Below are 144,179 nucleotides of genomic sequence, written 5' to 3' on the forward strand. Positions count from 1 at the left end.
TATACTCAGACTATCTCACCACAGAGTCAAGAACCCTCTGGTTCTGGGGAGGCACTCAGGATACTAGTTGGCTCATTGTTCCTCCAGGGCACACAGGACGGACTTTTTTTGTTTTTGTTTTTTTTGTTGTTGTTGTTTTTTAATTAGACTGGGAAGCTGCCAGCCAAAATAACTGCAGTGCTTGACCAAGAGCCAAGCCTAGGAGGCTAAAAAGACAGAAAGTTCAAAGATTGCCCTTGTTTTACACAAGATCATTTCTCTTCACCTCCAGAGAACATTTGGGTCCTATCCTGTCCAGGGATTTAGGCTGGCAGGCTTCTAAGATGTCAGTCTTTCCATACAGCCTTGGCTCTGCATCCCTGGGTTCTTCTCCCACCCCCATGGCAGAGGTGAATCCAGAATGATCTTTCAAGGACATTTAGGCAGGAGGAGAGAGGAGTAGGCAATGGCCACGGTCCATTCATCTCCTTTCCTTCTGAGTTCTCCACGTAACACCAGCAGACTGTTTCTCCCTCATCACTCACAAAGCAATTACCACGTGTGCTCTGGTGATCAGCAGGACATGGGAAGAGAGGGACATCTACCAGTGCAGCCTGGCTGGCATTCCCTGGCTGGTAGAGCACTGAGGACCCTTCTAAGTCCCCATTCCACACCCTTTCTCCTCTTGTGCCCCCAGTGGTCACCGCCCCCAGAAGCAGCAGTGACTTAGCGGTTCAAATGTCAAAGCAAAGAGGCAATTGTCTGGAACTGGGAGTGTGCGAGGGCCTTGGATGCTCAGACACTGAGAGCAGTGGGGAGTGTGCGGAACTTGGCCTGGGGAAACCCCTTGGGTGATGTGCAGGGGTCGAACCCAGGAGTCCAGCTTCTCACTGACCTCCCCACAACTGGGACACCGAAGGAGAAGGAGGCCCGAAGACAGAGATCTCTGCTTCAGGCTTGGGGATCCCCCAGCACAGTTTCAGGATGACTCTACTAAGAGACGCACCTGACCAGCTCTGGGCTAACAAGCCTCCTTGGCCTCCAAAAGCGTACAAGTTCTGCATTAGCCCAGGTTACTTGTCACCAAGAATTCTGAAGAAGTGGTGACTCTACAAGCAAAGCCAATAGCCACTGTGTTGTCCTGCTGAGATTCTCCTTTACACTTACAGAGGACAAGGAGCTTTTCCAGAAAAAAAAGAGGTCTTAACCACAAAAGGCTTCCCTCCCTTAGAACCAGGTGACACAATGACTGAATTGATTGAACAAGGTCCATCTGTGTATTCCCCCGGTGTTCTAATTATCTCCCATATTAACTCTATTCCTAACTTTTTGCTTTAAGGCATACTGATGAAAATCACCTTTTATTAAAATCACTGTTGGCTTCCGCTAGTTGTTAATCAGGGTAAGAAATAACTACTATAATAACTCCTAAAACTCAATGGTGTAATACTAAGGCAGGTGATTTCTTGAAAACATTAAGTCCAATTGAGTGCTTGGCAGCTGGGCTCAGATGGCTTCTGTCTAGTGGTTCCTGGCCTCTGGGTCCTCCACTGGGTCCTCTGGGTCCTCCACTGGGTCCTCTGCATCTGATTTCTGGAACAGAGGAACAGAGAGTGTGTGAACGGCCCTGCCAGAGGCTGGAGGGAAGTCAGGCACATCACAGCCACTCACATTCAGAATCAGCCCATGCCTCATCTTACTGCAAGGGGATAGAAGTAGTTTGCCACGTGCCAGGGAAGAAGAGGAGCCCATGGTCTTGGTGAGCACTAGCAGTCTTGGCAGCAGCCCACTCTCTGAGGGAAGCAGTGTGTGCAGGGATTAGGAGACAGGGGTCTAGAGGTTGGGCTGGAATCCTGGCCCTGCCACTTGCTGTCTGTGTGACCATCTTTGTAAACTGAGCCTGGTAGGGTTGTGACGAGGGCTAAACAGGATGAGTTGCGTAAGTACTGAACTTAGAACGGTGGCTGCACATAGCAAACACCTGAGAAATAGCAGCTGTTTGTCATGAATGTGAAGTGCTTAGACTGGGTCTGGCACCCAAGAGCCTCAGTTGCTATTGTCGTTACTCCTTTTCCTTATTTATGACTTTAACTGAAAATATTTTTTAATATTCAAGGTCCTCCATCTGCTTCTCCTTTTCTTTCCTGTTTTCTTCTTTGCTGCAAGTTTGTAAGTTGTTTCCATTCCTGATTTTTATTTCTCTCTCCCCCATCACGCAGCCTCTGGCTGTAAAAGTCTCCTTTATTCACGCCCCGCCCTGTGGCCGCCAGTTCCCTCTCCACTGTCAAGTACTCCTGAAAACTTCCTCTTAATGAAACCTTGTCTTCATTCAACATTTAAAAAATCTCTCTAAATTAAGTGGAGTGTTCCATTCTGATTTCCTATTTTTTCCCTTATATTGTATCAATTCTCACAGGAGATGAGACCCAGGAAAATGAAGGCTATTAGCAGCAGCAATCCCAGCAGTTGGAAGTCAGGCTGGCTGGAGTCTCTGGGATTCCGATGGGGCAAAGTCAGAAAATAGAACCTGAGATACTAACAGTTTTTGCAATTGTTTTCTGTGTTATAACGCAATCTGGAGAGCTTGATGAGAATAGGCATTTTGTTTTATTTATAACTTCAGCTCCCTCACCTGGAACAGTACACATAATAGGTGTTCACAACACTTTTGCTTAAAAAAAAAAGTCAATCTTTACTTACAGAAAGGAGAGTTAGCAGCAGAATGAGAACAAGAGAACGGATTTATCAAAGACTACTTAAATAGTTTCTTCTGATATTCTCCACCAGGACTTTTTGTGGTATTTTTAATTAAAGGATGAAAGTCATCATTAACAAGTATTTTTTCTTTTCATTAGAAAGGACATTAGCAATGTTAGAAGGGCTAGCATATTTTATAAAAATGTATGTCTTCCGAATCTAAATGGTCATTCTTCTTCACCACATTATTCATTTTTTTCTCTTAAAAAATTGTCAAGAAGACACATTCTCCAGATTCAATTTAACTGAAAAGCAATTACTCCTAGGTTCATGTTGGTTAAATGTTAAAGTAACAAAAAATCAGAGCTAAGCATTACATTCCATTAAATTAATTCCCATTTTAAAATAGTCTGTAAAGTTAACATTCAAATGTGGAAGATAAAACACACTTGAGAAGCCTCTTTGTGCTTCTGTCGTAAGAGCCAGCATTACACTGAAAACACAGTGAGAGAGTGATGAGCTTTACTTTAGGCTCCATGTCTTTGTACGCACACATATTTGGATCTATGCTGCAGGCAGCCAGTTCTCCATTACCCGGGAACTGCTTTGCAAGTTGTGTGGTCTTCCAGGCCTCTTTCCTTCCTTCTCCCCGGTCCAGAGTTCAGGAACACACCCGCAGAATGGGTGAGTGGTTAAGAAAAATGGGGACATAAACATCAATTTGTTTTGCTTCTTGTAAACAGTTGTGTTAAAAGGTTTGAGTGAAGGGAGAGAAAGTAATGGATGATCCACTAAAACACTGTGCCTTGGGGGTACCATAAACGCCTCTCTGCTTTCTGCTGGAGTAATTACCATAAAGGAAAAGTGCCGCATCCTGGTCCTCCTGCCCCTCCACCCTGTGAAACTCTAATCCACACTCCGGGTTGGGCTGAGAGTGGCCCTGACTAGATGTGGGGCTGGCTGGGGATAGGGGTGGCTTTCAGCGTCCCCCATCCTCTTCCCCACTTCCTGCAGTCTCACAAGTCGGCTCCCCTTTCCCAGGTAGACCTGCTGATGAAGAAACGAGGTCAAATCAATGTGAAGTATCGTTATGAGAAAGAAATAGTCAGTGATGCCAACACCAGGTTTCTTTTTTACCTAACCAGTAAGGTTAAGACCTTGTAAGAACCAGTCCAGATGTTTTGATACTCTGATCTGGTACCAACTACAAAAAGACTCTTTGGCTCTGAGCTTCAGGATCTTGAAGAAGTACATTGTTAACAGTTTGGATAATCATTTCTTTCTTTCTTTCTGTTTTTTTTTTTTTTTTTTTTTGAGACAGGGTCTCACTCTGTCACCCAGGATGGAATGCAGCAGCCTGATCATAGCTCACTGCAACCTTGAACTCTTGGGCTCAAGCCATCCTCCTGCCTCAGCCTCCCAAGTAGCTCAGACTACAGGCACATGCCACCATACCCAGCTAATTTTTTTTTTTTTTTTAAACTTTTTAGTAGAGACGAGGTCTCCCTATGTTGTCCAGGCTGGTCGCAAACTCCTGGCGTCAAGCAATTTTCCTGCCTCGGCCTCCCAAGGTGCTGGCATTGTAGGCCTGAGTCACTATGTTTGGCCTCATTTCAATTTTTATTCAAATCTGTTCATGTCCAGAGCTCTTTTTTGTTTGTTTGTTTAAGGCTCTGAAACTGTGACTCTGGACCTCTGTAACTTTGAGTGGAAGAATAAAACCAGGGAAGTAATTTTGAGACCTAATATTTAGTTTTATTAAAAGCTAATTTATTGGCTTCAAATCATAAAAAATAAAGAACCAAAACAGAGGACATATAGCTTAAGTAATGGCTTTTCTCTAATAAATTTATGAAAAGTCTTATCACTTAACATTATATAAATTCATTATATCTTTTCCACTCCATGTATTTTTTCCTACAGAACCTCCCACAGTGCAAGCAGTCACTAGATTTTTGTTGAAAGAAAAAAGGAATGCATAAATGTGTTACAATCACCTGTTGCTGGTCTAGAACAAGCTAAGCCAAGGCCAGAGAGTAGGTGCCAGAAAAGGACATCATTTCCAGATCTTGACATTAGGACTGAATCCCTACGAGGCCTTTATGCCTACCTGAGTGACATCTGAGTTATTGGGTCATGTGATTTAAACTAACCCTCCTCCTTACCAACAAATAGTGATTGGTTATGTAAATAGCCAAGTAATTCAGACCCCAGTCTATCCATTTCTGTACAAAAGAGCTGTACTTTGCCTGGCTGTAGAACACTTGTTTACCCCTAATTCTGGAAGAGCTGGCAAAGGGAAGGCACTGTCACATCCATTTCCTGCCTGACGTTGACTCCTTCCCAGAAGTTGGTGCTTATTTCTTAGCTACAAGGGGAGTTAAAGAGGGCACACATGTCTTTCCTGAGTGTTAACAGGGTGTGGGGGTGGTAAAAGATCAGACATGAAGCCACAGGCAGTGGCAGTGTAGGCACTGTCTACATTAAGACCAGGCTATGCACCTTGAACAGAAAAACTGATGAAACTGAGCTGTGAGCTGTGGGTAGGCTCACGAGGTAACGGGGGAAACGGTGATCATCCACGAATACTCATTAAGGTGCCACACGGCTCATGCTGAGCTCTGAGGGGAAATCCACTCTAGGTGCAGTGCTGAATCATGCATTCATATATTGTATGGGCCTTACTATCCCTTGTATAAAATTATATCCTGTGAAATATTACAATTTCATACAGTAAGGTCTAGGTATGTCATAACTGTCCTCAAGACAGGCATGAGTCCTGTTCTTCAACATCAGTGTTATCAAAGGAGTATCTTTAAATTATTTAAAGTGCTTTTAATGCTTAAAGATTACAAAAGATTTTTAGTGTTTGCCTATTTCCCTGGTGTAAATACTCCCATCATGGCCCATTTCAAGCAACCAATGGTTGAACAAGTTCACAAAATTCCTGAATACTGGATTTAACAATCGACCCTTGCAAGCTGGTCAGAGCTGACTTCAGAACACCCTGGTAGTAAACTGTATTCACTTTATAAGTCTTTATTAGAATAACACAAAGGGCTTTCTGGAAGTTTGAATCTTCATCCTGTGCTGACAGGCCGTGCAAAGGGCAGGTGGTTTTACGGAAACATCTCACTAAATTCCCTATGATGAAGATTTAATGGGTAACTCTCAGGGGCTAGAGATTCAAGGGAGGGGAGATTCCTATATCTTTTCAATTTATTTTATCTCTGTATTTGTGTTTTTTTCCCCTTCCAAATCACTTGGTCAGAGAACACTGGGATTGATCTTTCAGAGTGGGCTACTTGGATACATGAGAGCATTGCCTTGGTTTTTAGTTTTTCTTGAATTCAAAGGCTTGCTTGGCTTTATCATATTTACCTGAGAAAATTTCTCTAGTGGTGTCCCTCTGTCTATAAAACATGAAAACATGGTGCAGGGTGGCTTTACTCCTGCTTATTGCTGTTCTCTTACATACCTTCAGAAACTCTGCTCTTCTGGTCTAGCTTGGAAGTCTGAATAAGTGCTTTCAATAGAGTTAGTGTTTGTCTTGGTAGTATTGCATGTGAGCCCATTTTTAGGGTCTTGAGCTCCTTTTTTAACCTGATGGAGGAGCATAATGCTTGCAGCCCTGTATCTCACTGATATAGGCGGGATTCGATCAAATCTAACTCTTGAGCCCTGGTGAACTGAAGAAGTTGCAGTTGTACCTTCTGGAGATCTGTGAGCAATATACAAAGAGTTATGGGGGAAATGGAGCTTGTCCTTCTGTGGCTGAGGCCAGCCCTTGGCGTGCTCACTGTAGAAGACCATTCTCTGGGCTCTAAGATGTGGCTTTACTTCCTCATGACCTGTCTTTTTATTATCCATGTCTAAGTAGTAAGTGTAATTGGCTTCTCTTTTTGGAGTACTTTTATGTCACATGAATAGAAGTAATGGAGATAATTTCCTTCCTTCATTCTTTTATGTCACTCACTGTTATGTCTCCGGTGCAGGTTCATTTTCCATGCACTGGGTGTTGCTCATGGTCGTCTGCTTGTATCTGGGTACACGTCTTGGGTTCACTGCCCATGTGGGGCCAATTTCAGTCTCCTTCATCCTCCACCCGACCTGACCATCGTCGTACAGCTGGCCCCAGTCTCCAAAAACCTCAGCCTCTGATCTTTACCATCAGCCAGTTAGGTTCTACTTCAACCTCCTAAGGGAACTGGAATCTTTCCTTTGTTCTCATTTTCCCTACTTTGTAGGCAACTAGCAGTTGCAAGGTGATTTACCATTTACTATTATTAAAAGTTTTACTAGGGGTTTAATAATCAACGAGTTATTTCCTGTTTTTCATATATCGGTGTGAAAAATACCTTTGTCCCTCTAGTGACAGTTATGCTACTGTAACATGCTGACTGGAAACTCTTCAGCTTTTGATGAAATCTATTCACTGACTTCCCAGATTTGACCTCTGGGATGTTTTGGAACTCATTCAGCTGTCCCAAAACCAGGGTTAAACTAGAACAAAGGTCAGAATGGGAAGGTATTTGCTTTGAAAGACTATAGTTTTGATAGAAACATACAGTTTGTTGACAGTCTTTATCTACCAGTATTTACATTTCTATGTCAATATGATTCTGACAGAATTTCCTGATTTTAAAATATCATTTTTCCCCTGAAGACAATCAGAAGCTAATTACCACATGTGAGAGCTGTTATAATGTTCCTTTATTAACTTAGTTTTTAGCTTGGGTATTATATTTTATACTAAGGTCAAATATGTTCCTTCTTAGTTACTGCATTTAAACCCAGGGTGGATTCTAGAAGGTTGTTTTCAAAATATTACCTTTAAAATGCCAGGATGCACTTGTGTAGAGACATGCAGTGGTATATTTCAAAAAGTAGAGGCAAAAGTAACATTAATGGTTATGTTTGTATTTCTGGATGGCACTGCAGATGGTCCTTCACTTGACCAGTGAAACATTGGCCAAGGATGAAACTACCCTACATAAGCAACTTTCCCTGGTGGCAAAAGGACAGCTGCTCTAGTTACAGAGGTGGTAGTGAGTGGCATATTTCTTCATAGCTAAAAAAAAAAATCCTAAATCAAACTGGAGGGAAAGCCCAACATTAGAAGATTCTGTGTGGGTATGCATGTTTAAACAAGTGCAGGTGTTAGGAGATGGTGGCTTTTTCTATAGCTGTCCACTTTTGTTCTCAAATTGCTTTGACCTCTTAGTGATCTACTTACAGGAGGGGTGTACCAGTGTCCTTAAATAATCACTCAGGGCCTGAGCTTCGGTTAGTGTGGCAATCTTTTGGATAATTCATAAATATTCCAATCCTCCCCTTTCCAGAAACATGGAAGGATTACATTCCTCTACTTCCTTTGAAGTTAGGCATGTCCATGTGATTTAGCAAATGCAATGTGAGAGGACACGATAATACTCACCTCTCATTTCTTCTGCTTTTGTCACCAAGGAATGTACATCAGCCAACTCTGTCAGCTGGTGTGGGACACGGACTGTGAATAAGAAACAGACCGTGTTAGCCAGTGAGATTTTGGCTGTTTATTACTGAAGCGGAAGCTAGCCTATGCTGACTAATCTAGGCAGTGGGGGGCCAGGTATCTACTTGTGGATGGACATGGATTTAGAAGTAGCCTCTTGACACAACTGAACAGCTGCACAGTCTGATGCTTATAAAGAATGACTCTTCAAAGACAAAAATAGCCTGCAAACAAAACGAAACAAAGAAAACTCTTCAGAAGCTATGTTCTTAGAGCTCTTCTGTTTGTAATGGGATCTGCCCTCCTTTTAGCTACTGCCTACCTTGGCTTTCTCTTTTACCATTTCTGATTCAGACAATTATCATTGTTCATATGGGATTGTGGACTAGTGACCTATTTCACTATCACTTAGTAAATCTCCCTCCTTCCTTGCCAACTCCCTCTCCGCCTCTCTACTTCCTTTCCTTCCTTCCTTCAAAAAGATTGAGTGCCTACTTTGTACCTGGCACTGTACAAATTTCTAGAAGGACAGAGCCAAAGAATTGTGATTTGGCCCCAGAAGAGCTTCTGTCTGGTTAAGGGTAGAGTTTCACCTCTCTAAACAAATAATACTAATATAAAGTGGGAAATGTTATACAGGTACCTGAAATATTTACAAAATAATATGCAGGCTCAGAAAAAACATGGAGTGACCATCATCTTATGTGGCTAAGCCTTGAACTTTATACAGACCTCTAGCCAAAATCAATCCACACAACACACAAACATCTCAGTAAGGAGATCTGCAGTTAATAGTAGTCTTTAAAAACTTTGCTAAGTCTTAAGCATGGGAAGGTCTTGAGTAGACAGAGAAGATTATTTTGAAACAGAAAAAAGAATAAATATGTAGAGTATTTGAGGAATGTGTGAGAAATGCCTATTCAATTCTTTCAGGCCAGGATGTAGACCTTTCCAACTCACATGACCTTCTCACTGTTAGAACAATCAATAATCTCTGAGAACGACAGCAGGTGGAAATAATCAAATAACACAGGCGAGATAAACATGGTCAAGTGACTTGGGCTGTCGCCAGGAACTGACAATGTTGGAAAATGTTTTGCAGAGCATTGTACATTTAAAAGCCGTAAACTGTGACTGATTATAGGCATTATTACTTTAATGTTAATTAGGTTTCATTAGTCTAAGGTAGAATTACAATAAATGTGAAGAACATGCGTGGGAAGTGTGCTTTTTCTGTTTTTTATTCAGCAAAGCATACTTTTTTTTTTTTCAAAACATAAAATCACTCAGCAAAAAAACAACCAAACAACAACAAGAAGCAGCAAACACACCACAAAGCAAATCAAAAATAGCTGAGTTTCCCTGCTAACATATTTTGTCTTTTAATTTTGGCATGTAGAGGTCACAGAAAGTCACAGACTTACAATATATGCACAATCAAAGATTCTAAGGGCTTATTTAGGAAATTATCTTCACTTGAAATAAAGAATTTTGAGTTATAAAACTGAATGGCTTACAGAATGCAGCTTACTAAAGTCTTTGTTCTTACAAACTAGAGTCATCTCATCCTTTGAGAGTTGAAAATATATAGAATCTATATGTCTTGTGGTTAGCGGCCACAGTCAGTTTTCCCCATTGGCGGGACTGCCGGAGTGCTCGCTCTCGTCAGCTGGTGTGCTGTGTCCCCGCTGGCTTGGAATAGCAGGAAGCACTCTGTTTGTCCGCAGAGGTTCTCCAGAGAGAACTGGGGAGAAAAACAGAATGAGAGACTCTCAGGATTTGCTTCTCTCAGAGTCTTATAAGGAAGGTGGCAGGAGAGGTGTGTCATTTCTTTAGGGGCAGAGGCATTTCTAAGAAGCTTGTCCTGCTGAGAGCTGGACTGCACAGAGAAGACGTATCTGCCCAGGCTGGCCACAGGGAGGCTGGGATTTCAAACGTGCACTAGTACAAGGCTGTGCCATGTTTGGAGAAAACACGATGGGGCTGTGCGTGCCTGGAAGGGCTCTTCCTTGGGGTGGAGTCGCTGCCGATGTTCAGCAACTGCTCCCCAGGCTCTAAACGAGCCCAAGCCATTTGTGCTGTGCTTTTATGCAAACCTCAGAAGGTTCTCAGGTTTCTTTCAGAAAAGGCACTGTGTGCCCTTTCATTTCTTGTTCATAGAGCTAAGTTGATCAAAGATGTTTATCTTTCCTTCTCTCCTGAAACTTAATTGTGAAAGGCAAAGCTGCTGAGCTCTGCCAAAGAAAACCTCTCCTCCCTGGCTTCTCCAAGCCCCAGCAGGAGTCAAGACAGAGCGACTCTTTCCTTAACCAGATTTCTTTGTGGCTACAGTTTTGCTTAAAGACGGGTTCGGGCTTGAATTTCATCCAAGGACAGAACTGACGCCATACAGAGCTCTCACTTTACACAAATCAGTAAAGAGCAGAGGAACTGATCTGTCAAGGAAGAGGTCCTGGTTTCTGCTACTAAACTCTCTGTGTGACTGGCCATTTCCCTCTGTCTCTTAGTTTTCTTATCTGCAAAAAGACAGGGTTGTACTTGGCTCCCATGGTTCATTGTTTTTTATCAGAAGAGTTCTAGAACTCTTAGTTTGTCTCCTTCAAACCCTAGACCGGAGGAGAAGAGACATATTGGATACTTACTCTGTGCAAACAGTGTGCTAAGTGCTTTACATATGTTGTCTCATTTAATTCTCCCATCAGTCTTACCAGGCTGGACTACTGTTACAGACAGAGTGAGGAAACTGAAGTACAGAAAGGCTGAGAAAGTTGTCTAAAATAGTTAGGGCAGCTCTGAAATCACCTAACCTACCATTAGGATGTAGAGGGGCTCTGTGTGTGTGTGTGTGTGTATGTGTGTTACAAATGGTGTGGGGTGAAATAGGAAGAAAAAAAGGAAAGAAATTAGAATCCAGTAAACATTGCTCATTTCATGAGGCAGAAGACTCGGCGTCCTGTAGTTTTGCTTCTGGCTCTGCAATGGAAACAGTGATACAACCCACCTCAAAGGACTATGAGGGTATCCAAACTCAGCATCCCTGGGTGTGGGGCCCAAGAGTCTACTTTATCACAAGCACCCCAGGTGAGACTTAAGCACGCTTAAGTTTGAATATCACTGGCCCAGTGGAATATATTAGCATTGTGTATTAGGAGAGAATTTTTTTGTATAAAATATTTTAAAATAAATCACTAAGGCCGGGCTCAGTGACTCACACCTGTAATTCTAGCACTCTGGAAGGCCAAGGCAGGAGGGGTTGCTTGAGCTCAGGAGTTTGAGACCAGCCTGAGCAAGAGTAAGACCCTGTCGCTATGAAATATAGAAAAAATTAGCCAGGCGTCCTGGTGTGCGCCTATAGTCCCAGCTACTCTGGAGGCTGAGGCAGGAGGATGGCTTAAGCCCAGGAGTTTGAGGTTGCTGTTGAGCTAGGCTGACGCCACGGCACTCTAGCCCAGGCAACAGAGTGAGATTCTGTCTCAAAGAAAAAATAAAATAAAATAAATCAATAATGCTGTAAGTAATCCTGATGAACAGCATTTTCTTTTTGCTTAGGAATGCAGGGACTGTGAGTACAGAGACAATGCACATTTCTATCTGTCCAATGCAGTAAGGAAACCAATGTCAAGAGGCCAGTCTTAAGAATTTTTAAAGTACCTTCTTCTTAAGGACATTAAATAATACATAGCAAAATAAACTTGTTATTGTTTTTATAGTTCAAACACAAAAATTCTTGAAGGGGGTATTCTTTTTCTTTTTTAAAAAATAAGCATTACCAAGTTGGATGAAGCTTTAAAGATTGTCTCTATTTTCCTGTGATTTATAAGTTTTGGCACCTGATGTTCCCTTAGAAAATGAAAGTAACTGAAATAACATTTAGTTGTGTCTAGACATGTTAACACTTGCAAAGAAAGCTGAACAAGATTCATAATACTTACATTTTTGGTCTGGTAGGGGAGCTAGGTTGTTCCGAGTGAAAGGAATATCCCTGATTTTGGGTCTGTTTGGGGAGAGATGATGAAAATTTTGTCCTGGGGACAAACATATTTGCATCAATCATTTGCAGCTCAACCAAGTGCAGATTATAAAATGCAATAGGTAAGAGAGTCATAAGTTGTTAGAGATCACTAAATTTAAGATGGTAACAACAATGAAAACATGATGATAGCTACACTCTATTGCATTTCTATTAGATGCCAGTCACTGTTTAAATGAGAGGAAAAGGTACTAGAAATCATTTCTTGAATGAACTACTTTAAATAATAGTTTACAAACAAGCACTATTGGTTACTTACCCCATAAAAGTTAAAGTTGAAAAAAAATTAAAGCAGTATAGATACGGCATAGCTTATTGCATATTCATCAAATTGTTGATAAATGAGTGGGTGATAAGACATTCTTCTAGAGCAGTGTTTCTCAATCCTGGGTGCATGTAGGAATTATCTGAGGAGTTAGAAAGAAACACTGCTGCCTTGGCTACGCCCCAGATCAATTAAATCAGAATCTCTGGCAGTGGGGCAGATGTTTATCAGCGTCCAGGTGACTTCATATGTGTAGCCGGGATTGAGAATCCTTGACCTAGAAGACAAGCTGAGTGGAAGCACTTGGGAGATCTATTCTCTAACTTGGATGGTAAGCGTGGTGTGCTGGTGCTGCATGGGCCATGGGAACCGGCTCTTATGAGCTGATGGCTCCATTTTGAGGAATTTGTGAGCTGTTTGACATCACACTAGTGTTCTAAGATCAGCCATGGTGGGAGTATTTACACCACAGAAATCAGCAAGCCCTGATTTTTCTCCCCGAGACCCAGTGATTAAACACTCATCAACATACTACTGATTACAAAGATAGATGTTCCAGATATCTGAAAATAGTAGGGAATGCACCAAAGTTATTTAAGTCCATTTTAAAAGTTGACAGAATGGGTCAGGTGCAGTAGCTCACACCTGTAATCCTAGCACTTTGGTGAGGCCAAGGCAGGAGGCTCACTTGAGGCCTGGAGTTCAAGGCCAGCCTGGGCAACATAGTGAGACCCCACCTCTATTTTTTAAAAAATAAAAGTTGACAGAATGATGTAATGAACAAGAGCTTGGGCTCTGGGGTCAGACAGGATTAGGCTCAATTCCCTGCTTCCTACTTTTTAGCTGTATGCCTTTAGGTAAGTGACATAACCTCTCTACACCTTAATCTCCTCATATGTAAAATGGTGAAAATAATTGTATCTGTTTTTTCCAGTTGTCATGAAGAGTAAATCAGAGAACAAAGTAAAGCATTTTGCTTACAGGGTAATGCACTTGATAAACATTAGCCAAAAAGGATAATTTGATCTTTTGCCTAGCAATCTAGTAAGATGGAACCAGAATTGCTACAGGAATGCTCCTAGAGTTTATGAGTCTTCAGTTTGGGCAAAGTAGTCTTTAGCACGAGGGAAAAAAAAAAAAAAAAAAGAAAGAAAGAAAGAAAAAGAAAAGCTTTGGTCAAGATCTATTTTTCATCTGCTTAAGTGACTCTCACGGGGGATTGTCTGTGTAGGGGCAGCCACCTACGCAGTGTCAGTTGATGGAGATTGAGCAAAATCTCCAGTCTCCCTGGTGGATATTTTTCCATTATATTTTATTGCTTTGAACTTTGAAGGTAAAACAACTTCAGGAGCCATTATTTATAAAGAAAACATTTCTGGTTAGAATTACATTAAAACCCATATTAGCTCATACCTTCATTATCCATGAACATTTGAGCAGAAATTTGCAAAACCAAGAAATTGGATAATAGTAATTATAAATTAGGTTTATTGAGCACTTACTATTGGTAGGAACTGGACTAAATTCTGTAGGCATAATCTTATTTAACCCTGACCACCACCTTTTCTTATGAGATAGACTCTATGATCACTTCCATTTATAAACGAGGACCCTATGACTTGGAGGCGTTCTGAAAGTGTTCAAGGCCACATGCTGGGAAGTGAGAGAGCCTAGACTCCAACCCAGGTCCGTCCGACCCTATGACTTATACTAATCTGCCTCCTCCAAGCAATGTAGCTGGGATGGAAGATGTGGGCAGAGAAGGGCTGCAGCAGTGACTTGGGAGATGAAGGGGAGTTAAACTTTATTCCACGCTGGCATTTTGCTGTTTTCAGGGACAGGCTGGAGCCGTGCATAACCGAAAGCTGTCTTTGTGCTGCAGGCATCTCCAGGGAGTCCAGTTTATGGGGACAGGGTCAAGGGACACTGTCCTAGAATAAAAGGGCAGGAAAGGTTTTTACAGTTACATGAAGGAACCACAGGTGACTGCAGAATTAATAACAATAACAACAAATAATTTATTTTTTTAAATTTATTTTACCATCTATTGAGTACCCAATGTATTCTAGACTCTAGGGTACAAAGAGAAGAAGGCAAGGTGCTCGGGGGAGCTTATAATCTATGTGGGAGGACAGGCAGGCAGCCTTGTCATTCTGAAGCCCCATGAGTGTGCTGGAGTTTGTGCTAGAGTTTGTGAGGGCATTGCAGACAAAGGAAGGGTCAGGAGGTCGCGGTGTTCTTGGATCCCACAGACCTTGCTTGAATGTCGGCTCTGCCACCTCCTAGCTAGTTCTGTGGCCTTAGGCAGGAAAGAGAACCTCTTCATTTCTTCAACTATAACAGGAGGACAAAAAGCCCTCTCCTGCAATGTTGTGGAAAGCAAAGTGTGTAGGTAGGTCATTGTCTGCCCCAGAGGAGGTGGCTCAGCGAGGTAGAGCTATTCTTACTATGAGTAGTAAGAAAGAACACACCCCCTACAGGAATCAGGGTGACCTTAGCATCGAAGGTGAGTTTTAAGCTGGTTCTTAAAAAATTGTAGAAGTCTGTCCAGCATACAACGGAGAGAACCCAAAATAATAACAAGGACGAAGATGGCATACAGTGAAAAGGTGTGGGGTTATCAAGGAACTGAGAGATATTTAAGGAACTGCTGACGGGGTTGGGAGTGGGGGTGTGAGATGGGAGGTGCGGAAGCTGAGAACGGGAAGCTGAGGCCAGACCATGCCGTGAGGGCTTTGTTTGTCCAGTTTAGGACTTTGGCCTTTATCCTGGAAAGCTGCAAAGCCTCTGATGGGTCACGGGATCAGGGGGGTCACAGGATCAGGCCTACCCAGCCAGAAGGGTGCATTGTTGCTGGGATAGTCTAGAAAATTCTGGAGAAGAAAGTTCTCTCTTGAGGGAGAAAGGAAGTGAGCACTTTCTTACTTTTCTCGTGATGGCTTGTAAATAACCAGGCTAGTAGAAAACACCACAGAGCTTTCTGTTCCATTTTCTCTGAAAGCTGTTCTCAACAAATTAAGCTGATGTGCTTCACATTCCAACTCATTAGGATAAGTGCCTCATCCCCCATCTCTCTGCGTCTAGCCCACTGACAGGTCTCAATAAATGTTAAGCAATAATCATTACAGCTAAATGTTCAGGGTTGCTGATGTAAGCACAGGATAGTGGCTGCCCGGAATCCAAACAGAAGCACTGCTAGCCCATATTATTTCTACTGAACCCAAGGCAGGAAAGCCAAAAATCCAGAGATAAAACGGACTATCCCAGTTCAAGTCAGTGGTACAGTGATATGATTTACAGTATCTAATTGCTTTATCACATTAAGCTTTCACATAAAATACGGATGCTCAATGTAGGAAGCTGCTAAGTTTCAACCCCCCTAGACTAACTACTTAAACTCCGTAAGAAAGCCCTTTCAACTGTAGTGCACAAGCCTCGGTAGTTCTGTTTTTAAAAATTTATTATTATTTTTTTTTAAGAGCTGGGGTCTTGCTATGTTGCCTAGGCTGGACTCAAATTCCTCGGCTCAAGTGATCCACCTGCTTAGCTTCCAAAGTAGCTGGGATTACTGGCATGCCTCAGTGGTTCTAAACATAATCTATCAACTTGGGTTATAAAAATGTTCACAAAAATAAAATCCAGAAGGCAGAGAAAGCTCTTTGTACTGGGGAGGACAATTCCACTGTAGAGAATTGGTAGGCATACCAACAATCTGGACTTTAAGATTTAAACAGAGAAACACATTGCCAGGATGATACCTTCCTATTTAAATTTGTGTTCCAGTTCTGAATATATCACTGATCAGTACGACTCCGAGCAAATCATTTAGCTTTCCTAGGCCATGTGAATTATAACTGGAAAGGGCCCCATGAGACACAATGGTCGCAGCCCCTGTATCCAGAAGGTAAGGAAACTAGGCCATAAAGATGATGTTTCTTGCTTTGTCAATCAGGGTTCATCCAGGAAGACAGAGACCTTGCTAGATCTTTCAAACAGGGGGAATTTCATACAGAGCATTGGTTATACTGGTGCTAGGAAAGCTGAGAAGCCAAACAAAGGGCAGGTGAAGGGACAGTCCTGGGATTAGCCATGGCAGAAAGACACGGCCACCGCTAGGCTGGAGAGAGGATGGGGGAGATGGCGTTACCGAGGCCCAGAAGCCAGGGGAGCCCGCACCAGAGTGAGGGACTATGTGGAGGGACTGGGGGACATGGGACCCACTGGGGATCCCACAGGGAACAGGGCCCCTGCCGGCTACTGGTTTCCTACTGGGCTTCCCTCTTTCTCCGGCTCTTAACCTTCCCTCAGTGCCTCCTGTTAGTCGAACCACCTGGGAGCCAGCTGGCAAGGGAGCTAGGGCGTGGAGTTCCCCAGGGTAGAGTGGAGTGGGAGGGAGAAGACAAGCAATCGCCTGGCACACTGACTTAAACTGCATCATCTTTAAAACAAAGTTCATCTCTAGCTGGTCTCTAAGGTGTAGTGCTTAACATAGGGCTTGACAGTTAAAAAAAAAAAAAAAGTGGGTGTATACACATGTAGTATTACATGCAAGTCATTGTTCTAAGTACTTTGTACCCATCATCTCATTTAATCTTAACAGCTACCCACAATCCTATGAGTTAGGCATTTTCTCCCATTTTTCAAATGGGGAAATGAAGGCTCAGAGAATTTAAATAACAGCAAGGAAGTGTCAGAGCCAGAATTCGAACCCACGCAATATGGCTTTAGAATCACTCTTTTTTTTCTCTTTAAAAAAATTTTTATTTTAGTGCATACTTAGAATGGATATAGAATTGCTCTCTTAACCAGTGGAGTAAACTGCCTCTTGATAAATTTCTATCATAAGCACTCAAGAATCATTTAATGTATGATCAAATGACTAAGGTCCTTTCCATTTTAAAACTCTATGACCTTGTATCTAAACATGAGAAGAAAGTCAATTTAAAGTCAGTTGCAAGGCCGGGCGCGGTGGCTCACGCCTGTAATCCTAGCACTCTGGGAGGCTGAGGCGGGTGGATCGCTCAAGGTCAGGAGTTCGAGACCAGCCTGAGCGAGACCCCGTCTCTACTAAAAATAGAAAGACATTATATGGACAACTAAAAATCTATATAGAAAAAATTAGCCGGGCATAGTGGCGCATGCCTGTAGTCCCAGCTACTCGGGAGGCTGAGGCAGTAGGATCGCTTAAGCCGAGGAGTCTGAGGTTGCTGTGAGCTAAGCTGACGCCACGGCACTCACTCTAGCCTGGGCAACAAAGTGAGACTCTGTCTCAACAAAAAAAAAAAAAAAAGGTCAGTTGCACGATCATTTTAGCAAATCCATATTCCTTAAAGCTCATTTACAGGCTGAAAACTCTTGGGAGATTTGTCTTATCTGACTTATTTGCCTGGACTGGCTCCTAGTTATAATCAGCATTCAATAAATAAATAAATAAATAAATAAATAAATGCTTTGATACAGACACAGCTGATTTCTTAATATTCCCTTGGAGATTTCACTTCTCCTCTGCTATTCTGCTGCCCCAGGACTTTTCCAGTTACTTCATCAGGTACTGAGTGAATCCCCAAACATGTTTATTCAATTTCCTTTTATTTCAAATAATATAGAAATTTTTGGATGGCACCCATGGCAGAATCTACTAGTTCTCTATCTAATATCTACTCTCTCTTCTCCCTTAGAAACAGAAATCCAATTCTGGGGGGACATAAATATGCCCAGCTAAAAGATGACAATTCCCAGTCTCCCTTGTGGATAGGTGTGACCCTGTGACTAAAGATCTGGCCGGTGAGACGTAGGCAGAAGGGTGGGGCTTAAGGCAGATGACTTTTTAATAGGATTGGATTCAGCTGGGGATATCCATTTTTCCCTCCTCCTCACTTCCTTCTTCCTGCTCCATCAGCCACTGAAATGACCTGGAGGACAGAAGCCACGTGTTAGCCTGAGGCGCACACAGGTGGAAGGAGCCCATGTCTCTGGTGATCATGGAGCCAGCAAGTGTCTGGGAACTGCCTACTTCAGATGTCCTTCATATGAGAGCAATAAACTTCCATGTTGTTTAGGCCATTGTGACTTCCACATTCTTTTACAGGAAGCTGAACCCAATCCTAACCGATAGACCTTTGGAACAGAAAAAGAACTAGACTTTCAAATTTTCACAAGATTTTCAAAAGAGAAGGTCTTAGTTTGGCTAGGACAGGACTAACTCCAGAAAGCAGGATGGGTTGAGGCCCTGGAGGCCACTCCAGTGCCAAAAGGTAGCAGACCACCATGTTTCCTTCCTTATCCTTCTGCAGAGAAAATGCAGACATGACCCAGGCCTGCAGCCAAATGCCTCAGTGCTTTGTGGAGGAAGCAAAATCTTGAATGGAGTTTTTCTCAGACACCAGGACATAGTCTTAATGGGTTTATCCATATTTCTCCTGGGCCTACATATGTATAAATATGTCTGATGGAGCCACATTCTACCTCAAAGTCTTCAGGTGCACACACATATTGAGGGAAGAGAGCGTGTTTCTGGTGATTGTGGAGCCACCAAGTATTTGGGAACTGCCTACTTCATACGACTTCTTTAAATGGGAAGGAACTGTGCTCATTCTAAAAGAAATCTGGCCCCCCTCACCTTTTAAAAAGCACGTTGCCCTCTTGCTCTTTGTTTTTCTACTCTTGTAGAATGATGGGTTCAAGAAATGAGCCATTTTTTCTTTTAACCCTACTATAAGGAAAACAACTGAAACACTTGGATAGGAATGTCGGACACTCCGTGGAGAGATGCTGGAGAGGTGTGGACTGAACTGACCTGGGGACGGTGACGTCCAAGGGGACCGTGGGTACTCAGATCCAGCTAACTATTGCCATGTGGGAACACGGGTTCGGTGTTGCCAGATTTTTCAATTTCTCAAGAGAAGCTAGAATTTTACACTTTTATGCAACATGTCATAATTTTAAAATATTGACAATTAATTCACTTAAAAATAAACCAAGATACTGTGGTATTGAACAGATTTTAGAAGTTGTTTTGCAGCCTCTGCTCTAAAGCAATCCCAGCCTCTGGTCACCCAAATCACTTGTGGATTCTTTTTTTATTTATTTTTTTTTAGGCTAGTAAAGTGAATCAGTGGAAGTGGAGAAGGAACAAAAAAATCTGTGCTCTATTAGTTGTAAACACCACTGTACTCGGACGATCCCTGTGGATCATTTTTAAAAAATACAACTAACTTCTCTAGTATGATACACTTATTTATAAGTGTGGGAACTAGATGCATATACATTTATTTGTATGCATATGAAAATATAAATTCTTTAGTGTGAGACATTTATTGAAAAGGGGATATATATATTTCAGTATATATAGATATATATATGTATAAAATATATCTGGAAGGATAAACAAAAAATTAATGACATGGTAGCTTTGGACGAGGGGCACTCAATAGCAGCGGGAAGAGAAGGGAGGGAGAATTGCCATTTAACCTTTTGGTATGTGTTGAGATTTAAACCATAAATGTGAAAACATGTCACCTTTCTACATATACATATATGGCCATTTTCCCTCATCCCTCACCAAGATTTTGGCTCAGTAGATTTGGGATGGGAATAGAATGCCTTTAAAAACACATAATCAGTCTGGGTGCGGGGCCTCATGCCTATAACACTAGTGCTTTGGGAGGCTGAGGCAGGAGGATTCCTTGAGGTCAGGAGTTTGAGACCAGCCTGGGCAACTTAGTGAGACCCCGTCTTTACAAAAAAAAAAAAAAAAAAAAATTAGCCAGGCATGGTGGTACATGCCTGTAGTGCCAGCTACTCAGGAGGCTGAGGTGGGAGGATCGTTTGAGCCCAGGAGTTTGAGGTTGCAGTGAGCTATGCTGATGCCACCTCATTCCAGCCTTGGTGACAGAGCAAGACCCTGTCTCAAAAACAAAGACACAAACAAAAAACCCCTAAAAAACAAAAAAAAACCCCACACAATCACACAAACAAATTAAATCCTTGTAGGTGATTTTGCCACACACCCCTTGGTTAAGAATCCTTGCTAGTGGAAATGGCAATATTCCTGCTGCAACCTGGCAGACTCCACACATAGTTGCTGGGAAGAGGAGAAGGCACATACCTCTACTTGATGACTGCTCTCAGAGTGGAAAAGCAGAATGTCTTCACAGCCTAGAAATCTCAAATCAAGTGGCACTCCAGGGCTGGGCGCAGTGGCTCACGCCTGTAATTCTAGCACTCTGGGAGGCCAAGGTGGGCGGATCATTTGAGCTCAGGAGTTCGAGACCAGCCTGAGCAAGAGCGAGACACTGTCTCTACTAAAAATAGAAAGAAATTATATGGACAGCTAAAAATATATATAGAAAAAATTAGCCGGGCATGGTGGTGCATGCCTGCAGTCCCAGCTACACAGGAGGCTGAGGCAGGAGGTTCGCTTGAGCCCAGGAGTTTGAGGTTGCTGTGAGCTAGGCTGACGCCATTGCACTCTAGCCCGGGCAACAGAGCAAGACTCTGTCTCAAAAAAAAAAAAAAAAAAAAAAAGAATGTAAGCTCCATGGGGCACTGGTGATTTTTCTATTTTAGTCCCAGCTGCTAGGGAGGTTGCGGCAGAAGGATTGCTTGAGCCCAGGAGTTTGAGGTTGCTGTGAGCTAGGCTGATGCCACAGCACTCTAGCACAGGCAACAGAGTTGAGACTGTGTCTCAAAAAAAAGAAAAAAAAAAAAAAAAAGAAAAAGTGGCACTCCAGGAAGAAAAGGTGGCCTTAATCACACATTTTATTCTCACCCTGTTCTCTCGGCTGTCGTCACTGCAGTCTCTAGCCTACAGTTGTATGAGACATTTCCTGTACAGAGCCTGCCAGGAATGAAGAAGAAGAAATCAAGGACATTACCTGATGATGGATTATGGAGATGAGGAAGGTGTGGTGGCACCAAGACGTCCTGGTGACCAGGCCGGCCAGTGAGCAACCTGTCTAGCAGCTTATCAGAAGAAGACACAGTCCAAGATTTGTAGGAGAACACCTGATTAGGATCACTCCTCCAGGGGTTCTCTAGCAACATTTGGCAGCCAGTTCTGTTATTTAATAAATCCTGCTCACTTCGGCTTTTCTGAGATTGCTGTGTGGTATGGTGAGGACCAGAGCTCAGGCCGGTGTGGGAAGTGGCCCCGTGGGAGGCTGTCAGGAAATTATTGCCCAGGGTGATGGGTGGGAGACTCTGCGTTCTGATTGGTGGAAGCCCCTTACGGGCCAGAGGTTTCTTTTCTGGCAAGAGATATTTTGAATTCTCTGAGGTCCTCTTCTTAAATTCAACCATAGCCACCTGATCACCAGGTTGTTCTTGGCAGTTGGTACCCACGATGCTGTCAAAGGTGGTGATGATGTCATCAACTTCCGAGGTGTTGTCCTCCCTGTGTCGGTCCCAGCTGTGATCCTTCTGATGGGCTCCTTGCTCTTCTTTCTTGTTTTTGCAGAAGATTTGGTTGAGCACACTGAACCGTCCCTCCTTCTTCTGGGGTCTACTGTTCTGGGAGGGAAGGGGTCGAGCAGGCTGTGCTCTATGGGAACGTAAAAGAACAAGGGTGGTGTATGAGGATAGGAAGTGGAGACATCATTCACCAAAATACCGCCCCTCTGTTCTGTCTGCTTAATCATGTTGCCCAAGATCCTTCATAGACACCCCAAAGCCTGCTCCAGTCAAAGGTGATGTGCAAGAACTTACAACACCCTTCACGATCCCCTTCCCGAAGGGGTACCTTACCATTGTTAGCTGTTGCCCCGTGAGAACATTTCTTAGATTCTTCTTGCTCTCTCAGGGGCTATCCTTTCAAAATTTACACCTAGATCATCTGTTTTCACCAAGGAGTTAACTAAACTGAAAATAGCTTAAAGTGTTACTGTTCTCACTTCTCAAAGACGTCAATAGGAGTGCAAGCTTTAAATCAGAGATGAAGGCTGAGGCTTTGAGTTCAGGCTTCGACTAGCAGGAGGAGGATGGAGGATGCAGAGGTAGGGAGAGAGTGGTTTTAGGCTTTCTCTGAAAGAGATACTACGGAATCCGGACAGAGTGCTGACTCAGGAACCTTGACCATTTTATGCTGTTTGTGTGTTCTTTGTTTTTCTTTCAGTTTTTTTTTAAACTAAATTTCCTGTTGAAAATACTTTTTTTTTTTTTTTGATACAGAGTCTCATTCTGTTGCCCTGGGTAGAGTGCAGTGGCGTCATTATAGTTCATTGCAACCTCAAACTCCTGGGCTCAAGTGATCCTCCTGCCTCAGCCTCCCCTAGAGTGCTAGGATTTACAGGCGTAAGCCACCGGGCCTGGCCCTAAAAAATACTTTTTAGAAAAGTGTACTAAAGAAAAACAAGGAAATAAGCTTTAGTCTGGGCTCCCCCTGGAGAAGAGGGAGTATGCAAGCCAGAGCCAGGCGTGGCAGCAGGAAGGTGAGCAATGCCCGATGTGCAGGCAAATTCTAAGGAAAAAGGCCAGCAGTTGTCCAGCTGGCTCTATTTATGTCTCGGGAGCTTCCCCTAGGCACTATTCTGGTTTTGTACCTTGAAAAATTTTGTGTGATTCTCTTTTGAGGCCCCAGTTGACTTAATGCTTTCCCCAGTAGGAATTAATGATGAAACCTGACCCATGTGCATGCCCCTAAGAGTCGGATTGCAACGTTACTTTTCGGAGTGAGATACTGTAATCTGTAATGTGAAAAACATCACCGCTTATTTTGGATGCACATAATGAATGTTTTCTCTACAGGTCACACAGTATATAATTGAATCTTCATAATCTATGATGTATTTTTATCTTCATTTTTTCACCTTCAGTAGGTATTTTGAAATATTGAACACAGCTTGTGACTCTTAATACTACTAGAGAGAATGCCAGGGGATGTCTGACATTCTTTCAAGTTTCCCTGTACAGAATGTGTCCTGTGCCAACTAGTGCTGTCGCAGCATCTTCTACGATCCATCTCCTTCTCCTGTTAAAGGTTGTGCTTTAGGTCAGTGGGTCTCAAAGTGTGGTCCTCTAAACCCTGGGGGAGAGGTCCCCAGGACTCTTTCAGGGGTTTCATGAGGTTAAAACTACATTCACAGTAACACCAAAATGTGATTTGTCTTTTGCACTATGCTGCCTTTGCACTGATGGTGCAACAGAGATGGTGGGTAAAATTGTGGGTTTCTCAGTGCAAATCAGGACAACTCACAGTTGTCAATGTACTCACAGTAAAAGAAAAAAAAGTCATTTAACTTAATAATGTCCTTGTTTAGTCAGTAAAAGTTATTAATTTGATTAAATATTGACCCTTGTATATATATTTTTTGACAACATAAGAAGTATTCAAAGCAATTTTGTGTACTATATACTGAGGTACGGTGGCTGTCTTAAGGTAAAGCACTGGCGCAATTGTTTGAGTTGCCAGCTGAACTAGGCACTTTTTTTTCATGAAACACCACTTTTTTTTGTAGACACAGGTCTGGCTATGTTGTTCAGGTTGGTCTCACACTCCTGGCTTCAAGCAGTCCTCCTGCTTTGGCCTTCCAAACAGCTAGGATTATGGGCGTGAACCACCGCACCCGGCCATGGAAGACCATTTTTATTACTTACAGACAAACTATGGTTATGTGGTATTTGCAGAAATTTTCTCAAAAATAAAGTGAAATACATTGAAACAGAGAGTAGAACAGTGGTTAGCAGAAGTAAGCGTGAGGTGGGGAGAATGGGGAGATGTAGGTCAAAAGGTACAAAGTTGCAGTTACACAGGATGAGGAAGTCTAGGGAGCTAAAGCAGAACATGAGGACTATCGTTAATACTATTGTATTGTGTACTAGAAATTTGCTAAGAGAGATTTTAGGTGTTTGTAACACACACACAAAAAGGTAACTATGTGAAATGAGGGATATGTTAATTGGCTTGACTAGTAATCATTTCATTATGTATATTTATAACAAAACTCATATTGTATACCTTACATACATATATATACACACACACACAATAAAAAATATATATACATATATTTTTTGAGACAGAGTCTCACTCTGTTGCTCAGGCTAGAGTTCCATGGCATCAGCCTAGCTCACAGCAACCTCAAACTCCTGGACTCAAGCGATCCTTCTGCCTCAGCCTCCCGAGTAGCTGGGACTACAGGCATGCGCCACCATGCCTGGCTAATTTTTTCTGTATACATATTTAGTTGTCCATATAATTTATTCCTATTTTTAGTAGAGACGGGGGTCTCGCTCTTGCTCAGGCTGGAATAAAAATATATTAACAATGAACAAAGTGAATATTTCATTTCAAGGTAAACAACTAACAGTTATTGTTACCAATGACAAAAGTCTAGCTTTCAAGCAAAAATTAGAATTTTGGAAAACTTGTGTTCACACTGTGAACCTGACAGCATCCCAATACATAAAGGCTCTTCCAAGGAGATTGGTGGTGATATTAACAAATGTGACTTTTTGATATTGTATAATGAAATGTGTCATATGGAATATTTTTATAACTAAATGAATATTTTTGGAGTATTCCAAAATATTTTTCCAAATGACCAATGCAAAACATTATAAAATCATGGATGTGTACAAAACCCATTTAAAGTGAAAATATAATGATGGCTTCCAATGTGACAGAGTACAAAAAGTTCATTGATATGGTAACAGAGTCTACATTGCAACTAACCTTTAGGAAAATACTACTTGTCAAGTTTTGGTGTAGTATTAAAAAAGAAAATACTCATAATTATCTGAAAAGTTTATTGAAATACTCGTCCTTTTTCCAGCTGCATATCTACGTAACGCCAGATTGTCTTCGCGTACTTCAGTCAAAACATCATATTGTGACAGATTGAATGCAGGAGCAGATGTGGGAACCCAGCCATATTCTATTAAGCTTATATTAAAACATCAAAGAGATTTGCCAAAAATGCAAAACAATGCCGTTCTTCTCATTAAAATTTCTTTTGTTTTGGAAAATAGAAATATTAAATAAAACATTTTTATTTTTAATTTAAAAATATGGTATTTATGTTAATATGCAAATGTGAGTTAATTATAGTTTGAATGAATAACTAAATATTTTATTATTTTAAAGATATTTTATATATTTCATAAATATAGTTTATATTCTATTTTAATATTTCTAAGTTTTAGTTTCTAATGCCATAAATATTGAGAGGTCTAATGCACATAAACAAAAACTCTTGGGGGGTCCTCAATAATTTTTGAGAGTGTAAAAGGGTCCAGGGAACATGAAGTTTGAGAATTGCTAATTTAGGCAAAGGGAGGATTAAGGGGACATAGCATAAAAGGAAGAGGAAAGGGAGAAAAAGGAAAGAAGAGATTCAAGTTCAGTGAATATAAGGCTGATGGAATCACACTTACTACTATCGTTAGTTATATAATTATTTAAAATATACAATTAATATCTTTAATATTATTTAACATTAATGATATAATTATAGTAATATTAAGTTATTGCTGGTTTTGCACATCAGCAATTTAAAAAATTTCATTCAATTTTATAAATCTTTGAGAAGAAGGGAACGAAGAGTGCGTCTTGGTGTACTCACCTGCTCTCTTGGGAGAGGAGTTTGACACACGCCGTGTGGCCGCAATACAGGGCGTAGGCCAGTGGAGTGCTCTCATTGATGTCCCGCAGGTTGCTGTCCATGCCCAACTCCAGCAGTGACTGGACACATTCTTCCTTCCCTGCAGCTGCAGCCCAGTGCAGAGGGGTCCTGGAGGCCACATGGGAAAAGTACAAGTGTCTGAGCACATGGATGGTACAGGTTGCTCAGCCAGCAGCAGCTCCCGCTCTAAGTCGGGTGGAGTCGGGAAGGGCTTGTTGTTATTTACAGCATGGAAACAGTAGGTGTTATATGGGACTGAAAGGTGATGCTGTGTATGTGTGGGGCCTCTCCTCTAACTCTAAGTATACCCAGCCCTTTCTTGCTCTCTGACCTTTCTGAGAATTTCCTAGAAGAGGAAGTGCTGGGTCAAAGGGTAGGAAGAGTTTTAAGGCCTTTTTTTTTTTGAGACAGAGTCTTGCTCTGTTGCCCAGGGCTAGAGTGCCCTGGCGTCAGCCTAGCTTACAGCAACCTCAAACTCCTGGGCTTAAGCGATCCTCCCGCGTTGGCCTCCCAGAGTGCTAGGAGTTTTAAGGCTCTTTATGCAAAGTGCCAAACTGCTTTTCAGGAAGATTGACTCAATTTATCCGCCCACCAGCTGTGTCCCTGTTCCTTGCCTAATATTGGGTGTGATCACCATCCTTAAAAATCTTTGCCAATTGGGCAGGCAAATGATAATTCACTGTTGTTTTCTTTCGGATTTCTTTATTTAATAGTAAGGTTGAACTTTTGAAATATATGTTTATTTGTCATTTGAGGTTCTTCATTGAATGACTCAATGTCCTTTGTTCATTTTTCTATTAGAATGTTAGTGTTTTTCTTACTAATTTGTATGGGCTCTTTGTATATTAAAGATATTGATATTTAATAAGTTATATTTATGCAAACATTTTCTCAATTTCTTACTTTTAATTTTTTAGTCATTTTTCTAAAAAAATTTTTTAAGTCACATTTAATTACCTCTTCATTTTTCTTTCATAATGTTATTCTTAGAAAGTCCTTTTTTAGGCAAAAGGTAGATAATATTCCTCTTAAATTGTTAAAATTTAATTATTTTATTATTAAATAAGTAAAATTTATTAAATTATAAAACTGGCAGTCTCTTAAGAAAACTAAAGGAAAAGCTAGAGACTGGGAGAAAATATTTGCAAATCACATATCCAATGAAGGGCTTATAATTAGTATATAAAGTCTTTCAGAACTGAATAGCAAAATAAAACAATTTCAAAAATTAGCAAAATATCAGAATAGGCACTTCATAAAAGAAGATGTATAGATGGTTAATAAACACATGAAGAAGTGCTCGATAACTTTGTCATTAGGGAAATGTAAATTAAAACCACAATCAGACACTACTACACATCTATTAAAATGGCTAAAATAAGGGGTGGGGGAACCCCCAAAACACAACAAAGTTTGACAATGCCAGGAGCTGGTGAAGCTACGGAGCAACTGGAACTTTCACACATTCCTGATGGGAATGCAAAGTGGTAAAAGCCACTCTGGAAAACAGTTTGGCTGTTCCTTCTAAAGTTAAACATATACTTACCCTGTAACTCAGAATTCCCACTGCTAGATATTTAGCTGGGGAAATGAAACCTTATGTAACACAAATGCCTGTACACAAATGTTTACAGCAGCCTTATCATAATGGCCAAAGACTGGAAACAATGCAATGTCCTTCCATGGGTGAATGGAAAAACCAGCTGTGGTGCATCCACACAGGGGAACACTACTCAGTAATAAAAAGGAGCAGACTGTGGGTACACGCGGCAACAGAGACGAATCTCAAATGCATTCTGCTAAGTGCAATAAGTTGATCACAAAAGGTTACTACTGTGTATTTCCACTTCCATGACATTCTGGAAAAGGCAAAACTATAGGGACAGAGAACTAATGAGTCGTTCCCAGAGCTTAGAGCTGGGAGAGGGTGTGACTTCAGAAGGACAACATGAGTTGGTGCGGGGGTTGATGGAATTGTTCTAAATTCTGTTTGTGGTGGTTACATGAATCTCTGCATGTTAAAACTCAGAACTGTACACCAAAAAAGTAAATTTACTGAATGTAAATAAGAAGAAAACCCATATTTTCTTCTAGATTTATTTTGATTAAAAATAAAAAGTTGTGTGTGCATCTATATGTGTATTTTGGTACGTGCAGTGAGGTATGGAGACCTTCTGGCTATTTTTCTAATTACATAGCCAACTTTTCTCAACACCATTTATTCACGTGGTAGGATTATATTTTGAGATCCTGACCTATCTACATATTTTTCTACCCTTTCCTCTTTCCCCCGTTTAAGGAGATGGCTGACTTTGTGCTCAGGGGAGGGACATAGCAAAGTTGGTAAGAGAAATAATCAGTCTTTCTGCTTCCTAAAGCCAAGCCCAGGACTCCAGGACTGAGAGCAGATTTGAAGCAAAGGCAAAATATTTAACTGAACATATGAAGGGAGATGGCTTTCCTGATACTAGAAAGGGGGTCCTCCTCAGCTGTCAAGGCAGGTATGACAAGAGGATGGTAAGAACATAAAGAACCACTGGACTTAAGAGCAAACGGGGCCAGAAACTTGCTTCCTGGGCAGAGCTGCTAGGAGGGGAGGGTGGGGAATATCTGGGGTGTGTCTAGGCAATGGGACCACAGGCTGCCTAAGGCATAGCGTGGACATAGTTGGACATCATCTGACCTGAAGGGACTAGGACAGAAGACAAGGGGGCCATCCTCCACCTCTATTCCTACACATCTTGGCATTATTAACAATTCTAGAACTATGGCACAATAAGGGAAAGGGGCAGGTGCTGAAAAAGATGAGGTTAAGTTTCCCACTAATTTAGTGGGATAACTCAAAAATACAAATTAGGTTAAATTAGGGATAATAAAAATCATTATAATTTTTAAAATTCTGGGCTGTAAAATGACAATACTTGACATAGTAAATGTTCTATCCTTTCCACTTATGTAGACTCTAAGTTCCGTGTCAGAAGAGAATGAAAACCCTTCACTCACGGTGTTATTCTAACACCTTAGCACAGTGCCTAGCCCACATGGGGTGCAATAAGACAGTCGAATAAATGGATGCTTTTGTGATAGTACCTACACGGTGGCTCATACCTGTAATCCTAGCACTCTGGGAGGTCTAGGCATCAGGAGTTCGAGACCAGCATGAGCAAAAGCAAGACCCCATCTCTGCTAAAAATAGAAAAACTTAGCTGGGCATGGTGGCATGCGCCTGTAATCCCAGCTACTCGGGAGGCTGAGGCAGGAGAATCGCCTGAGCCCAGGAGTTTGAGGTTGCTGTGAGCTAGGCTGATGCCATGGCACTCTAGCCCAGGTGCCAGAGCAAGACTCTTAAAAAAAAAAAAAAGTCAACTTGCTGGGAGACAGAGTTGCATCTCTAAAGATTATATTTACTATAAAAAAAAGTTTCTTTCTTAAGTGTAGGTTTATGCTGCCTTGAGCCTGTGCATTATTATTTTTGGAAGCTGTGGACTTGTAATTGCTTAGGCAGTTGCCACCAGGAGATCAGAGGAGAGCTTGGAGGTGGCCCAAGGATGAAAAGCCCCAGCCATCGGGTCATCCTGGAAAATATTGTGAAAAGGGATTAGACACTTGGTTCTATACCTGGTTTTATGCAAGACTGAAAAAACCATATTGGATGATGTACTGATGTCACACTACCATGTTCTGATTTTTTTTCTGGGGGTTGGAGAGAGGCAGAGGGCAGGATGACATTCCTAAGAATGGGGTCTCCCATGAAGAGAACGGCCCTCCCTCCTGTCAGTCGCTCTGGAAAAGGGTCAGTCCTAGGGCAGGCAGGGAGGGCATGGATGACCTCTCCTCAGCCTTGTGTGGGGCCTGGGGCCTGGGCAGAAGGGCTCTCCTGAGAGAGCCAGGTGGTCCCTCGGGCATGGAGGCAGCCTGGGAGCTGGGCAGAGAAGGGCTCAGTTGGAGCTGTCTGTGAAGGGGGCTGGACCTGAGTATTCAGAGGGCATCCATGTTGTACACCGTGTGGCCCCACAGTCTCCAGGTGTAGATTGTGTCTTCTGTCAATTAAACATTTTCCTCCTCATGTCATGCTATAGGCAGCAATTTTATAACACACATTAGGGCTGTATATTTTTTCAACAGTGATCAATTACACTGAGTATTTGAATGTGGCAGATACGATTTGTTCTATTCTATGAGAGAGAAGTCTCCAGACAACATTTATTCTGAAATAAGACAAATCCCCAGCAGGTGATGCCCTCCCATTTAGAGAGTATATTGCCAATAAATTCAGCAGATGGAGGGCTGGACATTGATCTAGTCAGGTTTATCAACGTGCGGTGATTTACTTTGCAGCTTTGTGAAACACTCCTTTACAACAATTGCTAAGACTTACTGTTTTACTTCCTATGACTATCAGTGTGGAAGGGGTCCAGAAGTATAGGTGGAAGCTTAAATGTTTTGCTGAGAAATGAGAGGAGCACATGGATTACCTCTAACTATTATCCCCAGGGCCTTGGAGACCATCTACAGTACCCAATTTCATGTCATCTGTGCTACATGCTTAGTTACATACATCTATGCTTCTTATCTCTAAGCTTCAGGCTAGTCCTGCAAACACAGCAGACCCGTTTGGGCTATCACAGTCGGGTGCCGACAGGGCTCAGGATGCAGAAGGAATTCGGCAGAGACGAGTGGTGGGCTGATGCAGCGGTCTCTGGATGGCAGGAGATGATAGGACAAGGCTGCAGCACTGGCTGAGCTATCAATAGCCGAGAAATGATTTATGAGCCATGTAAACATTCCCCCGAGACTTCCCAGAAATGCATAGGGAGGAGAACTTCATAAAAGACCGTCCTCCCTGAAGATAAATGAGTTGCGTAAAGTGAATCATGACCTCACAGACTGATGAAATTTGGGACATTTAAGCTACATATGTGACTCGGGGTTATGTGTTCTGTGTCATTAATCATAGGTGAGTACCACAATGTTTAAAATATCGTAGATGTTTACCTTATTTTTCTTCCCTTCTCATAAAATATTTTCTCTAGGAAAATCTTTCAATAGTAAAAGGAAGGGAAGAAAAGGGAGGTCACAATTACTGTAAATGCTTACAGCACATAAACCTATGGAAATTTCAGAAAATTCAACTACTAACAGAAGCTTCTAGTGTCAACATGAAGGCACAGTTGCACATCCAACTGCAGAAAATATGAAGCAAAATGGGGGCCAGGATTTGGCCAGTTCACGAGACACTGGAGTTGAGCATGGGAGCAGCAACCGGACCCCCCTTGGGGTTTTACTTCCCTTTGAACTCTCATGGGACCCCATCTTTTGCTCTTTCTTTCCCTTCTTGGTTTGACTTTCTTCCTTGAGGCCTGGGAAACTGGATTTTCTTTGCTAAGTGTTCTATTTAAAGCTGGTCCTAGGAGTATTTTGTAGAAGGTGAATTTTCCTTCAGCTCTCATTTCTAAAATTTTTCTATTTATGAATCATTTATGAATCATTTTCCCTCCTGTAGATCAAGTTCTTCCACTTAAGTCCTGCTCAGGATCAACGCTTACTCTTTTAATATCTACTTTTGATGATTTATAATTTAATTTTAATTAAAGTCATCATGTTAACCACCTCCAACTTCTGAAACCTATGTAGAACCCCCAAGTTTTTTCCCTGTGTTAAAAGAATTTCAGGTATTAGGGAGTTTTCTTGGGGCATGTACAATCATGGTAAGTAGGTGGCTAATTTTGCATTTCGATACAAGAGGGTAAAAAATACAAACATACTGCGCAAGCCTTACACTCATTTTCAATAGTCTTGTTTGTTATATTTTCCTTACATTTCCATTGACTTAGGGCCTAACCAAAACAAAGTTTAGATAAGCAGGGCATTGCAGGTAAAAAGCTCTAAGTTTGGAAGGCAGGTGTACAAGTCTTCATTTAGTAGCAAATTACCTGTGAGATACGTCTTTTTACCTGTATTGGCCCAGTTTCCTTTTCCAGCCAATATATCTCCAATGATTTAAAAAAAAAACAAACAAAAAAACCTTATAAAGTCCCTATTACTTTTAAGAGCCCCAAAGTTCTCAATATACAGCCTCCATTATGCTCTTCTCTGGATAACAAGAACTTGTCAACTGTACGACAAAATCCAGGAATGAAGAAAAAAATAAAACCTACCTTTAAGAACAAAAAGGGCGTATAGCAGGAAGCTGAGATACAGAAAGCCTTCTGAGAACACCGAGAACGTTTAGCAAAAAGTGGAAAATCTGACACTACTGTACAGTCACAGTGTTCCTCTTCATAACAATGATTTTTCCTCCCCTCACTAAAATAGAGCAATTTTTATTGTCACAACCACATGTGTATTACTGGCAATAAGGATATAGTTGTGTTACTGGCAATAAGGATATAATTGTGTAGGATATCGCTTTAAACATCTTCTTTATTTTAAGATTAATAATCGGGGAAAATGACTGGCAGTTTCCAGCACTTTCCCAGCTGCCCTGGATACCTGTCATCCATGTCCAGAGCCTGTAGGTTACACTCGGGAACTCTTGCCAGTTCGTTAATAATGTCGCTGAAACCTGCTGCTGCTGCGATGTGCACACATGTCTTCCCACTCTCGTCGTCATAGTTGATTATGGACGGCCCCTGGTGATGGCTCAGAATGACGGAACACAGAATTCTATTTCCACTCTGGAAGGCAGAGGCAAAGAAAGCCCATTACGTACAATCCAGCACAATTCCCTGTCTGCGCATGTGAAGATAAAAAGGAAAAGTAAAAAACTGGAGGGAGGGGGCGGGGGGGGAGGGGAGAAGAGGAAAAAGCAAAGGAAAAGGAAAAAAAAGAAAAAGAAAATACATTCGATATAAACGCTCCAACAAATTTCCACTGGTCTCAAGACCCTGCACAGATTTTTGCCTCCTATAAGAGCTAAATTGTCTTCCACAATTAGTGAACTAAAGATGTATGGAAATTAAATACAGGTATAACTGAATGATATCAGAGCTAGCATGATGCATGGGCCACCTAGACAGTAACTTGCTCATTAGGTCTGTTCATTTTGTTTCCCCACTGTCACAGAGGTTGATCACTGAAAAACTGGCAGAGTTGATTTTAATGTTAAAGAAATAGCACTGACTGGTGGTACAATAATGCAGGAAAAAGCACATTCCTTTCTTCCACGGTATCTCTCTTGACACATCATGGCGATTTTTATTTGCTACTGAATGGCACACTGCCTTGCGCTAGGGAGTCTCACCACAAATGTGGATACTTGCAAGTGCTGCAGCCGGCCTTGCAACTCGGCACACACTTGACCCTGACCCTCCCAGAGTCTGTGCCTAAGGCCCCTGCCAGGGGCAGACGGTGACAGCAGCTGCTGCGTGGGGCCAAGGAACAGGGGCTCAGGATCTGTTCCAGGGAGGCTGGGAGGCTCCACTGTCCTATCCTATATCCTTTGGAAAACTAATTAAAAGATAAAGTGAGAATTTCCAGATGGTGACCACAGAGCATTATGCCTTAAGCACAGAGTTGGTTTCCTTCTGAGCACCAGGCCCTCTATGGCCACACTAGTCACATACTCATAAAGTGGTCCCTGCCTAAAAACTCTTTCATTCCATTCCTCTCATCTTCCCTCTTACATCCTCTTCCTCCCTCCATCCTTGGTCTAACAACAACTTTTAAGTAACTTTGACCAATTGTTGAAGTGCTATGCCATGCCCATCATCAGTAGTCAGCTACACTGAACACACACAAGCTTTCATGCCCACTTTATCAACTTTTCTAACATTCTTTCACCTGATGCTAGTTAGACATATTTTGAAGGGATCTAAAATATCTTTTATTTTATTTTTTTTTAGTATAGACATTTTATTCCCCTCATCCCCTACCCCCAAAGATGAGATGTTCTCATGGGAAATGCCCCTGAAGGGATCATCTTAGCTCTAACACACCCTAGGAGCACCCTTCTCTTCCTGCCCGTCTGACCCAGAGCAGGAGCTTCAGTGGGGCCCAGGTTGAGGAGGTGCGGCAGCATCCCCAAGGGCAGACAAGGAGAGTAAGATGATGTCCACAGGTGGGAGCTGGGGGCAGAGTGACACACAGAGGGTTGGGAGAGAAGAGCGAGCAGCAGGGCCCAAGAAAGGTTTTCCTTGGCTCCTGAAATAGCTTTTGATTGGTCAAGAGACACTTTTCTTTAAAAGCACTAGCCACACAAGAAGGAAAACAGAAGCAAAAAGAGTGTCAGCTCAATGAATTTTTTTGTTTGTTTACTATTTCCTGGAAGAGTAAAGAAATTCAAGTTTCCAAGGTGATTCAAAGGGCAAAACGCCCAATTCACAGTTTCTCCTCTTGGTAGAGGAGGGAGCATTAAACACAGATGAAGAAAACAAAACCCCACGCTCAGACTCTCTCTTCCCCTCACCTTGCCTGCTCCCCGGGAGGAGTCATTTTGGAAGTGGTGAACTGAAATAGAGGCTGCTGCCCAGAAGCCCCGAGTCGGCCTCTCTGGGGTCCTGACCAGCCAGCCTGCGCAGCAGATCTCTAGCATGGACACTATAGACAGCTCCTCTGGATCAGTGAAGACAGACTCTCCCTCTTTTACCCTTTCCTCCAAAATGCCTTTTGTCCGGAGTCTTCCAGACAATTCCTTTGCCTTTATTCATGAATCTCACTCATAATATCATCATTCGTATTTCCTTTTGTGTATAAGAAGATCCCCCCAAGAATAATGGCGATAGCTTCATTTACTGAGTGAACAAGCTGTGCCCAGCACCTTTCTAAACTATTTCATGTACTAACTCATGTAATCCTGCCAATAATCCCACAAGGTAGGTATTACTATTATCCCCATATCGTAGAGGAGAAAATGAAGGCATAGAATGATTAAGTAACCTGACAGCTAAGAATTAGCAGAGCCAGGATTGACTGTCCGTGGAGGCCTTGTGCTTCACTACTACACCCCTCTGTCTCCGAAAAAAGGGGTAGTCTACTGATTTGATCCTGCACATTCATACTGGAGGAACTAACGTGAAAACTTCTGTTTTGACCTATATCATCAGTAGCAGTGATGTGTGCCTTGCCAAACAAGACCTTCTTTAGAGTTAAACTTTGAGTACTTTAAAAGCTTCTCCTAGGAAGGTTGCCATGGTACACTCTCACAGAATTTGAGGGAGCCCTAGAGAGCACTGATTTGTAAGCCAAGGCCCTGGATCATGGTCTCCTGGTAACAGCATTCCCTTCTTAACAATCTGGACTGGGTGTCAGACAAAAATAGACTCAGACCTCAGAGGCCAGGGAGGGTCACAGAGACTAGGAGACACCAGGACAGAAGAAATGGGAATGTTGCCCAGATGGGTCCTTAGGAAGAATGGAGCGTGGGTTTTCATTTGGTGGGAATGTTATTAAACAGGGCAAGTGACAATATTGTACACATCCTATTCTTACTGAGCTCTAGAATTCTACCTTGGGCTGCCAGTTGAGGATTGTGAATTTATTTGTTTTGTTGTATCTGTTTGTTTTGTTTCTCCATCCTTCTAGGTATTCCATAATGTTGACTTCATGTACTCTGAAAACTATTGGGAATTCTCTGAGTCCTAGGCATTTTCTCTTTGCTCCTCATGAGAGAGAAGAGGTGGGGAAGCCTGACTCATAAGAAGCTTTGCCAAGAAGAAAGTTGAATTAATGTGTAATAATTTTTCTACAGGGAGATTAATTTTAAAAAAAATAAGACTCCAGATTGTAGACCTTCTTTATTCTAGGTAAATTTTGAAGGAGTCTAGTGGGAGAATACTAACTAGCTAACTAGCTAGTTATTTGTTAACATATGTCTGGGGGATTAGTTTTTTCTATGGTGGCTTCTTCTTGGAGGGAACTACAATCTCCTTCCTTCTCTTGAAAGTTGGGATGTGTTTGCATTGCTTGTCTTGTGATGGTGACTATATAAAGCAGAAGCCAATGTTTTAGCCTCTGTGTTTTAGTCACACAATCCTCTTAAAAGGCTGGGTGGTTTTGTGATGTGAGAAGAACACCCTGCTTCATCATTTTGGTTGGAGCCAGACATGTCAGACTGTAATAGAAACAGCAGGAAGATCTAGAGTCTATGCAGTGCGATTGTTGGAGAGTTGAGGTTTGGGGCTAACCAGAGGGAGAAAGGTGACCAACATCCCTGGCTTAGAGTCTGAACCATCTTCACAGGTAGCCCCTTTGGGCCTATGCTTTTTGCTTGGCCTGGACTCTAGAGGCTGCCAAACCCAAAAGCCTGGGGCTGACTCTCCAGGAGAGAGAGCAGAAGATAGAGATGGTGGGAGGGGGTGAGGCATGGTGACCCTCAGCTGCTGAACTACTTCATTTCATAGATGTACTAATGCTTAAAGTGGGAAAAAAAAAAGTCTCCTTTTATGCTATGTTAGTGTGTAGACAGGGGCTGGCTTCTGCTTCTAGCTTTCTGGCAAGATGAAGTCTCCAAGATTTCCCTGAGTTGTCCTTTCTAAACCCATGGTGGAGAATCTTTCTGTAGAAATGGAGCTCGCAAAGAGTAACTCTCAACAAATATTTGCCAAGCAATGAATAAACAAACAAATAAATAAGTAAAACAAACCTTACAAACAAACTATGGCAAAGCCAAACAGAATTGAATTTTACCTGTCCTTTTTGGCTTCCCTCTTCTCCCCATTATCCTCCTCTGTTTACTACCTTTTCTCTTCTTTCTCTACTTGGATTTACTCCCAGGTGATCCCTGTGGTCCCTCATTCTTCTCCACCCCCTTCGTCTCCACATCTGGCACTGGGAAGCTGACCTGGGAAGGCCACTTTAACTTAGGTTATGCTTCAAGGCTCCAGCTTCCTAAATGGGTCATAGTCTTTGATGCCAAGGTAATGGGGGCTGATTTCCTAAACTTGACTTTCCTTTTGCTTATTCTGGGTTTATGCAGCTTTTTAGTCATCCTCTTATCAAGCACTGGGAGCCATGTGCTCTGGGTTCCTGCGTGGGTTATGGGTGCAGTTGGGCAGATGATAAGCTCATTGTGCACTGGTTTCCCCACCTTGGAACTGAAGGATTGGACTAAATGACCTATGTGGTCCCTTCCAGCTCTGAGGTTCTTTCCTTCTATGAACTGGATCTACTGGTGTATGGCATTTATAATTATCCTTTGCCATTCTGACTATAGTTAGCATTCAAGTATATTTATAGGACTTTGACACAGTTCAAACAGTTGACCACAGATCAACTCTGTGTGTGTGTGTGTGTCCAATTTCCTTAACCACATAACCACATATTGAATAGACCAACATGAAGCAGTCCTTTTATATTGGTGCAGTTCTTTTTTTTCTATCCTTCCCTGAAAAGTATGCTGAAAGAAAAGTGCTGCTGAGGAAGACCCCCAATAAACACATTTTCTAGTAAGTGGGGGAGGGAGTAATGGTGAAATGTGAGGGGCAGTAGACACTTTCCTCTCTGACTGACTTGCTAGGATGCCTGGAATTCTTACTGTCAGAAAAACTCGTTGGTATTAAGGCATTGTGTTCCTGGAAGGCTTGGTTAAGCTTAAAATGTTATTCCAGAATTCTTCTTAGGTTCTTAAGTAAGGTTACCAGACAAACTGCTGTTCCCTAAATTAGAGAGACAGACAAGCAGATACAGAAAGAATTAAAAAAGACCAGAGCAGAAAACTCTGAGGGAATCAGTGCTACCCTTTGCAGGGTAGAAAAACCTGAACTGTAGTTGGTGAATTGCTGAAGGTTCAGTGTGGACAAGTCTGAGAATTATAAATTCCAGGGGACTCAGTCATAGTAGGGGCAGGAGGTTGCCATGCTCTTGTGAGTTTTACCTCCAGGAGCTTGATCAGGTTCTCACAGTAAATATCAGAGAACAATTCCATGGGATTGTGGCAAGGAGAGGGAAAAAGGAACCATTTTGAAATACACCAGAGCACTCTGTTCTTCTTAACAATGTCTGCCCTCAGGAAAAACCCATTCACCATAGCCTAACCTGGTGGGGTTTAATCAGAGCCTAACTGACCTTGGGGAAGGAAAATACTCAACTCCAAGTAGCTCTAGCCTTCCTTATGGGAGAAGGGAAATAATCAACTTCAGCCCCTTCTAGCCATACTGTCCCATCTAAGAATGGTGAAAAAGAAGTCTGAGAAAGACTTGTACAGCTCAAATTCCAGAGGCACAGATTCACTAAAAGACAGAGAGCTAGAGGACCATTCTCCTTTCTCCACACCTCACCACCATGTTCTAAAAGCTTATTTACAGGAGTTCCTCTTACCCACAACATCATGTATGGCTATCAAGAAAAAATTACAAGGCATGCCAAATGGCAAAAACACAATTTGAAGAGATAGATCAAGTATCAGTTCCAGACATGGCAGGGATGTTGGAATTATCAGATAGGGAATTTAAAGCAACTTTAATTAATTTGCTAAAGCATCTAACGGATAAAGTAAACAACATGTAAGTACAGATGGGCAATGTAAGCAGGAAGATGGAAATTCTAAGAAAGAGCCAAAAAGAAATGCTAGAGATAAAAAGCACTGTAACAGAAATGAAGAATGCCTTTGATGGACTTATTAGTAGACTGGACACAGCTTAGGAAAGAATCTCTGAGTTTGAGACTATCTCAATAGAAAGCCCCAAAGCTGGAAAACAAAGAGAACAGAGACCAAAAAATAAATAAATAAATAAATAAAATAAAATAAAATAAAAATACCAGGAGAGAATATCCAAGAGCTGTGGGAGAACTCCTTCTTGTATTCCCATTCCATAAAGGAGAAGGAGAAGGAGAAGGAAGAAAGAGTGGAACAGAAGAAATATTTGAAACAATAATAATGACTGAGAATTTCCCCCAAATTAATGTTAGACCCCAAAGCTCAGAGAACACCAAGCAGGATAAATGCAAAACAAAAACAAAAACGAAACAAAAAAACCCCAAGCAACCAAACAAAAACACACACAAAAACCCTACACCTAGGAATATTATTTTCAAATTATAGACAATCAATGATAAAGAAAAAGTCCTGAAAGAAGCCAGAGGGGAAAAAGCATCTTACCTACAGAGGAGCAAAGATAAGAATTACATCGGACTTTTCTTCAGTAACTATGCAAATAAGAAGAGAGTGGAGTGAAATAGAGTGTTGAGAAAAAAGAAAAAACCCACCAACCTAGAATTCTGTTTTAATTGTCCATTAAAAGTGAAAGAGAAATAAATACTTTCTCAAAAAAAAATTGAGGAAATTCTTTGCAGGCAGAACTGCCTTGCAATAAATGCTAAAAAATTCCTTAGAGAGAATAATAAAAATATAGGTCAGAAACTCTGATTTCTTCTTTTCTAAAGAAAAGAAGAGCATTAAAGAAGGAATAAGTGAAGGTAAAATAAAATATTTTACTTTTATTATTGTTAATTAACCTAACAGATAATAGTTTGTTCAAAATAATAACAGCTACAATGTATTTAGTTATATATATATAATTATTTACATGTATTTAATTATATATATATGTTTATATATAAGTAAAATGAGTGACAGTAATCCATACAAGGAATAGGTGGAAGAAATTAGGATTCTTTTTTATTATAAAGTACTCCTACTACCCATGAAGTAGTATAGTGTTATTTAAAAGTGGGCTTGGATTAGTTGTAAATGTATTTTGCACCTAGGGTAACCACTAAAAATGTAAAAAGAAAAAAAAGTATAACTAAGATGCTAAGAAAGGAAACAAAATGGAATGATATAAAATGCTAATTATAACCACCAAAGATGGGAAAAGAGTGGAAGATAAAAATAGGAATAAAGAACAAATAAAAACAGTAACAAATATGGTAGATATTAATCTAACTATATCAATAGTCACTTTGAACATCAATGACCTAAATTCACCAATTAAAAGACAGATTTTCAGACAACTATATGTTGTCTACAAGAAACCCACTTTAAATATAAAGACACATAGATTAAAAATAAATGAATGGTAGCCAGGGCCAGGTGTCATGGCTCACACCTTTAGTCCCAGCTTCTCAGGAGGCTGAAGTGGGAAGATCACTTGTGTCTAGAAGTTTGAGTCCAGTCTGGGCTCATAGAAAGAACCTATCCCTAAAAAATTAATTATTTAATTAATTAAAAAGTAAATGGATGGAGAAAGATTTACCATGTAAACACTAATCAAAAGAAAGCAGGAGTAGCTATGTATTAATTTTAGAGCATATTTAATAACAAAGAAGACATAACCCTTATTCACCCAATGACAGAGCTTCAAAAATGAGGCAATTATTGCAAGGAGAAATAGATGAATCCACTATTACAGTTGAAGACTTCAACACCCCTCTATCAGAAATGGACATATCCAGGAAGCAAAAAATCAGTAGGGACATAGTTGAACTCAAAAATACCATCAATTAACTAGATATAATTGACATCTATTGACTACTTCTTCCAACAACAGCAAAATACACATTCTTTTTTTTTATTTCAGCATATTATGGGGGTACAAAAGTTTAGGTTACGTATATTGCCCTTGCCCCACCCCCCGCCCCCAGTCAGAGCTTCAAGTGTGTCCATCCCCCAGACGGTGCGCATCGCACTCATTATGTATGTATACACCCATCCCCTCCCCCCGCATCTGCCTGACACCTGATTAATGTTATTCCTGTATGTGCACTTAGGTGTTGATCAGTGAAACCAATTTGATGGTGAGTACATGTGGTGCTTAAATACACATTATTAATAAGCTCAATGGACCTTCAAGATAGACCACATTCTAGGCCATAAAACACACCTTAGCAAATTTAAAAGAATAGAAATCATATAATGTATGCTCTCAGATCTCACTGGAATTAAACTATAAGTCAATAACAGAAAGATAACTTGAAAATCCCCAAATATATGGAGATTAAGCAACACAATTTTAAATAACACATGGGTCAAAATAAGAAATGTCAAGAGAAATTAAATGAATTTTTTGAACTAAATTAAAATGAAAATAATATCAAAATTAGTGAGATGTAGCAAAAACAATGCTTAGAAGAAAATTTATAGCATTGAATGTGCACATATTAAAAACAAAGAAAGATCTAAAATCAATTGTATAAATGTCCACTTAGGAAACTAGGAAAAAAGAAAAAAAAAGAGCAAGTTAAATCTAAAGTAAAAAGAAGAAAAGAAAATGAAAAATTAGAGTAGAAATCAATGGAATTGCAAACAGAACATCAATAGAGAAAATCAATGAAACCAATAAAATTAATAAGACTCTAGCCAGGCTAACTAAGAAAAAAAGAGAGGGACATAAATTGCTAATATCAGAAATGAAATGAGATACATCACGACAGATCCCATGGACATTTAAAGAATAAAAAAGAAATACTATGAACAACTCTATGCTCACAATTTGATAACCTGTTAGAAATGGGCCAATTCCTTAAAAGACACAATCTGCCAAAACACATACAAGAATAGATAGACAATCTGATAGCCCTATATTTATCAAAGAAATTGAATTAATAATTAATAACCTTCTAAAACAGAAAGCATTAGGCCCAGATGGATTCACTAATACATTCTACAGAATATTCAAGAAATAAATTGTACCAATTCTCAATAATCTCTTTCAGAAGACAGATGCATAGGGAATACTTCCTAACTCATTCTGTGAGCCAGCATCACCCTAATACCAAAACCAAAGGCATTGCAAGAATAAAAAAGCTATAGGCCAGTAGCTCTCATAAGCATAGATGCAAAAATTCTCAATAAAATATTAGTAAATAAAATCCAACAACATATAAAAAGAATTATAGATCATGATCAAGTAGGATTTATCCCATGTATGCAAGGCTGGTTCAACATTTAAAAAAATCCATCAGTGTAATCCCTCACATCAATAGGCTCACAAAAAAAGATCATAGATACAGAAAAGGCATTTGACAAAATCCATCACCTATTCACAATAAAAATTCTCAGTAAACTGGGAATAGAGAGGACCTGCCTTAACTTGATAAAGAACATATGTAGAAAACCTATAGCTAACCTCATACTAAATGGTAACAAATTAGAAGCTTTCCAACTAAGATTAGGAATGAGGCAAAGATGTTCCCTCTCACCACTTCTTTTCAACATTGTAATCAAAGTCCTAACTAGTGCAATAATACAAGAAAAGGAAATTAAAAGTATACTGATTGGGAAGGAAGAAATAAAACTATTTTTGTTTTCAATGACATGGGTGTCTATACAGAAAATCTGAAAGAACAGACCAAAAAAATCCCTGAAACTAAGAAATGATTATAGCAAGGTTTCAGGATATAAAATTAATTAATATATGAAAGTTGATCATTTTCCTATATACCATCAATGAAAAAGTGGAATTTGAAATTAAAAACACAACACCATTTTATTAGTACCCCCAAAATGAAATACTTAGGTACAAATCTAACAAAATATGTAAAGATATTGTACATATATATGGAAATATACAAAAAACTGACATGAACATGGTTAGGAAAATTTAATATTGTCAGTACTGCCAACTTCATCTATAGATTCAGTGTAATCCCCAATCAAAATACCAGAAAGCTATTTTGTGGATATCAACAAACTGATTCTAAAGTTTACGTGGAGAGGCAAAAGACCCAGAATAGCCAATACAATATTGGAGAAGAGCAAAGTCAGAGGACTGATCTACTTCACTTCAAGACTCAATATAAAGCTATAGTAATTAAATAGACAAAGAATAGACAAACAGATCAATGTAACAGAATAGACAGCCCAGAAATAAACTCACATAAATATAGTCAACTGATCTTTGACAAAAAGTAAAGGCAATACAGTGGAGAAAAGATAGTCATTATAACAAATGGTGCTGGAACAACTGGACAGCTACATGCAAAAATATGAATCTAGACACAGACCTTGCACCCTTCACTGACCCCAAATGGATCACATGAGTCCAAATGGATCACAGACCTAAATGTAAAACAAAATTAGAAAACTTCCCAGAAGATAACAAGAGAAAATCTAGATGACTTTGGGTTTGGCAATGACTTTTTAGGCGAGTTTTAGACACCAGAGGCATGATCCATGAAAGAAAGAATTGATAAGCTGGACTCATTAAAATTAAAAACTTCTGCTCTGTGAAAGACACCGTCAAAAGGATGAAAAGACAAGCCACAAAGTAGAAGAAAATATTTGCAAAAGATATATCTGATAAAGGACTATCATCCAAAATATGCAATGAACTCTTAAAATTCAACAATAAAAAAATAATCTGATTAAAAAATGGGCCAAAGACCTTAACAGATACCTCACCAAAGAAGACATACAGATGGCTACATAAGCCTATGAAAAGATTCTCCACATCATATGTCATCAGAAAAATGCAAATTAAAACAACAGTGAGACACTAGTACAATACCTATTAGAATGGCCCACATCCAGAACACTGACAACACCACATGCTGGCAAGGCTGTGCAACAGCAGAACTCTCATTCATTGCTGGTGGGAATGCAAAATTGTACAGCCACTTTGGAAGACACTTTGGTGGTTTCTCACAAAACTAAACATAGTCTTACCATATGACCCAGCAATCATGCTCCTTGGTATTTACCCAAAGGAGTTGAAAACTTATGTTAAAAAACCTGCACACAGATGTTTATAGCAGCTTTATTCCTAATTGGCAAAACTTGGAAGCAACCAACATGTCCTTCAGTAGGTGAATGGGTAAATAAACTGATACATCCAGACAATGGAATATTGTTCAGCACTGAAAAGAAATGAGCTATAAGCCATGAAAAGACATGGAGGAAAGGTAAATGCATGTTACCAAGTGAAAGAAGCCAATCTGAAAAGGCTACTTACCGTACATTTCCAACCACGTGACATTCTGGAAAAGGCAAAACTATGGCAATAGTAAGAAGATCCGTGGTTGCCAGGGGTTCAAGGAGGATGGGTAGAATAAGGGGAGCATGGAGGACTTTCAGGGCAGTGAAACTACTCTGTGTGATACTATAATGATGGATATGTGCCACTGTATTTAATACTTTGTCCACACCCACAGAATGTACAACGCTAAGAATGAACCCCAATGTCAACTATGGACTTTGGGTGATAATGATGTGTCAATGTAAGTTCACCCATTGTAGCAAATGTACCACTCTGGTTAGGGATGTTGGCAATGGGGGAGGCTATGCATGTGGGGGCAAGGGATATATGTGATGCCTCTGTACTTTCATCTCAAGTTGTTGGGAACCTGAAACTGCTCTAAAAAATAAAGTCTTTAAATCAAACATTTTTCCACAGAGATAACCCAGTAAGCCATTAACCCCATTGGCTTGAGATGGTTAAGTTTATTGGACTGAATTCAATGAACACCTCTCTGGGGACCTAAGATTCCCAAAGTTCTGTTCTGTCTTCTGAGAGACATTTAGATGAATAGGCACACTGCCCTCACACACACAGTCTCGAAGGGAAGACATGGGCACACCACTAATTGTAACACAGTCCTAGAAGTAACACGGAGGGAACAGTTCTGAAAGGGAGCTCAACAGAGAAGGTGGTATCTAGCTGGGCTTTGAGGAATAGGAAAGAATAAGCAGAAATTCTGCAGGTAGAAGGGATGATGCAGGGAGTGCAAGAAGAAAGAAGTATTTCATACAGCTGGAAGAGGACGACCAAGGGGGAGACAGAATTTATCTCTACAATGTATTGGGGGCATTAATAATATTCCAGTTGGTTGGAACAAAGGCTACATGGGCTGGAGAGGAAAGGTCCGGGGGTGGAAAGTGGTTGTTCACAACAGGCAGTACTAGTAGCCTAAGGAGTTTGCGCTTTACAACAAAACGGAACTCAGTGGAAGTTCCTGAGCCAAGGACAAACAGTGACCATAATTGTTTTGGTGTAATAACAGGTATATTGGTACCTGGCTTTGTGATTCATAGAAAGAGCACTATAAGAATAGATTGGAGAAGGGAAGGATTGAAAGTATGAAAATCAGCTACTACAACTGTTCAGGCGAGAGATGGTGCAAGCTTGATCTAAGGAAGTAATGGGAGATGTGTTAAATTGTCTTCATTTGCTCTTACAGGTTACTTCCCATCTTTTTCCATCCTGCCCCCATTTTTCAGCATTGTGTGGACTGCATCCAATGGGCTCCCTAGCCCTGTGGCTTCTTGTTGGGTTTGGCAAGTGAGTAGCACTGACAGGAGGTGGATGTAGGAGGAAAGAGAGATTGGGGTTTTTATCCCTCAGTTCTCTTCCTGCCAGGTCACAGTTTGGTTATTCCACCAAAGGCTACAGTTTCTCTTGGGACATCTATAGCTACAGCTTTTGCTGCATCTTAGTAACCACTCCCTGTTGTGCCTCTTTAGGCCCCTAGGTCCTAATGGCAACCTGCTGTTGCTAGACCTGGGGTTGTGTGACAAATAGCTTCTTTATGAATCTCTCCTCCATTACCCCATCTGAGTGTGCCATTTGTCTCCTGCTGGGCCCTTGACCTGGACAGCAGGGATAGAAAGGAGGGGACAGAGATGCGAGCCCTGAGGAGGTAGGATTGAGAGGTCTTGATAAGCAACTTGCTGTGGTGGGGGACAAGCAAGGAGTGCTCATGGACCACACAGAGGTCTTTTTGGCTTTGGCTACTGGAGGATGGAGATGCAATGGGAGGGAGACCATGGATTCAGTCAGAGCACGCTGAGTTGGAAGTGTCTGTGGGCAACCGTGGGGAGATGCCCACATGTGGATCTAGAGTTCAAGAGAGAGAGGTCAGAACTGGAGTTATTGATATGAGAATCTTCTGAATCATATATGGTAGCTGAGGCTACAGAAACCAATGAGCTCTTTGAGGAAGAGAGAGCGAAAAAAGGATTGAAGACTAAACTTCTGCAGTGTTGAGAAGTGAAAGAGTGCTGAGGCAGAGAGATACCTGCGTAGATTCCAGATAAGCTGGTGTCATCACAGATAGGCAAGAACATGCCCCTAGGGCCTGGGATGCCATCTAGGGAGATTGTGATGGAGACAGGGCCTCTGCTTAGTGTTACCCCAGATGTAGCCAAGCAGTGGGGTCTCCTGAGCAGACAGGGGAGGGTGAAAGAGGGCAATGGGCCCAGTGGAGGAGACCACCAGCTACCACGGGACCTGAGAAATGGAAGTGGAAGTCCAACTTAGTTTATGATCTGATATTTTGAGTCTTTATTGCTTTGGTTACTTTGGTCAAAAACAAAGGCCTTATTATTTCAAAGTACGATAGCTTTAAATGTGATCTCATTATACGGTCCAAGAGAAAAGCAGGAAGTTCAGTAAAATGAATAAATGACAATGGGAAATAGACTCATTCATATGGAAAAACTCTAAAAGGAGCACAATGCTGGTGCTGTGTTATAAATGAACAAGAAGGCTAAAGAGGGCAAGTGTAATAATGATTTCAACTGACATTTGGAGTTACCCGCAGTCTTTGCAGTGTAAATGGCAGAATACACCACTTCTGAATTTTACTGCTAACCACAGAGAAGGGAGAGGGTGCACAGTTCCCCCAAAGCTGGGATTCTTAACCTTTTCCGAGTAGTCACTGATCCTCACTGAGGAACTGAAGAAAAATTTTCTTTTCTCAGGAAAATGAATGCAAACATGCTCACACAGCAAGCACACATACGATGTTGCATACAATTGTAGGGGTTTTGGAAGGGACCTGTCTTGTTAATCCTTTTACCTCCAACGCAAGACACATAGTAGATGCTCAAGAAATATTTATTAAGCGATTGAGTAAATAAATGAGGGAAGTGTTATGATTACACAATCACAGTCAAAATGCAAACATCTTCAGGAGGAGTAGGTAAGGTATTAGCACCTAATAATATGAATTCATTTATCCTAGTGATTCTCAACCCTAGCTGTACATTATAATCTCCTGGGGAAAGGAGGTAGCTTTTAAAAATATTAATGCCTTGTCTCCACCCCAGAACAACCTAATGAGAATGTAACAGTTGGGGCCTGGGCAACAGTACTATTTAAAAGCTCTTAGATCATTCTGTTGTGCAGGCAGGCCTGAAGTCAATGTAGTGGCTTAAAAGCTATATCATTTAGCAGAAAGAAAGAATACGAAAACATGGGTATGATAACTAAGTTTTCAGGTAGGAAATCAGGCACATAATAAAAATGATCATCTCTTCCAATTACACAGTACATTACACAGCACTGTCAGATGCATGGGCTCAGCCATACCCCAAAGATACACTTATCCGTTAAGCCAAGCAGGTGTTGGTGACTTGTCTCAGATCAAACCCAGGTCTATCAATGCAAACTCAGATCTTCTGAGCTGAGTATGTTGCTCTCATGATTTTGCCAAACTGCCTCTTAGAGGTTATCCTGAGTTACAACAGGGGTTCCCCCTCCCCCCAACTCAGGAGGTCTGGAGCCGAGTCTGGGAATTTGTCATTTCACAAGCACTGCTGGTGATGCCATTGCAAGGCCAGGTCTAGGGCAGCAGCTCTAAGTTGGGGCTGGGGTACAGGACAGGGGAGCAGAGGAGGCATGTCAGTCAGAATCGCCTAGGGAGGTTTTTCAAAGTGCACGTACATCCCGATCTAAGGAATCACCACTCAGGGGTGTTGAGGGTGAATATACAGAAAGTACAGATTCTGAGGCCACATTCACCTCAGCTGAGAACCAACAATGGATGAGTCTTAGCAGCCCAGCCAGGTTCCTCCCAGGCCACTGCTGCAGGGTGACCCGTGGCCAACTAGAGGCCGGCCCCTGGGGGACGGGGACGGGGCCCTGGGCAGAGGCTGGCAGTGAGGGGGCAGGGCGGGTAATTAGGTTCTGAAAGTATGCAGGAGAGTGCTAAGGGCAGGTGGAAGTGACAAAAACAAGCTTTGCTCACTTCACAGTTTTGTCCAGGGCTGGCCCTGGTGCAGAGTAACGGAAGCCGAAGTTGGAGGGAAAAAAAACAGCGCAGTTTCCAGATCACTTCTGTTTTCCCCTTACATCAGGCACATGTGTCAACCCTGAAAGTCCCAGGTGCCCACCTCTGCTGTGCTTGGCACATGGAAACGCTGAGTGAAACCATGGTCAGGGCAGCAGAAACTACTCTCGTAGGGTCATGACAGCAGCTACGAAAGGTGCCCTTACGGGCCGACAGAAATCAACCATGGGGGTGTCTGTGCTTAGGCATCAAAGACAGACTGGGCCAGCGAGTTTGTGGAAGGATGCACAGCTCTGCTCTCCTCTAAGGAGAGAATAGATAACTTTCAGTTAATCATTCCCCTGGAAAATAGAAAGCACTTCTGCACATGTCAGCTATTAGCATTCTTTCACCATATTCTCTGTCTTACCCTCTTTGAGCAATAATTTTCATGGGCCTGTTCTGATTGCTGTGGTTGTGTACACTGACACAGACTCCCTGTGTGATAGTGACGTGGGACCATGAGCCACTATGTTCACTGCTCAGCGCAGAATTCAGGACTACCTGGAATGAATGGGCTGGGAGGGTTTGGAAGGAAGAAGAGAAAGTCATGGTTCAAAGACTTTGAAGGGATTGTCCTGTTAATTCTCTGAAAGTTTACCCTGGGACACAGTAAGCCAGTAGCAAACATCAAGATGGAGAGAAAAAAGAGAGAGGGGTGTGTGTGTATGTGTGTGTGTGTGTGTGTGTGTGCGTGTGTGTGTGTGTGTGTGTGTGTTTGACAGCCAAGGCAGGCTCTGTTTGATATTCTATAACTACTTTGTCCCACATCTTCTCAACAAGTGATACAACCCAAACCTCCATATTTCATGTTTGACATACTCAGAAAATCGTTAGCACTGCTTTCCACCATTGAAACTTGAGACCAGTCCACTGGCCAATTTCTCACCTGGACCGCCCAGTGGAGAGCCGTTTTGAAGTCTTTATCCACAAGGGTGGGGTCTGCTCCCTTCTTCAACAGCACTTGGGCGTGTTGAGGCTGGTTGTGGAAAGCTGCCCAGTGGAGCGGTGTCATTCCCTGCGAAAGCACAATCAGAGGGGCAGACATGAGTTCAGGCCATCAGGAAGAAAACTTAAGCTCAGGCTTTCTCCCAGGGCCTGGAGGCCATCCCCAGAAAACTTGGTTGCTGCCTGTGAGTTCATTCATTTGTTAATCCATCCATTCAACAGATATTTATTGAGCTTCTGCTTTGGGCCAGGCAAACAAGTGCTGAGGATACAAAAGTGAATAAGATAAACAACATCCTTACCCTCATGAAAATTGCACTTTGGCAAAGGAAGACACAATAGATGCACGTAAAAAAGCCAAACAATTTTCCAGATTGATAAACGCTATGAAGAATGCACACAGGATGCTGTGAGAGAGAGTAACCAAGCGGGTAGACTCTGTTCTCAATAGGCATCTGTGACAAGAACTGGGGGAAGAGGCCAGCCAGCACCAAGCCACAGAGGCAGAGAGCAGGTTCAAGGCGTCACACTAGAATGCAATCCCCACCACCAGGGCAAGGACGTTGTCTGTCTTACTGCTGCTATCTCCAGTGCCTGGGACAGAGGCTGGAGAAACAGCTGTCGAGTAAATGAATGAAAGAGGTAGGAGAGTAGAGTGACGTGAACCGCGATTAGAGAGGGAGGCAGGGGCTGATGCTGGGAGGGTGGGATGGCTGATACCATCCCTGTATGAGGCATTTGCATTTTATTCTAAATTCAATGGAAAGAGAGTGAAGCATTTTAAGCAGGTGATGGCATGATCAGATGTACACTGTTGAGAAGAAATCACTCCGGAGCAGCTTGGCGAACAGAGCTGGAGGATTCAATCTGGTGAATCTCAGCTTCTTTCAGAGTTTAAGGTCATACGGTTTAGGTATAATCTAACAGTAAATGACCTTATGCTGAGAAATGGTAGCCAAAAAGAACCAGTGTTATTTGGGAGCATACACTATGAAAAGACTGTCTCTCTTCTCCTTGCCCACTCATCTCAATTACATGAGCTGTACCTAGAATGAACTGAGATTAAGATGCCTGGTAAAGGGGGCAATGGGTGTGGGCAGCTTTGAAGCTTCTCTTAAGTCATCTCTGCAGCTAACATAAGGACAGGAGACACCACCTTGGCCTTCTCTGCTCCTTCCAGGATGAGCTGAGTGGAGGAGATGGGGCTCAGCCTAGTCAGGAGCACGGTAATAATAGCCAATAGCTAATATTTATTGATCCTGAGACCCCCATGAGTTCTTACATCTATTATCTCACTTAATCCTCCAAACCACCTTCTAGAGAAAGTGTTGTGGTGAAGTCTATTGCATGTTGACCAAACTCTGATTCCTCCAGGACACACAGACTTAGTCCCCAGCCTCCCTGCAGACAGTTGCAGCCACAAGACCACTGGAATGTGGACAGAAGGGATAGAAACCCCATCCAGGCCTGGCCTAGAAAACAAAGCCATGTGGTCCTCCACACCTTCTCTCTTTCCTCATGTGACAACTGAATGCAGAGGAGGACAAGGCTCTAGAAGATGCTGGAACCATATGATTGAAAAGCTTGGGTCCTTGATTGATGTGAGAGAACAGGGCCACCGGGCCAGCCAGCATTGGATGCAAGAAATAAGCCTTTATTGTGTCAGGCCACTGAGATTTTTTTTTTTTTTTTCTTTTTTAAGAGATGGGGCCTCACTGTGCTCAGGCTGGTGTCGAGCCCCTGAGCTGCAGCTATCCGCCCGCCTCGGCCTCCCAGAAAGCTAGGATCACAGGCATGAGCCGCCGTGCCTGGCTGAGATTTTGAGTTGTTTGCTATGCTGTGTAGCCAGCTCTGGCAGGTGCAATTGTCTTTCTCATGTTATAGAAGAGGAAGCTGAGCTCTAGAGGACTTCCCGAGTCTTTGAGTACAGAACTGAATCTAGGGTTTGAGGTTTGTGGGGCACTGGGATTAGAATGTTAAATCCCCTCAACCAGTTCCATATTTTAAATCCTTAAATTATGGTCTGCTTTCAAGTTCCAAGTGTCATTTAACAGTGAGCCTTCAGAGATACTCTTGAGGATATTTCAAGAAATTGGTTCCACATGGAAAAAAATGCTCATCCAAAGGCAGTGGAACTTAGTATTCTAATAGCTGAATATTTACTTGGAATTCAGAATATCTCAGTGCATTTTAATGAATCCTCTTCATTTTTAATTGGACTCACTGGGATTAGAAATCTGAACACAAGAAGCCAGGCGTGGTGGCTCATGCTTGTAGTCCTAGCTACTCAGGAGGCTCAGGTGGGAGGCTTGCTTGAGCTCAGGAGTTCGAGGTTGAAGTAAGCTCTGATCATGGCACTGCACTCCAGCCTGGGCAACAGAGTGAGACCCTGTCTCTAAAAGAAAAATAAAATCTGAAGAGAAGGAAATGAGTTTCTTTTTATTTACATGTATCACTCCTTTCCTAGTTCTTAGTTCCATTTGCTTTAGAGTCATGTTGGCATCACGAAGTGCCAACAGTATTCAGGGGTAAAGATGGTGAGTCAATTTTCAAGTCACTGGAGTGTAAGACTCATGGGGGCAGAGCCCTTATCTCCCGTCTGGATCCCTAGAGCCTAGCACAGTGCCAGGCACCTTGTAGATGCTGAGTAAATACTTAATAAATCAATGAGTGACTTCTCACTGTTCTTGATTGAACGTTTTGCTTTTTAAAAATTTGGCTTTTTAAAAATCATACATCTAAGAAGGAAAGGCAGAACATGACTTCTCCCTTATAAAAAATGAACTTGTTTGATACGATCATTGTGACCAACTCATCAGTTGCAACTTGTCAGAATTTTTGATGAGTGCTCCAAACCATCCTGTCCTTTGTATGACTGTACTGTCAAAGGTGAGGTAGATGGCAAGACTATGCAGAGATGGGATTTAGTGACAGGAGAATTCAGTGTGAAAATGTGGTTGTGAATTAAACTGTGGTTATGGGCCGTTAATCTTTGTCTCCTAAACACAGTTGCTAGGCTTTAAGAGTTATTCTCTTAAAACAACAATAAAAGCCCCACAAAATTCAACTCTTGAATATTTTGGTAAACGAATGGGGTGGGAGGAACATTATCATTTTTCATATACCTACTTGGTGCCAAGAGCTTTCTATATGTTATCTCATTGGATCTGTACAATGATCCCTAGGGGGAGGTATTTTTAGGCTCATTTTATAGGTGAGGAAACTGAAACACAAACAGGTTAAGTAAATGTCTAAGGTCATTGACCCGAGTATGTTGTACAGCTGGGATTCAAATCCAGGTTTCTCTGACTCTGGAGAAAAAAATGCTCTTTTCACACATTATGCTGGTAAACTTTCACTCTGGAAATGAGCTCAGATGCTGAAAAATTCTTTTCTTTGTGATTTTAGCTGGATTCAAGGTCGTCTTACTTTTTAAAACAGTGGTTCCCACTAGGGTAAGAGCTGCCACTCTACATTATTTGTTTCCTTTGGTATTGCCTCTAGGCTCCTCCTAAAAGTGCAGCTGGAAAATATTATTTTTGTAAGATAAAAAATATATATTATATTCATTCTCCCTCCCAGTCCACTCCCACCCTGAAATTTTGGCATACCCTTAGAAATAACTGGCAATCCTCTGAATGGCCCCAAATTAAGACTTGAATTACTTTGTTACTTCTCTAAATACTTTCATAATACAAATGGGTTCCAAACATTCAGTCAAGTTAAAAGAAATTTCCTGTTGCTTTTTTTTTTTTTTCAGTTGGGCTAATGAGAAATAAAAATAAATCTTCTTAGAGTTAATAATATGAAAACCAAAACTTTCAAAATCAGCTCAAGGGCAGTGGTTGGTATTGCACAACACTTCTTTTTTAGGAACATTTTCCTACAACTGCTTCCTTCTCCTTTCTTCAGCTTCTGTTGAGCCTGTAGTTGTAGTTGTGTTATGTTAAGATTCTGGTAATCATTTAAGGGGCAGACTCCAGGCTTGGCAATTGGCGTCTACACTGAGCAGTGACAGAAATCACGTTTAAGCTGTGCTGCACAGAAAGGCAGATGCTGCGGCATATTCACGTGGTATGCCCGCTGCGTTGAGCACACAGTGAGTGTTCCAGAAACGCTTAATGGGAGAATTCATTAGTGAATTGCAGGTTATTCAAGATCTCTTGGACTCATGGGGAGTATAAAATCAGAGTCTGTTGGATGCAAGACAGCCATCTGTTTCGAAACTGTGAAGACCTTTCCTACCAGCTATTCTCTGCAGTTTCATTCAGGAATCAGTTGAGCCTTTGAGGCATCTAGGAGTTGAAAATCTAGGAGTTACTAGCATTCAAATTGCGACAACCTACAGAATGGGAAAAAATTTTTGCATACTACACATCAGATAAAGGACTGATAACAAGAATCTATTTAGAACTCAGGAAAATCAGCAAGAAAAAATCAAGCAACCCTATCAAAAAGTGGGCAAAGGACATGAATAGAAATTTTTCAAAAGAAGATATAAAAATGGCTAACAAACATATGAAAAAGTGTTCAACATCTCTAATCATCAGGGAAATGCAAATCAAAACCACAATGAGATATCACTTAACCCCAATGAGAATGGCCTTTATCAAAAAAACCCAAAACAACACATGTTGGCGTGGGTGTGGAGAGACAGGAACACTCATACACTGCTGGTGGGACTGCAAACTAGTGCAACCTCTGTGGAAAGCATTATGGAGGTATCTTAAACAGATTCAAGTAGACCTGCCATTTGACCCAGCAATCCCATTACTGGGCATATACCCAAAGGAAAAAAGGTCATTCTGTAACAAAGGCACGTGTACCCAAATGTTTATAGCAGCACAATTCACAATAGCAAAGATGTGGAAACAACCCAAATGCCCATCAATACATGATTGGATTAGTAAACTGTGGTATATGTATACCATGGAATATTACTCAGCTATAAGGAATGATGAAGATACGACATCTCTATGGTTCTCCTGGAGAGAGTTGGAACCCATTATATTAAGTGAAGTATCCCAAGAATGGAAAAACAAGCATCACATGTACTCACCAGAAAATTGGTTTCCCTGATCATCACCTAAATACAAATCTGGGAATGACACCAATTGGACATCAGACTGAGGTGGGGGGTGGGGGAGGGGATGGGGGTATGCCTACACAATGAGTGCATTGCGCACCGTTTGGGGAGTGGTTACACTTGAAGGTGCTGACTCGGGAAAGGCGGGGTGGGGAAAAAAATATGAAACTATTGTTTTTAACTTGCACTGTTCACTTAATAATTTATCATGAATATTTCCCATATTATTTCATATCATTGTACAAGAAATAATGTATACATTATGAGGACATACTGTATCTAACAAGGAAAAAAAAAAAAAAAAAAAAAAAAAAAACAAATTGCGACAAACACCCAGATGGCCCTGGTGACAGTAGAATTTTACTCTACCGAAAAACAAAAAGTATTGGTTCAAAAAGTGAAGAGTAGGCCGGGCGCAGTGGCTCACGCCTGTAATCCTAGCACTCTGGGAGGCCGAGGTGGGCGGATCGTTTGAGCTCAGGAGTTCGAGACCAGCCTGAGCAAGAGCGAGACCCCACCTCTACTAAAAAATAGAAAGAAATTATATGGACAGCTAAAAATATATATAGAAAAAATTAGCCGGGCATGGTGGCACATGCCTGTAGTCCCAGCTACTCGGGAGGCTGAGGCAGGAGGATCGCTTGAGCCCAGGAGTTTGAGGTTGCTGTGAGCTAGGCTGACGCCACGGCACTCACTCTAGCCTGGGCAACAGAGTGAGACTCTGTCTCAAAAAAAAAAAAAAAAAAAAGTGAAGAGTAATTCACATTCAGTTAAGAATATAAGCTCTCCGGAATGTTTTGAAGGGAAATGTTAAGTTTCAATTGACTTAGGATCCATTTTTAGATTGCTGATAGGACTGAATGTATGTTCTAACTGTCAGGTGCATAGTAGGGTTGCTTTGGAACGGTGCTCTTGTACAGATGAGTAATTCTGCACCTTGAACCTGTGCCACCACAATTTCAGTTATGGGCTTACAAGTCCTATCAGCTTCTCAGAACTTTGTTCTTTTTTTTTCCCGCCAAAACCACTGTAACTTTTGTGTTTTCTGAACCAGAAATCTGATTTAGTGCTTAGCAGGTTTCATGTTTCAGAACTGTACTTCTAGACTGGCTCTGGCTGGCACTGAAGGTATAGAGAGACAAATGTTGATGTGGCTGGGTGCGTCGTACACACCTTGTTCTTGGTGCATAAGGGGGGACAGGGTTGGAGCAGGTGGCCGAGAGGTTAGCAAAACAATTCTAGATCCTCTGAAGGATCTAGAATTTCACAGAAGTCCAATTTGGCTCTTGGATATTTTGAAATTCCACATACTATTAATAACTCAATTACATATGGCTACCCCCCCCACGAAAGTTATAGAAGGTCTTCCTTAGACAAAAAATTGGAATAAATGATAAACTTTAAAAGTACATCTAGTTTTAAAAACTAGACGGTGTTACAAGTGAAGTAATGAAAGACATTTCTCTCATTTTTATTTGGAAAAAGTCTTATAGATCAGAAAGCTTAGTAAATTAATTAATTGTCTTTGTTTTGGAGTTTCCTAATTCAGATAGATAAACATTGAACATCATAATGGCCAAAAATGATAACTGAAGACCAAAAATAATCTGCAGTTGGATTTTAGAACACTGGGACTGCCTGCTAATAATGCCGTTCTTTAAACTCTCACTTTCTCCCTATAATAATTCCCACAATAATGTGTTTGACATAAAAAAAGAATAAAAGACTTTAGAATGGAGATTTTCATAACTTATATGAGACAAGAAAGACAATAAAATGCAAGAAAAAAACTCCACTAAAATGAACTTAGCTCATGGAAATCTAGGAGCAAATAACAAGAACAAACTTTAATGCTTTAAAGAAAAGCATTTTTAGAATAGAGGCCAAAGTTGTTATATTTATTTTTTAACAAAGCAGAGCATCTACATTCTCTTGCACTAATTGTGAACACTATTATTAGAGCAGGGATGAAGCCTACATGAGACATGGTAGGCACTTAACAAATGTTTTTTAAATGAATAAAATAACTATTTTCTTGTTTCAAGTAGATTACCATGGGAGGCTATATAATTGTTCCACTCATTGCTCAAAATGTTTTTGGGAGTTTTTTTTTAAATTACTGCTAGAGTAAGGGTTCTATCCATGGAGGGAAATAAGGATTTGTATGAGATTGCATCAGAGAAATAATTACATCTTTATTTTCACTAACTTCTAATTGAAATTTGGCATCTTCTTTAATTATGAATATAGGCAACAACCCGAAGTATTGTTAACAGTACCTGTGACTTTGCCACTAGTATAAATTACAGATAACTTTCCTGTCACATTAGTTATTGCAGATATCTCAAAATTTATGTATTATTTACATGTATCACTACTGTAAAATTATAGTAGTTGTCCCATAATGCATTAATTAAAAAGCTTGTATATTACTATTACAAATTTGTTCTTTAAAATATTTTGATAACTGTATTTGATAACTATATTTCAATGTAATCTATTTCTTTTGTAATCTCATATTTTTTATGTAATTTCAGATATTTTTCTAAGAAAGTGTCCATAAGCTTCACTAACACATGAAAGGTGTCTATATCACAAAAATGGGTAAGGACTGCTGCTCTAGAGTCTACAGGACATTTTTTGAAGATTCTAGGTTATATAAAATTTGTATATTTTTTCACATGGACACCTTTAATATCATAAAAATCTTATATTTTGGGGAGTAGAGTTTGGAAATAACAAAGTCACCTGGAGTCAAGTCTGGTAAATAAATTGGGTAGTTAAATTGCATCAACAAAATAAAGGGAGAAAGGGCCATAAAATAAAATAACACAACTTTTTCTTGAATTTAATTCACTCTCTTGCTCTAATTTTTTGAGCCTCAAATTACTAAGCTATTAATAGAGTCTAGGGATACAAAGACGAAAAAGACATGGCTTGCCTCTAAAAATTTATGGGGTTAGGAGTATGAGGGGGAAAAGGAGGTGAGGGCTCCTAAGTCGTGGCAACCCCTATTCCATTTTTTTAAGGTGTTCAGTTTTAGGATAAAAATTCTGGTACACTTAAAATAATTTGCTTTACTATTTTACCTTTTGCTATTAAGTTAAAAGATTTCTAGAGTCAGAGACCGTGTCTTCTGATTTTGCCTTTATAGTGCATAATATCTGCTTATGGTTATATCTTAGGAATGTAGTAAGTGGAATTGGTGCTAAGAATTATGTCCAAAAGTTCACATCTGTTTTTGCAACTTATTTCTCAGAGTACTGTTAAAATTGAAGTTTGGATTGTCAGGCTGCTCACAAAAATCTACTTATATAAGAATGTGTATTTAATATAGAATCAATAATACATTCTAAATACCATGCATGCCAGTGCTTCTCTGGAAAAATACATTCAGAGTTCTAAACCCAGATGCTGATGGCTCACAGCCCCTCTTGGTGGGGTGTGCTTCCTGTCAAAGCTAAAATAAGAAGAGCAGAAGAGGTTAGATTCCAGTTGGGCAGCAACTTCTTAACTCCCTGTAGCTGCAATAGACAAGCCTCTATGTCAGTGATTCCCCTGAGGTCCTGATTTGAAGAACAAAAGGACCAAGGACAATCTGACCCCATCTGGCTTTCCCACAGTGTCAGACTCTGCAGTGTGGATAGCTTCTAAATAAGTCACTTTATAATTAGGCTGTGTGGTTAATGAAACAGGAAAAACAAACAGAACAAAGAGTTCAGAAATGCAACCACATATTTAAAAAATCCTGTAACAAGATAAAAGATACTTAGCATAATGTAATTCAGTTCTCTGGGTTAAGGAAGGCTGCCTTTTTTTTTTTTTTTAGACAGAGTCTCACTCTGTTGCCCGGGCTAGAGTGCCATGGTGTCAGCCTAGCTCACAGCAACCTCAAACTCCTGGGCTCAAGTGATCCTCCTGCTTCAGCCTCCCGAGTAGCTGGGACTACAGGCATGCGCCACCATGCCTGGCTAATTTTATATATATATATTTTTAGTTGTACAGCTAATTTCTTTCTATTTTTAGTAGAGACGGGATCTCGCTCTTGCTCAGGCTGGTCTCAAACTCCTGAGCTCAAACGATCCTCCCGCCTCAGCCTCCCAGAGTGTCAGGATTACAGGCGTGAGCCACCATGCCCAGCCAAAGGCCGCCTTTAAAAAGACATCAAAAGCAAAAGCAGGAACAGACAAGAATGATCATTTTCATTACATTATATTTTTAAAGTTCTGTACAAGACACTATGACCAGTTCTAAAATAAGCAACAGCCTGTGAAAAAATATTTACAACCCAACAAAGGATTAATGTTCAAAATATAAAATAAACTCCTATGAATAGATAAGAAAATGACAAGTAATCCAATAGATCAATGGACAAGGAATATAAACAGGCCAGTCACAAAAGAAGATATAAAAAAGACCACTATCTCTATGAAATGATGCTCAATTTCATTAATCAGGAAAATTTAAATAACAACAAGAAAATCCAGCAACAACTGGAAAAAGAAAACCACTACTTATACAACTGGTGGAGCTATAAATTGATATAGCTATTTTGGGAGAATAATTAGGCAGTGTGTATTAAAAATAAAAATGTACACTACTCAACAATTCTAGAGAAATGCTTGTATAAATTACTCAAGGAGGCTTATACAAAAAACACTCTTTAGATTACTGTGTATGGTGGTGAGAAATTGGAAACAACCTAAATATCCATTCGTGAGAGAATGGCTAATTAAGTGAGGTATTTTCATAGTATGGAACACTATGATGCCATTAAAAGGAATGAGCCAGATCTATATGTATCAAGAGTTCTAAGACACATTCTAAAATTGAAAAAACAAAGTTGCAGAACAACATATAAATGATACATTTTATGTAATACTCCATAGTTCCTGTGAATATATATAAAAGATTAGGAAAGAGACACATCAAAGAGCGATTACCTGGGGGTAAAAGTGGTGGGGTAGAAGTAATTAAGGACTTCTTAGCATTATTTCTAATATTTAAACTTATAAAAAGCAAATGTGTTCATGTATTACTTATATAAGTAAAAACTAATAATACAAAAGAGTTGTTTTCATCTGGGAACGACACCAATCGGGTATCAGACTGAGGTGGGGGGTGGGGGAGGGGATGGGTGTATGCCTACACAATGAGTGCATTGCGCACCGTTTGGGGAATGGTAAGGCTTGAAGGTGCTGACCCGGGAAGGGGGGGTGGGGAAGGGAGGGATATATACCTACACGATGGGTGCAACGCGCACTATCTGGGGAACAGACATGCCTGGAGCTCTGACTTGGGGGGAAAGGCGGTACATGGGCAACGTATGTAACCTGCAATTCTGTATCCCCCATAACAATAAGATGAAATAAAAAAAAAAAATAAAATAAAAAATAAAAAAAAAAAGAGTTGTTTTCAGTCACTAAACTCAGATCAGGATAGCCTCTAGGTGATATTCATCTCCCTGACATAAAATAAGACTACGTTTTGTTTTGCTTGAGCAGTTATGGAATGGCTTCAGAAATTGATTTTTTTTGTTTCTTCTCTCTATCTCTCCATTCCTTGGTTTCAGTTTTCATTGAATATAGCTGTTAATTAAGTTAGATTTCTACTAATTGATTCTTTAATCTTTAAACATTATTGTGATAATTTTGGGACTCCTTCAGTTATTCGTAGAAAATAATTTCATTAAACTAGGGTAGGGCAATGCCTTGCTCTTTCCTCTTGGCAGTAGGAAACCATAATGCTTCTCCGGCACTACCTTATCTTTTCCCTCATTGCTTTTGGCTTCACTCTTTTTGCTTCCTGGAATTTAGCAGGTGTAGGGTATGTGTGTCTGTCTGTTTTACATATACAATGGTGGCTGCATGGTGCTTGGAGCTCAATGAAAAATGATTGAGAGAAGGAGAGAGAGGAGATTGCTTGTTCAAAACACTGAGCAGCCAAACACAGGAACTCCACCAAAGCAATGAATGAAAAAGAAAGCCAGGGCTGTGTTTTTCCAGTTCACAAGTCTCCTTATTTCTCAATGGCAAGAGCTTTGCCCTTGCAAATTTATCCTGATTGGCTCACACTAGCAATGACATACATACACATATATAAAATTTACATTTTATATTTATATGTAATATATCATTAATATATTGTCAAAAGACAAAATTATAGCAGATTTAGTTTTCAAGGTCTTCATTGGCTTTTTTTAAATTCTAAAATTGGGCAACATTTCATTCCATAAAATAGAATACGTCTTTGGGTGATGGTTACCCAAAACTGCATTTGTACACCTTAAAATTATACAAATAAAATTTTAAAAAGGAAAAAAAAAATAGAGTAAGTGTGCCAATGAGCCAGGCAGAGGAGGTTGTTTTGAAGACAGAGAAGGGAAGAATAAAGCAGAAGCAAAGAACCAAAATCAGATTGGTCATTTCAAAGTTACTTTCCTTGAAAGGTGGAAACAGGAAAACAGAACAATAGAGAAATAAACTGATTGGTCAACATCAGGTTTATTTTAGGTTACTTCTTGTTGTAAAGATTAAAAGCAGAGGGAATTTCATTATCATGCTGATTGAAACTGGCTTGTTTGGGAAATTTGGCTATTATCTTTCCCCTGATTTCTCAGAAGGTCAGATAACAACTTAGTTTCAGTTTGGTAACTTGAAACTTAAGGAGAAGTGATCCCATTTTGATTTTTATTCTGGTCTGTCTAGGGTAGGAGCTCAGGCTAAAACAATGGCCTCTTAAATTTTTATTTAACAATACTATATATAATGCACATATTTATAAACGTGTGTTTATATATTAAAAATATATAGTATGAAAAATACAGGCTAGCACTAGCAGTTGGTTTCAGGTGGAGTTCAGACATGCTGTGACAGGGACCCAGGAGGGCTGTGACACTGGGTAGGAAGTGCCCCCGTCGAACCCCCTGCTCTGCTGTCTGCTCTCTGAGCTTAAAACCCGATGGATCCAAATGCTGCTGTAACAGCAGGAGGAATCTTTTCACATAGGTCACTTTGCATGAGGAGGAACAGGGGGCTTTTCCAATAGTTACCCCATATTATCTGTAGGGTGTTACAATTACCACTCATAGAAAGATCTGTGTCTACTTTCATTATCTCCACCAGCTAGGTGCCTCCCAGGGTGGGGAAAAATAGGGAACTAGGCCGTTGTTGGGGTATGTTAGTTCAGCTGAGGGGCACACCAGTTAGAAGTCTCTGAGTGGAACTAGTTTTCGGTTATGAATGACCAAGTGTGCCACCTTTCTAAGTAAGACCCAGTTTGGGGGGCGAGGGCAGGGGTTGGATGTGAAGGAAGTAGTTGGCAACTTGCCTAAAATCTAGAAGTTCACAATCTGCTGACACGAACTGTAGCCACTCGCGCTCCCTGCCTCCACGCCATGGGCAGAGAGTGACCAGAGTGTGCTGCCTCATCTTTGGTTCTCATTTTTAAAGCAGAAGTTTAAAACAGAGCAATCCTCTTTCGTCTGGGGTTTTGCTTTAAACCACTTAAGATGTGGGGAGCGTAAGCAGCCTGTGACCACCAAGCCGGGGAGGTGTCCAAGCTCAGGCCCAGGCTGCAGAGCAGGGGCTTTTTGGTGTGGCCATTAAAGCAGAAGCAGGACTTTAATGCAGCTCAAGACAGATGGGGGTTCCGTCCCAGGAGAAAACTCTTAGCAGGCTTACCCCCACCCCGTTGCCCATGGCAAGCTGGCTTCCTTGAAAACAATGTGGTTGGCATCTTTGTGTGTATGCACTTTTAATGTTATCAGACTTTCTCAGGGAGATGCTCCAAACCAAGCACATATTATTTATTTTAAAATTCCATTAAAAACCAGGCATTTAAATTAGTTTTAAGAAGCTTGTTAAAGAAATCAGTCTGGCTAATAAAAAATAGTTTTAATTTTAAAAGAGCTAAGCAGATATAACGAGCCCCTAAGCTACTCTGGGGCAGGTCAGCTTAGTGTCTGATCCACCCTCCCTCAAGAGTGTGGAACAATATTTTTGGAAGCCTTCTACAATATTATCTTCGTAACATGAAGAAAACAGCAGTTGCGATCATTGGAATTAATAATGTGGCATCTAGAGTAGGTAGCCTGAAATTATTCTCTCTGTCATCTTTTTTTCTTTCTTTTTTTTTTTTTAGAGGCCCAGGCTGGACTTGAACTCCTGGGCTCAAGCAATCCTCCTGCCTTAGCCTCCCAAGTGACTACAGGTGCACACCTCTGCTCCAGGCTCTCTGTCACCTCTCACTCAGAGAGAGCACGTCTGGAGCCATAGCTTGCCATCTAAGTTTCTGGAACTTGACAAGACAGGAGAGAGCAATATTTATTTCTCAATGTCCAGAGGGAAATTACAAAATTTCAGTCGTATGGTAAATGCTTAAGTACTTAATGCAATAAAGTCCTTCCCTATTAAAAGCTACCCACACCCATGGTGGGGATAAATTTCTGAGGATTAATAGTGGAGACAAAGGTTTCCCTTTCAGTGTAGGAACACAAAAATATACTCCACCCCTTCTTTGTGGCTTTATACGAGGGAGCACAGTGGTTCTGGAAAAGCCCTTCCTTCCATGCCCGCATGCAAAATGGCACCTATTGCGTGAGGGGCAGACTCACCTCACTGTCCTGGTGATTGACCTCACTGAGGCTCGACTGTTGCAACAGGATTGTCAGGAGCCTGTAAGGAAAAACAGGAGAAGCGGCTCAAAAGAACAGTCATGGTGCCCTTGGAACCAGTATAAGAACACATAGAAATACGGTCACTTGAAGGCTTCCAAATAAAGGTGAGGGCCCTTCCCAATTCTCTACGGCAAAGATCTGTGGAAAAGAAGCAAGCATGAAAGGTAAGAAGGCATCTGTGAGGAGCACCTTTGTCTGCCTCTGGAGGGGCCAAGGGACATGGAGGCTTATTGTATTCTCCAGGCCTGGATCACCTAGCCATGCCCTTTAAGAACCAAAATCATCTAGTACTTACTCTTTATTGATTTTGCAAAAACTTCTAGAATGCTTTCAAACTGCTTCACTCCTAGGTGCGTGTGCCTTTTAAATGCATAGATTATACCAGGTGGTAGTCAGCACATACAACTTTGCTCATTCTTGGTGAAATATGCAAATATATAAGCACGAGATGGCAGTAATCAGTGTGAAGGAACTCCCAAAGATTTTCAAATTCAAACTCTTACCCGCACTTGGTTGACTGAGGTCAATGCTCCATCCGAGAGAGAAGCAGCTAAGCACAGGGGCTAGCGACTCAGGGTCTAGGACTCTGACTGCCTAGGCTCACATGCCAGCCCTGCTACTGATTAGCTCTGTAACCTCATGCTAATTACTTACCCCTCTGTGCCTAAGCTTCCTCATCTGTGAGATAGGGGTAGTAAAAACTACCAGTCTTATAGCTCAGAGTGACGATTAAATGAGTTAATATGCATAAAGCATTTAGAGCATGCCTGGAACACACCAAGTGTAAGTTCTAGAACACTTAACCCTAGAAGTTTGAACCCTGGCTCCATCTCAGAATTGCCTGGGGAGATTTTTTAAAACCACAAATACCTGGACTCCATACTCACAGTTTCTAACTCAGTAGGCCTGGGGAGAAGCCCAGCTTCTACAGATTAAAAAAGATGTTCAGGGAATTCTGGTAAACAGCCAGGTTTGAAAACTATTGAGAGAGGTGCAGAATGAATTAATCAATGGATACTCAGCAAGATGGTAAAGAATATTGTATGCACAAAGAAATTCAGAAATTATTTTTAGAAGAATATTTTGAAAAATGAAATTATTTAATCTCTTCCCCAAATTTTCATTGTCTTTCAGTTTAGATGACATCTAAAGTCCTAGGTATTAAGTTGTTCCTTACAATAGAAGAAAAGAAAGGTACACAATCATATTGCCTTAGGAAATGTAATACAGGGAGAGCTTTAATAGGGATGGACTTCTGGTTATTTGCTATGGAAGGGAAATAACCAGGAAGCCTGTGCTTTAAATCTAGTTTGTCACTGTCTTTGGGGAAGCCAGGACCATGCTGAGATTTGACTCTAGCCTCACTGCTGCAGGATCCCTCTGAGTTTCTGCAGGCTCGTGTACATCCTAGGGTGACAACAGCAGTGGAGGCTTCCAGGGTCCAATGGCCCAACAGCACAAAGCTCCTTGCACAGAGACCTTAAAGGAACAATGGCGATTACTGCAGGTAGCACTTCTCTTTTATGCTTTCTAAATTCTAGACGCATTCTCTGTCTGATGGGAAGACACTATAAAAATAATTGCATTTAGGGTGACACTATTCTTGTCTTTGTTATTATTTCACCACTGGATATAGTTTTCCTTATGGATGGTTTATGGATGGGGCAAGGCTTAACTGGTGACTGTCCTTGCTCTCCTTTTTTCCTTTCCCTCTCTTCTCTCTCGTTATCGGCCATTGTTTCCTCTCTACGGCCCACCTGGTCTGAAGTGCTGGGGGGAGTGGGAGGGAAGGCAGGTCAGCTGTGGTCCATTGTGGTCCTCCCCAGTTAACCCTGAGCAGACAGGATCTTCTGGGGCAGAAGTGATCACTTTGAGGGAAGAGGGGCTCTGAGCAGATTAGAGAGTGGTGTGGTGAGCAAGACCTCTAGTCACATCCTGGGTGGGCCTCCCAGGTCTGTGGGATGAACCTGGTACTGACATATTTCTCTATTTGCTTCTCAAATCCTTCTTTTCTCTGCAATGTCTTGCTCTGAGGCTGACCTCTGAGGACGGCATCAACCAGGTACCCTTGCCCTCTGACCTCCTACTGGGTCTGGCCCGGGAGAACTGGAGGGAGGAGGGAAGAAGCCAACTCCCTTTCTGGTACTGATTGCATTTCTCCACCAAAGGCCCGGGCTACAGCTGGAGCCACTACCACAGCTCTCAGAAGGTTCCAGTACCAGCTCCCTTCCTTGCCTGTTTTGGCCTAGGGGGTGGTAACATTTTCCTGCTCTTTTGGGGAGAATGCTCCTGTTAACCAATCTCTTGTCGGTTAATTTTAAATAGTCTTTCCCTAGACTTTCTTCAGGTGCCTCCTTTAACATCTCATGTCTTCCCTGTCACGGCCCTGCCAGATAGACGCTAGTCTGTGCCACCTGACTCCATCAATTTCTAAGTCTCTGAGACTCACTGATCTTCAAAGCTGGACACAAATGGTCAGATAAAGGCCCTCACTCTCACCTTCACTCTTTTTTCCTCATTTTGTGAGAGCAAAGAACCTGAAGCCCTGTGAGGCTTGCCAGGGCCATTACCCAAGGCCTCAGTGAGCTGGCTTGAACTAGATATCAGGCATCCTGTTTCCAGTCTGCTGCTTCCTTGCAGTTCCCTGGTACAGAGGTGATCGCATCTGTCTCAATCGCCAGACTCCTTGCAGCCCTCTGTTGTACTTTCCCCGAGCCCCTGTTTTGTGCCATGGTGGCCCAGGAGTCTGTCTTTCACAACCCCCATTAACACCAGTCCAGACTCCCTCGCGCCCTCAGATCTCTGAGGCAGCTGCATGAAGCCCACCTTGTCCCCAGGGCCAGGACAGCAGGCCTGGACCCCAGCAGGAGCTCCCAGCTCTGGGGCTGGGGCCCAACTGCCTCTGTTAGGATCCCTGCTCCTTCCCAACAGCTAGTGAGCTTGAGCAAGTTAGGAGACTCCGCTGGCCTACATTTTCTTATCTGTAAAATAGAAAACGTAATACTCACTTCCCAAAGATTTGCTGGGACTTTAAGTGAGTTGATGAGTACAAAGCACTTAGGATAGCCTTTAATGTCATAATAAGTTTTATATAATGATTAGTGTTTTTTAAAGCCCCTACCCTTTATTTATCAACAATCTCCCTTGATTACCATTAAGTGATTGGTGGGTCAGAGAGAGAGAGAGAAATCAGCTTGAAGCATCCTGGGGACAACTTATTTCTGTGAGCTTTTCTGTTTTGCTGGCCCCTTGGGCTGCTGTCAGCCCTGGAGCTGGCTGTCCCAGTGACTGGTGGGAGAAATGGTCCCCCAGCCAGCCGTCTGCCCTTCCTGTCCCTGAAGCTGCCTGAATGCAAGAGCGTGCTGTGGGGACACATCCACTGAAGTTAAAACACCTGGTAACTAGAGACCAGGACCCCAGGGAGACGATTCCTTCCTTCCTTGGGCTGTAGTCAAGAGTGATAAAAAGAGGCAGAGCTGCTGGTGCTCTGGCAGAGAGAGAAAAAAAAAAAAAAAAATCTGCCAGTAGCCATGGAGACCATGAAAAAGACCTTCAGAGAGTCCTGTGGCTGCTTTCAGAGGGAATTGCTGCTTGCCTTCCAACACTAGCATGCTCAGCTTGTACAAACACAACTCTGTTCCCTTTGGAGCTTTGTCTTAATGATCATGCCCCCTCTTTCACACAGGTGCCCTCTGAATGTCCCAGCCAAGGGAGCAAGAAAGCTCCGTGGGGAGCTGAAAGGAAGAAAACTTAGACCTGCTGAGAAGCAGAGGGTTCCAAGCAGGAAGGAGAATCGAAGATGAAACCTGTGCTGCTTTGCTTTTGTCAACCCAACGTGCCTCCGGGTTCATAATTATAAATCACTTATCCCTGAGTCAGCTTCCATCCCGCTGAGTGAGGGTTTAGCTAGGCATGCAGATTGGAACTGATTGGTTTGCTGGGGAGTTGTTTCTATCAGAGAACCAAAATTCCCTCCGGAGGCAAAGGGCTAATTGTTTATAAGCAGCTTGGGTTTGAGGCTTCCCTCTGAATAACCTCCAGAGAGCACCAAGTGGAAGGAGCTTGCTGTTTGGACATCTAAGGGTCAGCAGATTTTAGAAACCAGTATGATCACCTGAGCACAAGGCCACCCTGTGGCCTGTACATACTACATATGATTAGGGGAAAGTGCAGACATATACACACGAACAAAGATAGCAAAGGGAGTTGAGTGGTTGAGTTTAACGTTCACTGGGTTCTGAAGTCTAGCAGCAGTCTATGTTCCAGGGTCAACACAAACAGGAGTGAGTGCTGTTCACACCCCGACAACGTCTGCAGTAAATGTATGTGCATGCTGGTGGGATGATGGACTGCATGTACACGCACTTGTACTATATAGAGTAAAACAAGAAAACTAGTGAAGAAATGGGCAAAGAGAAAACAAGGGCAAGATAAAGAAGATGTGATCTGGAGTCCTACATGTGTGCCAGAGGAGGAATACAAATCAAGCTTTGAATTTTCTAAACATCCAAAGAGAGAAACATGATCTTAAGTCACAATGTCCATATAGTAAAAATAAAAAAATAATTTTTCAGGAGAAGCACAGAAATTTCTTCTTTATAGGAAGTTTTCTGTGGTTTTTCATGTAGGATGTTTTGGGTGCTATAATGAACAAAATATACACTGACAATGAGCCAATAAATTTTGTAAGCTGTTTCTTATGAGGTCTCTCAATGGAGGCCAAGGTCTTAATGACAAAATATGACCATTAAAATAAATTCTACAAGTTCCACAAGAGTGGGTCTCAGGAGCACAGCAGACCTATGGCAGGTTATCTTCACGTATGCTGTGGGCAATTGATTATTTTCCATGTGCTCCAGTTTCCTCATCTGTAAAATGGGGATAGAAATATTATTACCTACTGCACAGAGGTGTGGTAAGGGTTAGATGAGGTAGTACACAAAAAGCACTTAGAACTTTGCTCAGAGCATAAGCATGGTAAACAGCTAATGTTGTCATTATTGTCATCATCATTGTAAGTTATTAATAAATGCAAACCCATATGTTTTAGTTGTTAGCCAGGCTGACCTGAAGTCATGTCCATTTAAGAAAAACGAATGCTCACACAGGCTTATATTATGGTTGTAGGATTAGGAGATACCTACAAGCCAGACCAGGTTGTATTTTTTCTTGGAAGACAATTCTGAGTTCATGCTGACACACAAACAAATGCGTGACTGGAACCCAATTTCTCGGCAACAGAGCATGGCTTGGTTAGTTTCTACCTTAAACATTTAATTCAGATGTATCAAACTCTGCCATGGTCATAAAATTTCTCAATTAAACAACTATAAAATAGCTAATTTTAACCGTGTAATTCCATAGGGAACTCTTAAGGCAAGCTAGTTTCCCAAGGTTCTGTAGGTAACCAAACTATAATCATGCGTTGCTTAACCATGGGGATAGTTTCTGAGAAATTAGTTGTTAGGCAATTTTGTCATTGTGCAAACATCATAGAGTATATTTACACAAATAGATGGTAAAGCCTACTACAACAAGTTACTGTACTGAATACTGTAGGCAACTGTAACACAATGACAAGTATTTGTGTATCTAAACATAGAAAAGATATAATAAAAATATGGCATTATAATCTTATGGGACCATCATCACATATGTAGTCTGTTGTCGATAAAAATGTTGTTATATGGTGCATGACTGTAGTTGATTTGCTATAAGGGTTTTAACCCAATTAATTGTGGGGGAATATTTACCAGAAATAATGATTTTGATTTTGGCATAATTAACCTTTGGGTTTTATTAGTTAAAGCATTACCATAACTAAAGCAGAATTTTATTTTCAGAATCAGTTAAGGATCCTTTTAGGACAATAAAACTATGTTATCAGCACACACAGGATGTTTATTTTTCTGGTTTCAACTCATCCAAGGGTGATGGCTGGGTCATTTGGTACAATTTTAAGAGAAGGGGAAGCCACAGCTCTCTATTCTCCCAGTTCTAGCAATGCAATATAGATCCTAGGGGCATTGCTAGGCATGATAACACGTAGACATACAAGTCCACAAGAGAGGAAGTACTCTCGGATTGGTTTTCAATTTATTATTGCAATGATTTCAGAGGATGAACCTAATCAACTGACCAAATTGACCTTGAATGTCATTTTGACTGACAAGGCTTAGTTTACCTCTCAGGTGCAATGGGTTAAGGGCAGAGAGGGCTAGTTCATCAAAATCCATGTTCCCCTTTCATGGACTGGAATAACTGTTGGGAGGTAGATTCCTGGCAAGAAATATATTCCTGAGAGCTCCTTATACCCAGATAGGGTCAAATGACTAGTCCTTATTAATGGAATGTGAGCAGAAGTGAATTGTGTTATTTGCAGGCTGAGAGTTTAAGAAACTGAGTGAGGTTTCTCTATATAGTAATCCCCCCTTAATCTGTGGTCTTGCTTTCCATGGTTTCAGTTACCTGTGGTCCACCGAGGTTCAAAAATATTCAGTAAAAAATTTCAGAAATAAACAATTCATAGGTTTTAAGTTGTGCATTGTTCTGAGTAATGTGATAAAATCTGGCACTGTCCCACTCTGTCCCATTCGCGTGATGAATCATCCCTTTGTCCAGTGTATCATGCTGTCTACACCACCTGCCCATTAGTCTCTTAGGAGCCATCTTGGTTATCAGATCAACTGTTTCATATCACAGTGCTTGTGTTCAAGTTACTCTTACTTTACTTCATAATGGCCCCAAAGCACAAGAGTAGTGATGCTGGCATTTTGTTATAATTGCTCTATTTTTTTATTAGTTATTATTGTTCATCTCTTGCTGGACCTAATTTATAAATTAAACTTTATGGGTATGTATGTATGGGAAAAAAACATAGTGTATATAGAGTTTGGTACTATTTATGGGTTTAGGCATCCACTGGGGTCTTGGAACATATCCCCCAGGAGAAGGCAGGACCTCTGTGCTCCCCTTTCCCCCTCTGCAGCCTGAAGGAAGGGTATTCTGTGATCCCAGGGGATGATGGAGCCACAAAATGGGAGAAGCTTGGGTCCCTGAATCACCACGTGGCGGGAAGCCACCCACTACCCACCATCTGCTGTCCACCCTCCACCTACATTGGATTGTTATGAGTGAGAAATAAATTTTTATTGTGTTAAAACACTGAAGCTTTGGGTTTTATTTGTTATAACAGCTATTATTATCATACTTAAGTAGGCTTTTATCTTCTAGAATCAGTTAGTAGATTTTTTTTTTCTTTTTTCACTTATAGCCCCTCAACAGAACAGTTAGTAGATTTTGAAATGACTGTTCTGAGGCAAGTAAAAGCAATTAAGTAGAGTAAATCAAGGCAGAACAATCCAATAAGATATATTTTAAACTTATTTCCTAAAGACCACTCTTCAGAAAACTATCCCTTTGTGACTAAATATTTGTGTGGACTCTCTAGAAAAGTCATTCTTTCTTTTCTCCCCCTAATTCATCAAGAGGGAGTCATCCCTTATGATGTCTATTGATAATGAGCTGTCTGGGCTTGCTGTTTCTTCTCTAAACATCCTTGTTTTGTTGGGCTTTGGGTAAATCCTATTTTTCTGTTAGGTTTGGATAGAGTCCAAGATTATAAGGGGTAATCCTTGGGAATAGTCCTGGAATTTCCCAAGTCCTTTTACTTTACTGTAAAAGAGATCGAAATGAAGAGATCTGGTTATCTCGCAACTTGGAAGATTAGGGCCTTGGGCTCTTCAACCCAGACAGAGCTTTAGATTTGGTTTCTGGATACGGGTACAGAGTGTGGGGCACACAGAATACACTTCCCATGGTGCTGGCCTGCGGCCTAGGCTTGGCAATGCTCAATTCCTGTCAGAGGCATGTTCTGTACAGCAGAAGTTGAGAAGAGCCCACAATGTTACTGATTCCACAGTAGGAAACACTCTGAACAGCTGCTTGGAGGGGCTTTCAAAAGAACAGAGATAGAGACCATGTAGACACAGAGGAATGGGGAAGCTACCCTTGATGTGGGCAAAACTTTTTCCTTGGTTGCTCAATTGTCTTACAAAAATGTGACCTTCTTCACTTTCTTTTTCTTTTTTTTTTTTTTTTGTAAATTTTTATGAAAGGGGGGCAGTGAGGAAGGAGGGTCAATTTCCTTTTTTTTTTTGAGACAGAGTCTCACTCTGTCACCCTGGGTAGAGTGCAGTAGCATCAGCCTAGCTCACAGCAACCTCAAACTCCTGGGCTCAAGTGATCCTCCTGCCTCAGCCTCCTGAGTAGCTAGGACTATAGGCACATGCCATGATGCCTGGCTAATTTTTCTATTTTTAGTAGAAACAGAGTCACACTCTTGCTCAGGCTGATCTCAAACTCCTGAGCTCAAGCAATCCTCCCATCTCAGCCTCCCAGAGTGCTAGGATTATAAGCCCGGCCAATGTGACCTTCTCGATCATCCAATTTACTTGAATGTATTTCTTCACACAGCTTCCAGGAGAACACACTCTGGTTTCCCTTCCAACCCACAGGTCTCCCTGTCTCGGGCCCCTTTGCCTCCTCCCCACTCCTAAAAGTTGGTGTGACTTTGGGTTAGATATGAACCTTCCTGCCTGCTCACTGCTCTTTTACCCTGCTTGATTTTCTTCATAGCACTTGTCACTATTAGAAATGATCTTATTTACTTGTTTACTGGTATGCCCCTTAAATCCTTCACTAGAATGTAGGCTCTGTGACATCAGAGATTCTATTTTGCTTACCGTGGAAATTCAAGGGACTAGAACAGTCTTTGGTCCATAATATATGCTCAATAAATAGTTACTAAATTAATAATTGACTGGCTGATTAATTGAATAAATAAATATATGCATTCTAATGCTGACAAACAGCATTTCTTCTTAAATCAAAGATTAGGAGAAAAAGGTCTTACCAAAGTAGGAGGCGAATGAGATTAAGGTTCGAGATTATTCTAGGGTATTTCATTGCAGTCCTGTTAGCTGCAACTTTAAAAAAAATGAATAGGTTTTGTTTTTATCAGCCACAGAGGAATGGGGTAGATGACCTTCTAATGCAAGTTGGGTCCCTTCCAACTTGAGCATCATGTAAACCTGGGCACCTACCTCACGTCGGGCTCGGGAGTGGCAGCATGCAGTGGCAGGCGGCCATTTTTATCTGGGATATTGTGCTTGGCACCATTTCTGAGTAGACTCACACAGCCTTCGAGCCAACCCTGAAATACAAGAGCAACCACATCATTATATAACACAAGCTCACATAACATAGTCCAATAAACTTTCTCTAGTTTTTTCCCCCTTCTTTGGTTTGGCTGAAAACATATTTTATTTGACTTGAAGTGGTTAAGGACCACAACTCCAACTTAGACACCTCAGCAGAGGGCTGTAGGTCTCAAGGTAAATGAATTCCCAAGTTTACTGGAGGACCTTCACCCTGTCAGATGCAGACTGACCCTGACTCTCTCTTCTGCCTCCCCCTTCCCATGTCTAGGGCCACTCACTGGTATTCCACTTTTATGCTCAGACTATACCTGGTCCTAGGGCCAAAATTAACCAGCTCTGGCCTCTCCTTCTGTGGGCTTAGCTCCCAATCATGCTTGTCAATGGTCTGAGTTGGATGTCATGGTCCAGTTCTAAAAATTGGGCTCCTATGTGATATCTGAATCTCAGCTTCCATTCTATGCCTCTGTCTAGCTATGTCTGATAAACTGGCCTTGGTCCTCTATTCCAAGTTCCTTTTCCAGAAACTACAAGATCAGCATCTTGCTTACTCTAATGAGTCTCCCTCTCAATGCCTAGAGGCCTAACCTGAGCCCCACTCCAATGGCTAGGACACTGCCACTTTATTGATTGATTTTTTTCTGATGCAAACAGCCTGAATCCCTAAATATGGCATATCACCAGTACCCTCCAAGGTTCTCCATCACTGTATTTTACCTACTTATTAATTCCCCAAGAACTTTGTGTGAACTCCCTGCTGTCTACTAATTGTCCAGATTGAGACCTATTGCCACATCCCATGATTGTTTCCTCCTTGGTCAACACTTACAGCTCGGTTATTTTCCTACTGTCTCTCCCATTTAAAAGGTCGGGTATAATCTCAGGCTAGACCTCCCATATACTATTTAAACTGATGCAACCCTATTGATAACCAAATTTGGTTTGCACGCTGAGGAGAATGTCTCCTACATTCATCCAGAAACACTTGGGTTACTCACCCAATTTTAAGTAGACTTATACATAGACGAAATCACGATTAGGAAGAATAATATGATAACTCTCTATTTTGTTCAGAAGCAGGCTTCCTGCCTTCCTCCATTCATGTCTCAGTCAGCCTCAAGATAACCCAGTAAGAGAGAAAGATGAGATTTTCCCTCCTAATATCACAATATTGAAAGCAATAAAAACCAAAATGTTAACAAATGCATGGAGAAGAAGGAAGATAATGATAAGAAAATAACTTTTTGGTTTTGAAAAGTGGAAAGAAAATCTCTCAACAAAAGCACACCAAAATTCATAGGTTTAATATTGAATCTGGTTTTGCAGAATTGACCAATAATATCTAAGTCTTAAGCAAATATTTTTATGGCATTCCCAGTCTTGACTCATAGTTTACCAATGTATTAAATCTGTTTTTAGTTGTTAATGTCTAAGTCATCAAGTTCTCAGATTAAAAAGGAGAAAATATGACTAGAAGACCCAAAGAAAGGCATGCTGGGCAAGTTTTGGAGTTGCCAAAGATTTACAGTTTTTGAAAAGCAGATCTTTTGGTGCTTTGTGGGGGGAGGGGAAGGTTTGAAACATTTTTTAGAAATCGTTTTGCAATGTTTTCTGGAATTCTGTGTGCATATGTGGTTTTCTTTTTTTTCTTCAGAAAAAAATCAGAAAACCATTGACTACACTATCTGAAACCCTTGGTCACTATTTAGAACCAACAAATGGGTTTTGTACCTACTATGTGTGTTTTGGCTAATTCCACATGCATTTCTCCAACAGCTGTGATGAATTTAGGATATTATTTTTACTACGTATTACAAATGAGGAAAGAGGCACAAAGAGGTGAAGCGATTTGCCTGAGGTCATGCATCTATGATAAATTTATTTGTATACGGGAGTTTGGAGCTGTGGCAAAACTTCACTTCTAAGTGCCCCTTTTGCCAAGTTTCTCATTAATACTTACATTCAAACATTGCCAGGAGGGAATGGTGGGCTTCACAGTGCAATCCCAGGACACTCCCCCTTCCCATGAGCCTCAGCAGAGCCAGGGAGGGGTCCCACCATGGGGAACCATACAGGTAGGGGCATAGTTGAGAAGGTGGCGCCACATGGCATCCTGCAGACACACTCCCCCATGCAGTCCTTAGAATGCTTTCCTGGAAAGAGGTGTCTGCAAAGGTGTCACCTCTCTGGGCTGCAAAGATGCCTGTTATTATTCACCTCGTTCTAGAGGAGTACCCAGTCCCTTGTGTAGCTGTCTAGCTAAAGAAATGTGAAATTTTGAACTTCAGCATTCTGAAAGAGGCATAGTTTGTTTTCACTATCTGTATGATTGTGGCAGACAACTTTAGAAACCTCTTCTATCCTCTTCCTCCACCCCTTGATCCTAATTTTCTCTTTTCTTCAGCTCAGATACAAAAAAAGTCTGCAGCAAGAGCAGACATTAGGGCATGTGCTAGCGGGGAGGGGAGCTGGGAGGACAGCCATATGTCTGAATGAGAGTTGGGACTTCAGCTGGTATGCACAGACCAGTGGTTTTCAAACTCAGTGGACATAAAAACTGCCAACAAGGTTTGTTTAACATGCAAAACGCACCCCCCCCCCAACACTCACTACCCCAGTCCTGCCCCCAGAGTATCTGACTCAGGAAGTACCCCATGAACCTGCATTTGAAGCAAGTACCCCAGGGGATAGGGACACAAGAGATCTGGGGATCACACTTTGAAAAACTCTTCCCAGACGTGTGAGTCCCAGAGAAAGAGGGCATGCAAACAAATAAAAAAGTAGGTTCTAAAGAAAATCTCTGTGGGAACTGGACAATGCTTCATTGCAATCTACGCTAGATCATGGCAGGAAGGGGTGGTGTTTGGGGAAGGGAAGTGTTTTACTTCAGCAGGGCACCTTCAGGGGGGCTGGTCCGTGGTGAATCTACCTCCAGCCACAGGCAGCAGCAGCAAATGCGAGAAGCTGCGTTGGCAGCATCAGTGATCATGATGAAAATTTCTGGGTGCCTCACTGGAGAGGAAGGGGAGTGATGACCTCCATTGGTGGCTATGACTTGTTTGACACTGACCCAAGGCAGCCCTAGGGCCTCCCAGAGGGATCTCAGGGAGGATTCGAGAAGAGAGGAGCTTGAGGATTTTCAATAAGGTTTAACCAAGCTTGCTCCAATGCTGGGAAATGCCAAACTGAAATCTCCAGTGGTGAGGACTGGCATTACTACACAGTTTTTAAACTGAGCAGCAATTGTGGGCTGAGTCCTGTGCTTGGTGTTGCCCCTTAGGATCCTGGTATTTCTCCCCCATTCCCTAGCCCCCACCCACTTTGCCCAACTCCCATCTGTCCCCACATTCCTCAGCCCCAAGCTTCTGATCCACCAATCCTACCCCACAACTGTTAACTGGACCTTTAAGGTGTTCCCACCCTCTCAGGGGCACTTATGGAGGGTATTCTTAGAAGTACCAAGTGTGTCCAGAAATGTCCCATGGGAAATCCTGATGCTTTTAAGACAGAAAAGAATGTCTCTCTCATGATGATATCACCTCTACCTTAGAGGATTCTTAAGAAGATCCAAAATGACTCAAAATGTAGAAGATGATTGGAGTAAAGCTTCAAGTTCTATTTCCATTGGTTAGCTGCATAAATCCAAGAACACTCTTCTGCAAGTGGGACCCCATAATGATGCTCTTAGCACCCCCTGCTCCTTAGCCCCTGTGACAGACACAAGTCAGTACCAGGTAGGTGGCCAGGCACAAACTCGTGCGGCCGTAAGCGTCCTGCGTGTTGATGTTGGCTCCCATCTTCAGCAGCAGCTTCACTGTGTCCACTTGCCGTCCAGAAACCGCATGCATCAAGGGCGTACATCCTGGAACGAGACATTTCCACAGCCTGTAAAAACGTTTGACTCATGAAATTGACGAGCAGACTTTATTTGCCTGTTTATTTATTTTGCTCTTTGCAAAAGAAACCCAGCTGTTGAACTGCATGGGACTGAAGGGAGATGAAGATGATTGTTGCTACATTTATATAAACTATATGTTTTTCTAGCCTTTTCCCCCAATCTTTTATAATTTTGCAATAGTTGGCTGATTGAAACATTTTGGGCAGATGACAAAAATTGCTTATGACTGCCTCAGGGATCAGCATACTTTGGGACATAAGGGGCAGGTTTATCGTGACTTGGCTTGAACAGGGCAGAATCTGGAGCGCCTTCGGATAGCAGCCCCAGTGAGGCAGACGGGTTGAGGACACTTTTATTGGAGGTAGTGGGTGCTAAAGGGCAGCGATGGTGGCCCAGCCTTGGGTTCCATGAATTCTTGCTAAAAGGGGCCACCTGTACTGAAATGCTTCTCTGTTTTCTGAATCAATATAGGCCAAGGCATTTGGTTTTATACTTGTTTTCTTCCTGAATAAAAATAGAGATGAAATTGCACATTCTGATTAACTTTGCAGGGCTGTTGGGACAAGCCAGCCTTGTGACCCAGAATCCAGGTGCTTCACTTTCCAGCAAAGAAACCAAACCTCAGACACAATCCTTTGCCCAGCTGAGACTTGTTTAGATGTCTTTTGATTGGAGATTCATGTGGAGATTGCAGTTCTTCCGTAGATGAATATAAGCTATGACCCTCAGACATCCCTGAGAATGGTAAACCCCGGGACTGCTGTTCTCACTGAAAGATTGCCACCAGCATCCCAATTTCTTTACAAATCTCTCTCCTTCTAATATTCTTTCAGGCATCTGTACTGGGTAAAAGCAGCCATGAAGTGTCATGTTTTAAAATAGTGGCAAAATTTCCTCCTCCTTCCTCCCTCCCTCCCTTCCCTTCTCTCTCTCCCTTCCTTCCTTACTCCCTCCCTTTCTCCTTCTTTCCTTCATAACTATTGGGAGAAAAAAAAAAAAAACATGCTGCAATAGTCAATTATTGAAGCAATCTGTGAATCTGAAATGTTCATTAAATAAAGCTAAAGAATTTCTAGATATTACTTTCATAAAATTACATGTTCTTTCTGGCTAATTTATATCTATCTTGAGATCCTAGTTTACATGTAAATTTCTTCAGAAAACACCTCCCTGACTCTCCACTGTATTGCATACCTCCAACATATTCCTTGGCTTGTGGCAGCTCCAATAATGTCACTAACTCTAATCTCTGCCTCAGTCTTCACATGGCCAGCTTCCTGTGTGTGTCTGTTTCTGTGTCCAAATTCTTCTGTTTTTTTTTTTTTTTTTTTTTTTTTTAGAGACAGGGTCTTATTCTGTCACCCAGGCTGGAGTATGGTGGCACCATCATAGCTCATTGCATCCTCGAACTCCTGGCCTCAAGTGATCCTCCTGCCTCAGCCTCTCAAGGTGCTGGGACTATAGGCATGAGCCACCATGACCTGTCTATTGCTATTTTTCTGAGATGTTTTATTATGAATGTGTGTTAAATTTTGTCAATTTTGTTTTTGTATCAATATGAACATGTGAGTTTTCTTCTTTAGCTGATTAATTTGGTGAATTACATTGACCTTCAAATATTGAACCAGATTTACATCCCTAGAACAAACTCTTCTTGGTCATGGTGTAGAATTCTTTTTAGATATTAATGAATTCTATTTGCTAATATTTTATTAAGGATTTTTGTATCTATATTCATGAGGACTATTGGTATATAGTTTTTTTTTTAAATCATCTTTGTCTGGTTTTGATATCATAGTAATACTAGCTCATAAAAATAACTGAAAAGTATTTTCTCTTTTTCTCTTTTTTAGAAGAGATTATGTAAAATCAATGCTGATTATTCTTTAAAAGTTTGTAGAAACCACCAGTGAAACCATCTAGGCCTGAAGATGTCCATTTTGGAGAATTTTAAAATTATGAATTCAATTTCCTAGTTATAGGGCTATTCAGATTATCTATATCCCATTGAATATTTCTTTTTGTTCTATTTTCAAGTTCATTGATTCTTTCCTCGGCAACCTCATTCTGCTCTTGAGCTTATCTATTGAGTTTTTAAATTGTGATTATTGTATTTTCACTTCTAAAAATTCCCATTTGGGTCTTCTTTATATCTTTTATTTCTTTGTTGATACTTTCTATTTTTTTCATTTGTTTCAAGCATGTTTTCAATTGCTCATTGGAGCACTTTTGTCATGGCTACTTGAAAATCGTTGTCAGATAATGCTAACATTTCCATCATCTTAGTGTTGGCATCCATTGATTGTCTTTTTCCATTCAGTTTGAGAGCTTCCTGCTTCTTGGTATAAGTAATTTTTCTATTGAAACTTGGACTTTCTGGCTATTATTTCCTGGTCTCACTTAAACCTTCTATTTTAGCTGGCTTCCTTTGACACTACTTCAAAGGGGAAGGGAACGGGGCACCACCTCATTATTGCAAGGTGGGATGAGAAGTCCAGGTTCCCTGTGTGGCTTCCATTGGCATCTGAGGAAGGAACTCCTCATTACAGCTGGGTGGTTGTGAAAGTCCTAACTCTCAACAAGTCAACTCTGTGACTCCATCCAGCATGTAGGGGAGGGGCACCTCATTCCTGCCAGGTGGGGGTGGAGGTCCAGGCTCCCCACTGGGTCTTTGCTGGAATGGGTGGGGCTGGGACCATGGTTTTTTTTTCTGGTGTTTGGCTGGAGTAGCGATATTATTGGCTAAAAAGTTTTCTGTCTCACTAGGCTGTTCCTTTCCTGGTCCTTTGTCTACAGAGAGCTGGCTTTTGTTAGGCTTTCCTGATCTATACCTGTTGGCATATCTGGGTTGTCAGCTTCTTCAGCTCCTACTTTGGGATAGAAGAGAGGCAAAAAGAAAACTCAGAGAACTCACCACCATGTCATTTCTTGGGTCCCAAGGTCCCAGCCTGTCTGTCATTTTCTCTCCTTCTTCCAGAGTCTTCTTACATTTTTATATAATGTTCAGGGTTTTTAGTTATATTTAGCAGAAAGAATAGGGGAAAAGTAAATCTACTTCATCTTCCCAGAAGCAGAAGTCCTTGTTCTGCTTCTGGCAAGCCTTTAACAGTTACATTTTCTCAACATCCATTGCTACCAAAAGCATCCTGTTTCTTTCCATACTCTTTTCTAACTACTTGGCCTATCTACTTTGGTCATTCAGAGATATTGGAAATAAACTCAAACTAACTGACTTCATTAGAAGAGGTGATGGGAAAGAGTTTGAAATGTTGTGTTCAACACTCTTATTTAAAGAAATACTGAGGTATCTGCACCTAGCTACAGTATGAAAGTGGCTAGTCATATATTATTTTATTAACATTGCTCATCTCTAAACACCCTCTCTAAAATGATAGAGCAGAACGTTCTGGATTTGAAATGCATAAATATCTCACCTTCACTGTCACAGCATTCTAGGATGGAAGGGTCTTCCCGAATCACCGCAGTCAGAGCACTGACATCTCCATTAGACGCTGCCTGATAAACCATGGTCAGGTCGACGTCTTCAGATGAGTCACCTTTGTGCACCAAACAGACACAATGTTAGTGTGTGGAGCGAGTTCACTGGAAAAAATAACAACACCCAAGTCATCACCCACAGAAGTGATTCATTAAAACCTCTCTAGTGAATCCAGGCAGAAGACTGAGTCATCCTGATCACGCACAGCCTCACCACTTCTGAAGAAAGGTGGACCACTGTGGGCCATTTGTAAAGCCACTATACTGCAAAGGAGCCTGAGGAATTAGATGTCCTTTGAGATTTTATGATTCTCTCCAGGCATTCAGGCTTCTTGAAATCAGTGACCAGAGAGGGAAGTGGGCCTTTGTCTTGGTTCTGGGTTGCCCTTTTTGATCTGAAACATTACTTTTCCTCTCAGTGACTCAGTTTACCCACCTTTGATGTTGGTTCTGCACAAAGAGCAATTGAGTTGCCTTTGTGTGCCATTCACAACAGAAGCCCTTTTTTTTTTTTTTGATCTTTTTTTTTTTTTTTAATTTTTATTTTTTGTTTGTTTTTCAGCTCATTAAGGGGGTACAAAAGATCAGGCTATATACATTGCCCATGCCTCCCCATCCCCCCGAGTCTGAGCTTTAGTTGTGTCCATTTCCTAGACAGTGCACATCACTCTCATCATATAGGTGTGCACTCCTCCCCTCCCCCACCCCATCCCCCCCAGAGAGAACTTCAAACGTGTCCATTCCCCAGGCAGTGCGCATCGCACTCATCAAGTAGGTATACACCTATCCCTTCCACCCAGCCCCGACCTCTGTCCAATACCCAATTGGTGTGAATCCCAAATGTGCACTCAGGGAAACCAGTTTGCTGGTGAGTACATGTGGTGCTTGTTTTTCCATTCTTGGGATACTTCACTTAATAGAATGGGTTCCAGCTCACTCCAGGAGAACCAAAGAGATGCCATATCACCATCATTTCTAATAGCTGAGTAATATTCCATGGTATACATATACCTCATTTTGCTAATCCATTCATGAATCGATGGGCATTTGGGAGACATAGTGCTCCTCATCCTCTGTCCTCTAGATGTACTCACTACCCTTTCCTGCCCTGCTTTGTGCCCTGAGGGCTGACACTTGCTGGCTGCATCCCCTGGGCTCCCTCACCCTCTTGCTTGCCTGTGAGAGGCAGGAGGCTGGGGGGAGGAAAGAGATGGGGCACTTCGTCCTGCCCTCTCCTAGTTCAGCATTTAGCAGTAGCTGCCTCCTTCCCACCGGGATGCTCTTCCTCTGCTCTGGCTAGGCTCCCTGATAATACTGTCCCCTCCCACGCTCCTTCAGTGGCGCAGGTGGTAATGGCTTCCCACCAGTGTTAGTCTGGGGTTCTTCAACGTCCCTAGTGTGTTCTTTTAACCCGACCTCATCTCTGCATGTTGTCCCTGCATGAAAGCCCCTTCATTTCAGCCACTTGGAGCATCATGAGATGGAATCTCTGGAAGAAACAGAGCTGTATGCAACTCCTTTGAATTTAATAGCCACCTGTATTACACCTTTGTGCATGATTGAAGTGACTAATAATACCGTCAAAGGCAACAACAGCACTGTGGGTGCGGTGAGCGCAAGGGAGCGCAGGAATGCCTGAGAGGCTGAGCTCACCAGGAGACCCTGGTGAGAGGCTGTGCTGAGCTCCTCTGCTTACACAACTTCTCCCACGCATGTTTTTTTTTTTTTTTTTTTCTCCTAAGCATAGCCATCGTTCAGGGAAAAGACAAGTTTTTTTCAGTTGTATTTTTCTACTAATGTGAACATTAACCAGAGATCTTTTCAGTTCTCATTGATCTTTAGTTGGAAGTAGTCCTAACCCTTTGGGTTGGTTTCTGGGATGTCATTAATGAACTTTAACTGGTTGACCTGTCCCAGAAGGAACTTGTTATTGAAAATGGTTCACTTATGATGACAAACTGTTTTGTAAAGTGAGTGGTTGCTCCCTAATTTGTCCATGGTAATTTTTTTTAAAGCAGATGCACCTGCATGTTTGCCTGGGGGCTTAAGTGGGAGATGAGAGGTGTCAGGATCAAACGCCACTTCTGTGATAAGTGCAAGGACTATAGAGCCAGGCAACTTGGGTATAAATGCGGGCTTGTACTGACCAGCTGTGGGAAATCGGGCCAGTTTCCCTCTCTGGGCCTTAGTTTCCTTGTCTTTAAAATGGCGATGATGAGGATTGTGACAACTCCTAACTAGCTCATAAGTTTATTGGGAGGGAAAAATGAGTTAATATTTAATCCTATGTGCTTTTAGAACAGGGCCTGGCATATAATAAGCAGTATATATGCTTTGCTACTACTGCTGCTACTTTTGAAAAAATGTGTTTAGAAAGCATTAGAAATCTGAGACATGTAGAGAAAAAAGTCTCTCTCAGATGATGACCAGATAAAGAATCCATACTTCGAGTAGAACATTAACTCTCCATTAGAAACCTTCCCAGAAGTCTAGACATTTTGTTAAGATTGCTCACTAATATCTCTGGGCACAAGAAATAGGGCCCAGACTTAACAAAGATGGGCATGGTATCTATCTGGTTGTACGACCACATACAGAGATGCCGGGAGTATCATTTCTGAAGGAAGAGCCTGGGGTGGGTTGAGGAGCTCTGTGTTCATAGTCTGTTTATATGTTATATCATGTGGTTATATAATATATATAAATATATTTACAATCTGTTCACTGAGAGCAATAGAACATGTAAGGCACATTTATCACACTGTGGAATATATACAGATAAGAGAAACAATGAATGCATTGCCTGATAGAATTAGGATCCCTAAAGTATCTTGCTGGAAGGATTCTAATAAGATCATATGTAATAGGGATATACATAGGATAACATACCTTAGTCCATAAAATACCCAGTTGAACTAATTTAAGGGTGGTTGAATATGTTGTTTTATTGCCCAGTATTCCTTTATCTTGCTGATAACCTTGATCTGATTATTTTCTAGGGACCACATCCTCTCCACTTTCAGCCCATGAGCTAATTCAGTGGAATTGACTACATCCCTGGTTAGGGGCAGAACACGTGACCTAGAACAAAGACACTCAGCACTAGCATTATTCTGGTCACAAAGACTGATTCAGTGATGTGACTCAATCAAAGCCCATGAAAAGCAATGATATGTTGACTGGGATTGTTGGGAATAATATTCTTATTTTGTTCCACCACCCATGAACCTGGGAACTACTTGGTAATATCTTAACAAGAATGAAGACAACACAGAAGTAGCAGATCTGGGTTAATAGAAGGAAATAGTTGAGACCTGGTGACATCGTTTGATCTATTGAATCAAGACAAACCTTAAGCTAGCATCATCTCTAGCACATTTACATGTATTGATAAATTCTTTTTTTGCTTGTCAATTTTTTAACTAATGTTTTTATTTTTAACTTTTATGGATACATACTAGTTGTACATATTATGGGGTACATGTGATATTTTGATACAAGTATACAATATGTAATGAATCAAATCTGGGTAACTGGGATTTCCATCATCTCAAACATTTATTATAACATTTCTTTGTGTTGGGAACATTCTGAATCCACTCTTCTAGATAGTTTGAAATACACAATAAATATTGTTAACTATAATTGCTCTATTGTGCTACCAAACACTAGATCTTATTCCTTCTATCTAACTATATATTTGGACCCATTAATCAATCAACCACTGTCTATCACCCCCTCCCCTCTAGCCTTCCCAGCCTCTGGTAACCACCATTCTATTCACAACCTCCATGAGCTCAACTTTTTAGCTCCCATATATGAATGAAAACATGGGACATCTGTCTTTCTGTGCCTTGCTTATTTCACTTAATATAATGTCCTCTAGTTCCATTGATGTTGTTGCAAATGACTGGATTTCATTCTTTTTTATGGTGGAATAATATTCCATTGTGTGTGTGTGTGTGTGTATATATATATATATATATATATATGGCACATTTTCTTTATCCATTTATCCGGCTGATTCCCAGTATGTTCTTGGTGCCTTTGTCTAAAATGAGTTGACTGTAAATGCGTGGGTTTATTTCTGGGTTCTCTATTCTGTTCCATTGGTCTTACATGTCTGTTTCATGCTGTTTTGGTTACTATGGCTTTGTAGTATAATTTGAAGTCAGATGATACTCCAGCTTAAGTCAGTTTATACAAATTTTTTGTGCTTGTTTTGGTTTTCTTTTTAATCACTGAAAGAGTTCTGACTGATAAAAAGTTTTAGGAGTGGCACATTAAAAAAGAACTTAGGGTTTTAGCTGGACAGTTAGCTCTATAGAAATTAACAGTGTTTTAATAAATTAGTAGGAACTTTGCATTATTAATAGCCTCATAACCATATTGAAGGAGGTGATTGGCCCTTTCCATTCTTCACTGATTGATTTCATTGAATTTATGGCCCGTGGATTAAATAGGGCTACAGGTGGCTGGAGAACATTCAGAAGAGAGTGATCAGAATGGGATATGAATGAACTTCATTCATGGCACATGAAGAACAGCTCAGGAAATAAATGTGTTTACTTTGAAGATTATTCTGCGAGGGTCATGATAGTAGCCTTCAGATATCTAAAGAGCTTTGTTTTTAATTAAAAAAAACTGTGGTAAAAATACATAACATAAAATTTACCATTTTAATCATTTTTAAGTGTTCAGTTTAATGCAGTTCAGTGGCATTGTGTACACTCACATTGTTGTGCAACCATCACCACCATTCATCTCCAGAATTCTTCTCATCTTCTTCTTTTTTTTTTTTTTTTGGCAGAGTCTCACTCTGTTGCCCGAGCTAGAGAACTGTGGCGTCAGCCTCACTCACAGCAACCTCAAACTCCTGGGCTCAAGCAATCCTCCTGCCTCAGCCTCTCAAGTAGCTGGGACTACAGGCATGAGCCACCATGCCAGGCTAATTTTTTCTATATATTTTTAGTTGTCCAGCTAATTTCTTTCTATTTTTAGTAGAGATGGGGTCTCGCTCTTGCTCAGACTGGTCTCGAACTCCTGAGCTCAAGTGATCCACCCACCTTGGCCTCCCAGAGTGCTAGGATTACAGGCATGAGCCACCTCGCCCAGCCTCTTCTCATCTTCTAATACTCTGTACTCATTAAACAACTCCTCATTCTTCCTTGCCCTCAGCCCCTGGAAACCACCATTCCTCTTCCTGTCTATGAATTTGACTACTCTGGTACCTCATATGCATGGAATCAATATTTGTCCTTTTGTGACTGGCTTATTTCACATAGCATAATGACCCCAAGATTCCTCCATGTGGCAGCATGTGTCAGAGTTTTCTTCCTTTCTAATGCTGGATAATATTTAATTGTATGTATGTACCACATTTTGTTTATCCATTATTTTCCATTCATGGGGGCAGAGCCCTTATGGCCTAATCACCTCTTAAAGGCTTCACCTCTTAATATTGTTACAATGGCAGTTACATTTTAGCATGCGTTTTGGTGGGGACATTCAAACCATAGCAACAATTCTTTCCCTATTGAATGGTCTTACACCCTTGTCAAAGATCAGTTAACCATAGTTGCTTGGGATTATTTCTGGACTCTCAGTTCTATTCCATTGATCTATATGTCTATTTTTATGCCAGCTTTGTAGTAAGTTTTGAAATCAGGAAGTGTGAGACTTCCAACTTTGTTCTTTTTAAACTTTTTTTTTGGCTATTTGTGGGTCCCTTGAGATTCTATATGAATTTTAGGATGGATTTTTCTGTTTCTGCAAGAAACCATTGGGACTTTGATAGAGATTGTATTGAACCTGTAGATTACTTTGGGTTAATATTGACATCTTAACATTATTAAGTTTTCTAATTCATGAAACTCAAGATGTCTTTAATTTCTTTCAGCAATGCTTTTTGGTTTTCAGCATACAAGTTTTCTTTTGCCTCCTTGGTTAAGTTGATTCCTAAATATTTTATTCTTTTTCATGCTATTGTAAATAGGATTTTTATTTAAAGGGCTGTTACGCAGATAATTTTTTTGGTCAAATTGCTCTGTGAGACTTCAGCAGTTAGAAATAGCAGTGGGTGAGAATGACAGACAGGTATTTTAACTGTTAGGGCTTTATAAAAATGGTCTGAGTCACGTCAAGAGGTAGTGATCTTCCTGTCATTGGAGAAGGCCAATTTTGGCTGGATGGCCACCAACGAAGCCTGTTGGGAAGGAATTCAGACACAGAGTGAAGCACAGGTTAGGGGAAAGGGAAGAGTAGTGAAGCAGAACAGAATGTACTTCAGAGTTCCTTCTAGCCCTGTGATAGGATACTCAACCACAGAGCGATTGGGAAATAGGAAATGAAGGAGCTTCCCTAGAGGGTGTGTAGAAACAGCCAATCTAAATTGTGGTCAATGCAAATAATTATGCCTAAAATTAGAGACTATTCAAAGAATTTCTGAAGAAATAAGGAAGCATGATGTAGAAATAACAGGTACAAAGAGAAGGATGACTGATGATTCTTATGGAATCTAAAGTGGGGGCAGGAATTTTTTTTTTCTACTGAAGATCACAAAGCCACTTAAGATAGCCAAAAGATCTACATAAACAACACATAGATCCTTCCCTCTCACCTTCCTTATCTATCTATCTATCTAACTATCTATCTAATCTATTTATCATCTATCTTTTTTCCCTGCTGCTTAGGGGAGAAGCATGGTTTGAATGGTTCTTACCTCTCTAACTGTGTGAAAGTTAAAACAGATAGATTTATGCACAGGTGCAAAAAGAGATATTCCAGGATGCACACAGAATGGGAGACTCTGAAAGCAAAGAAAATGGTGGAAAAGACATGAAGAAATAGGAAGAAAGAAGCATGTGAAGAGATGTAGATTATATTTTATAAAAAATTATATATGCATATGTGTATGTGAAATATGTAAAAGACTGTAAGAACATGCATCAAAGTCAACAGAGATAACCTCTTGGCTATTCTTCAGAATTTTCTACATTTTTCAAATTCTCTATAATGAATTTATATTCTTTTATACTCATCAAAGTAAACCAAGGGTTTTTCTTTCTTTTTAAATAGTGAGTGAGGAGTGGGGCTTACCAGTTTTAATATACTACTACTGAAAGGACAGATATAAAGCCTAATGTGTCCGTAACCAAGAAAACAAGTCCTTGATATTTGATAAAGTTCCAAAAAAGAAAAAAAGTATGGGTTGTGCTAATTCTGACCTTTATAAATCCTCTAGTAGATTTTTAAAAAAAGGTATGTATGTTAAATTTTTATTAATTTTTACCTAAAAATTAGAGGGACGGACATTCTTGAAATCATCTCTTCCAATTATTTTTCATGGTCAAAAAACCTAACTGGTTTCTGGATGTATCACAGATGATCTAATCCCAAGGGCCTAGCATTAACACTGGGATTTCAGATGTATGACAGGCTATTAGAAATGTTTTGGATTAGAGGACTTTCCTCAGAGCTTCTCAGATTTTACACAAACATGGGCTGCTTTTCTAGAGCTTTACATGGTGGCCCTGCCCTTGGGTTATTACGGAGTTCTTTGGGAAAGCCCTTGACTGCATCAATTACTGGGCCCATTTTATTGAAATTACCCAGAGGTCAGTTTGACACTTGTTCTGCTTAAACTGACCCTTTTGTGGAAGGGCCCGGTCAGCGTAAGGGCAGACTGGGTACTGCAATTTCAAGAGTCCAGCCCAGGCTGGTTTGGGCAGGCTTTCTTTGGTTTATTCTATTCTGAGGATCCCTGAGTGATTGAACCCACCCTAGAGTCACCAGTGAAGTCTGGATTCATTTTGGGCAAATACAAAGGACTCTACAGGTCTTTCTTAGATTATTCCTGGGAGTGGAACTGATTGCCTCTGAAAAACTGAAATTTATTCATTCATCCATTTACCCAACATCTACCATAGGCTAGTAAAATTGTAGTTACAAAGGTGGTAGAATCTCTGTCCTTAAGAAAGACATGTCCCAGTGAGAAGACAAATGTTTATTTATGATTGAGACATACCAGAGATACCATGGCACGACAGGGGAAGAATCGCTTCAATGACTAGTTTCCTAATTCAGATCTCTCTCTCCTCTGCAGGATTTTCCTGGATGCATTGGGAATAGTAGAGAAATTGCATTCTTGGAGCTACCCAGAATGACCTATCCATAAAGTGGTGAGGCCTTTCCACCTGTAGGGAAGGTGCGAGGCCTTCACTGCACCCCGATAGCTCCATGTGACAACATTGCCACCCACTGGTGACAAAAAGAGTCTCTGTGGGCCTTGACTTGGGCCCTGGCCAGGATGCTGCCAGATCTGCTGGGTTAGAATTCAGAGCCAGACTGGACCTCTCTGGCCACCAGAGAACAAGTTTAAGGTCAGTGATACAGCTGGCTGGTATTGAAACAAATTAGTCTCATGTGACGCTTATCAAATATATTACATGACACACAGCATACACACCTGGAGGCAGTGTAGGAAAATGGTGCAAGCACAGGCTCTGGGCCCTAATCTCCAGAGTTTGACTCTGGCACTGCCACTTACCTGGTAGCTACGTGACCTTAGGTGAGTTGCTTAACCTCTCTGTGCCCATTCTTCATTTGTCAAATGAGATAAGAATAGTGCCCACCTTGCAGGGCTGTTCTGAGAGCTAAATGAGTTAATCCACATAAAGTGCCTAGAGCAGTGACTGACACAGAGTAAGTACTCCAAGTGTGTCAGTTATGATTATCCAAGTCACTGCTTTGACATATACAGCATCTCAGTCTTCTTTTCCCTTAATGAGACCCTTTGCCTTGTGCAGCAGGCTGTGGTGATTTTGTGAGCTGAAACATTTTACTGTTTCTTATGTTTTTCCCTTCAGTCCCTCAGGCTGTATTGCTTGAGACTTTAAGAATGCTTTAGAAAGTGTCAGTCATATGGGAAGAAGAGAAAGAGTTTCTTTCTAACATTTTAAAGAGAAAAATAGCTCCAGGTTTTCTTTCTTTCTTCTCCCCCCCCTCCCCCCCCCCCCCCCCCCCCCCCCCGTTTTAAAAGTATCTAGCTCCAGGTTTTCTGCATGTACCAGCTAAGAGAACAAATACTCAAAGCAATCTTCCTGCCGTGGGAGTGGAAAAGGAGGGATTTCAATCTGTGGGGAGGAAGTCTTGCAACAATATTATCTCAAGGATAAATATTTGGCCACACTCAGATCTTTCTTCATAACCAGATTTGTGAGGCAACACATGTTGCGTTTCTTTGAATCTCAGCGTCTGTGCCGTGGGGTGCTGCTTCCGAGCTGTGAATGCCGCGTCACGTTTAGCGCCTCTCCTGGATGCAGGGGCCTACCTAGGAAATGGGATTTTCTGTTCGTGTCTGTCGTGTTGCACTTCAGTAAAGATGCCTCATTTTATAATAATATACTAATTCTTAGAAAGATCTCAATCTTTAATGTGTAGGGCCTTTAGAATGGGGGCAATATATGCATTTATTGACCAATTTAGTAAGCATGTTCTACTCAAATGGGTTTTCTCACCCACTGGAGTTTTGTGGAAATCTTATTGATGTTAAATTATTATGTCAAGAAGTTCTTTGGTAATTAGACAGGTATAAATCTTAAATTAATTTTATGAAGGATTGTGCTTGCCTAGCTGGTTTGTGGAAATTGGAAAGTAAGTCGTGTTGCTATTGCAACCGTCCTTCCTCCAAACTCCCTCACTTTCTTCTGAGTCAAATACGTGAGCCCACCCACTTCTCACTTTCTGGGAGTGGCAGGTGTTGGAGTCACATTTTTGCCCTTTTAACCAGCGGACTCTGGAAGGTGAGGAATGAATGAGGGGAAGAGTTTGTTTAGTCTGGAGCAGAGCAGCCTCAGTTGAACATGACAGCTGTTTTCAATGTTAGAAAAGCTGGAAGAGAGTTTAGGCTTGTTTTCTGCAGACCCAGAGGGCAGAACTAGCTCTGATGGGTAGACATTGCAATTAGTAAGACTTTTGAGTGACTAGAGCTGTTCAGAAACAGTTGCAAGCTACTGTGCTCCCACGTTTAAGCAGGTTCGGATGTGTCTTGGGGATGTTCTTGAGGAGATACCGCATTGAGTGGAACACTGACTTCTGCATTTCCGTTCATGGCTGACAGTCTGTGTGTCTACCTAGCATCTGTAGAGAACCAAATGATGAATTGCCCGTCATTCATGAACAACCACTCTTGGCAGATGGGGGGGGGGGGTCTTCCCTGGATCTTTTAAAAGCATCCTCCTGGTGGCCCTCTACTGCGCCCACTTGTAAAACTGCCCCCAATGCCTCGAGCTCCTGAAAATAGTTTAAAAAGACAAATGTAATTTGGGTGGCCAGCTCAAGTGTCAGACATTGAACAAGTCTGGTCCTGTTGTCCCCAAAGCCCTGCTGTGGCTACGTTCTGTCAACCGGCCTTTCACGGATGTCCTCCTTTTCTGGACCCTGCTTTCTCCCTCTTTATCAACGATGCATCCCCACATCAGACGGGATCTCTTCCTCTTCTAAATTATCTTTAAAATTTCACTGACCCTTTAAAGTGCTGGAAGGTAACTTCTGTCCACAGTCACAGACTGACAATTGTTCCTGGATGACTGGATTACAAAAATTATGAAGACACGGGTAAGAAGAAGAAAATATAAACTCGAAGATGATCACCGTTAAAATGTTGGTGTGTTGTGTATATTTGTGCATGGCAGGAAGGGTTTGTGCCATCCTCCCCCACCTCCTTTAATGGAGCCTCTGTCCTCCACCCCCTGTAGAATATAATATGGGAGTGGGGAGGTTAGCAGGAGCTGAGCCTGGGAGCTGAGGACCTGGCCGTTTCAGAGTGTGTAGCTGTTGCCTCTGCTCTTTCCATCTTCCCCTCAGAATCAGACGTCTCCTGCCCCCATCCTGCACCCAAAACAGACATGGCTGAAAATGAGCGGCAGCCCAACCCAAAGGCCACAAAAAAGACAAGGCAAGTTCCTGAGGAGCAAGCAAAAGGGTTAAAAGGTCCTAACAGCTGCAAGGCCAGGAGGCAGGGAACCCAAAGGAGAAAGTTCTGGAAGGTGCTACTGCCTGAGGCAAGTAGAGCCCTCAGGGATTAGAACAGTGGCCTTGGGCCTGTGGCTGAAACTTACAGGTAGCCTGATGGTGGGGCAGGGCCAGTTGACCAGGCAGTGATGCAAATCTCACATCTCCCACGCTGCAGACCTTTCTGTGGATTGGAATACAGTGATTGACTCGGAAGAAATGACTGAATTTCTCTGAGATCTGTGTGAGTTTCGCTAATACTAAGGCCATTTTGTTGCTCACTTACTAAGTGAATTTCTCTCCTCTCTCTTCCCCTCCTTCTTCCCCACTCCCCGGAATTCTCCCAGGAATTCCCCTTCCCCAAAAAGGGACCAGGTCAAGGGTGATCTTTTTTTTTTTTTGAGATAAGAGTCTCACTCTGTTGCCCGGGCTAGAGTGCCGTGGCGTCAGCCTAGCTCACAGCAACCTCAAACTCCTGGGCTTAAGCAATCCTCCTGCCTCAGCCTCCTGAGTAAGTAGCTGGGACTACAGGCATGTGCCACCATGCCCAGCTGATTTTTTCTATATATTTTTAGTTGTCCAGATAATTTCTTTCTATTTTTTAGTAGAGACGGGGGTCTCGCTCTTGCGCAGGCTGGTCTCGAACTCCTGACCTCAAGCTATCCTCCCACCTCGGCCTCCCAGACTGCTAGGATTACAGGTGTGAGCCATTGTGCCCAGCCTGAGAGAGAAGTTTTTAAATGTTTATGCCCATTTTAGGAATTATGTATTGGTATCCTTTATATCTTACTATTTTGAGGTGTTTATCTTTATTTAATTGATTTGAAAGAACTTTATATATAGTAGAGACACTAACCTTCCATCTTTTATAAAGCTGCAGTTACCTTTCCCTGTTTGCCACTTAAGTTCTCAGTTTTGTTATACTGATTTTTTTAAAAATACAATTTCAGTGTTTATAGAGTCAAAATCTATAGATACTGCATTTTAAAATTTATTTCAATGCTTTTATGATTAGAAAGATCATCTTTGTGAAAACATATACTTATTTATATTTGTTAATATTTAATTCTACAAAATGTGAAACTTTTAAACTTCATTTTTATAGCAATTGATTTTTTTAACAAATAGTCAATTATTAAATAATTCTCCCTTTCCTTACCAATTTGTAATGGCAACCCTATATATACTCGATCATTGTTTACACTTTAGAGGAGGCTCCTCCTTACAGCCTGTTTACTGGAACTGTGGCTTGGGGAGCAGGGACCCCAGAACTACCCTCCCGTTTGCAGGGGTGCATACAGGAACTTGGAGATACAGCCAAAGTCCACCTCAGGCACATTCCACAGAGTCTTGTGGTCAGTCCACAGTCAAGGTTCTTAGTTTTTTAATGTTTCTTACACAGTTTTGAATTCTAGAATTTTTGGTAGCACATTTGAAGGAATTAAAAGACTCAGAACAACCCTAAAGTTAGTGAACACTGCCACATAATCACTTCTACAGAACAACATCTCCCAGTGTCTATAAAAGCACCCACTGTTACTGCATTTGCACGCAGGGTCTTTGCAGGACCACATCCATGTCTGAGGAACAGTCGTAAAGATGACCAGCACTTAATGCTGTATGCCAGGTACTGTGCCAAGCACTTTCTAGAAATCAACTCATTTAACTCTTACCATATTCTTACCATTCTTAACACAATTATTCCTATTTTGTGGATGAGGAAACTGAGGTACAGAGAAGGAAAGTGACTTACCCAAAGTTACACAGGTAGTAAGAGGCGAAACCCAGGTAAGACTGTAGGCTGTCAGGCCTAGATTCTAACCCTTGGGTCCAGGCGCACTGTCATCTGGAGGTGCCCTTTTACTCAGAGGCAAAGTCCTTGTACGTTCCGGTGAACTTATGACCTTTTTTTGGTGCTGGGTGGACATTCCATACTTCCACATTCCATTGTTTCTTACTCACAGCAGCTTGTAACCACTCCCCACCCTGTTGCACAAGCTGTGTGGCTCAGTGTTTTGCCTGACACATCATTGTGCTAGAGTTTATACTGACTGTAGCAAAAATAAATTTTACACATTAACCAAAAATTGGAAGCACATCTGTGAAGAGTTGGCTGTGTACCAGGGAGGGAATTAAAGCTAGTGGCAATGGCATAAAGATTCTAAAGCAAGGTTGAGTGAATTCTTTTAAAATGTTAAGATAAATGTCACATGGCCAACGGACAAATAGCTCTCATACTGAAGCACAGAAAAACAGTAACATTTTTCTAATTTATTTTTCAAGGTTAGCGTAAACTGGTAATGAGATACAAATGCGCACACAAACACACACACAGAGGCACCTATAGACCAATTCGTGAACATAAAATTGAATTCTACGGGATCAAATTCCAATGGGCATTAAAAGAATACTACGTCATGGCCACATAGAGTTTATTCCAGAATATAAAGATACTTTGATTTGAGGATATTCACTAATAAAATATATCACACCAATAGAACAAAGGGGAAATGCATGATTACATGAGCAAAGATCAGAATGGCTTTTGTTAAAATTTGATATCTGTTCCTAAAAAATGCTTAACATCTTGAAATAGAAGATTATATTCTTAATATAATTAAGTATATTTATTTCAAACCATTGCAAACATTGTACCTAATAGTGAAACAATAGAGAAGGGAAGAATTAAGACAAACTCTAACACAGTAAGACAGGAACAAAAAGTAGATGAGATGTAATAATCATAAAGGAAGAGCAAAATAATTAAAATTGAATAATCGCTAACTTTTACAGATGACATATTCCAGGCACTGTCCTAACAGTTTCATTTGCATTAGGCCATTTATTTGTTTCAACAACTTTATGAAGTAGGTAATATTTTTGTTTCCTCCAACCCACATTTAAAGATGAGGAAATTGAAACACAGAAAGTTTCAATAACTTTCCCAAAGTTGGCAGCTATTAAGTGGCAGGATTTGGAACCAGTCTGTCTGCCCTGGAGCTGGGATTCTCAACTACCAAGTGGCAATGTCCCTCAGGGTTTGAATGATTTAATTATTCATGAGGCAGCACAAGGGAATTAACCACAGAACAAGTATAATTAATAAGATTTGATTAAGTTAGATTATAAAATAATTATAAAATGAGATAGTTCTATATTAAATAACATAAAGAGGAAAATAACCCATTACAATGAAAATATAAAATACTCAAGAATAAACTTCACTAAAATATTCATAATCTAAGTGAGGAAAACTATAGAACTTTATTGTGGGATATAACAGAAGAGTTGAATTTATGGAAATACAATGTTCCTAGATAGGAAGATTAAACAGTATAAGCAATTTTAATTTTATTACCAGATTAATTTATATTTAATTTCATTTCAATCAAAGTTCCAACAATTTTGGGGAGGATGGGTTAGGAAAATATTAAATTTCATTTTTAAAAAGAAATAGATAATTTTATTTTTTAAAGAAAAAACGATATATTTAAATATTTGCTTATCCATACATAGAATCTCTCTGGAAGGATGCATAAGAAATTGGTTATATTGTTTTGTTTCCAGGGAAGGGAATTGGATGGTTGGAGGTGGGGAGGAGTGGATTATTTATTGTAAATTTTTTATACCTTGCAAGTGTGTGAATGTATTACCATTCCAAAAGCAAAAACAAACAAAAAGAGGGAACAAAAAAAAGGGTAAGAATATCCCATAAAATTTAAAAAAACAGTGTGAAAGAAGATTGCCTGTATCAAGCAGTACAACATTATAAAACAACAATAGTTAAAATAATGAAATTCTGCCTCAAAACTAGATAGATTACTAGAGTAGCACAGAGCCCAGAAACTTGCCTGGCACCAGTATGGAAGGTAGAAGTGAACAGATAGTCTGGCATTGGAGCAAGGGAAGAGTTTTATCTAGAAAACCATTTTAGACTCAGAGGACAGAACACCAGGAACAGAGGAAAGGAGAAGTAGAATTACTCCAAAGCCAGGAAGTTCTGTCTGGGAACACGCTTCCAAATAAAAAGGGGTGCTCTGCCATGAATTCAATACAGACGAAGAGACAGCTTGGAGGGTGGGATGTTCTCTCGTCCTGGGGAGACTGGTTGTCCATATGACACTGGCCAAGTCATTTATAATAATCACTAGTACTTACTAGTGATTACAATGGGTCAGACGTGGTTCCAGGTGCTTTGTAGGTATTAAGTAATTCATATATTGCAATCTTTTGTAGTATCATCATCACTTAAAAGGTGAGGAAAGCAAAGAACAGAGATGTAGACAACCAAGTCACACAGTAGGTGGCAGCACTGGGCTCCAGTGCCCACAGAGTCCACTCCACTGTACCACCACTAATCCCTCTCTGTTCAAGTCTCCATATATAAAGAGTGAGGAAGCTGGGTTATATATTTGCTAAGGTGCCTTCCAATTCTAAAGGGCCTACTATTCTAAGACAGAACACTTCCAGAATTCATCCTTAAATTGGTTTCTGCTGTGGCTACCTGAAACTAGATATCTCCAAGCCCATTTCAATTCCTCTCTATACTCAGTGGTCCATGCTAAGTCAGCCTAGTTGTGGCCCAAAGCCTGGGACACCATTTTTAAATAATATTAAGTAATCAGAAGGATAACAGTGTGAACTCTGGTGAATTTCAGGTACCCCCTCAGTGTTTTTAAAAATGAGATATTTAAAAATAGCAGACTGTGTTCTGACTTACTGCGGTGAGTCAAAGACCAAAGAAGTGGTCTCAAGGGTAAAGTTGATGGAATCACCACTAAAGTGCAAGATGCCAAGACAAGTTTTGTGGTTTTTCTTTTAGGTTCCATTGAAATAACGGTCTTAGTCCATTTGTATTGCTATGAAGGAATACCTGAGGCTGGGTAATTTGTAAAGGAAAAAAAGGTTTATTTGGCTCATGATTCTGCCGGTTGGAAGACTGGGCATCTGGTGAGAGCCTTAGGTGGCTTCCACTCATGGAGGAAGGTGTGGAAGGCAAAGGGGAGCCATTGTGTGCAGAGATCACATGGAAAGATAGGAAGCAAGAGAGGCATGTGTGCCAGGCTCTTTGTAACAACCAGCTCTCATGGGAAAATAGAGCAAGAACTTACTATTACTGCAAAATGGTGCCAAGCCATTCATGAGGGATCTGTCCCCATGACCCAAACACCTCCCATTAGGCTCACCTCCAACATTGGGGGTCAAATTTCAACGTGAGGTTTGGGGGACAAACATCCAAACTATAGCAATATCCTTGCCTCAGAATGGTGGTATCAAAGAGAAAATCCATGGATATCAGCTACCCAACAAAAGTGCTTAGTTCTGGGACATGTTGTGGAATTAATGAGAAGAGGTGGTAGGAAAAACTCAATGTGGTAGCCCAGCTAACTTTTGTATGAGGTGCTGAGGGGGGTTAGCCTTCTGGAATTGATTTGGCTAAGTTGCGGGAAACAACATCAAGGTTGACTCAGGAGACATGCCTGTCCAAGTAAGCCTTTATTCCCCCTGTATGCCACTCCAGGGTCCTCCCTCTTGGGATGCACAGTCTGGCAAGAGGCACCCTCCCTGGGACAGCAGAGCTGTCCTGTGGTGGAGAATACTGATGGCTCTCTATGCTGTGAATGGAAATTATTTGGATATGAAGATTCAGAGGCTTCCTTCCTCTGTAAGAGGAAACACGGATGGTGGAAGGAGAAGAATGCTCAGGTTATTGGAGGCAGAGCCTGTCTGAGGTGGTATCAGATGGAGGCCAGAGCAGAGACTCCAGGATGCACTGATTTGTCACAGTCTTTCCCAGGAGTTGGTTGATGGGAGGGAGAAGGGGACAGCATAAAGAAGTGGGGAGGGAAAGGTGTGGGGTGGACTTTCAGCAGACATGCTTGCCTAGGCTTGGTCTGGAATGGTCAAGAACACTGGAAAAAAGATTCTTCTTCCATCTCTCTTTTTCCCTCTGCTCCTCTTTCTTGACCAAGAGAAGGAGAAAGCTGAGCATTTTCTCAGAGGCAACAGATAATCTACTTGTAAACCTGAGCATTGGTGATTTGCCAGCTGGCTTTCCTATATCTAAACTGTCAATCTGAAAACTAATCACAGACTTCTCCTCAAGGTCCCTGGGTTTTATTGCAGGCTCCAGTTTGCGGTTCCTGAGCCTGAACTCAGCAACGGAGCCCAAATCATTCCCCCCTTCTTTCCTGTCTTCTAGGCCTGCCTGCCCACTGTTCTTTGCCCAAAACCCATTTCAAAATTTGCTTATTCTTCCTTCTAGAAGCATCCAGTAGTCAAACCAGAATTTTAACTTTTGCTTTTTCAGCAAAGTACAGATCTTTTTGTTTAGCATCTCCATATTACATGAGAATTTGGGATTTAAAACCATTACATCCATGTGTGGATGCTTTAAAAATCCACAACACAATGGGATAACAACTTGATTATGAAAATATATACTTTACTATTTTGATTTTTCGTTGATGTCTTATTTTTCACTAACCTTTGTAGTCAGCTAACAAAGAGACATCCCGCAGCAGTAAGAACATGGGTTTTGAAGTCAAACAGGTTTAGGCTGGAATCCCAGCTTTGCTGCTGTACTTTGTGGTAACATCAGGTAGGTCACAATTTTTTGACTTTCCTCATCCGTAAAAGGGGGTTGTAACAGTGGGGCTGATGAGAGCGTTACGTGAGCTAGTCTGTGCACAGTCCTCAGTACAGAGCTTGGCTCTGCTAAGTGCTCAGTAAACATTACCTCTTATCATTAACACATTAACTGCTGTGTGAGTTGTATATAACTCATGCTAGTTTAGAGCCCGGAGCCTCGTGAAGCATATGTAACTCACACATCTCTTCACCTTAAGAGCCATGAGAACTATTTTTCAAGTTGCATATAATTCACGCACAGAAAACAATAAAAAAATAAATTTTTCATTAAATTAGAAAGGATTGTTTTGTTTTGGAAGTTTTTATTCTATTTTCATAATAAAACTCCATGGCTCCAAGGAAAAAAATTTTTTTTCTAGTGTGGCAGTCAATGTGTTAAGGAATTGCTATCAAGGATATCAAGCGCCTGCACAGAATATGCACCGATAGATGTGCACCCCCCACCCCCACCTCTTATATGCCAACTTTTCTTCTAGCTTAAATGAGAATGGATTTTTACCAAAAACCAAGTCACAAGGTTGCATGCTTTCTGTGATTTGACCCCTTCTCACTCCATGTAGTGGGTTGGCCATAAAGATCACGGCCCTAAAGATATGTTCACCTACTAATCATGGGATCCTGTGACTATTATCTATATGACAGGAGAGTAAATATGACTTTATAGGCTAAAAGATGTGATTAAGTCGGGGATCTTGAGAGGAGGAATTTATCCCGGATTATCTGGGTGGTCCCTAGATGCAATCACACACATCCTTACGAGAGAGGGGCAGAGGGACTTCGAGACAGACACACAGAGGAGTGACAAACACACTCCACTCAGAGTGGAGAAGCCGTGTGAAGAGGGAGGCAGAGACTGGAGAGAGGAGGCCACGGCAGCCAGAGCTGGAAGAGGTGAGAAAGATTCTCCCTTAAAGGCTCTAGAAGGAGTAGGCCCCTGCTGACATCTTGATTTCTGACATCTGGCCTCCAGAGCTGTGAGAGAATACATTTCTGTTGTTTCAAGCCACCCAGTTTGTGGTCATTTGTTACAACAGCCCTCAGACACTCCTATCCTGTATTAATCCAGGCTACAAGACCAAGCCCTTCCTCTCATTCTCCCAGCTACTCAGCAAGAGAAACAACCTGTGTGTGAGGATGTCCACAGCCCACCGGGTACCAGCAAACAGAACCTGGCAGGGCTGGGCCCTCCTCACTCTCTACAGCACAGAGGAATGGGTGAGGCCCTGGGACCACCCTTTTTTCCTCCTGTTTTCTCTTGAGGCTTGGGATTCCTTTGGGCACAGCAAAGCTTTTTTTTCACAAGTTGTTACAAAGCTTAAAACGCAAATATCTTCAGTTACATAACACCTAGACTTCAGCAGGAACCTCTGTGTTCTGTAGTAAATGACTACTACAGATCCTTTCCTGCATGCGGGCTTTGAGAAGGAAGACAGCCAGAAAGAGCACGTGGGACCAAAGAGACGTTGCTATGGTGAAAGTAAAAGGCAGAAAAGGGAGTGGAGAGTTCTGGAGACCCAGGCTTCCTCCCTCACAGTTCTACAAAGCAAGCCAGAGACTCGGCCCTGTTCACCTTGGCCAGTTAGGTAACCTGATCCCTAGGCCTCCCAGGAGCCCTGTGAATAGATAATACACTATTATCCACATTTTACAGTCAAAGAGACAGAATTCAGAGGAGATCAACCAGTTTGTCCAAGTTCTCGCAATTGGGAAGACAGCTGAAACAGGACTTGAGCAAATGTCTATCTGCCACCAAGACCCTGACACAGGAATATCTTGCTGCCTCTAGCTAAAGAGAAATACAGAAAAATACAGGTGGAGGGCAGTTGGAGGGATTCAGGCTTGCCAAATCCACCTTGTTGAAGTCCTAAAGGTCATTCTGCATCATACTGAGCAACCATGAACCACAGTTCTGGCTTATGCCCACCCCAGAGTAGTTGCTGGGTTCAGAGATTGCCCATGAACAGGAAGCTTCTATTGCTCTGTTGCCTGGATAGAGAAGACCTGGGTCTCAGTCCCCTCTGTTAATAACCAGTGGTGTGTTGTTATTACTAAAAAGGGCCCAACATTGAACCTCTCTGTGCTTCAGTTCTCCCATCTGAAATGTTAGGCAGGTGGACTGGCTGACTGGTTCTCAATCTTTGCTGTACATTAGAGCTTCCTGGGGAGCATTTGTCAGGCCATACCCTACAGTAATTAAATTGGAATCTCCCAGGGTGGGATTCAAACATCAGCATTTGCAAAATCTTCCTCATTATTCTTATGTGCAGCCAAGTTTGAGAACCATGAGTTATATGACTTCTAAGGTTCTTCCAGATGCCCTGTCCTAGGTCAACAACTGCATGTGAAGCCAGTGCTGCTGGAGTTTTGATTCTCCAGATATTAACCCTTTATAAAAACCCCACACTCAGCTTTTCTAGAGAAAGTCACTTCACTTTGGTTTGCCTAACAATGTAATATTTAAAATCTATGCAATGGTTTAAACTTATCATGGTCTTTCATGCTTTAAAGAAAGAGAAAGGACTAGTGAAATAATAAAACTGTTCAAGTATCATTTAATTACTATTCTAGGACTTGCTCTAAATTAGGGGTGAGGAACCCAAGACCTTAAGGCCACATGTGGCCTTCTAGGTCCTTAAGTGCGGCCTTTTGACTGAATCCAAATTTTACAGAACAAATATTTTATTTTTATTAATACATTTTGTTTGTCTTTTATATTTTTATTTTATTTTTAAGATGAACATATTTAAAATACCAAAGAATAAAATAAGTTTCAACAAAATAATCCTCCCAGATTAACTGGCACAATTTAGAACATTAGCAAGCCATAAGGGCTAAGTTGACGGCTGCTATGCTCATGATTTAGTTCTAACTTTCCCCACCTGACTGGCGCCACTAGTGCACCAGGCTGGTTGGTGAGAGTTTATGGGGGTCAAATACTCCAGTCTTTTATCAGCTTTTGACAATGGTGCACTGTGTTTTTGTTTGAAGTGGAATTTGTGAGTAGTTGCACAGCTTGACAGTATTTTTTTTTAATTTTATCTGCCTCACAGCCCATCATGTCAAAGAAGACCAAGAGAATGCTGAAGGAAGAAAACAGCTTTTGTAATGAGGATTGGGAATTGCAATATTATTTTGTTTCAGCTAAAGATAAGATGATTTGCTTGCTTTGTGGTACTGCAATATCAACATTAAAGAAATTCAATGCTCATCAGCATTATAACACTCATAAAGACCACAAATATTTTAAATTAGAGGGAGAGGTGTGAAAGGTGGTATTGCAGAAATTAAAAGATGAAAAGCAAAAGCAAAGATAATTCTTTCAAGCATGATAAGATGTGGAAATAATGCCACTGACGCAACTTATAAAGTAGCTTATATATGTGGGGGGAAAGGGAAGCCATCCAGTGATGAAGAAATTGTGTAAGAATGCATTGTTGAAGTTGTAGGGTGCTTTGACCCTGATGACGTTTCAAAGTACAAACAGCTGCCTCTTTCAAGGAGAACAATATGGACTGGCAGCATAAATTAGCCTTCAATTCAACAGAACAACTTCATGCAATACTTCAAAAGGAAAATATATATTATTCAATCACTTTGGATGAATCAACTGATAATACTGACTTGGTGCAGACTATTTTCTTTGCTATGAAGAGTTACTCACTTTGGGCACTCTTGTGAACAGAACACAGGGAATAGATTATCTTCAACAACTTTCAAGATAAATGTTGTGAAGTTGGACTGAATTCGGTAAATTTAGTGTATGTGCAGATAGTGTACCTTCTATGACAGGAAAATATGAAGGGTTTCTTGCACAGATTTTAAAAAGTATTAACAGATCCAGATGCTCTCATTTCTTTTCATTGTATCTTGCATCAGCAAAATCTCTATGCTAAAGCTACTATTTTAACTTACAACAAGTTATAAGCATTGTTAATTGTATTTGTGCAAATGCAACATAGGCATCATTAGTTTCATAACATGCTAAAGTTGAAGATGAGGTATTTATTCAGTGTGGATTTGCCATATCATTCTAAAGTGCATAGGCTATCACAGGGACAGGTGTTAGCCAAAATTTTATCTCTGCAAGAAGAAATAGTTAAATTTTATGAAGAACAGAATCAGCAATGTGAATAGTTGAAAGAAGATTTCTACAGGAATGCAGCATTTCTGTGAGATATCATGTCAAAATGACTTGAATATTTCTTTGCAAGGTAAAACTAAGTCTATATATGATATATGGCAAAAAAAATCCAAGCATTTTTTTTGAGACATAGTCTCACTCTGTTGCCCAGGCTAGAGTGCCATGGTGTCAGCCTGCTCACAGCAACCTCAGACTCCTGGGCTCAAGCGATCCTACTGCCTCAGCCTCCTGAGTAGCTGGGACTATAGGCATGCGCCACCAGGCCCGGCTAATTTTTTCTTCTATATATTTTTAGTTGTCCAGCTAATTTCTTTCTATTTTTTTAGTAGAGATGGGGTCTTGCTCTTGCTCAGGCTGGTCTCGAACTCCTGAGCTCAAACAATCCACCTGCCTTGGCCTCCCAGAGTGCTAGGATTACAGGCGTGATCCACTGCGCCCAGCCAAATCCAAGCATTTTTTTAAAAAGTTATCTTTTTTCAAAACACTTCTTCAAAGGGAAATTTGGGATGGACATTTTCCCCAGTTAGCAAAGGTCACTGATGAGCAGAATTATATATGTGAATAATTTGAAGAATACGCAGCTGTTAGAGAGCTATTAACTGGAGAATACAATGAAAGGTTCACTGACTTTGAGAATCATGACATCACACTAGCATTTCAGCCTCATCTAGTTGATATTACCAAGGCATCTAAAGAACTACGGATAGAATTCATTGAGCTCTCAGTAGATGACATTTTAAAGTGATTATTTAATGCGAAGAAAGATCCAATTGAAATATGGAAAAATGTAGTAGAATACCCACACCTTCAGCAACATGCCCAAAAAATGCTTTCTTGATTTTCAACCACCTATTGTTGGGAATCTATGTTTTCCTACCTAACCCAAATCAAGATGCCCTTAAGGTCACAAATGACTGATACTCTCTCATCTAGAGGATCAACTGAAACTGAGGATTTCCATGCTACAACCAAATATTCCAGCACTTCCAACAAAAAGCAGAGACAAAAAAGTCATTAAAAGATTAGTTAACTTTAAAATTAACAAACAGTTTTGATTTTTTGAAATTATTAAGTACATAGTAGTTAGATTTTTACAAAATAACACACATTTTTAAGTATATCTAATTCAAGTTTCTTGAATGTGGCCTTATTTGATTACAGCTAAATTAATGCAGGCTTCCAACACGAAAAGTTTCCCCATCTTGGATCTAAATTGTATCTTGGGGTTCTGAAAAAAATAATTAACGTAATCTAGTCACCCAGCACTAAGCCCTCATTTCATCTGAGGACTGTTACATTCCAGCTGGAGATAGAGAAGTGAATAGTCTTTTGCACTTGAGGAACTCCGAGTCCAAGGTGATAGTAACAACAGCAATAACAACAAAAGCAGCAGCCATGATTCGAAAATACTTATTGCACGGCAGGCAATGTGACAGATGCTTTTTATATATTATTTTAGATCATCACAACATCCCTGCTAGGTGAGCATCATTTCCTTCATTTTATTGCTGAGGAAACTAAGGACAAGAGAGGTTAGGTAACTTGCCAAGGTCACACAACTAAGAAGTAGCTGATCTGCTATTCTGACCTATGTCTGTAAGATTTAGAAGCCTATGCTATTTTCACCATATCACAGCACCTCTAGAAGGAAAGGATAGAGAAGAAATAGAGATAGAGATGGCAGGGAGAGGGTTAACTTTCATGGGGGAGAATCAGGTCCAGGGTGGAGGAATTGCTATGAATTGCTCGAATTAAAAGTGTTATAAGAAAATAAATGTTATAAATCTATATTTTAACCATACTGTGGGCTAAATCCTGTTAGAAGATATAACACTGAAACAGATAAATTATTACGAAGGGCTAATTCTTCTGCACTGAGTCCCAGCTCCCTTAGTCTTCAAAAATAAACCCTTTGTGCTCCTCTGTGAATTGCATGGCTCAACGTCATCTTTTAGCCAGCACGAGCTCTTTGGTTCTAAGCAGATTTTCACTTTTGCTGACTGCCATCAGTGACACAAAATGCACAAGCAGCAAAGGATGGTGGTGGGCACGGCTGCAACAGTCCCTTTCTCTGTGGTGTTCAGATCCAAACACAGTATAAACCAGCACTCTCTGAAGGCAGACACACACACACACACACACACACACACACTCTCTCCTCAAAATGAGTTAGGGTCTGGAGAACACATTATATTTATATACATATTAGTTAACTCAGAAATCTAAATCTAAATTTATTATTTGAGAAACCCACTGGGCTAAAATAATTCACTATGAAGCCAGATATAGCTTGAGGGGTATTAAACACACTATGGCCTAGAGCAGGAAAAGGGAAAAAGAAAGAAGCAATACATTTCTTAATGAGCCTTTCACAAACCACCATTTCATGTTGTTGCCAAAACAAGTGAAATCACCAAAGGAACATAGGATCTTAAAGAATATTCAGAGACTGTATGTAGAAAGTGGTATAGAAATCAGATATTTTTTAAAAGATTCTAAAAAATACTTATTACATTTATAAAATGGAAATCTCCTGTATATACATAGGAAATATTTATAATTACATAAAGGATTACATACACATGTAGATACACCCACTGCATAGGTAAAATGTACACAGTAGACTGTATGGCTAAATATATGATATTACAAAGATGAGTCGATTTCACAGCAACCTTTTCATATGGAAAATTACCTCCACTCTGGAAATTATGAGTAAGGAAGATAAACCCTTCACTGCAAATTGTAACAGAGTGATAAGTCATTACACAGCCTGGGATGACAGACTGTATCAACACAACATAAATATGGGCAACATCTATTCCTGAAGGGAATCACAAGATGCTTAGGAAACTATCATAATGAGATACTGGGTTAATAGCCTGCAAAGACACATGTGATGTGTTCTTCTATTACTTACACTAATATTTCTTAATGATTTGAAGAAAAACTGAGACTAAAGATGACACTATCTGAAATAGTTGGTGTTCTTAAGGCCCAATTTTTAAAATTTGTAAGTAGGAATACTTCAACAAGCAGACAGACCATAAGCTTATTTCTCTCTTCCATATGCTTATCAAATTAGAAGTGAACAGTTAGAACAGGTTTGTTTTCTAGGTGAAATTCTCTTTCCACATCCTACATAGCAAACACTCTCACCGCCTGCCTCCCCCCGCCCCCCCTGCCTTACAACTGTAAATCCCTGCCGTTGGACTAAGGAGGCTAAGAACCGAAGAATGTGTTAAAGCAGCATTTTACCTCTTTGCTGATCAAACACAGATGGGGTGCTGAAATCCATGGTTGCCTGTCTCATCATTTATCATCAGACTGGCAAAAAGCATCCAGGTCTCTGGAGAGGAGAAAACACCAGCTCACATGTTACAGTCAACACAACAGTCAGATATAGCATCGCTTGCCAAGATCTCTGTTTGAGAATGAAACGTGCATTAGAGCTGCAGGTTGTTGTGAAGGCAAATGATGAAAGTAGGTAAATGCTATTCCTGTAAATACCTGCTAGGAAAAAGGTTACTCTATGGCTTCATTCATCAGCTATGTTTGTGTGTAAGTATTATAAGCCCTCCACCCCCAAACAAATAAATAAACTGCCTCAAACCTTAAAAAACAATATTCATGGGTGCCACCTGCCTTGGATCTGGGCTGGTAATACACAGCAAGCAGGTCACCGAGCTTCTGCAGCTGGAATGTCGCTTTAAACCAACAGAAACCTCAATGGGTGAGTGAGGATTCACGGGCCAGACAGAGCATGTGCAGAGCTGCCAATGCAGTTTGCATTCAGCTGTGCTCTTGGTGGAGTGAGAGCTGCATTTGGGTCATGTGAGCAGACAGTGCCATCTCAATGGAACAGGACGTAAATATTGTAGCAGGAGGCTGCTGGCCACGTGCTGTGCGGAGTAATTATCCACTTCGTCAATCTCTTCTTCAGACCCCTTCAGCTCCCGTCTCGGACTGACAGGAAGGATGGGGGAAAACATCTCATTGGAAAGGTTACATTTCAAGGCTCAAGTTTCTGTGATGATAAAATTAAAACAGTCTTCAGTCACAGGGTGTTTATTGCAGTATTGTATGTGGTGAAACCTGAAAAATCACCTAAATGTACATTTGAAGAGCAGTTGAATAGTAGTAAATTCATCCTCTAGATTAAAAAATCTGAGATAAATAAATCTATGACTATTATTCTGGTGGAATGCCACTACTCTATTGTTAAACGAAACAAACAAGTTATATATTTCATTGGTTCACATTTTTAGAAAACCAGCAACCACCCACCGTATATGTAAATATAATGTTTATATATGTTCAAAGGAACCCTGAAAAAGATGTAGAAAGATACATACTAAACTATTAATATTGGTTACCTCAGGGGATTGGAATTAACGTAGGAGATTTCTAACTGTTTTTTATCAATCTCTGTATTTTTTGGCTTATTATGTAGCTATCTATTACTTTGTGATAAAAATATGATACAATAAATTCAAACAAACAAAGCTCTACATTCTAGATATGACCAGATTTTTGGATAGGCCAAGCAGCCATGTAGTAGATGCTCTCATAAATGCTATTGATAATAACTGTTTTCTTTTTTAAATTTATTAGTGTGCGATGTGGAAATAAAAGCAAAAATCATTTTTCTTTGTATATGACCACATTTGTTTTGATATGGATTGACCTAATGTATAATTTGTGGTTTTGATAGGCAGCCTCCTTCCTTATATCTTGCCTCATATTTCCTCAGTGCCCATCATCTATTTTCATCAACAAATTGGTGGGCCTCCCTCCACTGTGACAATACTGCTGCTCACTCAAAAAGCCACTACCCACCCTCCTTTCCCACATCAGCCCCTCCCCTCAAAATGCCCTGTGTTCTTTTTATTTAAAAACAGAAGCAGAACATATACCTTATAAATCATTACTCAAAATGTGCTCCACAGGTAAATTTCTTAAAGTTCCCAACCCCATTTCTTGCATTAACCATGAACACCAAGTGGGGGCACGGAGAGTGGTTTGAGGAGGAAGCTAAGAATTACACTAGCTGATCCTTGGCGCTCATCTAAATGACGGAGGTGAAAGGAGTATTGGTCCCTCAGTCCCAAACAGGAGAAAAACAAAGGCGGACTTCTCTTTCATTCATTTGTGCATGAATCATCGTTGCTATGAAGGAGCACTGTGCTCCCATCATTTCCACAGGCACTGGCGATGCAGCTGTGAGCAAGACAGGACAGGTCCCCACGCTCAGTGAGCTTGCACTCTTGGGTGAAACTTCTGCTTCTGGCCATGCTGGAGAAATAGGGACTGGATTCACCTTCCTGCTTTAAACAACTAGAAAATTGGGCAAAATTGCTGAAACAATGCTTTCCAGGCAGCAGGTAGCACAGGACAGTGGTCGCTGGGAGAAGAAAAACAAATGGGGTAAGAGTAAGGAGTTCCCAGCTCACTGCCTGGGGAGCATTTCCAGGCTGCAGGGCATGGAGGGGATAGTGGGCTGAATGGTTTGTGGAAGGGTCCACAAAAGACACGCATGTTGTAATCTTCATAACCCATGAATATGACCTTATTTGGAAAAGGGGTCTTTGCAGATATAATTAAGGATCTCAAGTTGAAATCATCCCAGTTTATCCGGATGAGCCCTAAATCCAATGACAAGTGTCCTTATAAGAGACACACAGAGAGAAGGGGAGGGGCTGTGTGGGCGCGGAGGCAGAGATGGGAACGATGCAGCCACAAGCCAAGGAGCACTTGCAGCCACCAGAAGCTGGAAGAGACAAGAAATAGGAAGGCCCCTAGAGTCTTTGGAGGGAGTGAGGACCTGTCAACACCCTGATTTCAAACTTCTATCTAGTCTCCAGAACCATGAGAGAACAAATTTCTGTTGTTTTAAGTCACCAAATTTGTGGTAATTTGTTACAGCAGCAGCTCCAGGAAACTCTCAAAATAAATGCCCCATCTCTAACACTGTTACATTTCTGTGAGCATTTATATCATTAACCAAACTAAAATATACAGACATTTTCATGTTTGTAAAAGGGCTGCTTTGGGCTCCTTTTGAAAAAAAACAGTCAAATAGAGTAAAAACGGCATGAGCTAGAGTTTGTTTCTGTTAGGTGTGTGATTAGGACAAATTATATAACTTTTTGAGACTCAGCATCTTAATATGTGGCGTGGAGCTCCATCCCCTAACTTCTTGTAAGGGTTGACTGTTGTTATCATTCAGTCCACTTCTTGGGCTGCAAGCATAGAGACAGTTCTTTCTATATAACCAAAGCCCAGTGTAAGATGACATTCAGTTGTTTCTTCAAGTACGTTCTGATTAAAGCACTTATTCACATTGGCCGGGTGCTTTTTACCTAGAATGTAGGAGGGGAAGAGAGGACATGGTCTGCATGACCAAGCAAAATCTGGCTCTTTCCTTCCCCTCCAGTCCATTCCCCCCAATCTCCCTCCCTTTCCAATGTCCGGCCATGCTGGTTTCTTCTGTTCCTTGAACATGCCACACCCTTTCGTACCCGCCTCCAAAGACTTCGCTATTCTGTCACTCCACTTGGAATGTTCTTGTCCCAGCTCCAATGCCACCATATTAGAGAGGCTGTCCCTGACCAACATTATCCATTCTCATACCCTATTAGTCACTTCTTTCTCCAGAGTGCTACTTTGTGAATTTACAATGAGAAATAGCCCTGCCAGGGAGACAAGGCCTTTGCTCATGTTGTGACAATTGTCTAGTTCAGTGCTTCTCAGACTATTGCGGTGAAGGGCTAGGTTTTTCAATTTGTAAATCATCATGGGTCCATGTATTCTTAAAATATGATACAAATTAATAGTGGAAGCATAAAAAAAAGGACAGAAAATGCATGTTTTGATTTTTATTATTAGATTCAACAGGCATAAATTAGATGTCAATAGATATAATAAGAACAAATATAGGATAAAAAAGAACTACAAAAGCTGTACACATTGTTCATTGAAAATGTGTTTAGGTATTAGTGATCTGTGCTGTCCAATACAATAGCCACTAGCCACATGTGTCCATTTAAATTTAAATTAATTAAAGTTATATAAAACTAAAAATTCAGTTCTTCAATCACAGTAGCCACTGTGATTTTACTTTGTCCTAATTAAAAACTTTTTTTCTTTGAGAGATGCTAGTAAGAAATGAAAACACAAGTCACAGGGAGTAAATATTTGTAAAATATAAAGCTGATAAAGGATTTGCATCCAGAATTTATAAAGAATTGTCAAAATTTAATAATTATAAAAACCCCAATTTTAAAAACAGCAAAGATTTGAACAAACATATCATCAAGGGAGAGACACAGAAGTTAAATAAACATATGAAAAAAATGCTCTGCATCATTATTCAGTAGGAAAATTTAAGTTAAACTAAGAGCACTTACCATGTGCTGGGGAAGATGCTAGAACTCTCATACACTGCTGATGGAGGAAGGCAAAATGGGGTAGCCATTTGGAAAATTGTTTTGCAGTGTCTTATAAAGTTCAACGTAAATATGGCCTAGGAATCCAACTCCCAGGTATTTACTTAAGAGACCTGAAGCCATATGTTTACACAGACACCTGTATATGAATGTTTATAGCAGCTTTATTATAGCAAAAAACGGAAAACAACCCAAATGTTCATCAACTGGTGAATGGATAAACAAACTGTGGTACATCTTTATGGTGGAATACCAGTCAGCAATAAAAAAGAATGAACTACTAATATATGCAATATTAGTGGATGAATCTTTAATATATTATGCTGAGTTAAAGAAGTCAGACACAAAAGGTTACAAATGGCATGATTCCATCTATAAGGCATTCTGGCAAAAACTATAGAGACAGATGAGTGCTTTCAGGGGGAAGGAATGAACTATAAAGGGGCAGGACAGAACTTTTGGAGTGATAGAAATATTCTGTATCTTGATCATGGTGGTGGTTTCATACCCTGTATTCATTTGTCAAACTCATAGAACTAGACACCTTAAAAGGGTGCACATTATTAAATATAAATCATACCTCAATAAACCTGAAAGAATCAATAATACAAATCTTGATTCTATATGTTAACTAATAATGTTAACCTAAATTTTAAAATAGGTTTGTTAAAAATTAAAATGATTGAAACTAGCAGCTTTTAAAAATAAATAGATGCTTACTTTTCTCAGATATTTTTACACTTTTAGAGTATAGAAGACAAACTAACCTCAAAATATCACATATTGAACACTATCCTACTGTGCATGACTTCCATGCAAGTTTGACGACACCCAAACTGGTCTATACCAGGTTCAGTGTGACAAGTCATCCATCATAGGGTTGGAGGTTGTGGCAATGTCAAATTGTTGCAACCATATCTAAGTGGTTGCATTTAAAGGTGCTCTCAAGTTTTGTACTTACCTTGTGACAAACTGGTGACAAATAGTTCCTGGAATGGGACCAGCCGTAGCCCACACTTTGAGTAGTGTTGGTCTAAATCTCTCTTCCCTTGACTCTTCTCCTGGTGGGATTCTCACCATCCAGGTCTCTGCTCAGAGAGGCCTTCCTTGATCTCCCTATTCCATCTAAAGGAGAAGCTGCCTCTCGGCCAAATTCCAGTTACAGTTAATAAAATGTCCTCATTTTTCTCTTTTAATTATCATAATCTGTAATTAACTTGTAATTCATTATATCTTCATTGTCTGTCTTCTTGTAGCAGATGCTGGTTTCAGCTGACTTTCAAAAATTCCAGTATCTATATTTTGTTCTGAGGGCACTTTTTCAGAATGCAGAGGTCACTTTGCCAATTCTGAGGATGGGCCAGAAGTGCCAGGGAATTAAGCAGCCTTCTCTCTAGCCCAGAGCAACTGTGAGCCAGTGACTCTTGGGAGCTGGTCTAAAACACCTTTGTTCCCTTGGCCTTGGATGGGAGGATTCTGAGGCATGCTGTTTTACTCTATTTCCCATTTCCCTTTCAGGGTTAAATTCCATTGCCACCGGTGATAACAGGTTTAACAACATACTTTTTATGGGCTGCTATGCTATCCCTTTATTACTTCCCTACTTTCCTACTGGTATTTCCTGCCCCTCTCAATAAGTTACTCACATTGGAATCATTGTCTCAGGGTCTGGTTCTAGGAAAACCCAAATTAAGACATTTATCCAAGGGAAGGTAAAATTTGTAAGGGTAGGGCCCTTGTCTACTTTGTTCACTCCATGTCCTTACAGTCTAGCACAGAGAGGAGCAAAAAGGAGGTGCTCAATACATAGTGAATGAATAAACATCACTGAAGGGCTTTCCTTGCCCAAGCTGTTGACTTGCTCATTGACAATGTAACATTACAAACCCATTAACCATTATTCATTGGGGTAATTCCATAGTAAAAACTTTCTGATAAGAACTTCTGTTGTCCTTGAAAATTTCCAATCTAAACAAGAAACTGTACATTTGAGAATTGATTCTGAAATTTCTGGAATTGGCTATCAAATCTGCGTGGATTTAAAGATGCTAATGGCTTTATTTCCAGTAGTAAAGAGAGTATTGATAGTCCATGGTGTGAAGTAGTAATAAAGATATGCAAAATATCTGCATCAGATATTCCAAATCAATCAGTAATATCTTAAAATAGGCAAGGAGCTAAGTGTGTGTATGATACTCTCAAATGTTTTTGGAAACCTAATGAATATAATGTGGTTGGCTGGTTGCTCCCAATGTCATTGGACAAAGTGGTGAAATGAAAGGATTAGCTTGGGGATTCTAATTCCCAGTTCAAGCACCTTATAGATGACCTGGAGGTGTCCATGTGTGCCCTGAAGGAGAGCCTTAACTTCTATAGCCACAGGGCTGAGGTTTCTGAAAATAAAATGTGGAATCTCATCCTGCAGCTGGCTGAATTACAATGCAAGTTAAACTTCCAGTCTCACAAAATGCCTACTATTAAAGGAAAGGCATTGATTGGGAAAAAATAGGGTCCTGTAGGTTGGATGGGGATGGGTGAGAAGACCCTGATGAATCTGGAGACAATAAGCCCCTAAATTCTGATGAGTCTTCTTTGCCTGTAGAAGTGGCCTCCCCATCCCCAGAAGAAGCTCCCTCTCCACCCTGGTGGCAGTGGTCTCTCCACATCAGTCTGAGGAGATTAACTCTGCACTGCCTGAGGAAACCGTAATGGCCTCCCTTTAGGCAGTTGCCATGCAAGACAATGCTGATTAATTGCTATGAAAGACAATTCCAATTCTCCTCAGGAGCCACTCTCTTCACCCTTCTTTGCTTCTAGACCCATAATGAGATTCAAGTCCCAGCAGGCCTAGAAAGGTGAGGTATAAAGTATGACCCATGAAGAAGTGTCCTATACTCCAAAAGAACTAAAAAGAACTTCAAAGGACCCAACAGTCTGGTTAGTTGAATGAAACATGGACCAAAATGTGGCCCACAGCGAGCAAATTGGAAATGCTGGTCCTGCCTTGGTTTAATGTACAAGAAGGGATTCAAAGGCTTAGGGAGATTGATGTGGTAGAGTGGATTTGTCATTTAAGACCTGCTTATCCACACTGGGAAGGTCCAGAAGTTGTACTTCTACCAATACTGTGATAAATCAATTTGTAAGGGGTGCCCTGGTATCTGCGAAAAGCCCTGTGATTACTCTTCTCTGTAGGCCAGAACTTACAGTGAGAACTGCAGTTACTGACTTGGGGAACTAAATGAAATGACAGTAATTGGATCCCAGGATGGCAGGACCAAGTGGTGGCACTCACTGGCAATGGCAAAGCGGGATAGTTACTGTCATGGACAGCAGAGTCCAAACAGCAATCATAATAGTCTGACTGACATAGACCTTTGGCATTGCCTAGTTGATCATGGTGTTTCTAGAAGTAAAATAGATAGGAAGCCTACTAGATTCTTACTTGATCAGTGTAAGCAGAAAAGCTCTAGGTCAAGTGAATAAGAATCTAACAGAACTGAATCATAATGACAAAGAGTCATGACTCTTCAGTCATTTCTCAGACCTGAGCCTGTTTACAGATCCAGAACCCCTTAATGAAGGAGAGGCTGAGTATTCTGAGGAAGGATCTCAGTACACTATTAAAAATTTATACTGTTAATCTTTCTCCAGGTCTTCCCCAAAGGGATGTATGGCCTTTTTCCATGATAATTGCACTGGGAAAAGAGAAATAATCAGGGACTATTGGGCACTGACTCTGAACTGACACTAATTTCAGCAGATTTAAACATCACTATGGTCTACCAGTCAGAGGAGGGACTTATGAAGGTCAAGTGGCCAGTGGAGTTTTAGCTCAGGTCCATCTCACCGTGGGTCTAGTGGGTCTCTGAACCCATCCTGTGGTTATTTCCCCAGTTGCAGAATGCGTAATTGGAATAGACATACTTGGCAGCTGGCAGAATCTCTACATTGGTTCCCTGAACTGTGGAGTGAAGGCTGTCATGGTGGGAGAGGTCAAGTGGAAACTACTAGAACTGCCTCCACCTGGGAAGATAATAAACCAAAAGCAATACCATATTCCTGGAGGGATGGCAAAGGTTAGTGCCATAATCAATGACTTGAAGGATGCAGGGGTGCTGATTCCCAGCACATCTCTGTTCAACTCTTTGGCCTGTGCAGAAGACAGATGGATCTCAGAGAATGAGAGTGGATTATTGTAAGCTTAACCAAGTGGCAACTCCAATTGCAGCTGTTATGCCAGATGTGGCTTCATTGCTTGAGCAAATTGACAAAGTAACATACCCTCTGGTACCTATTACAGTATGCAGCTATTGATCTTGAAAATGCTTTTTTCTCAATACGTGTTAGTAAAGACCACAAGAAGCAGTTTGCTTGCAGCTGGCAAGGCCAGAAATACATCTTTACTGGCCTACTGCAGGGGCATATCAATTGTCCAGCCCTATGTCATAATTTAGTTTGCAAGGCTCTACATTGCACAAGATATCACACTGATTCATTACACTGATGGCACTATGCTGATTGGAACCTGACGAGCAAGAAGTAGCAGCTACTCTAGACATATTGGTGATACATTGAGTGATAGAGGGTGGGAAATAAATCTGACTAAAATTCAGGGGCCTTCTACCCCAGTGAAATTTCTAGGATTCCCATGATGTGGGGCATGTTGAGATATCCTTTCTAAGGTAGAGGATAAGTTGTTGCACTGGCCCCTCCTAAAACCAAAGACACAATGCCTAGTGGGCTTCTTTGGATTTTGGAGGCAAAATATCCCTCATTTGGGTGTGTTATTCTGGCCCTTTTACCAATTGACCCAAAAAGATGCTGGTTTTGAGTGAAGCCCCTAATAATACAAGGCTCTGCAAAAGTTCCAGGCTGCTGTGCAAGCTGGTGTGCCACTTGGGCCATATGACCCAGCAGATCAAAGTGTGCTTGAAGTGTCAGTGTCAGATACAGATGCTGTTTGGAGCCTTTGGCAGGCCCCTATAGTGCATCATAGTTCCGGTTCTTAGCATTTTGGAGCAAAGCCCTGCCATCCTCTGTAGATAACTACTCACCTTTTGGTAAACAGCTCTTGGCCTGCTACCGGGCCTTAGTAGAGACTGAACACTTTACCATAGGCCACCAAGTTACCATGCAACCTGAGCTCATGAAGTGGGTGTTATCTGACCCACCAAGCCATGAAGCTGGGTGTGCACAGTAATACTCCACTATCAAATGGAAGCAGTATATACATGATTGGGTCCGAGAAGGTCCTGAAGGCACAAGGAAGTTACATGAAGAGGTCACCCAAGTGCCCATGGTCCCCACTCTGGCTACGCTGCCTTCTCTCTCGCAGCCTGCAACTATGGCCTCACGGGAGTTCCCTATGGTCAGGTGTCAGAGGAAGAGAAGATCTGGTTTACAGGATGGCTCTGCAGATATGCAGGCACCACCTGAAAGTGCCCAAAAGTGGACAGCTGCACCCATTTCTGGGACATCCCTGAAGGACAGTGGTGAAGGGAAATCCACCCCATGGACAGAACTTTGGATACTGCACCTGGTTGGGCACTTTTATTGGAAGGAGAAATGGACAGATGTGTAATTACCTGCTGACTCATTGGATGTGGCCCTGGATGGTCAGGGACTTAGAAGAAACATGATTGGAAAACTGATCATGAGGAAATTTAGGAAAGAAGTATATGGATAGACCTTGCTGAATGGGCAAATATGTGAAGATATTTGTGCCCCACTGCAATGCTCACCAAAAGGTGACCTCAACAGAAAATGATTTTAATAATCTAGAATATAGGATGACCTGTTCTGTAGCTACCATTCACCCTCTATCCCCAGTCACTCCTGTCATCTCCAAGTGGGCTCATAAATGAAGTGGCTGTGGTGGCAGGGATGGTGGTTATGCATGTGCTCAGAAACGTGGACTTCCACTCACCAAGGCTGACCTGGCTATGGCCACCACTGACTACCCAATCTGCCAGCAGCAGAGACCAACAATGGGTCCCTGATACGGCACCATTCCCTGGGATGATCAGCCAGCTACCTGGTGGCAGGTTGATTCCATCATGGAAAGGGCAGTTTTGTTCTTACTGGTATAGACCCTTACTCTACATACAGATGTGTCTTCCCTGTACCAGTGCTTCCACCAAACCTAACAGCTGTGGACTTAAAGAATGCCATATCTACCATGATGATATTCCGTATAGTATTGCTTCCGACCAAGGAACTCACTTCACAAAAGGCATGCCACAGTGGGCTCATGCTTATGGAATTCACTGATCTTACCATGTTCCCCACCATCCTGAAGCAGTTGGCTTGACAGAATATGGAATGGCTTTTTGAAGACTCAGTTACAGCACCAGCTAAGTGGCATTACCTTGCAGCACTAGGGCAAGATTCTCCAGAAGGCTATATATGTTCTGAATCAGCATCTAATATTTGAGGCTGTTTCTCCCATAGCAGGGAGTCATGGGTCCAGTAATTAAGGAGCGGCAATGGGAGTGGCACCACTCACTATTACCCTTAGTGACCCACTAGCAAAATTTTTGCTTCCTGTTTCCACTCGTGCTCTGCTGGCCTAGAGGTCTCAGTTCCAGAGGGATGAAGGCTTCCACCAGGAGACATAACAATGATTCCATTTAAGTGGAAGTTAAGACTGCCACCCAGCCACTTGGGGCTTCTCATGCCTCTGAATCAACAGTCAAAAAAGGGAGTTACTATGCTGGGTGAGGTGATTGATACTAACTACGAAGGGGAAATTGCACTGCTACTTCACAATAGAGGTAAGAGAGAGTACGTCTGGAATACAGGTGATCCCTCGGGCTGCCTCTTAGTATTACCATGCCCTGTAAGGGTGATGAAAAACTACAGTAACTCAATATAGATGTGACTATTAATGGCCTAGACCCTTTAAGAATAAAGGTATGGGTCACCCCACCAGGTAAGGAACCATGACTAGCTGAGGTGCTTTCTGAAAGCAAATGGAATATAGAATGGATAGTGGAAGGAGTAGTTATAAATACCAGCTACAATCACGGAACTAGTTACAGAAACAAGGACTGTAATTGCCATCAGAATTTCCTCCTTATTTTGTTACAAATATGTTTGTGTGTGTGCATATATATAATATCTATAATACATACTGTTTATACATATATACTACACATATAATATATGCTAGTGATGTAATATATAGTAATATATATTATAAATAAGTGGAAAAATATATATAAATAAGAAAAGAAAGAAAATAAAGATTTTGCTGTGTTTTCTTTCCTATTTCTTTTTATTTACCATAAGATGTATTGACTTTATATTATAGTATTTGTACGTTGTTAATTTTACACATAGTATTTAAGTTACATGATATCAAGGAGAAGAGCAAACATCACTCAAGAACTTTACATTCTCCTCTGGGGAAGGGATTAGTGTGTTTTCAGTTGTGTGCAGGATAGTTGTATCATGTTAGGTGGAATTATGATGTGGTGATTTCCTTTATTTGGAGATTAGGTATAGTTTATGGAGATGTGTATAGGTCCCAAATTGAAGAGGGATGAACCTGTGATGAGTAATTTTATCTGTCAGCTTGACTGGTCATGAGATGCCCAGACATTTGGCTAAACATTATTCTGGGTATGTCTGTGGGGGTGTTTTAGATAAGATTAGCATTTGGATTGGTAGACTGAGGAAAGCAAATTGTCCCTCCCCAATTGAGCTGACATCACCCAACACCTTGAGGGCTTGAATACACAAAAAGGCAGAAGAAAGTTGGAGTTTCTCTCTCTGTCTGACTGCTTGAGCTGGAATATCAGTTTTCTCTCATGCTTGGATTTGGACCTACACCACCAGCTCTCTTTGTTCTCAGGCCTTTGAACTTGGATCAGAATTTACCCCACTGGCTTTCCTGGGTCTCCAGCTTGCAGACAGCAGATTGTGGGAATTCTCAGCCTCCATATTTGCATAAGTTAATTCCTTATAATAAATCTCATTCTATCTATCTATCTATCTTCCTATCTTCCTATCTAGTTGCCTTAAGCCTTTAGTAAATCAAATGTGCCATACTTACATACAGCCTTGGATGGTGGTTATGGTGTGCAGAACAGAGGAACAGAGTTTAAAGAGGATTCTGGCTTGTTCCATATTCACCCATCCCCAGGTCCCTATGAGAAAGAAGACACAATCAATCAAGGATGAGCCATGAAGTGACTCAGCAGTGGTTTATGTAGAAAGAAACACTGAAGGGCCCAGAGAAGCTGGAAGGTCACCATTATCATTATCACGATTTTCATGATTGCCATTGTTGTATAACCCAAGAGTCAATCACCCATCCTTCAAGCATCACCTTCCTTTTGTATCAATACAGGTTGCTTTAGCCTGAGTCCCTGTGGAATTGGGATTGCTTCTTGGTCACGTGTGTTTCTTCTCACCACGTCCAGCCCCTCCTGCCCATCCCTTGTCCCCTCCCATCCCACACCACTTCTCACCTTGATCCCGCTTCCCTGCCTGATCCCCGATTGGATGTTTCTATGATATGAGGTCATTACAACTGGGGATGAAAAAGCAGTGGCTATTCAAGAATATTATCAACTGTGGAACAGAACTGCAGACAGTATGACAAAGGAGTATTTTCCATTATCGTTGGAATCAAGGGGTTTATAAACTACTTGTAAGGCCATTCCTTTAAAATCCATGAGCTAATTTGGACATTTTCTAAGGATAGTCCACATATTTAGGAGTTCCACTGTCTTACTAAGAGCTATATTCTTGTATAAAATCCTAGAAGAACACTACTAAATATTGATGCCATCTGTCACTTTGAATTTCCAAATATTTATTTATACTATATCAACACTTCATTTCATGAAGCAATAATATGAACATTTTCCCTATAAATATGCCATATACTTACCATATATACATATTTGTTATCCATAAGACAATTTTCATATTGCTTTGGTCTTACAACTCCTACCTTTTAACATTCATTCACTTATTCACTCATACAAACAAACACACATTTAGCACGTAGTATGTGTTAGGGACTCTTATAGGTCAAAATATATCTCCTTTATAATGACTTCTTTGATTATTTCAACATTAATTGCCCTATTTGGTGCTTAATCACAAATTACATTTGGATGCCCCTCCTACTGATATTTTGCATTGTTTTATAATCTTGTTAGTCTTATATCCACAACTAAATTCTAAGTTCCCAGAGGGCAGGAGCTGAATGATAGGCTTTCTGTCTCTCATAGTGCCAAAAGAATGCTATACACATAGTCAGTAGCCAGTAATAGATACTGATTTGTTAAAGGCTAAATATTAAATGCCCAAATGGACAAATCAGACTTTTGGCAAAGATGGCGAAGTAGGTGACGGAAGCCTGCTGGCTGCACAGGGAGTGTTTCTCTTCCCCTTCCCATTCTATGTGGTCCCACTCATAGCATAGACTCTCCCTGTTCTGACTTGGCCATATGTTTTCCGCTAGTTGTTGGTTTCTAAGCTACTATGACCTTTTATCTTCATGCATATAATGGTGAGAAGTTGGGTGAGTATTTATGAGGCATTTCTAGCATGCTCAGGTTACTCTGGAGCCACGACTTCATTCATTCAATCATATGGTAAGTATTTAATGAGTACTATCTATGCTAGGAATAGTCTTGGTTCTGAGGACGTGGAACAGGCATGGGGACCTTATTCACAAGAAGCTTTCAGTTTAGAGGTGACTTGGGGGGTACCTGCTGTGGTCTTCAGGCACCTCAGCCTTCTTGGATGCTGAGGGAACATCTCTGAATGACCACCTTTATGAGAACACGGTGACCTTCCCCATAACCTCACTGACAAATGCTGCTCTTGCTGCTATATAATAGAAGAGTTTGCTAGACTACCTTGCCCAGGTGAAAGATGTAGAGGGGTTTCGCATCCCACTGGGATATATTTAAGCTTGTACTAGTTGGTGGGCATTCCTATTATTAATACCATGTATATCCACAGATCTGAATAATTTTGGCATTTCTTTTAAAAATCTCAAATAGATACTTTTGAAATGTTTTCTTTCTCTGAATTGCACTTGTTTCATTACTAGATTTCTATCTCAACTGGAAACCTTGGGGATTCGCATTCAATTGCTTCTGGATTGTGGCCACTTCCTCAGCAATCCAATGGATTTGGGAAAATACAAAAAACAAAACTAATAAAACACCAACCCACAATGCTTTTAAATGTTTGTGTGGATGGTGAATTTGCTGAATATCTCAAAAGTGTTTTTAAAAAGTTCTAACTTTGACCACATGTCTTTTACTTCTATTTTTAATTCATGAATGATTGGCCAAGTTTAAATACAGTCCTGTGGTTTGAATTAAGTTAGCACATCATGGAGATCTGGGTCCAGCAATCTCCCTCCTCCCCTCTGTCCCTTCCTGGCAGACTCTGGAGCATTTAGAAGAATATTTTTCTTTGCATTAATTTTTCTGACAGGAAGTCCTTGAGAAGACTCTAATTGAACTTAGCTTTCCAGAGTTTCTTACAGAGTTAGGAAAACAAAATGTGAGGTTACCAAGAAGGTTAATGGAAGAAAAGGCTGTGGCTGTTTGTTTGCTTCAAATATTTGCTAATAAGGCAAAATCTCACTCTGTAGAGTCATTCTGCTTTGTGGCCATGAACCATACCCCTTTCAGCCACAAAAGGGACAGGACAAGATCCAGTGTGTTGTTGCATCCGTGCCAATCCCTGCCAGCAGCAAGAAGAACAACTTACAATGTGAAACACTCTTGGTATATGAGAACCCCAATTTGATCATTACATGCTAAAGCAATGTTTCTTAAATTTTAATGGGCACACATATCATCTGGGGATCAACCTAAGATGTATAATATGATTTAGTAGATCTAGGCAGGGGGAGAGATTCCGGATTTCTAGCAAGTTCTCAGATTATGTTGCTATTTGGACCATTCTTTGTGCAGCAAGGGGCTCGAATATTTTCCAAATACTAAGTAAAATAAATACACTCATGATATTTTATATAGAGGTTCATTACTGAACAGTAAAAACTCAAAAATATAAACTGAGCTCCCAAAGGGCCTCAGAAAATGAATCTGTAACAGAAGCTAGTCAGAGGTGGAGACTGGTTAATGAGTGGCAACTGTTACCACCTGGAATCTCTGTGGTAATTTGTGTGAATCTGTGTTTTTAGCATAAAAATGGAGTCAGTTTATGGCTAGACGTTATTAGGGCCGTATATATTAGAGCTTCCTCAAAGTTCTGCCTCCTTTCTAGCTCTGTGTACTTCGGCAAATTATTAAACCTGTCGAAATATTTCTCCTAATACGTACACTGGAGATAACGATGGTTCCCACCCTAAAAGGTCATGGTGGGGAGGAGATGGGATAACAAAGCTGGAGCTGGCTGCTACCTGCTGTCTAGAGCTGACTTAAATATTCAGGAACTTGTGAAGTGGTTTGGTAGTTTGAAATTGGCTATGGTGAGTGCATTTACACCATGGAAATTGCTACAAGTAAGGACTCTTTTCTTTTTTTTTGAGAGCTGATTTATCAGCACACCTGTAAAGTATCTGGTGCCTAAAGAGCTCAATAGATGTTAATTACTACTGCCTTAACTACCTATTCAGTACTTGTAATTTGAAACACGTGATTTAGCACTGGGTCTTCTATAACAACTTCATTCCAAAAAATTCTGTAATTGGGTTCTTATCAAGAAATGGTAAATTTTGGGCATGGCAGCTCATGCCTATAATCCTAGTGCTTTGTGAGGCTGAGGTGGGAGGATTGCTTGAGACCAGGAGGTCAAGACCAGCTTAAGCAAGAGTGAGATCCCGTCTCCACAAAAAATAGAAAAATTAGCTGGCTGTGGTGGTCTGTACCTGTGGTCCCAGCTACTCAGGAAGATGAGGCAGGAGGATTGCTTGAGCCCAGGAGTTGGAGGTTGCAGTGAATTATGATGATGCCCTTGCACTCCAGTCCCAGGTGACAGAGCAAGACCGTGTCTCAAAAAAAAAAAAAAAAAAAGAAATGGTAAATTTGGGTCTCTTAAACTGGATGCTGCAAGAGGTGTGACCATATTCTGCCATTATCCCATGATTGGTCAGTGCTTGGCTCACCTCACCCAGGAAACCACTGGGCACAATTTCAGAATTTTCGGATTTCAGGGCTCCATCAGCTTTGATATTCAGGAATCATCAGAGTTCAAGCTGTACAACCTCAGGACAGATCCCAGGATATTAATGTCTCTGTAAAGTTTGTACTATGATTAAGTATGCCAGAAATAGCATGGGGAAGAACCAAATGTATGAATGTAAGTGCTATAAAATAGATTTTGGCCTAGTCACAGCTTTCACATTTTCGTTTAAATAATTGTAGCTGGTAGATTAATTGGAAGATGGCACCTGCCATAGCAAGTATGGAGGTAATGTCCCTCTGTGTGTTTGACAACATGGGCTTAATATCCTGAACATAAGAGACCTTAAGAGTCAGCCTAGCCATTCAATTTGAATGCCTTCAACTATTCTTCCCTATTGCTCTAAATTTCTCTGTTCTTTCCCCTGGCCTCTCCTCAATGCCTTCTGCTGGAAAGAAAGAAGTGTCTTTTCTTTTTGAGAATGCTAGGCCACAATCAGTGTACCTCATTCAACTCAAAAACTATCCCCAGAGAGGCAGATTGCATCTCCATGTAGAGCATAGACTCTGGAGCTTGACTGCCTAGGTTCCAATCCCAGTTTTATAACGTGATGCTGTCTGAGCTATGTCTTACTTTCCTCATCTGTAAGATCAGAATAATATTAGTGTCTTCCTTATAAGGTTTGTGAATGAATTAAACTGATTTAAATATGTTAAGTTCTTAGAGCAGTGTCTTACATAGTAATACTTACATACATTTACTATGATGATTTCCATCAATTATTCCATCTCTTTTGCAACTTCATCCTTTTCCGTTCTCAAGAAACTTTCCCTTAGACTACACATATACTCGTATCCTTCAGATCTTAAAAACAAATCAAAACAAAACAAAACTGCGATCTTCAAACAGATCTATTCTTCCTTTCCCGATATGCTTTTGGGGAAAAAAAGGCTACATTTGTTCTTTCCCTTCCAGACCACCTAATTTCCACTTGATCCTTTGCAGCCTGGCTTTAGCTCCATGGCTGCTGACAGCAGTACTATTGTGCAGATGCTCTGATGGACAACTGTGCTGAGGGAGCTGTTAGGATCCAGTTCACCTAGGGCCACACTTAATGTTTTTAATGGCTGGAGTTGATTGGTAGCACCTGCTATGTAAAACATACAGGCTCAAATAATATTTTCTACAAATCTCAGGGCTTCTACCACATAAGCATCCAGTGTTATTTTGAGGGTAGAGGTGTGGCCTTGGCAGTTTGGCCTAGGCAGTGTGGTATGGTGAAAAGAATAGTGAACTTGGCACTGGGAGACCTGGGCTCAAGTTCTCATTCTGCTTTGCACATGGTAGATATTCAGTCAATACTTGTTTACCTGAAATGAATTGTTTGCTCAACAAACTACCCAGGATTCTTACCTCCTTATTTTTATGCTAATGCACCAGCTATCTAGGTTGGTTTCAACACTGACAGAGCCTTAATGGAGGGTGTCTGGGCCTGCCTGGGTATCCACAGGCATGAGTTAATAAACTCAAGGGCTTGGAAAGGATTTTCTCTCTGAAGGAAGAGTGAGGCAGGGAGATGCAGGATTGATGAAGTTGGCTGCTGGATCCAGATCTGACCCCTTAGATAGAGTAATGGGGCTCAAACAAAATCCTTTCCTGCTTAAAGGCAGTCTGGCATTTCTCTGGTATCATCTTTCTATCTCTTTTCTCTCTAGCTCTGCCTCCAGGCTCTTTTTTCTTTCAGGAGAATTTTAACCTCTGAATTGCTCTTGTCCTGTGTCTTGAAAAAAATTTCCAATATTCAGAGAATTATAAACTATATTAGGAAAAAAAGCTATCTTAACCCTCCTCATCATTTTATAAACAGACCCAGATCGTTGCTAATTAAGCCAATAACCATCAGAGAAAATAATTTTCTTTTATTTGTAGGAAGAAAAATAAGGAAGTTTGGATTATTGTTTGGCTGGTTAAGGTGACACTCCCATTGCATGAATGCAGTGTCAACAATTTAATGGCGTTAAGGGACTGGTGGTTTACTTTATTCATTCTCCAAAAGGATGTTTTCACATGTGGTTGTGTCAGATAACACTTTTGAAATGCTGAGCAATATGCAGCAATCCCTTTGCTATTTGAATTCAAAATCTTTTTGTAAGACACGACTTTAAAAAAAATTCTGTTTTCTTCATCCTAGAAGTGAGCAGATTTATATTAAGCTTACAGAGCAGAAAATTAAAATTTCAGTCAAACACGGTCTACGTTAGGCTAAACAGTTTGTTTGATTGATTTGGGGTCCCTAAAGTGACCATCTTTTTGGTATCAGGTAGACCCGGCCTATATGTTTCTTGGTGAAGCGGTGACTGAATCTTTCTTTGGCCTAATATGTCTTATTTGTCTGTGAGAGATTTGATGTGTGAGTTATACATGCAGCAATATAGCAGCCTTTAGGCAAGTTTAGCTGATGGAATATTTCAGTTATCTGTAGGATTTCAGCTTCTAGGAGCTTATATTCTGACATTTCCCTCTCTTTCCCTCAGGGGAGGAAATCCTATTGAAATCCAAATTGAAAAATGAAAAAAAAAAATGAGATCTCAATTTGCAGCATGAAATTTTTGGCATGACTAGGCTTAAGGGAGACAAAAAATAATTTTCAAGAGTTAAATCTGAATTAATACACAAATCTTCACTCAAATAACAGGCTTATGCTTTCCTTCATCCAGTTTAAGAAAAACAAACTGAAATTCTATAAGCATACAAAAATAATTGTTATTTTATCATAATGTTCTCTTTGTTGTAATTCAAGATACAAAGAACATATAGGGAAAGGGTTTGGCTATTTGCTTGATAAACTATTAATAAGATATGAGAGAAGTGATTTTCAAAATTAGGCTACTAATAATATTTGATGGGAATAAGGGTTGTTATGGTGATGTCTGAATTCCTTTTTGACAATGATAAACTCTACACAAAGAAATCAGCCTGTTTAAGTATTGAACAAATCTTCACATAATTTTGTTTGCATGGAACAGATTCCTGTGTATTAAATTCTATGGTTACCATGCACACAAAGGAATCTAAATCAAAATTCTTATTTTTCTCTTGGTAAAAAACCCAATAGCTGAGTTAGAATGGTGTATTAAAGATCATTCATTGAGTATTGATTAAGAACTATGTATTAGACACTCATTGAGTGCATGGTCAATTGCTGAGTGCCATTATTCATAATCCCAGCATGCTTCATAATTAAGCCACCTAGCTCAGATCTGGTGCACCTTCAATTTTCCAAACCTGTGCCAAAACATTTTTGGCTGGCACAGACTACCAAATATGTAGAATTCCCCCTTTTTCTCTGACAGAAATGGCTGAGTATAGCATACTTCTCATTTTTCAAAATCTAATTCTCAATAGATGTGATTAAGTAATTTTTAAAGATCTCTGTATTAACAATAAGATAAAATCAAAAAGTAAACTATACTCTTAGAAAATATTTGTTACAAATATGCCTAAAGGTTAACATCTATAATATTTATAGAGATGTATTTCAATAGGAAAAGTAATATCCTATCAGAAAAACAAGTAAAAATAAATAAAATGTTTATGGAGAAAGAAGAACGAATTACCAACAAGGAAATTAAAAGATGCATGATCTCTTTAGTCTTGTACATAGTAGCTACTTCAATAAATACTTATTGAATAAATGAAGGAATTCATTAGTAAAGAAAAATGGTTCAATATCAGTAGTAATAAAAATTTAAAGTTAAAAAAATAATGATATTTTGCCTATCAAATTAGCACATGTATATCAGTTTGGGTCCAATTAGGATATAAAACCAAACAGTAAGTTAAGCAAGGAAGTTTAACATAAAGATTATTAACTATGATAAAAGAGTAAAGCTTTAGAGAAAATGTCTATGGGTCCCTAGACCTGAAGGAGAGTACCCAGAGAAGGACATACTTGGAAGAGGTTCAGACCTCAATGGAGAGAGTTTGGTTCAGCCCATTGGATAGCAGAGAAATTTGCTGGTTTGTCCAGGTCAACAGTCACTGGGCAGACAGGAGACACTTTCAGAGTGTGGGTGGGGTAACGTCATCAACAACCAATGATGATCCCCTATTAAGTATAAAAACTCTCAGAATGATTTTTAAAAAGCAAAATCCAAATATACAATATTTATAAATACCTATTAAAAACAAAATGTGACAAAAGGTAATGAGAAAATGAGAATAAACCCAAAATGAGGCAGAATGTAAGCCTACTACAACCTTACAAGGTAATTATCATGATTACCCTCATTATCCGGTGAAGAAACTAAGTCACAGCTAGTGTGGCAGAACCGGGATTAAAACCCAGGTGGTCTGGCTCCAGAAATGGTGCTTTTTAGACACTATACTAGATTGCAAAAAATGGCCATAATTCTCAATCTCTGTGGCTTCCCCCCACCTTGTTTCTTTATAAAAAAGCAATCGCAAAATCACAGTTTGAATATAAGGAAGTAAATTCAGATAGACTTCAATAATTGTGAGCAGCCCTGCTTGATTCCAAGAGTGAGGTTTCTGTTATAACTTTTCACTTTTTGTGCTAGGCTGGCAAGAGTGACTTACATAATTGCAATGAAGAATTAAAATTCATTTCACTTCGAGATGAAAAATCTTAATAGAAACCCCACTGTCTGAATTAAACAATGCTGTTTACAATTATTGACACCTATTCTAATTCACTTTCTGGTATTCAGAGCTGTGGTTTTGTAATTGCTTTTTCAAGGAGTGACATTGGCATTTCTAAACTACATAGCAGCACATGGTATCAAGATGTGGTTTTAATTTGCATTTCTTTCATGAGCAACGATGCTGAGCACCTTTTTCATTTGCATATTGATCATTTTGATATCCTCTTTTGTGAAGTGCATGTTCAGGATTCTTGCCCAATTTTTAAACTGTTGTCTATTTTTTTATTGATTTATAAGTGTTTTTAAAAAGAATATATTCTAGATATAAATCCTTTGCCAGATGTGTATGTGCACACAGATGTCTGCATAATAGATATTTTATACCAGTCTGAGGTTTACTTTTTTTATCCTCTTAATATTGTCATTCATTGAACAGAATTTCTTAATTTTAATTAAATATAGTTTATCAATATCTTCTTATGTCCTATTTGAGAAACTGTGGCCTACCCTGAGGCCCTGAAGATATTTTCTGTGTTCTCTTCTAGAAGTTTTATTGTTTTACTTTTCACCTTTAGATATATGATCCATCTTGAATTAGTTTTTGTGTGTGGTGTGAAGTAAAGGCCAAGATTCTTTTTTTTTTCCCGTATGAATATCCATCTGAGCCACCACCATTTACTGAAAAGATCATTCTTTCCCCACTGAATTGCTGTGGAGCCTTTGTCATAAATTAAGTGATTAATCAGATGTCGATCTGTTTCTAAATTCTGTTCTGTTCTATGGTCTGTTGTCTATTCTCATACCAATACCACACTGTTTTAATCACTCTAGCTTTGATATCAGGTTTTGTCTTTCTTCTTCAAAACTACCTTGGTTATTCTAAGTCCTTTGCAATTCTATATAAATTTTACAGATAGCTCATCAATTCCACACACAAAAAAAGATGATGGGATTTTGATTAGGATTGCATTAAATTTATAGATCAACTTTGAAAGAATTTATATCTTAAGAATGTTGCATCTTTGCTCATGTCTGTAATGCTAGCACTCTGGGAGGCCGAGGCGGGTGGATCATTTGAGCTCAGGAGTTCAAGACCAGCCTGAGCAAGAGCAAGACCCCATTACTACTAAAAAAAAAAAAAATAGAAAGAAATTAGCTGGACAACTAAAATATATATATATATATATATATAAAATTAGCCAGGCATGGTGGCTCATGCCTGTAGTCCCAGCTACTCAGGAGGCAGAGGCAGTAGGATTGCTTGAGCCCAGGAGTTTGAGGTTGCTGTGAGCTAGGCTGACGCCACGGCATTCACTCTAGCCCGGGCAACAGAGTGAGACTCTGTCTCAAAAAAAAAAAAAAAGAATGTTGCATCTTTGAATTTCTTGTTCATAGTATAGCCCATAATTTACTTAGGTCTCTCTTCTTTTTTACTTCTCTCAGCAATTATCTGTAGTTTTTGGTGCATAGAGCTTGTACATCCTCCATTAGGTTTATTCTGTCTTTGGTGCTTTTAAAATTTAACTATTTACTTGCTTCTTTTTAAAAAATAGATTTATTTCCCTGTTAAAATTCTCTAACTTTTCTTCTATTTTTGACTACCATTTCCTCCATTCTCTTGAACATATTAGTCATAGTTATTTTAAACACCTGTCAGTTAATGCCAATTTCTGAATCACCTAAAAATCTGTTTCTATTAAATAGAACTTTTCAATTGGGTTTCAGTAATCTGGTCTTTTTTTTAAATTATTTTTTGCATGCATTGTCATTTTTGATTAAATGCCAGATGCCATCACTGAAAAATTACAGAAGCATTAGATAATGCTATTTTCTTCCAACAGTTAAATTTTCTTCTGGCAACCAGATGGTCAAGATCTTGTGAAAACTTGGTTTTATGCTTTTTGGGGACTAGTCTATTTCAGTTTTCCATTCCTATGGATTGATTCTTATTCCTAGGGCATGACTCCACTCCAGGGCATGGTTCTTCTGAAGTTTCAGTTCAAAGCCTGAAATATTTACCAATAAGTTTCCTCCACCTTGAAAAGGCTGTAATTATGACCTCTACTTCCCTACTGAAATCTCTGATCAGCTCTCTAGCCACTCAGCTCCTGTTTTCCCCTCCCCTCCTCTCCCCTCCCCTCCCCTTCCCTTCTCTTCCCTTTTCCTTCCTTCCTTCTTTCCTTCTTCCTTTATTCCTTTCCTTTTTTTTTTTTTTTTTTTTTTTAAGTTTCACCATGTATGTACCAGCTTGGGAATTTGCCAACTTTAGGGAAATATGTTTGTAGAGTTTTAGGCTCCTTCTGTGTTGTTCTCCCTTCTCCAGGCCTTTTCTCCCCAAGTCTTGGCTGCTTGGGCAGCTCCAAATTCTGACTTCTACCTTCTCAGCCCAGTAAGATTGTTGTATTTATATATTTCTATTCTGCAGTATGTAATTGTCCTCAGGAAAATATCTGGAATGAATGTGGAACTCATGTCATAGGTTTCCCTTTAAGTTTTGCTTGTGTTTGTTGTCTCCAATGCCTGCAGACAATTCCTTTAGGTATTTTGTGCAACATTTATGGTTGTTTTTGAAGAAAAAGTTAGTACAATGCAAGTTATTTCATCATAGCTGGAATCCTAAGTCTTCTCACTATCCAGTCTTAAAGTATTTTCTCTGTTGAGCTGTTACCTTCAAATCTTCAGTAACTCTTCTAAATTTAACAGCCAATTTTCATGGTTTCTTTGGGGGATTACAGGGAAAATGACTGTTTCATATTTGGGCTGGCACAGGGTTAGCAGAAGAGACCAGTCATAGAAGATGAGATATGAGGAGTTAAAAATGCAGCTAAAGCAGGCAATCAGAGCAAACACTGCCTGGGAGAAATGCCCAGATTACTGGTAGTTGGTGCATTGCCAGTGCATATGGAATGAGAATTATTCAGTGGGAATTTTTCTTTCGTGTTAATATTTTTTCTTCTTCTAAAGGGAGACCATGCTTCATAACACTGGGAGTCTCTCTATTCCTTTACTCACTCTGTCTCTAGGGATGTGGAATGACTTATCTGATGAAGAAATCTGGGAAGATTAATGGTGCAATGTTTAGCTCAACTCTGTCCTCATGTTGCACACAGAAAACATGATTCTCCCTCCTACTTGTTATCAGTTTCACTGGGGTAGATCCCTTACACATTGCAAGGCCTCACACTGGGACAGGGTGTGCAAACCTTGGGTTCATTCATCAGGTCATTTGATTCTCAACCTAGACTATCTCTTAGAACTTTGCTTCTATTGGTAAAAAGTTGCTATTTGGCCTGTGTAGATAGTTTCTTTTTCTTTTTCTCAACTTGTTTCTTTTAGATAGTTTCTTTTTCTTTTTCTCAATATGTTTAGAATCTAGACAGAAAGATGGATGCTATTTGTTGGGATATTCTCAAAGATCTTAACAGGGACTATCTTAGCCTTGATGCTCTAGAAAGCAAAACCTAAAGGAAAGATCTGACACTTGGTTTAAGAGGTGCAAGACCAGGGTAGTGAGAATGATGAAAACAAATAGAAATGAATTAAGGAAAGATGTGAAACTTGTTGTGCAATGCATTTGCTGGCTTTAACTTTCCAATGAGCTGCAAAGAAATACAGAGCAAGTGACTTCATTTGGCACATGGGACTTTTTATGAAGGGTTTTCAAGGAGAAAACATACCATGGAGGTATGAAAGGAGGGACAAGTGTCTGCCTGATTCTCTCTAATTTCCCGTTTCCCATTGGTCATGATTTATTCCATGGAGAGCTAAGTGTCTACACTTTTGGGTGGTGACATCTAGCCCCTTCTCAGCTACTGAGGGTGTCAGTTACCATGCCCCACTGCATAGCATTTCATCTGCAACGGTGGAATGAGGCATGAACTAAGAGAAGGAAGTAATTGAAGCAATCTGAAAACACACGAGGTTTCTGTATAATATAGAGATGTGAGCCATCTTAACTTAATATTATAAGACTTGTGACAGCACCATCCTGACTATCCTGGAGTCTGTGGATCATTCATATGAGTAGCTTTCAGATTATGCTAGGTTGTACTTTCTTTTTTTTTTTTGAGACAGAGTCTCGCTCTATTGCCTGGGCTAGAGTGCTGTGGTGTCTGCCTAGCTCACAGCAACCTCAAACTCCTGCACTCAAGCAATCCTACTGCCTCAGCCTCCTGAGTAGCTGGGACTACAGGCACATGCAGCTATTTTTTTCTATTTTTAGTACAGACAGGGGTCTCGCTCTTGCTCAGGCTGGTCTTGAATTACTGACCTCAAGCAATCCTCCTGCCTCAGCCTCCCAGAGTGCTAGGATTACAGGCAGGCGTGAGCCACTGTGCCATGCCTAGGTTGTACTTTCTTTGTCCCAGTAGTATGATGCTAATGGTGAGAGCTTTCAGCCTTATGGGAAGCCAGCAATGGCAACACTTTGGGGACAGGCAATTGTTTCAGCATTCCTCAAATCTGTTCACTTAGCCAGTGGAGGGATGGTTTGGGATATGTTCTTGGTGTGAATATTTTGTCTCAGTGGAATTTAAACAATAGATTCCTGGAACATAAAGAGGAAATTATAATATCATAGAATTTTATAAATAGCTGCAAGGATCCTAATCTGCTCATTCTTTTCTGTGACTTGAAGAGCTTCATAAAAATCTCCTTCTCTCCCTCTGCCTCCTGCTTCTCACAAAGCAGAGTGATAAAGTTAAGAAGCCTATTACTCCAACACTGTGCCATATCCCAGTAGACACAGACAGAGCTCCCAAAGGAAATAACCTTTCAGAAAATTACCCATCTTAGTGTCTCCTTGGGCACAAGGTGAGAGGAGCCCTATTGTGTGAATAGACAACGTGCCAGCCTCTCCCCATCTAGGCTCATCACCATCTTCCTGCTGGTTGGAGGTTAGCACTGGCAACTCTTGCAGAGGGCCCTGTGGCCATATCTGCCTACCCTAGACCTTTCATAAAAGCTGCAAGAGGCATGACTCTTACTGACCCCCTGCCTGCATGCACTGATGAAACTGCAGCTTGCATAGCTGCTGCCATGGAGGTGGGAATTGTGTTGGGTGGGTTAGAGTGAGTTTCAGGGAGGCCAGGTATAAAAGGAGATGACCTCTCTTAACTGAAGGATTTGTGCCTATTTTTCAGGTTGTAGAGATCTTTTGCGAAACTGATGTGGAATGTTCCAGGCTGTGCCATTCCAGGGTGTGTTTTTGTGTGATTGTGCTGAAAGCCTGAATATTCTGTTGTGGGTATCTGTCTACATAAAAACATTACTCTATAATCAGTGTTCTGGTCAGTGGCTGGGCCTATCTGCAAAACGGTGTGGGCAGAGAAAATGGGGTGAGGGCCCCTGAGAGGCCAGCACTAAAACCTGGCCTTGAGGTCTGTGGGAAGAGAGTGGGGGTGGCTGGAAGGGGCAGAACTGTGATTTCCCAAGGGTGGAGCCTGGCTGAATGTCTCCTTCAGGGAACCCAAGTTCTACTAAAGTTCAACGTGGAGGTGGATGAAGAAAGTGGGGACCCAGAGTCTGTGGATGAAAGCTTAAAGCTACCTCTAACCAGGGGGGAAGTGGAAAGACACTAAAGCCAGGCACGCAAATCCTGTCATTCAAGATGCAGTTCCTAAGTGGGAGAAGAAGAAACATCATCACATGTTGGTCTAGAACAGAGATTCTCAAATGTTTTTGTCTCAGGACTCTTTTACTATCTTCAAAATTATTGAGGACCCTAAGGAACTTTCATATATATGAGTTATATCAATCTACAGTTACCATATTTGAAATAAAAATTGAGAACTTTAAAAAATGTATTAATTTTTTTAAAACTACAATAATAAACCCATTACCCATTAACATATATATCAGGGGAAACAGCTAATTAAAAAAAAATTCCTCCTTAACTTGTTTTTAGAATCCTTAAGTAATACCTCATATCACAGATTGATAACACCTCATTCATTTTTTGACCTCAATCTTGGGTAAGTTGAAGCTGGATTGGTCCTAGTTTGTGTAAGTCTGAGGAAAGGGATTTTGGGTAAGTTTTGTTGTGTTTTTCCACAAAAACATTCTGCACTACATACTTATTAGCTGAGCAGACTGCAGGGTGTTCATCTCAGAAAAAAATTGGATTATTTAAATAAACTATTTTATACTCATTTATTTTTTGACTCTGTGCCATGCACCACAGTAGGTGCTTTACATATATTCGTTTCTAATCCTACCAACAAGAATTTATTTGTGCATTCTCTTCATTCAACATATATTAGATGGCCAGTAATCTCATTTTGCAGACAGTGAAATTGGGGTTTAGAAAGCTTGACTATTATGTTTAAGGTGACACAGCTGGTAAGTGGCCAAGCTGGGATTTGTGCTTAGGTCTGTCTGACTCCACTCCACACAAATTCTTCATGACTTTCTGTCCTGAGAGCTTCTTCCATGTTCAGTTTCACTCAGGCTTCATCTATTAAAAATTGGGATGGCTAGGAGCAGTCTCAGGGTGTCAGCTGACACTCTAAGGTGTGAGGGAGAGAACAGTCTATTTAATACTTTATTAAAAGGATTTATGGTGTAAAATCTGGATTCAGTCAAAAGGCCACACTCAAGGATCCAGAAAGCCACATGTGGCCCCAAGGCTGCAGGTTCCCCACCCCTGGTAGATGGACCGCTCTGGACACCGTGCTTCCCTGAGACTTCGGGTTAGTTCTGCTCGGCTCCAGCAGGGGGCAGGTTTGTATCAGTCAGCGCTTGCTTCCTACTTGTGAAGTGACTAAAGCGGGGCGAACGACCTTCTTGGCAAGCTGTAGAAATCACTCTTCGCTTCTCAGTTCCCTCTGTAGGATGGGCAGCTGGTCCTTTCCAGCTACTCTCATGCGAGAAGTGAGTGATGAGATAAACTACATTTGAATTGGCTTTTTGGTTTTGAAAAGTGTCCCAATTACAAATGTTGAGACACTTAGGAAAGGTATTGGCATCTGTCTTATCACACTTGTTATATTTATCCATACAATCTCCATAAGCTCTCTAAAGTGGTGACTATGAGTTATTTATCTTTGAGCACCAGCACCTAGCACAGTTGATATTTGTAGAATCCATTCATGAACAACCTGGAGTAAGATGATCTGGGTTTGAGCTCTGACTTGGTCATTTCCTGTTTGGGAAGATTTTAGTAAAGTCATTTGTTCTCTGAGCTTCAGTTTCCTCATCTGTAGCATGATGGTGATGATGCTGATGATGATGGTGATGATAATGATGATAATTCCTAAGCCCACTTGGTGTGTGAATGAAAGCTATATGAAAAGGACTTGGTAAAGTACTTGTTAGAGATAGTTATTCTTTTTAGGTGACTGGGCCATAGTTGTAAAATATGTTAGTTTTGATACTTTCTGATTGGGATTATTAATATAATATAAAATGTCTGGGGCTAGAATTTATCCAGCCCCCACTGATGACACCTCATCTGGAATTTCCTGCCCCCAGCTCAAATACACCTTTGTCACCTCACATGGAGACTCACTGAAGCGACCTACTTATTGTCTTTCCTTGCTCCAGTTTTACCTTCCTCACCCCCAACTTCTAAAGGTGTTTTCAAGCCCTTGAAAACTTCCATAACCTGACTTCAATCTGCTTTTCTCACCTGAGCACCATTATCTTTCCATTTTTCTATTCTACCATCTTCCATGTATCTGTATCATCTTTAGCTACTTTTCTTGGTTCCCTGAATCACATCTAGACATAATGTCTGATGTGTCATGTACACACACAAAGGGTCTGCAACTGGCAGCAGGTTACTCTTGGGACCCCAGCATGCCTTGTGCATTCTCACTTCTCAGCTGGTGTGTGCTCCCCTCTCCCTCCTTCCCTGGAGGGTGTTCTCCTTCGTCCCCTGAGCCACATCTACAACTCCAGCATTCCTCTTCCATGAAGGCCTCCTCCAGCCCGGGTTGATCTCCCTCTTTTGAACTCCTTTTGCTCTTACAAGAAGTGTAGATCACTGGATATTTAAGGGTATGGCCTTTGGTGTCAGACAGCCTGGAATCAAATCCTGGCAAATTATTTCAATTTTCTGTGGCTTGGTTTTCTTATCCCTATTATAGGAATAATAATAATACCTACTTCATAAAGTTGTTGTGGGGCATTAACAAGATACTGTATTTAAAGTATTTAGCACAGTGCCTGGAACAGAGTAAGCACTCAATACACCCTAACTGTTATCGTCATGATCAGTATTATCAGTAAATAGATTATTTGCTACTTCTTTATCGCTTATTTTGGATAGTGTCTTATTTTCCTAGTGAGACATACAGTAAGCTTCTTCTGTTCAGGGACCGTATTCTATGTTTCTTTGTAGCCCTTGAATTGCTTTATATGCTCCCTGAATATATGATAGGTTATACCACACTTTTTATTGTGTGATCAGCCTTACCTAGTATTCCAAAATTAAACTGATCCTGAAGTTAATATTTAGCAAAGCCACACAGACACTGATTGAGGATGCCATTGCCACAAGCCAAGAATCTCTACAAAGTTTTCTGATCAGAGATATTGGCTCATTCAAAATTCACAGAATAGTCTGTCTGACTGTAATATACATTTTTATTAAAACAAAGAGTTTATTTTCTATACAATTTGGCTATTATCTATAAGATTGGGAAGAAACAAAAAAGGAGAAAAATGTGACAAAATAATATGACGACTAGGGCATTTGTAAATTTTATCAACCACGAAAACACAATGAACTTGAGTTGGTCCCTGATCTCCCAAATAACTCCTGTCCCTGTGCCCTGGCCCTGGTGTTTTGTGATGTCACAATGAACAATGGCTCAGATCCACAATTCTGCTTTTCTCCTTTAGTTTTCAGGATTCTCAAAAGAAGCACTAACCTGCTTTCTCTCTCCCTGCCAGGGGTGGATGGGATTGCAAAGCTCTTCTCAGCCCCAAATAAAGATTATTGTACCTGCGGTCCCAGGAGATTTAGCTCTATTTCTCAGCCTTTTGTATGTGTGCTGGGAAACCCTAGGGTTAAATGTCACTTCTCTAGAGAGCCAGGGGATCTTTCACCACAACAAAGTGGCCTAATCTCACACTCTGAGTGTTACTCTGGGGTCCCTCTGCTGGCCGTGAGAAACAAGAGCAGAAAGCAGTTCTCTAGAATAAGAAACCCTGAATTTTGTATTTGAAAGTGATATATAAAGAGGCAAGAATATTCCTGTTCAGATGGGGGAGGTCACAAGTCAAGTTGTGACATAAAATAGTGAGAGTAGACCAAGCTAGAAATACTGATACAAATCTCCCTCCATAAAGAGGATTAACAATGAGAGTCAGCTCTTAATCCAAAATTGAAGTTAATTTAATGCAGGATACTGAAAAAATATCTCCTTTGGGGAATACCTGTAACGTACAACTGTTTTGTTTTCAGAGCAAGGTTGGAAATCAGTACAGACTGCTAAAATAGGTTAGAGCAAACCCTCTGGAAGGCACACTCCTCACCCACAAATACTATGCCTTACTCCCAGCTTGCTTTAGTCTAGTCTAATTCACGAGTCAGAGTATCAAGGTAACATGGTGAGAGATACCAGAGAAATACCAAAATGAATGGATGAATCAGATACTCAGTGTGCTCAACGGGTGTGGCTTCCTGATTATAGACTGGGCTTTGCGGTCCATTGGCCCAGGTTTCAGTAATGGCCCTGGATCCCTGCAGAGAATTAGGGCCAGGCCTATGCTTGTGCCTGTGCTGTGGCTGGTGATCTTGCTCTACCACAGGGACCACAAGAGAGCATGTGCTTCTGGTGATGACACAGAACAGGTAGTGGGAGGACTTCTTATAAACAAAGAAGCAGGGCCTAGGGTTTGTCATCAAAAGGATGAGTAGAAGAGAAATGAAAAACAATCACACATGCAACAACCTCAAACCTTTTCTTTGCTCATTTTCTGATCAAATGAAAACTAAAACCCCATACATTATATAATGCACTAGAAATATCTACCATCTCAGTGGAGAAATAGATAAAGAGTGAAAAAAATTTAAAAGAAGTGAATGAGAAATAGATGGCACTAGGTAGAAAGTTCTGACAATATAGCAAAGGATAAACTGGTCACACCTGGTTAGGGAAAGGGGCCTGGACCAACCCTGAGGTGCAACACATCTCAGCAGCCAGTGGGGGTCAGAGGTGCTCCACGTCTTAGAGAGACTCCAGGCTGCGCCTACTGCTTAGTGCCTTTAACCCTCAAACCTGCAAATCCTAACAGGGACCAGCTGGATCTCCTTTGGAGGCTGCACTTCTCTCCAGGCAGAGCAAAACAGTGAAAACACAGGACAGGTGGCTGATCTCATATGCTTTACCACAAAGGTCAGTTTTGACTTTAAAATAGTTTGCTGATTTTATATTTTCTTTCTCTTGTTCTCTTACCATCCCACTTGTTCCCAGTAAGAACCTCTCTGTTGACCATGGACACAGGACAGTCATCTCTCTGAGTTAAGCATGTGAACACCTAAAATCAAGGACCCTAGCCTACTTCCTGAACCCTTATCTCCCAAGCATGCAGAACTTTATTTGTAAGTCAGTGGTAGTATGGAGACAATGCTTAAGTGGGTGGATGAGTCTAATTGGTTTATAGGTATCCACAGGCATCCATGCTGGAGGTGGCTCATATAAGTTCATGAGAGCCAATTGTGTACATCTCATTCTACCATCTAGTTAAGTGATGTCATGTTGGTAGCTTGACATTGGCTATGGTGAGAGTATTTATGCCACAAAAATGGACAAATACTGCAAATTAACAACCAGAAACCTGGTTGTTAAACACCTATGACCACACCAACAATTCCAAGGCAGGTTTAAGGGTAAGTCATTTAGCACCATCTGTGTTCAGGCCAAAATGCATCTAGTGAAGAGATACAGGAGCAGTACCTGATCAGCCAAGAGGACCTTCCAGTATGAACCATTCCAGCAACTATAGTCAACAATCCCATGAAGGTATCTTTTTTTATCAAGAGCAAGCAAGAAATTACATAAAATTTTCTTACATAATTTTTAACTCTTGAACTAGTGCTAAGTGGCCCAAGAAGCCATGTACCCTCTTTTCCCTTTCTAATTTTGGGCCTTGGGTACAATGTGAGCCTCCTTAGAAAGTTCATAACATCAGTTTATTGTTTCTACCAAGAAAAAATCCAGAAGAAAAACAGTGGCCACCTTTCTCTTTCATGGCACACATGGAACCACTGAACAACGCATGTTTGCTCAGGTCCTGGACTTGCTGTATAACTCATGGATTTAAACCCATAAAGTTAACTTTTCTTAGAGAAAACATTCTTTCACAGCCGCAGACTAACAACTTTCACCTTAGCTGATCTATCAAAATTGCTGGAAGACACATGGCAGTTTGCTATAATGTTTGTAGCATTTTCTGCAAAGAAAACGTTTTTGGGCTCTATTAGATCACAATCTATATTTTTATCATTGTAATTAACAGTTTTAAAATAGATTATTATCCTGGTGGGGATCTGGCCACACAAGGAAGATGGTCAAATGAGGGTGGCGGCTCACTGGGCTTAGGGAATAGATTAAAACAGTAGGCACGAGGACTGAGAAAGTAAGTCAGTATAACTAGATGGGGGGAGCCAGGTTTCTCACTGTAAGAGAGGAAAGTAATGAATAGGAAAGGAAAAAGCTGGAATGAACCCCGTGGTGTATAGGATTAGAATTAGAAGTTTTGGTGTAAACTTAGAGTATTCAATATGTGGAATTAGATAAATAAAATATTGATCTACATTTCTGTGTGCATTTATCTTCATATGTGTGCATATGCATACACACGTACACACACACACACACACACACACAAATACATTGATTTCCTCGTTCTGTCCTGGAGAGAGCTTGAGACTAGTGAAATCCCAATAACAAGGAACCAACCTAGAGCCCAGATTTAGGTTTTTAAATATAATTTTCTACTAAAAGGAACCAGGAATCCTTAGAGAAATGGCTGATTCCATCGCTGGAACAGGAAAAATATAAGACAAGTTTAGAACATCTTGTTCCAGAAGGTAAGCAAGTAATCAAAGAATGATGATGACATGTCAAAGGGCACAGAAGCCAGCTCAAAGGTGTGCCAACTGATCCAATCTAGGATGATTTGTGCATCAAAGTAATCATAGTATCAGATTATATCCCATTGATTAAAATAGATATCCGTTAGTCTATCCTGATATAAGCAAATGAACACATAAATGAAAAGAGAATGTTCATTCCTACAGTGGAATGCCAGCTAATAAATATTGAAGACATTATGGGCTTAGAAAAGCACAATTTGAGACCAATAGTAATTATTTTAGACAAAATATATTAGATTCTAAAACTAGAGGGTGAGATTTGGGTGAAGAATGGGATGTTTACAGGGCACAGTTGACTCTTGAACAATATGGGTTTGATCTGCAGGGGGTTACTTACATGTAGATTTTTTGGGATTTGGGGGGGATTTTTTCACATCCCCAGTATTTGTGGGATGTGCAACTTGTGCATATGGATGGCTGACTTTTCCTACCTGTGGGTTCCGCAGGGCCAACTGTGGGACTGCGTATGCCTGGATTTTGGTAGTACTGGGTGGTCCTGGGACAAATCTCTCTGCCTATACCGAGGGATGACTGCAGTCTGAGAGTATCTCCCCATGAAACACTTATTAATTGCAAAGAAAAAGTAATGGGGGGGGTCACTGGGAGGCATGGGGTTTCTTTTTGGGGTGATGGAAATGTACTGGAATTAGATAGTGGTAATGGTCACATAACATCATGAATATACAGTCGTCCCTTGATATCTACCAGGGGGTGGGTGGGGATGGTTCCAGGACTCCTCTGTATACCAAAATCCCAGCATACTTAAGTCCCATAGTTGGCCCTGTAGAACCTATGGATAGAAAAACTTGGCCCTCCCTATACACAGTCCTGTCTCTTCCTTTCCCCTCCCTTCCCTTTCCTTTTCTTTCCTTCCCTTCCATTCATTTCCCTTCCCTTCCCTTGAGACAGGGCCTCACTCTGTTGCCCAGGCAGGAGTGCAGTAGTGTCATCATAGATCATTGCAATCTCAAACTCCTGGGCTCAAGCAATCCTCCTGCTTCAGCCTCTGGAGTAGCTGGGACTACAGGTGTGAGCCACCATGCCCAGCTAATATTTTTATTTTTATTTTTTGTAGAGACGGGGTCTCGTTGTTGCCTAGGCTGGTCTTGAACTCCTGGCCTCAAGCGATCCTCCCACTTTAGCCTCCCAAAGTGCTTGGATTATAGGAGTGAGCCACGGCACCTGGCCTATACATGGATTTTGCATCACAAATACTATATTTTCAACCCAAGTTTAGCTGTGCATGCAGAACCCACCAATACAGAGGGCTGGCTATATTTATACAAAAACAAATCCGGCATCAGTGGACCCGTGCAGTTCAAATCCATGTTGTTCAAGGGTCTACTATGACCACTGAATTGTACACTTCAAAATGGTGACTTTTGTGTTCTGTGAATTTATCTTTAAAAAAATAAAAATGAATTTAACAAAAGAAGTTCCCCATCCCCAGCACTAGGGATGGGGAAACAAAAGTCAGGAGGTGGAGGTAGCAGAACAAGGTGGCTCAGAGGAGGACCCATGGCCTGGAGCCCAGCCCTCTGGGCATGGGCAGCACCTGGCTGCTGCTGGTACCCACCAATGGGAGTGCTGGTTCCAGGACTGCTGACAGACAGAGCAATACTGCTGCAGGGGAGCACGCACAGGAAGTGTAAACAACAGGAAGGAAGTCCCTCTTCCCTTCCTCTCATCCTCCAGTCACAAAGCCTCTATTGGCAGCACCTAATGGGAAGTCCAGGAATGCCTGTATGGCTGAGCATATCAAAGAGCAGAGTATAAAAGCTGGATCTGGAGCCAAGAGACAGTGGATTAGGAACCAACACACGGGGAAACAATGGAGAATAAAGAGCTCATCCTTGCGGTGGGGGGAGACAATTCTTTTCTCATATAATTTTGTTCTTCTTAAAAAGAGTGATCTGTTATGTCTTAAACTTAAATGTTGTTTTATTTTGGAAGAATTTACATAAATAATTTTATAAATCAGGAAAAAATCTTATCATTCCCTCTACATTTGAAAACAATCTTCATCTCGTATGTTGTTCCCACCTACTCGACGCTTAAGTATAGCGGAGGGAACCCTGCATCCTCATAGGCACATGGGTTCCCACAGCAGCGCCTTTGCTCACACACTTTCCACTCAGAGGCCCTTCTTTCCTCTTCTCTGCCTGAGTTCTATTCTGCTTCCGTTGTGAAGCCTTTTCTGCCCACATCAGTTCACAGTGACCCTTTCTCTCCTGCTTCTGAATCCTTCTGAATTAATTAAGCCCAGGCTGGTCTCAAAACTCTTGGCCTCAAGTAATACTCCTGCCTTGGCCTCCCAAAATGCTGGAAGTACAAGTGCGAGACACTGTGCCCAGCCTCAGTGAATAATAATTTATTGACTGAGCTTCTATAGAGGTTTGAGACCAGCCTTAAAGTTGAATAATCGTATAATAACTTTATGAGAAATAATCAAATTGTCCAGGAAAATGAGGGTCAGATGACAAGAGTGGCTCTGCTCCCATCCCCATTATTTCTATAAGTCACTCATCTAGCATGAGCCAGAGCTGATACTCTTAGTAAATACCTAGTGTTTAGAAATATTAGAGATAATGAGGCCAACATTGCCTTAGGTACTGATCAGACAAAACTGAACCTGATGGGATAAAAGTAGGTGTTCAGATTGCACACACCTAAAATGTAAAGAAACTCTAAGTAAGCCCGTCTCCCATCAGGCTTATACAGTTGGCATCAAGGTGTTCAAATAGACCCAGCACAGAGAGACTGGCAATGCGCTCTTACAAACTCATTTTGTACCCAAGTGGCTTGCTCTCTCAGGTAGAACCTTAGAAACATTAAACAATCCTTTTTAAATCAAAGTTTCATCCTCCTTTGACATCTCTGATTCTATGAACTGTGGGCCATTAATCAGCACCTTTCATGTTACCCACCTGATATCTTCCTCTTCATTAGCATCAACCATCATTTCTAACTCCTTATTTTCTGACTTGTATGATTATTTTCTCTCTGGGACAATCAAACTGGAAAGCTACCAACCTATACATTTCCAAGAGAACAAACAGGTACTACATATATGAAGTGGGCTTTGTGTAAGATGCTGGGGAGTGTAAAATGTACAGAATGTCAGCTCTTGATGGGCGTGAAGGAGAAAAGTGATGCATGGGGAGATGAAGGGATGTGTATGTGTGAGAAGAGTAGCTGTGACAGTTAGTCTACCGTGTCCACTTGGCTAGGCTGTAGTACCCAGTGAGTTAATCAAACATTCACATAGTGCTGCTGTGAAGGTATTTTGTAGAAGTGATGAACATCTACAAACAGCAGATTTTAAATAAAGCAGATTATCCTTCATAATGTGGTTGGGCCTCATCTAATTAGTTGAAGCCTTAAGAGTGAAAATTAAGGTTTCCCAGAAAAGAAGAAATTCTGTCGTAGGACAGCATCAGCTCCTGTCTATTCCAGCCTGCCAGCCTGCATCCACAATCAAGTGCGCCAATTCTTTGAAACAAATCTTTGTGTGTATACATATACATGTACATGTATATACACCACATACACATGTATATGCACACACACACATACATACGTACACATCCTATTGGTTCTGTTTCTCTGGAGAATTCTGACTGATCCAGGAGCAATTTTGGATTCAGAAGCTTTTAAACATTCAGTTTTCTAATTTCAAGTCTTTGCTCAAATATCACATTCTCAGAGAGGCCTATTCCAATCACTCTATCAAAAATGAAAATTAATCATCTCCCCCATTCCATATCCCTGATCCCCTGACCCCACTCTATTTTTTCCCATAACAATGTCATTTTTCACATACTGTGTTACTATTTATTGTGTTTATTTTTTTATCTCCCTCCTCTAGTATATAAACTTCATGATGGCAGGTGTCATAGGATGAGTTCCCTGGGAACAAAACTCTGAGCTGGAGATTTGTGTGTGAGGAAGCTTGCTGGGGGGTGCTCTCAGGAACAGGAGCCACAGGGAATGAGGGGACTTGGGCTGTGATGCATTTGCAGCTGAGGTCTCTGCTGGTCCCCAGGGGAGCTCTGAAGCTGGGGTATTGCTTCAGGGATGTCCTGAATTGAGGCAAAGGGGGAGGGGCCTTCATACCCCCACATTAGCCAATCATTGGATGCAAGCTGTCCCCAGAAAGGGGCATTTCCTTGAGTGACACAGTTCCCTTTGGCCAAGGGCAAATCCCAGGGATCCCTTAGCTATAGGTCGTCAGCCAGCAACACTCCTGGCAGCCGGGGAATGAGCAGTGTGGTCCTGAACAGGAATCTAGGCAGTGTACCCAGGTAGCTGCCATCTTTATTTGTCTGTTTCTGAATCTGCAGCTCCCAGGACAGGGCCAGGAGCGTTGAATGGATGGGCAGATGAATGAATGAATGAATGAATTCTTTTTGAAAAGGTCAGCATGCAGAAACAGGATGTGGCCACTGCTCTCAGTTGACAAGCAGAATAATAACAGTGTAAAATAGAAAATAGGCCAATATGATCACAAAAATCTTTAAGGAAGTTCAGCACTATACAAAACAAAAAGAGATAAATGGGAGAATAGAGGCTCAGGGCTATTTGAGGAAGTGGCAAGGTTGGATGTGACACCTAAAACATTTATATTGCAGGGAGTTTCCAAGTCTTACACACAGATCCTGGGCACTTGTAGGACCAGCGTACACTGTTTCAGGCCTGAGCGGGGCCCCGGGTTAAAGAAAGCATCCTGCTAACACAAGGAACAACTGGCTCCCGTGACAGAACTCTTAACAAGCCTTTTCTCAAATCTGTTGACTTAACGCAGGCCAGGGAATTCTTTGAAAGGCAACATGGCTATAAATCAGCAAGTCCTGCAAACGGGCATTCCAGGGTCTTGGTGGAAAAGGCTGCACACAAAAGCACCTCTTCTAAGTCTTCAGGAATGCTGTGGTGAGTGGCCTTGGAGGCCTTGGGGTTAGACTGTGGGGCTGGGAATGGAAAATATCCAGGAGAGGGGCACTGGGGAGCCCTAGCAAGAGCGGCACAGCATGTTGCTAATAACAACTATGGGCAAAGCACCTAGCAGACACTAAGCACTCAATGAATATCTGTTGAGTGACTAACTAAATAATAGTCAGGGACCTTGATTCTGGCCCTAGTTCTGTCACTCACTGGCTGTGTGATCTTGAGGAAGTCTCTTTGCTTCTCTGACTCTTGGTCAGCCTGTCTGTAAAATGTTGGCTTTGAGGACAAATGGAATCTTTGGGAGTGAATGACCTGTGAGACCCTCAATTTAAAAAGCATTCAGAGAGGTTCCTGAAGCTGGAAAGGAGAGAAATACAAGAAGCCTGCCAGGCAGAGCTTCCAGAGCTAATGTGAACACCTGTGATGGTCAGGGCCTGCTAGGGGAAGTGAGCGATTCCTGTGATGGCTGCCACACCCGCAGTGGGACTTGCAGGGGAGTAGCAGGACACTGCTCTGCCCACCACTGCGGGAGAAATGTCTCTTCCAGCGTTGCCTAAAACACAACAAATCTCCTCCTCGGGCAGCCTGACGCCAAGCCGAGGGGAAAGAGGAAAATTTTGTCTGATGCCCACTGCAACTTCCATTCTATCTGGGACAGAACATCTCCTAAGATCTGGAGGCAGGCAGAAAGGCAATCAGTTTCAGTCAATTGCCTGCTCACTTCCATTAGCAGCTTGATGTCGTGCAGAGGATGAGAGGCTCCCACTCAGAAAACGAGAGTTCCACGTCTAGCTTTTCTAACACTTGCAAATTTGGCAAGTGACTTAATTTCTCTGGATCTCTAAAATGGGACTTATCATATCCACATGCCAGGTATGATCAAATGGGAGATTTCTTTCCCTCCCTCCCTCCCTCCCTCCCTTCCTTCCTTTCTTCCTTCACTCCTTCCCTCTGTGCAAGTCAATTCAGCTAGTTGGAACAGAATGTAAGCAAGGCCAAGGGCATGAGTTTGATGACCATATAGGACTAGAGTCCTGGACGGACAACTTGCAAGCTGTATGCTCATGCCTCCTCGTCACAGAGCAAAGGCAGCTTGCCACTGACCAGTGTCACTGTGGACAAATACTATTTATTCATCAAGGATGCCAAGCATTTTTAATCCCTGACTCATCAGGAAGAGGAATTTTGCAAAAGGGGGAACAGGGGTGGGGATTAAAAGGGAATAAAACCAAGTGAGACAAGAGTGTAATTATGAGGGTCAGATTTTGTTGCTCTGGAGCACAGGGAGGGAGGGGAGGAGGTGGTCCTTTCCCTTGGAAGAGTTGACATGAAGGCCCCAATTCTCCCTTGTAAACCTGAAAAAGAGAGGGCTTAGATGTATAGTGGGGTTTTCCTTCTTCCTCATGGCGTTGCATCTTATGCTAAACCAGGGGCTTCAAATCCCTGGGCTGTGGATCCCTGCAGACTCAAACTCTACATTTGCACCAAGTAGTTTTTGTGTGCCACGTGACTGTAAGTTCAAGTACTATTATGCAGGAGGCACGTCCCTTTTTTGCTGAAATATAGGTCCTTCTGTTCAAAGAAGTGGAGTTTAGGCCCACGTGACAGCCAGGCCTGACAGCCAGATTCCCTGTGTCTTTGGACGCTCTCTCCCGCCCATCCATCTCCACGCTGCGAGTGCTGCAGCCCAGCCATGGGAATAAATTCATAGCTGCCTCTACTTGGCCTAAGGCCCTGGACTCTGACGAGGGCT

The 144,179-nt window shown here is 41.0% G+C and overlaps 1 protein-coding gene across 6 annotated transcripts; it reads right to left on the bottom strand.

Annotated features, from left to right (window-relative positions):
- Positions 1 to 9,299: 9,299 nt before the first annotated feature.
- ANKRD55 (ankyrin repeat domain 55) lies at positions 9,300 to 104,877 on the bottom strand. 6 transcript variants are annotated; one of them, XM_069491936.1, is made up of 12 exons: positions 104,784 to 104,877; positions 104,397 to 104,487; positions 79,270 to 79,392; positions 75,669 to 75,799; positions 71,824 to 71,933; positions 62,657 to 62,717; positions 48,898 to 49,026; positions 32,577 to 32,761; positions 26,025 to 26,192; positions 21,342 to 22,006; positions 12,103 to 12,195; positions 9,300 to 9,914 (listed from the first exon to the last, which is right to left on the bottom strand). In XM_069491936.1, exons 2-12 carry the CDS (start codon positions 104,452 to 104,454, stop codon positions 9,793 to 9,795), a joined length of 1,845 nt encoding a protein of 614 aa, XP_069348037.1. In that variant the 5' UTR covers positions 104,455 to 104,487; positions 104,784 to 104,877; the 3' UTR covers positions 9,300 to 9,792. The 6 variants fall into 6 exon arrangements, with proteins under 6 accessions (XP_069348037.1, XP_069348038.1, XP_069348039.1 ...); XM_069491937.1 differs by lacking the exons at positions 104,397 to 104,487; positions 104,784 to 104,877 and adding exons at positions 90,454 to 90,530; positions 92,100 to 92,245 and having other exon boundaries at positions 9,387 to 9,914; XM_069491939.1 differs by lacking the exons at positions 104,397 to 104,487; positions 104,784 to 104,877 and adding exons at positions 90,454 to 90,530; positions 92,100 to 92,244 and having other exon boundaries at positions 9,849 to 9,914; positions 12,103 to 12,164.
- Positions 104,878 to 144,179: the final 39,302 nt, after the last annotated feature.

Source organism: Eulemur rufifrons, chromosome 17 (genome assembly GCF_041146395.1).
Source record: "Eulemur rufifrons isolate Redbay chromosome 17, OSU_ERuf_1, whole genome shotgun sequence".
NCBI classification, from domain to species: domain Eukaryota; kingdom Metazoa; phylum Chordata; class Mammalia; order Primates; family Lemuridae; genus Eulemur; species Eulemur rufifrons.

Coding starts and splice junctions, on each gene's coding strand:
- ANKRD55 (XM_069491936.1), bottom strand. CDS start 104,454: ATGATGAGACAGGCAACCATGGATTTCAGCACCCCATCTGTGTTTGAT. Junction 79,393..104,396: donor TGTGTTTGATCAGCAAAGAG/GTAAAATGCTGC, acceptor TGGTGCACAAAG/GTGACTCATCTGAAGACGTC. Junction 12,196..21,341: donor TCTCCATAATCCATCATCAG/GTAATGTCCTTG, acceptor GTTTGTCCCCAG/GACAAAATTTTCATCATCTC.